Source organism: Lepidothrix coronata, unplaced genomic scaffold (assembly GCF_001604755.1).
Source record: "Lepidothrix coronata isolate B3197 unplaced genomic scaffold, Lepidothrix_coronata-1.0 Scaffold65, whole genome shotgun sequence".
NCBI lineage: Eukaryota > Metazoa > Chordata > Aves > Passeriformes > Pipridae > Lepidothrix > Lepidothrix coronata.
The window spans coordinates 1,733,307-1,877,485 of record NW_016690245.1 but is presented as its reverse complement, the minus strand read 5'-3'; the positions used below and the strand labels follow the sequence as shown (position 1 = coordinate 1,877,485).

The 144,179-nt window shown below is 40.4% G+C and overlaps 3 protein-coding genes and 1 long non-coding RNA gene across 4 annotated transcripts; 2 read left to right on the top strand and 2 right to left on the bottom strand.

Annotated features, from left to right (window-relative positions):
- Window positions 1-32,561: 32,561 nt before the first annotated feature.
- On the bottom strand, window positions 32,562-83,599 carry NOL10 (nucleolar protein 10). Its single transcript, XM_017818137.1, has 21 exons — window positions 83,499-83,599; window positions 83,022-83,067; window positions 82,191-82,289; window positions 81,309-81,386; window positions 79,508-79,545; window positions 77,039-77,175; window positions 76,236-76,301; window positions 74,537-74,597; window positions 73,941-74,026; window positions 73,507-73,585; window positions 72,182-72,331; window positions 69,784-69,850; window positions 64,395-64,447; window positions 47,900-48,026; window positions 46,811-46,890; window positions 46,536-46,634; window positions 45,806-45,895; window positions 43,919-44,092; window positions 43,296-43,543; window positions 38,130-38,232; window positions 32,562-34,849 (listed from the first exon to the last, which is right to left on the bottom strand). The coding sequence occupies exons 1-21, from the start codon at window positions 83,562-83,564 to the stop codon at window positions 34,730-34,732; spliced, it is 2,067 nt and encodes a 688-aa protein (XP_017673626.1). The 5' UTR covers window positions 83,565-83,599; the 3' UTR covers window positions 32,562-34,729.
- A 1,517-nt stretch (window positions 83,600-85,116) lies between these two features.
- On the top strand, window positions 85,117-88,740 carry LOC108498873. Its single transcript, XR_001875338.1, has 3 exons — window positions 85,117-85,591; window positions 86,143-86,307; window positions 88,381-88,740. It is a non-coding gene; the product is annotated as an uncharacterized LOC108498873 (long non-coding RNA).
- A 1,040-nt stretch (window positions 88,741-89,780) lies between these two features.
- ATP6V1C2 (ATPase H+ transporting V1 subunit C2) lies at window positions 89,781-107,912 on the top strand. The gene is made up of 12 exons (XM_017818118.1): window positions 89,781-90,239; window positions 91,821-91,888; window positions 96,347-96,432; window positions 100,617-100,711; window positions 101,410-101,501; window positions 103,139-103,237; window positions 104,262-104,330; window positions 105,216-105,308; window positions 105,727-105,820; window positions 106,131-106,228; window positions 106,654-106,783; window positions 107,543-107,912. The coding sequence occupies exons 1-12, from the start codon at window positions 90,111-90,113 to the stop codon at window positions 107,636-107,638; spliced, it is 1,149 nt and encodes a 382-aa protein (XP_017673607.1). The 5' UTR covers window positions 89,781-90,110; the 3' UTR covers window positions 107,639-107,912.
- Window positions 107,841-123,653, bottom strand: PDIA6 (protein disulfide isomerase family A member 6). Its single transcript, XM_017818117.1, has 13 exons — window positions 123,571-123,653; window positions 120,578-120,719; window positions 119,388-119,445; window positions 118,573-118,699; window positions 117,973-118,079; window positions 116,477-116,610; window positions 115,954-116,068; window positions 114,857-114,997; window positions 113,584-113,668; window positions 113,422-113,494; window positions 112,231-112,389; window positions 110,185-110,281; window positions 107,841-109,441 (listed from the first exon to the last, which is right to left on the bottom strand). Exons 1-13 carry the CDS (start codon window positions 123,602-123,604, stop codon window positions 109,373-109,375), a joined length of 1,341 nt encoding a protein of 446 aa, XP_017673606.1. The 5' UTR covers window positions 123,605-123,653; the 3' UTR covers window positions 107,841-109,372.
- Between the last annotated feature and the right edge of the window lie 20,526 nt (window positions 123,654-144,179).

Below are 144,179 nucleotides of genomic sequence, written 5' to 3'. Positions count from 1 at the left end.
TGCTGTGCGAGCAGGGCAGGCAAGCTCTCCCCTTCCTTATCTCACTTTCCATCCCATGCAGTTGGGGATTTAGGCCTGCAATACTCCTCTGGATGACCTCTGATGTAGACATGTTCAGTAGCTTCCTCCTGCTCACAAGGTATTGCTGTGGCCCAGAGCTGTGTTTGGAAAAGGCTTTGCACCTCTCTGCCATGGAACACTTGAGGCACAAAGACAAAGTACGGGAGGGGAACTGTGTGGAGACCAGAAGGGAGAAGATAGGATGCAGTGACTGGGATCAGCAACAGCAAAGCCAGGGCTGCAAATGGCAAAGAGTATGTCAAAAATATGGAGGGGAAAAATAAGTGTCATGACCTGCTCACCACTCAGGTTGCTGGAAAACAGCAAGATAGTGATGCAATGGACATCGATGTAATTTTTCCCATAGAAATTAATGTAACAGAGTGTGGAATTAATGCATGCAGGGACTTACAAGAAGTGCACAGAGACAATATCTATGATGTGGAGGATGGAGACAATGGGGACAGGACCATCAAGTGAAGGCTTTTCAGAGGCTGATTTTTGGGAGCAGAAAGGTCTTACCTGCTTTTCCCATGAGACTGCATCTTCTCAAAGGAGAATTAATCCTACCTCTCCTGAGGAATTACTTTTTTATTCTTGTCATCATCTTCCTCAGGTGAACAAATCCGAATCATAAATCAATGAGACGCAAGGAACATGAAAATGAATTAGCGATGATGGTTAGCAGAGCTGGATGTTAAATGACTTGTGGGTGTTGAGACTCCAAAACTGCAGGTAGAAAAAGGTTCAGCCTGCCTTCCACTCTGCAGTGGTTTCTTAGGTCCTTATATCTGTTTTCCAGAGAGTAGACAAAGCAGCACTGGAACCATCATCCCACACTGGTTACTCCTTCGAGGTGGCAGCAAGTGAATGAAGGAGGGCAGAAAAACCCTTGTGCCTTTACAGGACAGTGATGAAGAGTGAAGATTCTTGCTCTTGATGTTCCCCACAGCTGTTGCACAAGAGGCACTTTGTACCCAGTACCACAATTAAATGCCATATCACATATCAGGCAGAACAGAGGCTGTGCAGGAACTTGTTTTTCTGCTTTGGTTTACAACTTAGTCCATTAATATAATCTCATTTGGTCCCCCCTGCATTTACCTCACTTTGGCCCTCTTCAAAGTCTGTCTTATGTTGTAGACATATGCCCTTTCCCTGATATTATATCTCGGCTGCATTTTCTGCTTCTTCAGAGTTATACTGTCTCCCAGTACAAAGCTGTGCAGTGGTGTGATAACTTTACACCACTTGAAAGTTTGTCCCTAAAAATCCAGCCAAAAGGTCTGCTGAATTTGAGAAAAATTCCAAGACTGATATTCCAGCTGTCCTCTCTCCCCTCTGCCTGGACAGTGTATGGGTGCCTCCTTTGCTTCATATTGCCCTCTCCAAGGTGAATGGAGAAGGTCACTCTTTCCCAGGGGGGTAATTTTGGCTTACTGGGTTCTGACACTGAGCTGGGTTAAACAAAACATAGAATATATATCTATATCGTATAGATAAATTCATGATGGGCTGATATAAAAAATTTCTGCTATTTACTGTTTCCTAGCAGATGTTACCATGCCTTCCCACTCTGGCTGAAGCCCACTGACTCTTCAGTTGACAGAATTTGCAGCTAGGTACTTTAAATTTAAGCTTGCATCAATCCCTGTTCCAGAAAAAGTGGTTTGGGATGGTGACCTCTGGCCAATGCCCAACTGAGTACCCCGCAGATAATGTCTGTCACTTCCTCAGCCATCATCAAAACTGGGACTTGTGATCACTGCTGCAGGCCCCTGTTGAAGTGATCTTAAACCAGATCTGAAGTTAAAAACTGAACACAGCAGTTCACACAGAGAACCCTGCTACATCCTGTTAATTACCCACACAAGAATAAAATTGAGATAATTAGAAGATCAGATAATGGTGTCTGGGAAACACCAGAGCAACTACAGCAGAAATGTTGTTTTAGTAATGAAATGCATGTTAAGTACCCTTAAATACCTTATTAACAGCTGGGGGGTGATTCCCAGCGCCAGCCTCAGTGTGCTAACAGCAATAAGACACTTGGAGCTCTAAGGTCAAATGGGTATTTTCTCACCAGTTTTTTATTTTTGGAAAATTAGTGCAATGAAGTTGTGCAGGAAACTTTTTTTCCACAGGTTTTTTTCAGCATGAAACAGTTTACATTTTTCAACATGGTGAAAATCACTGAATTACACTTCTCACTGTTATTTGACTTTACCTACCCTCCCAAGAGATGTGGAGAGAGCCCAAAGAGCCTTGAAAACCAGAGCAAGGAAAAGGATGAGAGGCATCACGCAGGAAAGTCACTCTAAAAAATCACCAAATGGAAACTGCCACAGTAGAAAAATCTCACACTTTGCCCTCAGCTCAGAAACTTACAGGAGGAAATACCTGTAGGGAAATACATAAGGTGGGTATGATTGAAACAAATACACAGTACAGTGTGCCTGTAACAGGGGATCAGGGCACATCTTGCAACAGAGATGAGCTGTTGGAGCAGCAGCTCTTTCCAGAAACACCTGGGTCCACATGTGCTGGAAAAGTGAGCTAAATTCAGGCAATTGACAATTTTTTATTGAGATTTTGGCTGGCTTACTATCTTTCCTGCCAAGCAAGACATCGATAAGAGCAACAGTTAGAGTCAGTAATCTGTGGCCAAACCAAAACCAAATAATGAGAATAGCTGCATCACCAGTTTTGAGCCTCCTTAAACCAAGCCAAGGGAAAGAAAGGGGTAGGAACAGCAACCACTGAAGCAAATGGAGGGGTTATCCATTTCTGTAAAAGTTACAAAAATGTTCAGCACAAAAGCCAAAGCCACTCCTGCAGACAGATTTCCGTCTCCAGTTTGCCCCAGCTCCCAGCATGTCTGGCCACAGATGGGTGAGCTCCTGCTAGGAAGGACTACCTACCCCTTTCTTGTTCCATTTTGCTGAATGTGATACCATTACAACTTGTCTGTCAGAGGAAGAACTCCTTTGGTCATTTGCTGACTGCTGGAGAGCCCTCCAGCCAGACCTGAAGGAGTTCAAATACCACACAAGCACACAAGTTCAAGAAATTTGACACAGTTCAGGACAAAATCATAAGCCTTTCATTGAAGGAGATGGATCATGGCAAAGGATTTTCCAGTTGTGTTCACCAGACCAACTCATCCACAGGAGGGATGCAGCCACGAGTGTGCCTTTGCAGCTGCGCATGCACAACCATGACTAAGGTCTTTTTATTGGAGTGAAGCCTACTGTCACTCCCTGTAGAAACATTTGGTCTTCCTGTCCAAAGCTTGTTATTAAACTACCAAGCTCTTTGTAGTTAGGAAAAAGAGTTCATCCTGACTATTCCTCAAAGCTTCTGAAACCCAGGAAATGCTAAACAGATTTCTTCAGCAGCTGTAGGCACTGCTTATAGATTAAAATAGGAACATAAGTTAGAAGTCATTTGGGGTTTTCCTTAGATCACTGAAGGCTGTGAAGTTGCCAAGTGCTTGCTCTGCTCTGAACATACTTTAATAGACAACTGGTAAAACATTAGGATTATGGGATAGGGATCAAGCTATTTAGTCGTTAGCACCCTGTGTCTCCAGCCCATGATTCTAAAGGTAACATCAGTCAGGACTTAATTAAAAAGTGATACAATTTCAAACTTGTGAGCCAGTGTTTTGGGTTGGGTGAGACTGCAGAAAGGGTACTTTCCAACTAAGGATTTCTTCTGCTCAGCAGATTTCTGTCCAGAATATTTTGTCTACTGTAACATTTTTATGAGAGGCTACTGAACTGAAAATGGGCTTTGGACAAAGCAGCAGCATATATATATATCTGTGAGGGGTAGCTATAAATGAGTCCAATATTCTAAGTTATGACCTGATGGGCTCCCTGTGATTACCCAAGGTATCTTTCCTTGCACAGCTCATGAGCTCAGGCTGATTAGGTCAAGTTGCAGTGGCTTAGCATCCATGGCACTGCCAATGGATGTCACCTATGTCTCCCAAACCAAAGATGACCTTTGCAAGTTGAAGCCTATGTTTTACTTTGGACTGAAACATACCCACATAGTAGATCAAGTGTTTTATTTTCCTGATGGTACTACAGAAGGATGGGGGTTGGCAAGCAATTCCAACACCAAAGAATAAAGCAGCAGGATTAGTTCTGCTTCTAGAAAACTGTAGTTCCCAAGCAACTCTGGGAGACCTGAGAAGGAGACTCCGGACCGAATAGAAGGGAAAGGGCACAACATAATAGCAGAAATTCAGCCACATCACTGCAGTTTCTCCCATATGAAAGATTCCATGAGCTGGGAACACTGCCCTTAGCTCAGTGAATACCCAAGGAGAAACTGAACATGGAACCGCACATGGACATACATATACATACACCCATATATATACATATTTATGTGTGTGTGTATCCTGTGTAAGTATGCATTTTTCGTGATATCTCAGTATATACTGAATGTCTGTCTGCAGTCTTCACAATGCTTGTTATGTGTTTTTCACACATCTCTGAATATGTGAAATCCAAACCCAGGGCTGGAGCTTTCACTAGCCTGAGGCAGCTGGGCCCTTTTCTAGAAGTGGTTGTAGTGAGTAGGAAATCCAGCGTTTAGTCCCAGTGCTAAAGTGAATGAAGAAAAATATTTTCTTGCAGCCTCCTTAGAATAGGGGAAACAGTAGAGAAGAAAAATCCAGCACAGTGAATCCAAACACAAGGTCCCCAGACTCATCAACCTAAAAGAGCTTTTTCCAGGCCTGTATTCCAGCAACACCAGGAGATGAAGCGTTAGCACATAGTCCCAGGCAGCAGAACTTGGGTATGTGCCCATTCTCAGGAGAGAGGCAGCAGCTCAGACAGCCCCATACCCAGCATTTTATTTTGGCTGGCTTTGGAAAGCCTCCAGCACAGCCTAGGGGCTTTCAGCATCTCTGTCCAGCTGTACTTTCTCCCATTGTGGACCATGTGTGGGGCTGGATATATGCACCATGTAGCATCATGGCAAGGCTGTGTCAGCAGAGGGACATGATCCAGACACCTGCCTGATCCATACCACCCCTCTTATGGATTTGCTCCAGTTTTCCAGTGTCAGGAGGAAATAATCCGAGCAAAAAATGCTCATCAGGAGTAGCTGTGAGCAGCTTACCTCACCTCTCTGAAATGTGCAGAGCCAAGGCGGGCTCTCAGCCACAGCAGCATCAATCACTGTACAGCAACCCTGGGAGTCACAAAGCATAGCACAGCATGGGAAGTGATCTCTCCTCAGCTTGCATAGTGCAGAACAAATTGGCTGTTCCCATTAGCAACATAGGATCAGCTCAGTGGAATAATTTGTCAGTAAAGTTACCATCAACCCTTTCTTCATTGATTTACCTGGTCTCAGGAAACTGTTGTTTCCAGATGGATATGTGATCTACATGGCACCATATCCCACCCTGAAGTGATTTGCGTTGCCTATTATCCCAATACCCAACCTAGGGCACAAATCTTCCTAATTCATTGCATTTCTGACAGGTGTCTGAGGTAATGCCAGCAGCTGTGTAGGACTGGGCTTTGGTATGACATTCTTCCAGCGTTATTCTCCTCAAATGAATCTTACCTCTTGCTATGTCAGGTAAAACTGAAGTACAAGAAAAGAAATGACACTGTACCTGACCATCCCTTTGTCAGAAGTTACTGCACTTTTGTTTTGTAAAACCTAAGGTGACTTTCAAGAAGCTGTCAGCTGCTTCTGGTACAACAGAATTTGCTGCTACTGGAGCCTGATGTAGGCTTCTGGGTTACCATACAAACTGGCAAAAAATACAAAGCAATAAAAATCTTAGCAGTCATAAGGCTCTAAGCAGCAGAAGTAAAATGGACTAATTAAAAGGCTTTCTAAGCTGTCTCGTCATGTTTGTTTTATTTGAAAGCCGTTTACTGAAAATGCTCCTTCCCAGGGAATTATCATCTCATTGCCACATTTTGCACTACTTGTTCACATGTATGATGTGACAAAGCATGTTTTTCAGGGCTATACCATCTGCACCAAAGAGGCAACTTGGAAGTTCAAGCTTACTGATAGTCTGCACATTTAGTGCTGTTTGGAGCCACAGCTGTCCTGCATTCCCTCTTCTGGCTGACACCTGGGGTCCTCACATCTAACAGCACCATGACTGCAGCTTGCTGAAGAGGGCAAAAGGTCTGGGAATAATGCAGCATAAGAGCTAAATGCTTGCTCTTAGTAAGTGTCCCAGCACTTGTCAATGATCTGCTCAGTAGTCTCAAACGGAGTGCTCCCATTTGGGAAATGGTTATTTAATTTGGCCTTTTTAAGAAGGGCATGTGTTTCTGGGCTCTCCTGTTGTCAGTGCTGCTGACTTGGTGTTAGATCAGACAATATGTGAAGTATTCCCATACAGCCTTTCACACCACACTCAAGTGACTTTTGTTCCTGCTCTGAGCAGAGCCAAAGCAAGCCAGGTGCATCCAGGGCTATGCAGCAGCAGAAAGCTCAAAAACACTGTGACTGCAGTGTCTTGGCTTCTAGTTAGGAGCTGGCTTGGCTGGTGACAGGAGAGCTTCTCCAATGCACACCAATCCACAAAAGACCGATATTCCTTTGGACTCAGATCCTCAGAGAGCCAGGATCATGTGGCTAGTGGAGGGTTTTCTGATCTGCCAAGCACTTTAGTTTGTGGCTGTTCAGACCTCTGAGACAAAGGCATCTCTTTGTGATTTCACAAAATCGGAGACCGCTTTCTAAAATGCTTGCAAGGGAATTTCCTGCTGAGTGCTCTTTTGGGGTAAGCAGGGCCAAGTCCAAGTCTAAAGGCTCTGCAGGAAAAATGCTCAGCTAACCTTCCACATGCAGAAGGGTTCTCCTGTGGTTGTAACGGTGACAGCATAGCACACAGTAAGCAAATAATCTTATAAGCAAGGCACACAATTTTGAGGTCTAAATCAAATTCAACCTAGAAGCCAATAAGCATCAGCTGTCTAGATGACAGCATTATATAAAAGAAGCCTTAACATACTCTTTTAATTATTTTGCAGTTCGGTAGCAACTGGAAACTTCAGTGGAGTCATGCTCCAGCATGCCAAGCACTATATTAATAAATGTCATGGGCTGGTCCTTACCCCAAAGAACCCAGTGTACACAGACAAGGCATATTCTGAGAAGGAAGGAGAGATGCAGACAGATGACATGACTGCCCCAAGGCCAAACAGTAGGTGGTTGGTGGGGCAGAGATTTCCCAGCACCACACTGCTTTCAAGCCTCAAAAGTCCTGGCTTTGTGCATCAACAATTGGCAGTGGTCAACCACAAAGCTCTGCTTAGAACCTAAAAGGCAAAAGTATGCTTTTGCCTCACATTCCAGTACCTTTTTGGAGGAGGTAGGAGATGGGTTTTTTTGTTTTTCTCATAGGCTCAATTTTTTTTTTGAAGAAGGTTTCTGTAACTGCTTGTGAAGACAAAAAAAAAAAAAAAAGGCAGCTATCTAGCTCCATCTTCTTCATGCAGTTGTGTGTACTTCCACCATGCAGCCAGAATACAGGTGTTCACCAAGAAGCAACATTTGTGTGTCTAATCCCAGAATGGGGCATGAGAACCTCTGTCCCGTGTCTCAGTGCAAAAGTACACTCCAGACTGGTTGTGTACCACTAACTAGGCAGAAGCACCTGGGTTTTTTTAACTTTATAAGACCTTTTGGAACAGAGCAGATATGAAACAGACTTAAAGCCTGCAAAAAAAATTTCAAATGGCTCCATGTCCAGCTTCCAAAACCTGCTGGAAAACAGGTGAGCCAGGCCCAGGTGACTTGAAGTCTGCCTACCTTGTCCATCACAGTGTGTCCTGAGCTTCCTGCATGCTGGTAACATTGCACCAGCCACAGACAGAACAGGAGGCAGAGGGGAGCAGGGAGCTGTCTCAGGAAATGCAGGAATGCAGCAGCATCCATCCTGCAGTCATTTCAGTTCAGCGAATCATTTATCTTCTAGTAAATGGTATTTAAGGAAGCCTGTTCTTGAAAAACATTTCTACAGTTGTGGTCCTGAGCCCTTTAGGGATTCTTAGTCTATGGGTTCAGGGTCACAAGGCAGTGCCTCACATTATACCTAGCTCATTGCCAAGGCATCAACAGGGGATGAGTTAAGTGTAATTGCAAAGCACTGACCCAGCTCTTTGTAGATTTGTATGGCTTATGCCAGGGCTTGGACAGCAAGAATCACTCCTCTGTGTGTAACAGAAAATAAGCTGAAATATTTTGAGGATACATATTGGTGCCTCTTCACAGCTCAAACACACCAAAGAGTTATTGGCTTTCTTGTGGACATAAATAGTAACCCAATCAAATATTACTCCTTCAGTAGGTGCTAATGATATACTTGGCTTTCTGGCTGTGTTCTGGAATAAAAAGGAGTGTGTTATTAATTACCTACAATCAATGTATTCATTACACTCTGTGGGACCTGGATGATGCTGTTGTTTATTTTAAATTAAATAAAAAATGTGATTATTGCAGAATTTAGCAAGTCAAATGGGTTTCTGATATAGCATAAATGCTCTTGAAGTGTCCATATGGACAGCAAACATGAAGAATTGCTTACACAAGGATGTGGATGGTCTTTAGCACTGTAGCTGACAGCCCTCCACCTAAAATAACCCATGATCCTTATTATACTGGACAGATTTATAGAGGTGAAGATGCCAAAGAAGCTTGTGGAGTACCTTGCTAATACCAGGCATGACACTGGAGAAATGCCTCACGTGGTGCCTGTTTCATCAAGCAGATCCATTGTTTTCCAGGTTGTGGAATGATGGTGATCAGTTAGAGGGTGACTTGAGTTGTCAAGGTAACAACCCCAAAGGGGACAAAGGAAATAGAGTTAAATAAAGGTGATGAAATTAATTTTTCCTCCCATTAACTACATCACTTTAATACAGAGTTGTTGAATATGATTGCTACTAGATAAGAAATGACATCTCTTTATTCTGTTGGTCCAAAGTCACTTCCAACACAGGCAGAAGCATAGAAAACAGTGACAACTGAGGGGAAAAGAAAAACAACAGGTAAAATAACTGCTGTATGAATATAGCCTGTATAATGAAGAAAGACATTACAGGTTTGTTCATAACAAACATTTTTGTAACAGAATGCAACATGACATATAAATCAATAGCTGTACTGAATACTGGACAGTTGTGAGGTAAAATTCATATATTTTTGACTCCTATGAAGAAGCACACTTTACACAGGCAGACTGCCTGTAGGATGGAGACTGGGATCTCAGGGAGAATATTTCCTGGAAAAAGGTGGTTTGTTCTACCCCAAATTTTTTATCCCATTTGCCAGACCGCCGAGGCTCAAAAACTGAGAGACATCACTGCTATCTTTGGCTTTAGGACATTCCTGGTTCAAATCACTGCCTCACTCAGCACAAGTCTTTAAAGTGAGGGTCTGCCGTAACAAAACAAACTCTAAAGTACCCTGGTGTGGGTAACCTGTAGTCCCTCCTGTTTACAGGAGCAGGAATGAGTGCCTGAAATTAGTTGTTCAAGGGCTAGAAGATCGGTTTTTATCCTGCGGATTAATCATTGTTTAAGTTACTTTATGAAAAGCAAAAGATCCAACATGAGGGACAGAGTGCTTGTGATATCTTTCTCCAGCTCCTTCAGGAGTTCGCTACTTTACACCTGATGGCAAGGGCAATGTCCTCACCTGGGGGGATGTGCAGTCTTGGATTCCCTTGGGCAGAGAAGTCAGTCGAGCCCTAGGACTCCCACATCCCAGCCCCAACCACCTACCATACTCATTATAGCTGATGAGCACATGCTGGGTTGTAATACCTGAGCCTAATCTTGCAAAGAACCTTTAGCTCCTCAAACAAAGCAGCTCTTTGTGGATGTCAAAGCATCAGCTCTTCCCGAAAGGTTAAACAGGGCCTTGACTCCTTCAGTTACTTGGCTTGGAGACAACAAGCTTTAGCAGGCTAAGCAAAGCTCTGCACGTGAAAGCAGCTGAACTGAAAGGTATTTAGTATGTTGCTGGCTTCTACTCCCAGAAGCTTTGATCAATGTTCAGAGAGCAGGCAAAATGTGCAGTGCATGCCCAGAACTAGGATGCCAGTGGCAGTTACAAGACACCCTGGCAAAAAAACTTCCTGATCGAACAAAAAGGGAGATCTGTGATGCAAATAATGAATGCCACACAAATGCTCCCATCTGCTGATCTAATGAACTCTGCTAATGGCTCCTCAATAAGTTTTGCAGGTTGGTTTTACATCATGGGAGTGAAGCATTTTCTCCGTTTTCATTGCCAAGAGATTAAAGCTTAGAGAAATTTGGCAAAAGTCACAGAGCAAATCTACCATGCCAGAAAAGAGCTTCAAGCTTTCAGCTCCTATTCATTGTTTCCCATGTTTTCCTCTTTTGGTCTTACTACTTCTTGGTGCACCAAGAGCAGGGACTTCAGTGAAGCTATTAGTAAATATGACTGGAGACCACATTGTTCCAGTCCTGCCTGTCTAATCAAGTCCATCTCCTGCATCCCTTGAGAGCACTGGAATGACAGGGTAACCTTTGGGGTGCAGAAAACCCTAAGAAATGTCTCCCTGGGTATTAAATGACCAGACTTATTTCAGATCATGTCTTTGCATTACAAGGACACCTTTAGGATTTAGAAAAACTGGGTGCAGACACTGGACATACAGTGAGGCACAAAGGAGGCAGTACCACCAGCAAATAAAATGGGCCCACACCCATTCTCTGATCCCGAGGTACAGACAACATCTGTCCAACTTATCTTTTTGCAGCAGGGTGGTAACATCTGAGCTACTTAGTGAGACTGAGTCCGAGATGGTCCTCAAGGCATGGGCTGAATATTTCCTGAAGGTCCAACCTGATTCAGGTCCAAAACATGCTAGGCACAGTAGCAGGTCAACAGGACTCCACAGACACCACATGAACTGCAGCAGCAAACCTCCTTCATCAGTGGAGAGGGTGTCCAGTCCAGCTCTGAGTGCACACACAGGCTGTGAACTGACTTTTAGGGTTATCTCTGCCAGAAAAGGCATTTTCTTTGCCAGGGTCTTGCACAACAGCACCTTCATGCTCACATCGGCCACTCCAGTGATCCCTCAACAGCAGGAACCCTCTACAGCAGGATTCCCCAGCCTGCTGTTGCCAAAATCAATGAGATTACAACACAGCAGTGCTTACTCTTTGAACCCTTATGGCTGACTGAAGAGGTTGTTTGTATGGTCTTTTCAAGCAGCAGAGCTTTGGAGATGGTCAGTGCCAGCAAACTGATAGTCACCTGCACTCTGAAGAGGCAATAAAATCTTCAAATAGCTGGGGCGGTTTGCTTGTGCCCTTACTGCTGGGGCACTGACTTGTCTTTTCCAGTTGATGAAAAGAGTCAATTTTTCTGTAAAAAGAACTGTTGCAGCTACAGCACAGGCAACAACACCACAAGGAGTAAATCCAGGCAGGACAGATGTATCTAAGGACTCACACCATCTTGGTGGGGATCAGGCTGAGAGCAGGTTAAGCTCAATTGTGGTGGTGATTTGTGACAAATGGGATTGGATTGATATGAACATGAATAAACCATATCAAACAGACCACTAGAAAGCTACTGAAGAACAGCCTTTTCAAGTCATGACCAATCCGATTCATAGCCAAGTTAGCAACCCAGACAGTGAAAGGCTCCATGTCGCATTACCCATCCAGACCAGAATCTATCTTTAAACACAGCAGGAGCTCCGTCTTGCCTTCAGACCATCCCAGATCTCTGGGGGTGAATGTAAGGAGATAAGAACAGGAAGTGGGAAAATGTACCATGAAAAATAGAAAGCATGTTTAGTCTTGTGGGCTGGCAGTGAAAAACATCATAAAGGAGCATAACCAAAGTGCACTGACAAAAAGGAAACACTGGACCTTGAAAAGATAAATAGATTTAATGATGTTGTGAAAGTATCTTTAAGTTATGACGTCTTTCTGTTGCTTTACAGCATACAAAGAAAGATGGATATTTTTTGATTTGACTTCCTGTCTTTCTTAAAGCTCATCTTCCCCAAATTATCTGGCACATTCTTAAACAGAAAGGACAAGATCTGAGATTTTACCAAGTTCTCTTTCAAAGCGTCAAAGAAGTATTTTGTCTTCTGATATGAACTACAACAGCTGTACAAGTAAAAGTTGGTTTACACAGTGCAAAGAAAGAAAAAAAAACATGCCTATGCTCAAATTTCTGCACCAATGTAGAGGTATGCTTTGAAAAAGTTTAGAAAATGGCTTTAGCAAAACCATATTCAAATTGATTCAACAACCTGATCAATTTGACAACGTTAATTAACAAGCTTTAAACTGTAGTAGTTAAATCAGTGCTAAACTGCCTGTGGAAGATGCTTCGTAGCTCCTATAAAAAACTTCCTTGGTTTATCAGCAGGACTCTGTCATGTGTGCATGTAGAAAAGTCCTTGAAAGCATGGTTTTAAGCAAAGACAAAGCACAACTGTCAATAGCTAAAACAGAGCAACTCCCTAGTTTTAACTATTAACTACAAAAACAGTTCCCCTTGAAAAGAAGAGGAGCAGTTTCAGAAGTGACTGCCTCTCGCAGATGGTCATCTCTCTGCTAGAGGTTACTGCCCAGGCAGTAACCGCTTTGGCAAATTCAGCACATTTGTGTTCCTCAAAGCACAGCAGAGGCTGCTCCAGCAGCTCAGGGATGTAACGCATAATGCTGGATGGGGCTGATGACTGCAGAGCAAAAGCACCTTGGAAGTCTCAGTCAAGACTCATTGAAATACGTCCATCAGTTCATTCAAATGGAAGGGCCAAATCTAACTCATTAGCTACAATGCTTACAGTTATGGAGCCCTCTTAGCTTATTTAATCAATTCCTAGCGAGTTTCAGAAGAAAGTTAAGTTTTTAAGCTGCTGCCTCCCTTTCCTTAGAGAGAGAGACACTTGCTCTCTGCAGAACAGCTGACTTGAAAAGAGCATCAGCAGTTTTGGCTGAGAACATGGCTTTGTAGCAGTCCACTGCTGGTCCCAAGAGTCTTGTGATCCCTCAGCCAAAGTCACTTACGCGCCTTCCCTTCTGCTCTTTGCCCTAGAGACGTCATCTCTGCAGCAAAGCCTTTCCCCACCCCTGTGGGGAACAGCACTGTTTTATTGAATGGGACAGAAAAGCTGCTGCTTAAAAATGTGAATGAGAAAATCCTAATCAAATCACTAACCATGAAATTCCACACCATCTGAGGCTACCAGGCAATTCTCTGAGGTGTGTCCTCACCTTCTCTCCACATCCTCAGCAGTGAAACAACAAGGACAGTGGAGACAAACCAGCCAGCTGGTCTCCAGGCTGATCACATGGTATTCTGGATGTCTGTTCCTGAGATAAATTTGACCCCAAATAGGTCCTTTTAAACAAATTGCCAAATGCTGGGCCTATCTGCCAGTGATGGCCATATTGCAGGACCATACTGTCATGGCAACTTTGTGCTAACAATGAGAAGGAATTTTTCTTCATGGGCAAATTTGCCTACGCACAGATTACTGAAAGTTATACATAGCAGGGTAAAATGTCTCCTTGTTTTCAGGCTGAATACTCCAAAAATCACCCTAACTACAAAGAGCTGAACTTCAGGTGTCNCTCAGGAAAAACAAGACCCCTCCATCAAACTTGGAGGACTTCTGTTACTGTGACACCTTTACCACCATCAAACAGGATCCCCAAGTGTCATGGCCTACCAGCTTTTTCTCCTCTCTCACACTTGTTACTTGTTAGATTCTCATAAACATGTTCTCCACAATTAAGCTATAATTCATGACTTTTTGTCCTTTGAAATAGGGAATTGCTCCTGTTCCTAAAATGCAACAAAATGAAGCAGAGTTTAAGTGACCTTCAAAATCACACGGAAAAGTTCAGGTAGAAACTACAACTACGATTCAGTCCTAGTAGTCCCTACTACTGGACTACTAGTCCAGTGTTCTTACTGTAAGACCATCCTTCCTTCCAGACACCCTGCTTTAACAGGAAGCTGAGAAAACGAAGAGGTTTCCACTGCTTCTGTCTCCCACCTCTGTCTGCTCTGCAGGGCAGGAAGCATCATTGTTATTCTGCGCTGGGAAATGCCAGTATCAGCAGCCAGAGCCCAGGACACTGCTGATGGGATGCCCTGTTGAAATGGATGTCCAGGATGTTTGTGATTATCAGGGCTGGGGGTCTCTGCACCTGGAATGATTCCAACTTAGAGTTTTATGGTTTTCAGTTGCTCACATCAGAGCTTGTTCCCTTTCCTGGATCCTGGCTGCTCTGTAGTTGAGTGTGGCAACATTTTTGCTTGTGTGAGGTAAAACAGGGACACAGAGAAATGTCTTTTGCAACACATCACATGAATGGGAACCCTTTGCCTCCTTTCTCACCTTCCTCAGTTGACTTAAATGACATGCATCTTACCGTAACTAAAAATACAAAGACCCTATCTACTGCCACAGCCCTGCGAAGAGGGACACTCTGGGGATGCCAGGATGAGAAGCAAAACCAGGAAAAAATCCTGTGCCTAGATGCATATTCAGGGTGTCTACTTGAAGACCTTCACTGGGGTGCCAGGATTGCCCTGGCCTCCCAGGAGTATCCCAGGTGGGCTTGTGACCCTTTGTGCATTTGAGCTCACACAAGTAAAATTCTTGTTGCCTTCCAGCGATGTCTGCATTTTTACAGTGTGCAGAACAAACAGATCCCTATTGAAATGAACAGGCCTTTCTGCCAAAAGGCTCAATCATACAAGCAGTCTCATCGGCCTTGTGGGGGCCGATCTGATGAGTAAGGACAAGTCCCATGAGTAAGACCCACGGGACTGGACGCAGCTTGTCATTTATTTTCAAGTGTGTGCAGGCCTGCTAAAGCTGACCTATAAATTGGGAAAGAACACAGACATTAACAGTTACACTGTCCTCTCTTCTAAGGCAAATCCTGGGATGCCTGAGGCACTCCTCTTTCCCATGGTACTTCCTTGGTTTCTCCAGGCAGCCACAAACTTGAGGTTACAGAGTCCTTGCCTGAAATGAGAATATCATCTAACAATTTAGATGAGGCTCACCAATTTCCCAAGCCCTGTTTGGTCTCCTTGCTTTACCTGGAGTCCCTTCAATGCAGTAGTCAGCATGCTAAACCCCTAGCATGTACTTAGAAAAAATCTCCTTTAAAAAATGCATGCAAAAGTGTTAACACCAGTATGGTGAGAAGGGCCAGAGCAGGGGCTGCAGGCAAGCAACATTACTGACTTTCCTCTGTTCAGATATTGCCCTCCATTTTCTGAATTGGATCTGAACAGAGCTGACCTCTTGTCAGAGCTCCTTGGATGAATCACTTTTCCTTTAGAAATGTTTTTACTCATCCTACAGCTACTGAATGAACACAGACAAGGAGAGTTTGCTGGAATCAAGTGTGTAATTCATGTTCCCTGCTATTTCAATAACTCATTCCCACAACTACATTTGCAATAATGTGTGTGCATCATGTGTGAGCAGAAACATAACTGTAACTTCTGCAGTGTCAGCAGCATCATCCATGAACAAACAAAAGCACATTGCAAAATGTTGGTTAAGCAGGGAATGCCCCAAGATAGGAGTCACTGGAATTGGCCACGTGTTAAATCACAGTGAAGATGTATTTACATTCTGCCTACATATCTGTGATTGCTATTCTCTAATTTGTTATCATCAAACAGCATATGCATGCAAGGTGCATATTATCGGCTCTTGTATGTACACACAGTCCTTTAATTTCCTGATCTCTCTGAAATGTCTTCTGCGACATGGCTGACACAGGACAAAACTGAAGAGGGAAAAGATCAGTGAGGACACTGACCTAGTAAAAGGTTTTCTGGAGCCAGACTGTTTATGGGGATTACTACAATGTGGTGATTAAAGAGATTATGATTATCTCTTTTTAAGAGATTTATCTGCTGTGATTGTGTGTACATAAATGCCTCACTGCAAGCAACTAGAGGAAAAGCTGTAGTCAGATAGCACCAGATCGACAACCAAAGTATTTGGGATGAGTAACAGAAAATCGCTTAGAAAGCAGAGAATGTCTAGCCAGATGCCACTAAATCTTGGCTAGGTAATACTTCTGACAAAGCCAGTGCCCAATCCTCATCTGGCAAGGCAATAACTGTCAAAGCTCCTGTGACTGGCTGAAGAGCTAATGTATATTCAGCAAAAATCCCATCTTCCCCTTCTGCTTCTAAAATAAACCAGTCAGAAAGTCAGGAAACCTAGCAAAGAGTCAGAAGTGAGCTAATGGCTCTTGTGTGTTGAGGTGGGTCACCACAAATCAGTTTTCAGATTAGCCTTTGAGCAGCCCTGTGGAGCCAAAATGACGCATGATGCCATGCACACAGCATGGTTGTGGTAGGTCATAGCAAATCTATCATGCTGCAAACATGAAAAAGGGGGATAATCCAGACCCACACCTTTTTACAGCACTATTAGTCCATGTATTATTTTGGCTTTAAAAAAACAAAACAAAAGAGTTGTTTGAAGATTAAACGTCAGACAGAGGTGATGTCAAACTCATCTCCAAGTAAAAATCTCAGGAGATCAATTTGCTCCACAGATGACCCCGAAGCTTCATAAGGGCCACCCCAGGTGATGCAGACAAAGGGAGCCAAGACAGAGTCTCTAGCAGTGGCTGCCTTGTTCTGTGCTGCCCTGGCAGAGCAGCTGAAGCTCTGAGAGGTAAGGCCTTCCTGCAAAGCTTTCCCTGGGAGGAAGACACTTTCCCAGTTGATCAGTACCGTTGGAGTCACTGGGGGATGGAACTGCTTAAATTGGGGTGTTGCAAAAACTGAGACTTCAGAGCAGATTCATGGCAGCCAGTTGTTTGTGATCATCTCTTCTGGCATTGCTACATGGGAAAAGACCTCTTTTAACTCTGGGCTCTGGCAGAGCAGCTCTAACAAATTTTGCCACAGTGGTTTAAGACATCCCCTTTATCTTGCAGCACATCCAGACAGATGGGGCTCACAACTGTCCCCAGCTACCCATCCTCAGGGATTAGCCTGACCACCACACAGGCATCGAGGACAGCTAAAGGCACCCATGTGCTCTGCCATCATCTCACCTCATCCATTGTCTGAACCAACAAGACAATTTGGGGGATGGCAATGGGAAGGATGGTTCTGCAAAATGATTGAGGGAAAAAAATCACCCAAGTCAAGCCGCTTGCTGGTTGAGGTATGGCAACATGGTGTTGTCAGTACCCACGGCTCCTGGAACATCACACTGGGGAGGGGTTACCCACAACAGAAGTCACTGGCAGCCCAAGAAGCAGCAGCCATGCTCATTATGAAAGAGGAATCCAGAGGAAATGTCAGTGAGCATCTTCTGTGCAGCATTTCAGAGGCTAGTTCATACCTCAGGAGAGATGGAAAGATGAATCCTAGGCTCTCACAGTTTCTAGATCTTGCTCTCACACCTGTGTGTCTTATCTTTAATGCTTCTCACTCCTGGGTATACCTATCCAACAGTCCCTAGGAACAAGCTGCTCTTAGCCTATGAATCTTACTGGCAAGAGTGGTCCTACTTCAGCCTTGTTCGGAGCACTGGGACACAAGCAAGAGGTTTCAGATATAATCCTCTCACCATCATTGATCTGCCTGTCTGCTTGTGCTAACTGGTGGCAAATCTCAAGCTTAGATGACCTGCACCGTAAAGGGAATCAGTGCTCACCTTTCCCTCTCCAGACCCTTTCAGCAGCCTGTGCTTTGTACTTCTGGGTAGCAGAACATCACAGTAAGTCCAGCTTCTACCTCCTTTCATGTTTGTTTACAGTTACAAGGGGTATGAGCAGAAGATGGAGTGTTCCATGACAGGCTGGTAGCACCCGGGATCCATCAGCCACACGCTGTCAATTCCCCATGCTTTGTCCTAGTTGGGCTCCCAGGGTGGGTTGAGGCAGGGCTGGGCTGGCAGGCTCTGCTTCAGACCTTCATTTCATCAGAGAACTTGAGGTACCAGAGGGTCAGGATAGAGGCCTCAGGGCTGCTCACAGCACAGCATTATGCCATATAGATGATTTCTCAGTCTGGATTTGAAGGCCATTGAGTTTCTTTGCCAGAGCTAGGAGCTGAAAGGTTGGATGTTTTCTCTGGGAAGCAGAGCCTACACAGAAATACTTTAAAAGAAAGTAGTTATTCCTATCCTCTATTTCAGTGAGGGCAAACGATTGCCTTTGTCTCCTATATAAATGAGATGCGTTATTCTCTATCCTCTTAATTCTTTACCCCCTTCCATGTTTAGCACTCCTCATTTCTGAAGCCTGTCAGCTCTTCCCTGAGCTTGCCCAAATCTTTTCTCCAGAAGACTGAACTGTGGTACTTTCTTTTCCTCTTGCTTGCACAGATATAGAACAGATCAACCTTAGTGGGCAAGCTTTGTGATAAAAAGAGACTCTTGCAATAAGAGTTTCTATCACTGGATGCAGATTTTATTAGAATAAGGAAAAATTATTAACACTATTTTGCTTCTCTCAATGCTCCTGTTGGGGACATACCCAAATTACTCCCATCAGCCACCCTGCTTCAAATTTAAAAGCAGTAGTAATCCATAGATCCTTGCAACTATGATTAATTCTATCTGAGAAGGAAGAAAACCTCAGAATTCAATGAAGAAGTTACCACATACAAAATAGATGTTGCCTAATACTGGCCCGCTTTTATTTTATTAGAACTATAACACTGAAATTAGTTACTAATGTTTTGAGATCTGCCTTTGATCTTAATAATATATGTGGTGAGAATTGGACAAATTGGTAATTGTCTCCAGATGGAGACAAAGCAGTTGGAGGAGAAGGCATTTCAGGATCCTCTGTAGTTGCTTAAGTAAATCCCAGGATTAGGAACATGCAAATTTTACTGGGAGAGGGAAGACAGAGGGGATTTACAGTGCTGAACAGAAAAACGAACACAAGTTATTGTAGATGGGCTAGAAACTGAAAATGCTCTATTTTAATTGATTTCAAGAAAATGGAAAACTCAGTTTCTGCCTGCTCTGCCTGCAGTTGAAAGCCAAAAAGCTGGTTCACAGACATAGGTGGCAGACCTATCCAGAAGGGTTTTCATAGCTAGGACAGAGAGGAAGAAAGAGTCACAATGCAGAATTGGTTTTGGAAATCTCCTCTGCTGTGTGTATGGGCACAAAAGAGTAACACTTCATAGTAGGATATTTTAACCATAGGCTATAGAGTATTTGTTTCCTTCGGCAGTCCAAGCTAAAATTTTGTGTAAAGGACACTTGTCCTGCTTGCTGAGCAAGGTAAGCCCCACTCCCAAAATGCCTTGTTCCTCGGGGGTGAAGAGCTGAAGACTTCTCTAGTCAGCTTGTGCAAGAGACACCAGTTTTCTTGCCCCTGTTGTGAGTGGTGCCTAAATTCCTCAAGAGTCCTGCCTGAAAAATCTGGGGAATTCAGATCAGAGTTTAGACGGGCCAAAACTACACTCCTTAACAAAAAAAAAATTGCTCCGTATATAGACTCATGGGGATCCTGTTTAGGATGTTGCAATGTTCAATTTCCCTAATGGTGGGAGCTAATAAGGACACACAAATAATAATGGGCCACATCATCTCCCTCCTGCAACTGTCATGTGATGGTTCCAGGACATGCCTAACTAGAATAAATGTGATTCCTTTGGTCTCTGCATGTTAAATACAGAAGTACTTTTGGAATAGCAGAGGTTGTGTCCTGTCAGGCTCTATTTTCCAGCAGAATTTCAGAAATACCACCTTCAAGACTACTAGCAGTTAGACTGGCATTCTTCCAACCAAATTTTATTACACAAAACCCTTATGGTCTATTTTTTTTAGCTATGCCTGCATTTCATAGAATTATAGACTGGTTTGAGTTAGAAGAGTCCTCAAAGATCATCTAGTTCCAACTCCTCTGCTAGAGGCAGGGACACCTTCCACTAGACCAGGTTGCTTAAAGCCCCATCCATTTAATGAATAAAAATAAAAAAAATGAATGAAAGAAACACATTCTACAATTAACACTTCAGATGTTGTCAGCAACAGCTAAAAACAAAATGGAAATATTTTCATTTGTTGCTCTGGTTTCAAAAGCATTAGGGAAAGATTTTACCTAATAGGAAAAGGAGAGGACTTGTGGAAGTGGAAGGCATTTATGGACTGTAGGGAGCTGTTCTCAATTATTATTTGTAGAACATACCTTAATGGAACTACACTAAAGTGGTTTACTTGTGGTTCACAGACTGGGTGTTATTCATATGCGGTAGACACCATGAGGTTGACTTGGGCAGGAGCCATCAAACACTTCTGACTGCTCAGCTTCATAACATGCATGATAAGACCATGGAAAACATCAGGTTTTTTCACAGTACCTAGTCAGAGCCTGGGAGATGTTTTGCCTCTGAGGAGGGATTTCCAGGCTTTTGTATCTGTGGCTAGATGCAGCTGCAGTCTCCTGGACTGAAGGCCAATGAGTGGGATTAAAAGTCAGAAGTTCAGCAGTTCTTCCTGGCAATACTAACTTGATTGTTAATAACAGAGGACCTCAAAGTAAGTCTCTGGAAAAAAAGCCTACATATCACATAAATCTTCAGGCATTTTTAAAGAACACATAGGGGAATATGCACTAATTCAACTGTTTGCTTATAGGTATTTCCTTGCATGCTGTGATTTGCAAATGCCAGTTCTTGCTATGTCCTTTGAATTCCTTAGGAGTTCAATTCATCTCTGTAACTGCAATTATATAATTCTCGATTATTTTTTTTCATGTTTTCTTCACAGCATAGTCAGTTCAACCCCCTCGCTTCCATTTTCAGCGCTATCTACAAGGAGAAAGCAGGAGGGAGACTCAGTCAGTGGTAACTTCCCCAAGGCATTGCCTTGAAGAATGTGCATCTGCTGAGGCTGCGCTTTGTACATCAACAGCACCCTGTATCTGGCAACAGGGTTGCCTTAGGTTGGCAGGTTGGCTTAGAGTTCAAAAACACAATCATACCAAAAGGAGAAACTAAGATCAGTATGTAGGGATGAGACTGCTAACTGTCCTGCAACCTCATTTGTGTTCTGTCCTTTTTCCCATGGAGAGTTCAGGGGCCAGATGTCTCGTGAAGCTGCTCCTTAGATGTTTCATCTGGATCTTCACCACTTCTGCTGTGATGTTATAACAGCAGTTCATACCTACAGGCTCAGTGGTTGCAACTCCTTTCTCTCGGGTCTTGGAACAACTTCGTTCTGCCCCCTGCACTCCTCCATAGGCAGGCTGCCAGTAATACAACAAACTGACACAATGTTGGCTCCAGCGCCCACAGACATGGCTTATGGCTGAGCCTTCCCTTTGAGTCACATCCTGGCGTGTCTGTGCTGGTGTATTTCAGAGGTGCAACTTAACCTCAGCCTCCACCGTGATTTCAGTGGTGAGAAGATTGCACACCTGTTGCAGACTCTGTCCTTGTTTCAGCCTTTCTTGTCCTTTAGCACTCAGGCCCCCTTTCTGCCATGTGCTGAAGTGAGCCCAGAGGTAGGAAGGGGAGAAGCTGGCACTTTCACTCACTGTTTCCATAGAATTTCGGGAAATGGGATCAAAGTAAGGTTGGGAGGTCTCTCGCTTCCCTTCTGAAGGAGGGTAAGCTCTACCTATCCTGCATCAGAGAGGTTTAGCTAATCCGCTCTTAAGCTCCTGTGATGGAAATCTCACAGCCTTCAGCATGCTCACAGCAACAGACAACTACGGGCAGAGCAAAGTTACCTGCTCCATTGCAGATCTCTGAGGAAAGGCATAAGGAACAGGTCAAGTACAGAGTGATCTTTTCTCAATACATGCTTCCAGCTTCAGGCAATCACTGATTTAAGGGTTTCTTGAGCTGGAGATAGCATCCAGATTCTCAGGTACAGTAAATCTCTGTAAGCATATCTCACCCTGTCTAGGACTAATACCTACATCTGGCCTCCAAAACAGCCTAAGATAACTACACTCACAATGTACATATTCATCATACATGCTAAGTACTTTACAAATTTATCTTAAACTTGCTACCTGATAATTTCATTTGATGGTATCTGGATCTTACATCATGAAGAATACTTAATAGTAGTTTTGCAACCTTCCTCTACACACCATTCCAACTATTTTAAAGACTTCTATGATATGGCTGCCCAGCTGTCTCTATTTCCATGCTCAAGTGTTCCAGACTATTGAATCTTTATTTGCAAGGAAGCTCTTCATGTCTCTTATAAAAAATACTGTTTCTTTTCTGTGCATATTTATACCACAACCTTTCTTAAAGTAAGGTGACCAGAACTAAACATTGATGGTACAGGAGCTCTTGAGATTTCTGTATAGTGCAGATAATTATTATTTTTTTTCTCTTCCTCTCATTTCCAATAACTTTTGACTATTGCTGAACCCTGAATCAATGTTTTTGGAGAACTTTGTCCAAGATCTTTCCCAAATACTAGTAACAAGCTGAGAGCTCACTGTTATGACCCTGCAGCTGATTGGTATTTCCTTATTACTTCACACAGCTGATGTGCAATTGCCATGACACAGCATGTCACAGACAGCTGTCACTTTGTTTTCTACCCAGATTTACGGAATTTTCCTACTGCTCTGTGCAGTCTTCTTTATTTTTTACTTTCCTTGGTGATGATTTATCTTTTCACATCACTTACAAATACACGGAATATCACACAATCCCTGGAAACACCCAAGGTTACCCTTGTCCTGTCAGAGAAACTGCCCATTGACTGACACCCTTTCTTTCCCATCTATAACAACTTATGAACCCACAAGAGGACCTCTCCTATTACTCTGTGACAACTGACAGAAACCAAGCCTAGTTTCCAAACAAAAGGCAAGATATATTATTAATAGCCTTTCAGAAAGCCAAGTGCTCTGAATTCTTGGCATGTTTATGGATATCCCAAACATGGGACAGCTTCTGTACAAGGAATGACTGAATAGTTCAGGACTTTAGTCTGGAAAAGTAGCAACTGAAAAGGGTCATGAAAGAAGTCTGCAGCATCAAGAGTGTTGTCTCAAAGAGGATGAAAAGGGAACAGCTTTCTCACTGTTTCCTCAAAGCCAAGAGTTGGAATGAAGCTCAGGTGAACCCATGGAGCCAGGAGCAGCACTAGCAGTAGGAAGTGTCTCATCACGCAGTGGCAGTAGATGTTGTGGATGTGAAAATCTGCAGTCTTGAAGGGGAAGCTGGAAAAGTACACAGAAACCACATCCAGCTAAGATTGTTCCCAACCTAAATAGTGCTGGTAGCTGGGTGACTAGTAGGTAGAAGCTGCTGCTGCAGGAACAAATGCCACATCTCCAAGTCAACATGGGCTACACCATAATTATGCACTGCTCAAAGAAAAGTCTCATGAAAGAAGAAACAACTCATCTGAAGCTGTATATGTTCATAGTTTTTGTCTCTCCCCAGGTACTCTGGCTGTTTGCAATCCCATTGCCCTTGTCTAACCCCACAACCATGGAAGAAACCTATGCAGTCACCTACAGATGCTGAAGCTGTTCTCTGGAGGAAACTACAAAGCCTTCTACATATAAAGCCCAACCAAAACTTGTATTTAAGATCTAAACTGTTCCTGATTGTGGCTCCAGACATCTTTGTGAGCAGGATCCACAGTTTCAAGGGCACAAACCACACAAAAGCAGATTTTGCTGGTCCTCTTTAGCTCCTCAGAAGTAAAATAGAAATAAAAAAACCAACAGTGTATTGTTCTGATCCTTTCTAAATATTTTTTAAAGATTCTCTTTTATTCCTCACTAACTGTATCTTCCAGAGAAAAGGGTGTATTTGGTTTAAATCATTGGCAACAGCAAATGGGGACAGAGATGTTTTGACAAATACTGTCTCCAATTACATCACCAATATCAGAGCAGGGAATGCACCTTTTTTCCCCCCCTGACTTCTGTTTAAGGCAGAACTTAATTGCATTTAACCACCTTCCTGGTGTATGATGTGCCATACTGTCAGGAAATCAAAGCAAAGACATAAAGAGTTTTGTCCATCAGAGCAGACCAAAATTTCAGCTCCTTCCCATGCCAGTTAAGACTGTGCTCTGACAGAAACACTCAGCAGAATTGGAAACTTTCACCTTTTAAAATCTTAGAAAATCATAGAAACATGGAATAGTTTGGGTTGAAAGGTCATCTACTCCAACCACCCCAGGGACATCTTCAACTAGAGCAGGTTGTTTGGAGCCCTATTCTATCTGACCTTGCAAGTTTCCAGAGATGGGGCATCTATCACCTCTCTGGGCAACCTGTGGCAGTGTTTTACCACACTCATTGTAATCAACTTCTTCCTTATATCTAATATAAATCAACCCTCCTTCTGTTTAAAACCATTACCCCTTGTCCTGTTTCCACAGACCCTCCTAAAAATTTGTCCCCATTTTTCCCCATCACTCCCATCTTGCTTTTCTGAGACATGGTCCTCATCTTATCCCTTCTGAATTTGGGGCCCACCACAGCACATACATTGGGAATGGGTGTGAAGCAATAGAACAGCAGAAATCTTGCAGAGCTTTCAGTGTTCTCCTGCATCTTCAGTCCACTTTGGGAAATTATTTGGCAACCAGGAACTGGGTCTGCACAAAGCACACAGCAGATCCAATTTCCCAAGGAGAACACTGGGCTAGATTTGTGCAAGACTCACCTTAGACCTCCTCTGCACAGCAACAATCATGGTCTGCTCTGGACAGCCATCATCAGGGGTCAGGGCAGCAGCTGTTGGAGCCAGGGAGCTCACCACACCTCAGCAGTCATTTTCCCTTACCCCAACACAACACACTCCTTCCCCTCAACAGCACCCACCAGAACAACCCAAACTAGCAGTCCGCCAGTAAGCCAGAAACTACCTTGCAGTTGTCACAGTAAATATATCATTTCAACACAGGTAAAGCTCCTTTGATGCCCATGAGAGCATGTCTTGCTCCAAAGCAGCAAGATTGACCCTGTTGTTTTGGAGGCTGTGTAGATGAAAAAGACAAGATCTGCAAGTGGAACAAAAGCCCAAAGAAAATGAGTTGAAAAATTATTCAGTAACAGTTCAAAGCCCTGCATGTGGGATGAAAGCTATCTTATGCTTAATAATTCTAAGAAATGATTCAGTAATAGTTCATCCTGTGCAATGGGTTCTCCGTAATTAACGTAAGCAGCATCCATGAGAGCCAATACAAATCACTAGTAGTTCAGATTAACTCTCTGCCTTTGGGTAGTTTTGTATCCAAGTAAGAACTTTTAACTGAGAGAAAAATAAGTCTTTCTTAATGATCATATGCTGGTCTAGTTCACGCAAGCTACAGGTATGTTGCTGAGGGATTTGTAGCATGGCACCATAGCTCACTTGCATGCTATCACTGCTTCTCTGGTTAAAACACATGAGATCCCATTGATATAGCAGATTTTCCCTCTTTCAATGCTTGAAATCTACATGCAAAATGGTGTTCAAAAAAAATGAATACCTTTCAAATTTCCTGCTTTATTTCGAGGCATTTGGATCAGCTGCTTTAGACTGACTCTGAAGTGCCTCAGAATAGTTACTGTTCTATGTTTATTTATGTCCTTCTGCCTTAGGGCTTAATCCTTTCTCTGAACCCAGTGGCCAACTTTACTTTCATAGACCTTTAGTATTTACGGAAGAAAGTAAAATCTAATATGGACAGTTTTGGTTTTATTGCTTTCAGCTTGGTGGTGAAGAACATTGCCCAGGCTCCACAGGGAGCCTGTAGTGCCTTGCTGAAACACCAAAGATATTTCTAGATACATCAGCTTTAAAATGCACTCACATACAGAAGGCTTTCAAGAAAAAGCAGGAAGATTGCTCAGAGAATGCACAGTAGAGGGGTGGCTGAAGGTACGGCTGCTGCCAAGCTCTTGTGCTGGGGGTTTCTCAGCTGTGTTCTGAGATTCAAGCACACTTGAACTCTGAATTCTTGCCTTACCCAAGAGCCAGAAATTTTGACCAGTAGGAATCACACAAGCTCATACAGCAGAATTTGGCTGCCTCTACAAGTACCTTACACAATAATAGATCCTTAAGCCCATCTGGTTCTTCAGCCTGGTTTGTATTTATTAATGTTATTATTGTATTTATTGATGTTATTAATATAGATGCCCTAAAATTATGCATTACTCAGTATGGTGAGACAGATGAAGTGATGTGTGCAGTAAGCCAGAAGCAGAGTTTTGCCAAAGTCAGAAGCTCCAAGGCTTCCTAAGAAATCATTTCCACTTAGCTCCTATCAGTTAGTTTCACCAAATCCCAACTACACTAGGAAAAAAAATCAGCATTGATAATAATCTTCATTCCCACTGATAATTGATAATAATAATCCCATTGATAATAATCTTCCTACTTAGTGCAGAAACTGATTTGCTGTTAAAACTAACCAGCTAAAATGACTGAAGAAAGTAAGAAGTTGTCTGTCTCTATGTCAGGTGCCTGCCTCCAGAGCTGCTCTATCACTGCTCTCCTCAGCTGGGCAGAGGAGAGAAAATATAACAAAAGGTGCCAAAAAGATGCCTACCCAGAAGAAAGGGAAGATGGCAAGGGTTCAGACAGCCCAGCACTTCAGGCCTTGTGATTAGATTGTGCCCAAATATCTAAACCCTAATAACTCCAGATATTGGGGGGGTATGTAGAATCAGAAAAAAAGTTTGAAAGAGTTTATATTACCTTTCCTACCTAACCAGCTGTAGCAACCTTGTCATGCTGGCTGTAGGAATCCAGTTTTTAAAAGACCCTGAAGTGCAAGAAACCATAGCAAGTCAGGACAGGACTGTACCTTCTAGGAGAAAGTGGCAATAAAATTAAATACTAGAAGTTTTTACTGAAAAGCCTACACCAGAACAGATTAGTTTCAGCTCTTGAAAATTTGACATTTACATTGATAAGCTCTTCTTTTTTTTTTTTTTTCTAACTGGAAAGTGTTTTAAGAGAAACATTTGACCAGATCTTGAATGATTTTCCACCCCTCCTCTCTCCCTTTCTTACCAGCTGCTCTACTGACTGCTTTACTAAACAGTGACTTTTTCCAAGTTATTTTTTCTATGAGAAATTCCTTCAGTTTCATGGGGAGTGGTGGCCTCTTTGAAGCAAAGAGCTCTGATTCCCCAGATCTTCAGAGCCAAGGGAAAAGAGTACAACTTAATTAGCACGAAAGGTCAATTACTCCTCTGTGGCTAAGAGGAAGCATGTAAGCATCACTAGAGACCACAACAGACATCCACCATTGGGCATTACTTTATAGAAATCAGCAGACATCATGTACACATCATATAAGGAGGGAAAGTTAAGAGAGATTCTTCAGAAAAACAGTGGAGGGAAGGAGCTACCTGCCTTGACTGGTTATTTCATTCTGCAGCACCCTGAGGCACACTGTTCTCTCCACTCAGGCATAAAATCCCTCTTGCTTTGGTCACATTACATATCCACCACATACTAGCAGCCCTGCCTTCACATCTATCCAAAATGCCATCACTGAAATCAGCTTTTGTTCCCACCACTCCAGGGACAATGAGCATTTCTCGAATACCTGACACAGCCTCATGCCTCATCTCTGCTCTGGAGAAATTTCCATCTTCCAGTTTTTACTGGAACCTTTCACGGTTTGAGAGGCTGATCATGGAAATAAAGGATTGTCACTTTCAAATTCTCCTAGAATAATTTTCTCTAAAGTTACCAATACTTCTAATGTCCTCCCTTACTGGCTAAGTTGCAGTTGAGTGATACCAGTCCCCAGCTACAGGCATATATGAGATATTACACACGATGTTCCTGGCTCTGTCTATACTTGTAAACTGAACAACGTCAGGCTCTGTCCTAAGCACTGGAGAATGATCATCTACACTCTTCTTCTAGTAATACTTAAATTGCAGCAAGGCAGTTACCATGGCATTGTGCAAAAGTCATTTGTTGTAACCTGTCTAAAATATCTCAGATAGGGGATATTTATTTGCTGTGGAGATCTGTTTAAAATATTGCCTCATTTTAAGTGCAACAGTGTCATAGTTCTGTTAGGCAATCTCCATTTACATCTGTGAAAGGAGAAAAACACAGCAGCTATCATAAAAGTGTTGCAAACTTCCGTTTGACTCAGTTTACAAGAGTATCAGCAAAACCCCAATAGAGAAGATAATTACTTTTCACAGCACTGTCATTTGCATATGACAATTAAATCCTTACAGGTAAGCATGTGGTCTTTCATGACCCCTGCTGTATGCACTCCACTTGTGGTATGAAGCTGCAATATTACAAAGGTTAAAATACAAAAGGAAGTGCATTTACAGAAGAAATGTTGGTAAAGGATATAATATTCATTACTAAAGTCAGACGATACATCATTTGAATGCTTTTGAATGCTAAACCTTTTGTGTAATTGTACATAATGTAACTGCATGTATATAACTGTCCATTGCAATTATACTATTCAAAATCTTGAAAAAATTACAAAACAATCCCACCCAAAACACCCAGACCTTACTGAAGGAGTGCTAGCATAGCAGTACAGATGCACACAGAGCAGAAGGGGATTTTTGGGAGGTTAAAGCAACATTGCCTGCTGCCACCAACGTGCACAAGAGAGTGTGCCAGCTCTCTGGATCCCCACCCTGCACTCTGGTGTCACAGCTCTCCACATCTCCAAGCTCATACCGATTCATTCTGTTCAATATGTGCCTATAATAACGAGTCCACTATTGCCATTTTAGTGTTCATTCTCAAATCTGTGTTGTATCTGTACAAATTCGTACTAGAGATCCTGATATTAATAGAAAAAAAGTGGAGTGTAGAAATAGGCATCCCACAAGATGTTCAAACAAGCAGCTTTGGCAGAAACCGCTGTAGGGAAGGGAAGGGTGGTTCCAGGAATTGGGAGTATAAATTCTGATTAGGGCTGGGCTGGTATTTCCCACTTCAACTGCCTGGTTTTCTCTTTAATGAGGAAATAGGATTTTTACTTTTGCCCTCACTCAATGAAGAATTAAATGGGAACAAGGACCTGCCTTCACAAATAAGCTGACCTGAATGTCAACTGGGGTACTACAGTGTTTTCAACTCATACCTGATCTTGCTGTAAAAATTGTTGTACTTAAACTCCAACTGAATATAATTGTCAAAGGAAATACAGCACTTAATTCTTTCAAATGGTAAGAGAAAAATTACTCCTTTCTGAACATGCTCTGGGGGGTCTTCACTCCTTGCACATGTGCCACAGTCTAAAACACTAAGCAAAGAATAGAAGATGGAGATCCTGAAAAACAGTCAGCAACAGACATATACGTTTCTGAATTAACACTGGTATAGATGATTTAGTCATTGTGGTTTTCATTCAGTCGAACAGAAATCCGCTTACCTTAGCTCTGTTGATACATGAGTGCAAACTGATCTGTACCAGGGGATGTACACATATTTCATATGGAAATGCCACTTACAGGGTAAATACATGGTAGCTTTTCGCTCTATTAGTAGAAATTTGCCATTAAGCCCCATGTGAATTAAGAATCTGGGTCAAATTAAAAAACAAAGGAGGCAGGAACTGACACTAAAATGCAGTTAACACAAGAAGAGTCATCACAGGGAGGAATGGGGCAGAGGAAAAACGCCTAAATTATAGGTGGGAGAATGGCTGTGGAAATTAGCAATACCCAGTTTTATAGACAGAATGACACGAATCCCTTAGCAAGGTTCACAGTTATCCATCTAGCCTGGCAAGGTCATGGAGCAGATCCTCCCAGGAACTATGCTAAGGCATGTGGAAAACAATGAGGTGATTGGTTACAACCAATGTGGCTTCAATAAGGGCAAATCATGCCTGACAAATCTGGTGGTCTTCTGATGGGGTTACAGCAGTGGTGGACAAGAGAAGGGCAACTTTTTAACACCTTTGTCAGTGACATGGACAATGGGATTGAGTTCACCCTCAGGAAGTTTGCCAACACCACCAAGCTGTGTGGTGCAGCTGACACTTTGGAGGGAAGGGATGCCATCCAGGGGTACCTTGACAGGCTTGAAAGGTGGGTCCATGTGAACCTCATGAAGTTCAACAAGGCCAAGTACAAGGCCCTCCACCTGGGTTGGAGCAATCCCAAGCACAAATACAGGCTGGGAGGAGAATGGACAGAGACTAGTTCTGGAGAGAAAGATTTGGGGCTGTTCATGGACAAAAAGCTCAATATGATTGAGCAATGCCCACTGCCCAGAAGGCCGAACATGATTCTGGGCTGCATCAAAAGAGGAATAGTCATCAGACTGAGGAAGTGATTGTGCTCCTCTGCTCTTGTGAGACCCCATCTGGAACACTGCATCCAGGTCTGGGTCCCCAATATAAGAAAGATGTGGACCTTTTGGAACAAGTCCAGAGGAGAGCCACTAAGTTGATACCAGGGTTGGACCACCCCTCCTGTGAAGACAGGCTGAGTTGGTGTTGTTCAGCCTGGAGCAAAAAAGGCTTCAGGGTGACCTTAGAGCACCTCCCAGAACATAAAGGGGGCCAACAAGTGCTGGAGAGGGACTTTCCACGCAGGCACAGAGTGATAAGAACAATGGGGAATGGCATTAAACTGAAAGGGGGTAGAGGTTTAGATTAGATATTAAGGAATTCTTCACTGTGAGGGTGGTGAAGCACTGGAACAGGTTGCCCAGAGAGGTTGTGGACTCCCTATTCCTGGAAGTGTTCAATCACAGAATCACAGAATATGCTGAGTTGGAAGGGACCCACAAAGATCATTGAGTCCAACTTCTGGCCCTGCATAGGACCATCCCCAAAAGTCACATCATGTGCCTGAGAGTATTGTCCAAATGCTCCTTGAACTCTGTCAGTGACCACTTCCCAGGGGAGCCTGTTCCAGTGCCCAGCCACCCTCTGGGTGAAGAACCTTTTTCTAATATCCAACCTAACCCTCCCCTGACACAACTTCAGGCCATTCCCTTGGGTCCTGTCACTGGTCACCACAGAGATCAGTGCCTGCCCCTCCTCTTCCCCTCATGAGGAAGTTGTAACTGCAATTAGGTCTCCCCTCCGTCTCCTCCAGGCTGAACAGACCAAGTGCCCTCAGCTGCTCCTCATACAGCTTCCCCTCAAGGCCCTTCACCATCTTCGCTGCCCAGGCTGGATGGGGCCATGAGTGTTTTGCTACCTGGTCTAGTATAGTAGAAGGTTCCCTGCCCATGGCATGGGTATTGGAACTAGACAATCTTTAAGGTCCCTTCCAACCCAAACCATTCTATGATTTTATGATCTAGAGAGTCTTTAAAATGCAGGAACTCGTTTTCTTCTGGTTGCGTAAACTACAAGCTCTGCTAAATCTGATTATTTTCAGCAGGCTTTACTGTAAATTGTTCATTTCAGTGACAAGACTGCTTCGTGTTCATCACAAAGAGTCAGTTGTTGAGTAAAATGGGCTTTGAAACACAGAGATAATGATCAAGAGCTAAAATTATTAATAATAGATTTATGTGCTTTCATTCAGCTTAAAATCCCAATACTTCCCAAGATCAGACAAAATATATTAGCTATGGAAAAATGCCAGAAGAAGTATTTAATCTTTAAGAAAGAGATAAAAAGATAAAGCTAGTGAGTGATTCAGTGGAAGGATGAGACAAAGGGGGAAATTAATCCAGTCAATTAATGATGCATGCTCCTTCCTTATGCCCTACCACATTCATAGAATCATCTGGCTGGAGAGGTCCTCTGAAGTTTATTAAGGCATTCCTCTTCCTCAGGTAAGGCTCCACTACACTTACAGGTATGTGGATATCTGTACCTGCAGATATTTTATCTGACATCACAAGTCTCTTCATGGACATTGTGCAACCTCCCCAGGTAAGCCTGTACTGCTTCACTGTCCTCCTGCATCTGAAAATTGGTCCTTTCTTCCTGGAATTAAATTAAATTCTCCATTTTCACACCTGGAAACATGGAGAACACAAATATAAAAGGCTGCTGCAAAACAAGACAGAGTTAAGTGAAAACTGTTATATCCCCCCTCACAACTCTTCCTGATGCTGGCCATATCAAATCATACCTACTTTAAGCTCCACAGATAAATGAACCCCATGAGTATAAAAATGTATATATACATTTTACGCACACCTGCTATGCATGCAGGGGAATATTTTTAAATCACATTTCATTATTTTGTTCAGATACTGAAAATGAGCAGTGTGGGGTACAGTAAATTCTTTCACTTGTTTTTTTAAACTGGGGGATGCTCTTTATTTCAGAAAATTATACCATCCACAGCAGCACAGAATGATTCTTGGCTTGGTAACAGCATTTTTGAAAGAACATCACACAAATAGTTTTGGTTCAATGTTTGTTGAATGACAAATGGCCTAACTGAAGTAAATCATATTACTTGTGGAATAAAAAAGTATTTAAGTACAGGTGACATCTCAGATCCAGGTCATTCCTTTATCTCATATTTCACTCACATTTAACCTCTATCTGTACATTTATTTATAGATAATTTTAAACTGATTCTCATCACTAAGTTCTCATATGTATGAAACAATCAGGATTTCTGTGAGGCTACAGCATCTGATCACTCTTACCTTAAGAGTATGAACCTTAAATGTCACAAAGGATCACAGCAGCTGCTCACCTTCTTGGAATGGCAATTCTGGATAAATACTGATTCCAGTAGTATGGAAAATGAAGTATGGAAAAAAGATTAACTGAAAAAGGGTTAATGCAACCAGGGCAACACTTAAGAAATGCCTGCTTTGGTTGCATAATAAAGTTAATCCATTTCCAATAATGTTGCATTAATATACCAGCTTCTACTGAAACTTTGAATCCTCCTCCAGATGAAAGCCAGTTCTGATAATGGTATGGCCAAACATCTGGGGACCAGAGCGCTATGAGAAGAGCTGTGTAAGAGCCTAGCCAAAGGCCTGCCTGACTTTGCTTGGGAGCTGCATCGCCCTTAGTACTCACCCAAGCTATGCTGCAGTTGTGCCATGGACCTCACAGATTCTGATTCGCTCACTTTACCTTGGATCTGCCTTGTCCTTGCAAACTTATTTGCTCTGCTGGCTGAATGTCACTGCTGTCATCCTACAGGTGACTGCAGGACTGCCCTCCAATCAGGGAGGTCACTGCCCTTGTCATTATCACCCTGAGCTCTTGCCAAAGAGCTGCCCACTTTTGCTGCTCCCTAAAGCCTCAAAAGAAAGGCTTGCAAGGAATCCTTATTCCCATTTCACCAAAAAGCTCTTGTGCTCGAGTGCCAAGCAGCTTCGTACAGCCCACCAACTACAGCTCACCATGTTCCAGAGTTCCAGCACTGGACACTGAGGAGCCTTTCCTCACTGCCAGCACAATGTAAGTGCATGAAAACCAAAACGCTGACCAAAGCCACTGTCAGTCAGAAGAATCTCAAACCAGAAGAAATACACTTTTTTAATCTGAAAGTTAACCATTTCAAACTGATTCACTACTACCCTGCAGACCAACCACATTTTTTTTTTACTGCTCCTGATAGCCCACAAAATCACTGCTGAAATATGGATGCCTTAAACCATACATGCACCTCTAGCTCTTGATCAAACGTAGTGGGATTCAGACCTACCACAAGAAGGAGCAAACTCCGCCAAATTCCAGCTCTTACAGTGACAGTTCTGTCCACCCAGTCCCCAGCTCTCCCAATATCAAGCACAATGGAGGCAAGTTTCCACTGTTAATCTTTCCATGTTCAGTACACCTGAATTGCACACAGATAATTTCTAAGAGATAATAAAATGCTCCAGGGGAAAGAAGTTGCACTAGTACAAACTTTAACTTGTCATTGCATTTGGATTTCAAAGGCTTGAATGTCAAGAGACAAGACTCCAAAAAGAGGGAAATACCCTGAAGCAAACACAACTACATTCACATTTTCTCAGTGCCTAAGGAGAAGTAATAATAGTGGGTGAGACTATTACAGCATGGGTGAGACTGACAATGGAATACCGGGTAGTTCTGTGCTAAATAAAAAGCATGAGAAGGTTACGGACAACACAGAAATCTGACAGCTAGAGGTAAAAAAATAGGTATTGAGAGATTCATCCTTTAGTTGAGAAAAAGGACAGAAGTGATGATTGCAATGTATGTTTTTAAAGATAAAAATATCACGTGTAAAAGGCATTTTTAAACTAAAGGTAACATAAAGCCAAAGCCAGATTTGAAAAACAGAATTGTGTGTCATCCTTCAAGAACCAGAAAAATTTATTGAGCCCCTGTAAAGATAAGATTTTAGACAAAATAATTTACTCTTGATCTTCTATCTAAGCAGTCACAAATAAAGATTTCAGAAACCAAAATCCTCAGCTCTTAAGTTAAATAAAAGACAGGCAGCCTCACTGTATACATAAATTCTTATAGAGAAAACATCCAAGGTTACACAATAACCAGTTGCTGGTGATTTCTGCAAAAATACTGTTCACACTGGACCATATTCATAGTGTCCTTTGGTCAGTACTTTTACTTTCATAAACTCTTCAGTAATTAACACAGGGCTTAGAAAGTTCTGGTTTTGTGTTCATCAATGAATCAAAATACAAATTCGTTGGTACTCTGTCTAAAATTGAAAAAGCCCCTTTCTCAAATGAAAAATGAGACAAAGAATTTTCTTGAAAAATAACACGAAGTAATTCAATGAAACAGTCGTCCTCGTCCACGTTTGCTCTTGAGATGATTTGCAGAACGCCTGAGAGTTTTCCTCTCTTGACGGTGTCGTTTCTCAGCTTCCTGCTGTTTCCTTTGCTGCTCTGACTGGAATATTAAAACAAAAATAGACTCAGGTTCTTGTAAACTTGCACCTCATTGTTCCAGTATCAATATATCATGTCAGAATTCCATTAGGAAAACATGGAAATGTCACCACAAATTTCCCCATGCTGTCTTGTCTTATACCGTACTTGGTAGTTCTGGGTATCCCCAGGCGCTATTATTCCAAGTTTTTCAGGGCAAATGTTTAACACAAAGATACCAAAAGCCAGTGAATAAAGTAATGTATTTCAGATAAAAAACAATGTTTAACAATACACTCCGGAATTTATATTTAGTTCCCTCAAGAAGGCAGATCCCAATTCAAGGCTACTTAGTATATACTTTGGTTAACGAGTTCAATATGTTAACTATGTTCAATATTTGCACAAATTTATTTCAAAAAGACAGCATAATTAGTTAAATTTGCTGAAGCATACGGGTTTTTTAAAATGGGTTCTGACTTAGGAGTTCTTGAAAGTGTTTTATATGCTGTATGCAATTCTAGAAACACTTTCCACATGAAAACAATTTTTAATTTCTGCTCCTGTGGCACGTGTTCTAATAATGTTTCTCCCCTTCATCAAAAACATGTTGAAAGTGTTTAATTTACGTACCATATAAACTACTATTTTCTTTGGAAGACTAAGGCTTCTCTTTAAACCTAGCATGAACTGGCACTACCCAAGCTCAGGCAACTGTCCATGCTAAAAAGTACTATAGCAATTCCAGCAATTTCAACATCAGCACAGAACAACTGAATTGAGAGTGAGATAGAATCACTACTACTGTGTATGCAGCTGCATTCCCACTGCATCTTGCTCTGTAATCAACAGCATTCAAATGCCAGCCTACCTCTCCCTGAATCTCCCATTCTCAGACCATTTAAACTTGAGCTAGAGATATGCCTGCATAGACAGCATTTTGGCTGAGGTGAGGTAGGAACCAATTTACCAAATGTAGCAATAAGCCCATATCGGTATGAAGGCAGTGAAAGCTAGTGGTCTTTAGACTTTGATGAAATTTACTGATTCCCATTTTCACTGCAAGCAGAACAAGAAATTCACTATTTGAAAATATAAGTAATTTCTCTCTGTCTCTATAGCTCTTCTGAAACAGCCAAGAAAAATCTCAATTAAGTTCACGTTGACTGCTACTGATAGTGGACTGATCTTGATTTGCATCAGAAACTTTGTGGTTTGGTTTTGGGTTTTTTGTTTGCTTTTTTTTTAAATGTCTTCCATACCTTCCTAGTAGTGTAAGTACTTAGGTATTTTAGAAACCCTGCTATTTTGTTAGATCTATTTGCTATAACAAAGCAAACTGAAATTGAAAACTAAGCTGCCACACTGTAGGAACCATGTTCAAATCCTCTGAAAACTAAACTGTGAAATATCAACAACAAACAATTTCATTATTGGATCTATCAGTGGTTGCTAGGCATTTGGGAGGTTGACAACATACCACACCTGCAGCAGCCAAGTTCAGTCTCAATTCCACTGACTAGAAGTTTGAGTGATACCAACCTTAGGGAAGAACAATTCCCTCCCAGACTAAATCTTTCCACCTACTCATAAATACATCTGCCCTTTAAGGAAAAGGCATCACAAAGTGTAAGTTGATGACTTGAGTAAGACCAAAATCTCTTTTTTGGCTTGTCAACTACAACTCTTTATTCTCTGAAAAGGAGCATAAAGACCGCATAGCATGACTTCTTCCTAGCTCTACCTGCTCCATTCCTTGGGACTTCAGAATATATACACAGGGTCTGTTTCTTTGAGAGAAGACTTGTGAGTTTTACTTTGTTGTTCTGTTGATAGGAGAAAATATCTCCACTGTAGATGCATTATTTTTTTTTCAATCAGATATTTAAAAATATTTTTACGCAAATGACTACAATGTACATATTTCAATAAAGCAGTATCAGTTAACAGTCAGGAAAAGAAAATCCATAGATGTTAGCAGCACAATAATTAAAAAAACCCTGAAAGCTATATCTTATCTGATGGAATCAAGTAAAAATGGCATTCTGAACCACTGCTATGCCTGTCTTCTTCCACCTTACTCCTAAGTCTTCACAAAACTGTTACAGTGACAGTTCATTGTGCACTACTGCCTGCAAGAAACCTTGTGGCTTTACACTTTCTAAGTTAAAGCTACTGTAAAAAAGACTGTGCTTTCAAAGTCCTGCAAAGCCCATTTAATTAGTTGCAAGACATTAACATATCAGTTACAGAGTTGGTAAAATCCCCAGAATGGTTACCCTACATGGCACTGGCACTGCAGAGGAATTTGTGACTTGACTCCACAGTCAACACATTTTAAATTCCAGAAACACAGGAATCAATAACAGATGAAAATGGACATCTGCAAGCAGATAATAATCAAGTAAAATAAGTAAGGTAGAAACAGTCGATAAAGCTTTTTTTTCTTCAGGCATAACCAATGTGACAATGAAATAACTACGGAGCCATTCTTGTGGCAGTGAGAATAATATTTGACAACTGGTAAGGAGAAATGTATTACAGCAAAGAGGCTTACCTGAGGAAAATCATTTTTAACTGACGTAAATTTTGTCAGCTCAAGTATATTAATATATAGGTCTTAAGATTTTATAATGTGTCCTTTCCTCAGTTCTGAAGCAATTTTCTAGTAAAAAATGCCTACGTGTTCCACAGCAGTAGCAGATGCACACATGCATTGAACTCTCTTCACACTATAAAGTAATAGTGTGTCTGCAGTTTACAAAAATCTTTAGGCTGGGAAATCAAAAGCCTTGGTAAAGGGTAGATAGGCAGCAGTCAACCACATACTTCAAATGGAATTTGACAACTAGAACAGGACCAGGACTCATTCCTGTGATGCATGTTACACAAGTTCAGTGACAAAGGCAGTTGGGAGCTCTGTTTTTATCATGCTGAGACCAAGCAACCTACAGCATCCTGCCTGCATTTGGACCTGCAGACCAAGATCTGATCAGTCCTGGCACAGAAGTCAGGCAAGGTCACAAGCTTCTGGTGGTGTGCCTGCAAATAAATTGTTAAAAGACACAAGCCATTATTTTCCACCGGAACATAAGATTTTATGAGTGTTGCTTGAGTTATAAGGGATAAACACACTGAGTACTACCGGAGGCTTTCATTCTCTTGGCAAGAACCTGGAGAGTTGGCAGCTTATAAAGAAATGAAGAGGGACATTTGCTTGACGGTTTTAAAGTTCCTGTTCTTTCATGCAAAAACTAAAGTTATTTGTGTATTATCTTTAAAATTATATATATATAGCTCACCTTCTTTAATTTGAATGTTGCCTGTTTGCTGCCTACTGTGGTATCAGACACATTGAGTGTGCCAAGTTTTTCTTCAAGCTTTAAACGATCTTCAAGGGTTTTCCTGCAGAGAAAAATGAACATTTAGTCCCTATATTTGTCATCTTTTTACTATAATAAAGGTTGATAACGCAGTCAAAACTAATCTCAATTTCTCTCAAACTAAAATGTCACAACTAATAAAATAAACATTCAGGAAATAAAAAAGACAAATTCAAATAATTTCCTCCAGATAGTACTTTCAGTAGAAACACTTTTAAAATCTATGTAAATTTCATTGGTTTTGCTCCTAAAAAAGCAACATAACTCTAGTTGAGAAAGAAACTACATCCTTCTATTGCCATAGTTTTCTACGAAATGTCAGAAAAAGTTGGGGATATTAAAGTCTGGTAATAGACACATGCACAAATTAAAAAAGTAGGGCTAGATATATAAAATTTTCTTGAAACCTCATAATTTCTGAATTGGAAACGTTTTTGAGGGAAGGAAGTAATCTTGACTATAAATCAGAATAAATTCATCACAGAATGAATCATTGCACTGACAGAGACAAACTACTTAATCCAAATACAAATGACTGTTCAGACATTATGCCCACAACAGTCTTTTTCTGCATAAAAGAAAAATATAAATAAGTGAATGTGATAAATAAGACAGACCCTGGCCCCAGAGAGGAGCTCCACAGGAGCACATGACTTCAAGCACAGTGATTATCACTGAGTTTCTGTAAGCAAGCTGGCAAAGAGCCTCTCACTCAGGCACCCAAGTCTAGCATTTCTGTGAAGGAGGTAGCTGTTGTGGCTGAAACTGATACTGTTTTCAGCTCTTCTCCACTAGAAGCTAAAGTCCCTACAAAGGCAAGAGACATGGAAGTGCCCCAGTTGCTCCAGGTTGCAATCTGATACTCAGTATCATGATTACTGACTTCAGTTAAGTTGGGTCGTAACCTGGAAGAACTGAGGCATGGAAATACACCTTGTTCCCACACAGCCTCCAGCTCAGGGGTGAGGCAGGCAGGCAGGCATGTAGGGATGGTGCTGGCTTCAGCCAGCCTCCCTAAAGGCACCTGTGAGTCCTAACATAGCTCATCCTTCTCCTATAATGTAGGTCCTACAAGTAACTAACACCATCTTAAAATACAACGTGGCTTATAGGATCAAACTCACTCTACATGTGCTTAGAAAATATTCTGCTAACTGTAAACAAAATTTGATTCTGCAATTTGAGATGCTATTAGTGCCTCACTAGCACTTTATGAAGAGGGCCAGAAGACATTTTTTGTACAAGTCTGAAACTGGAAAATAAGTCATCATAAAAACACAGACGATTAGCAGCCACCAAAGTCAATGGCATTTACTGTGGATGAAGGACTCATGGACTGTGTCCTATGCTTTAAGTCTCTGAAGTCCACTGAATTTTGGTTAATGAGCCATTTTATGTAACAAAGACTTTTCAGATTAATCATGAAAAATTACTGTCAAGAATTACTTTATTTCTCATGACTAGGTACTTTGATTGTATTTTTTTTGGTAGTATATTTTTCATTGAGTACATGTAAAAACTTGTTCCATCTGTGTGAATCGGAAAGACAAGCTAAGCCTTAGAGCTAACTGTGGCAGAAGATCAGTCACCAACACTGTAGTGGGATTTCTATGTTCAAGTCCCATTTTTCTCGCCTTTGAAAATGAACTGGAGAAATATGGCTACTACCCAGCAATTATTTAGCATGACTGCCTAGATACTGCTTCAGTCAGGAGAAAAGTTAAAATGAGGAGATACTAGCAAAATGATGTGGGGTTGCAATTTTACTGCATAAATACAGGTATGTGTCTGTTTATCTGAAAATGTGCAGAACTCAAGTGATAGCGAACTGCACGCACTGATACACAAACACAACAGCTGGGTTGTTTGGTTTGGTTTTTTTTTTTACATCTTCCTCAACAAATTAATTTAAGGGATACATTTACAGTGTTATTATAAGCAAATTCCCCTGCTCCACTGTAAAATACAAACAAAAAAAATTACCAATGCACTTCTTTTTTTGTCTTTATTAGGAGGAGAGTTTTTCAGGACTTTTCCTGTTGTTTTACTTTAGCAATACCTAGGAATGTCAACTGTCCTTTTGTTGGCTTCCTTGGCCACCTCTGGACTGTCATACTTTTTATAAAATATGACTCCTGTAGTTTTTAGTTTTGATATGCTCTAACTTCAGTAACGTACTCTTTAAAGAGACATCGAGTAAATCAAAAAAGCTCTTAGCACACTGATAAAAATCCTTTCCTTTTATCCATTCCTTTTAAGTCACTAGGTAAGAAACTTATGCTGTAAGCAGAGGATTTGCAGGTTTTCTTGTCCAAGTGCAAAAGGGGAAAATTAAACACAGACAGATTTGAGACAAGGCGTTTTTTACAACCATGAGTAAATTTTGCAGATTTCCTGCACAGAGAAATGCGTAGACTGTTGGTCTAAGAAGAAATTTATAGTACGCACCACCGCTTTAGAAGTTGGGCTTGGAGCCGTGCTGAGTCAGGAACATGTCAAAAGAAACACCCAGTTTTATATAAGTCATAAACTGTTTCCTCAGGTAGGACATTATACGATTAGAGAAAAAAAAGAACACCTAGCCATTAAATGCATAGTGAGGGTATTAAGGTACTTAATTATACTGGTCACAGACCGTCATTCCATAACTTGGATATATCAAATCAAAGACAAACATGCCAGCCTCACCAGATGGTACATGCCACTACAGTCTCCAATTTTCAGTATGTTACTTGAATTACTTTTATGCTGACTACTTATCACTGAATAAGGCCAGCAGAAAATATATTTTCTTCATAAAATTCTAATACATAAAAATGCTTATTAACCAAACAAGGTAGCTTGTAACACATGGTAAATCATTATGATTACAGTATCATATCAGTTATATGTTATACGAAACAGATACCAGCTGTTAATTTTTAATTTGAGGAATACCAAACTCCACACTAAGAACAATGCTTGGATGAGCACAAAGGGGTCAGTGAATGTTGAGCTAATTGCTTAGACAACACTAAAAAAACCCCATGCAAGACAATTCAATGACAGCAACTCAGAAAACAAAGGATGTAATGCTATCCCATCCATTTTTTTTGGTCATTCTCTTCTGTTCTCAAATTCTTCTCCTTTTTCTTACATTTTACATTATATCCCATCTATGCACCTACCACACAGAGGGTATCCATTAGCAGCAAATCTTAAGATAGATTCTCTTTTCTTTAAAAGCAGTTTTTTAAAAGTCTTTTGATGGTTTATGTTACCACTGATATTCCTTCATCTACTGGACAGGCCTGTGATATTTGCTTTTGTTTTCCCTGGGCTGAAGCAATAATCTTTCTCCCTTAAAACCACATTAAAGAATTTACTTTGCCTGTGTCACACTGTACTAATTTTCTCTAAATGTTTCTCTTCCTTACACCTGTCTTGGTTTATTTACTTAACTTTCCACACCCTTGTTCACATTTAAGCCTTGTATGTTTTGCATAAAATGCAATCTTAGTCCTTCAAGTGAGCGACCTTGAGAATTTTCTTTAGACCTTAGCAGCTAAATTTGTGCAAAAGAACAGCACGTGAGTAGGCTGCAGCCATACAGCCTTTTAATGAAGTATTTCAATGGCACTGAGAATACACTGTCATTTGACCACTGTCTCAGGCTCATTCCAAGTTACAGCTAACGTAACTGTAAACCTAATTACAATGTAAAAAAATATTCTTAACCTATAATACTTTGTCAGAATGTCCAGAGATGATTTTCTCCTGACAAAGGAAAAAAATGGACAAAATTAAAAAGATGCTTTATCTTCTGGAACAAATTAAAAAAGAAAGATAATCAGAAGAAAGTTAATGGAAAAATCTAAGCAAGTTAGAGTCCAGAATAAGTGGGTATGTTCAATAAAAAGAACAAAATAAAATTCCTATGTGATAAAAAACAGCTAAGGAAAACACAGGAATCAGTTCTGCAAAACTGCTATAAATCTCAATTTATAAAGGGACAGGCTGAATTTTTTATCAAGTGTTTCTTTACGTGGCTTCAGAAAAGTTCATGATGAAACAACTAGGTTGTAGTGTCAGTCATTAGTGACATAAAGAAACAGGCCCATCATATTTCACTTTCTTTTCTTTAGCTGTATAATTTCATTCTACATACAAAAAGTAATGATTATTATGAGATCCATCCAGCACAACAACCTATTTCCAACATTAGTCAAAATCCTGCTCTGCATCCACTGTGCTGCAAGAACTCTGAAGCTACCTACAGTCTTGAAAGGTTTTAATATTAGTGGCTGTGCTTCAAACAGTAAAAGGCTATGAAAGCTTATCTTCTGAAGGGCTCAACCCACCTCTGAAAAAAGCAAATCTATGAGATTTGCAGGCATTGAGCACCTCAAAGCCAAGTCCTTTACATTGATGTGTTGTTTCTCTAGTTTGACATGCACTTTACACAGTATCCATTACTTTGGCTGATCATCAATTTAAAGCATAAAAAACCAACCAACCAACCAACCAACAAAAAACCCTAAACAAAGCCCCTCCTAGTCTGGTATTTTGTATTGCAAAACGAAAACCAGAAATAGTACATCCTGACAATGAGGACAGTGTAGATTTTGAAAACTTCTAGATGCCATAAAGATACCTAAACAAAACAATTTTTCTTTCACCATCTTGACCCCCTAAAACAGTGACTATTCATGCAGCATTCTACATTGTTGTAGAAGGTCAGATAAGGAACATCCAGACTGTCAACCTCATACTGACACTGGTGGAGAAACATAACCAGTCTCACAAGACATCAGTGTTGTTACCTGTGAAAGAAGCACTTCACAACACTGAATAATGGATCCCCCAATCTGACTCAAAATATTAATCTCTTACTCATCTCATCTGTGTTGCCTCTCTGCCCTACTTTAAACAGTATATTTGTTTAACTACAAACCAAAGCTTTCAACAACTATGTCACTTGAGGTTATATCCCTGGATTGCCAGATGTTGCTTTACTTCCAAGCCAAAACATCACTAGCCTGCACTGCAGGGAAATACTTAAGAATTGCCCACCCCCAGCTATTAAAATAGGAACATTAGTCTTACTTCATTAATTTTTGTTTTTTGGCAGAGTCTTTGAAGCTTCTGAATTCCTCTCCTTCTTTAATCTCAAAAAACTGAGGTTTCAGTAATGTTTGCTGATCCTCCTTGGACCTTTCCCGCCGCTTTAGTTTTTCCTCTTGGCGTAAAAGCTTGCGCTGTTTCCTGACCTCTTCAACCCAGCCTTTTTCATCATCTGAACTCTCAGAACTTTCTACATCACTTGCTTTTCCTTCTGGTTCTTCCTCCTCTTCCTGCAGACAAAAATAGTATAAAATAAGAGATCATCAACTAATTTTCCTTTCAAACCATTCCTGCAATTAGAATATGTGACAGCTTTTAGACACAACTGAAGAGAACTAAAAGCAGTAATAGCAGATGAAGCTGAAAATATAATATGAAGTTGTTACTATCTACATATTTTATGTTTTTCAAATAATTATTCATGCAGATCCAATATTGTTCACATCTAAAAACTAGATTAGAATTATAAATTAGACTTAATTACTGTAGCTGATAAAACATTCTTGCATGCCTCAGTCTTTCTGGAGTGAAAAGTCGGAATGCTTGAAACAAAGGAAAAAAAAAAATCTATGGAGTTTTCTTAATCCAAATGGAAAATATTTTACCTCTCCTATTGCTTCCAGTTCCTCTAAGATCTTCAGCTTCCTCTTTCTTTTCTCACTTATTTTAGAAACGAGTGGATTAAGTAGTCTAAATTCTTCACTCTGCTCATCCACCTGGAAATCTGGATTCTCAAACATGACCTTAAAACGATCATCTTTGAGAAGGCTGGGTAGATTCTGGAAAAGAAGTAAAGCATGAGCAAGTTAGACAATTCACAAAAAGACATTAATAAAATAAGTAACACTTTTTAAAATTAAACAAAATTCAAAACCAGCATATGAAATGCCGGTTGCTTTATCCTTCCAGGTCAAATAAAAATCAAGATACATGCTTATTGTACTTTTACGAAGATCGTTCTAAGCTACCTGTAAGCAAGACTTTTTTAATGCACGCTACAGACACCTTAAATACACAATTACTAATATTTTTGAATTAATGTTTCTCATACATTCAGCCAGCTAGTCTGGAGATATGCTGTTATCTATTGACTAATCAGCAGTACCTCCAAGGCAAATATGTTGCCTGACAGGGGTGATTCTACAACATGTAAAACAAATTATCAGGGTAAATGTCTTTATGCAATGGTACTATTTTACTGTAAATACTTAAGAGGAAGTGTTTCTATACATATTATAACACCTTTTTTCACTACCTTCTTATACAAAATGGAGAAGACAATTTTATTCATGTCAAAGTAAAATAAACTCAATGTAAGTTATGCTATTGGTGAATTAGGAATAGTTCAAGCTACAAATTCAGGTTACGTGAAGACCAATTGTTGTTATTTTAAAAATCACTGCATTCAAAGCTTTTTATTACAAAAAGCTGATCTTTTAACACTGTCAAATTTATATCAGCATATTAATCTCCTCCCAGCATTAAATTTTCAGTGTTACTTCAGAAAGCGGAGGGTGGGACTAAGAATACAGAAAACAAAAAGTGTAAATTTCAAACACAAAACTGGTGCAAATGTGTCACTTTCAGCCACACAGCCAAAAATTAAATCCCAAAGCCTAAAAAAAATTGTTTGTTGTAAGACTCTAATGCCATTTCAGGAAAATAATCAAAACATGCATTTTTATGTATATTCCTTTTTAGCCGATTTAATAACACAAACTCTATGTACTCCAAAACAAATCAGCCCCCAATTATTGAATTCTCATTTTCATTGTTACATTTGCTTAAGTCTGCATTTAAGTTTCACCACCATCTACTTTTTCAGTAGTTCACACTTCCTACTAACCCTAACACACAAGATTTCATTAGATGCCACATGCAGCTAATGTCTGCCTTTCATGAATGCAACATTCCTGTGAGAATGAGCACCTATGAAGTGCTACCTATAAAAAGCCTGCCCTCCTGTTAGGTATGAAACATTAACCCATTTCTTCCACTAAACTTCTCTTAAGATAGAAATGGATTATTTTTAACACCAAGAAGAATTGCTATTGCATAAGAGCAAACCATTTTGGCTAATCTATAAAATACAGTTAACTGTGTACGCAAATAAAGGCAATTGTGTCTTTAGTTTCATAGATAACATCAATCCTTGTTGTGGTCACACCAACATACCAACAAATGCAAACAACAGGTCTTGTTTGAACAGCCTTGGTATTGACTCTGCATTAACCAGTTTCTGGAGTCCTATGAAACCCATATCATCTTCAGAGTGAGTATTTCATAATTTTTAGCTTTAAGTTACTACACGGTCTTTCTGTGCTGCAGCTACAGTGAAGTCCCCCTTAAAGCCACCTACCAGAACAAATTATTTATGAAAAACAGAAACAATGGAATTTTTAATCTGTTTGGCCAAACAATAACAAATCAAACCTGTAAGCATTGCTATTTCTGTGCTCTAGGTTAGAGAAGCTTCCAAAGCAAGAGCTCACCTTCTGTTTCCTTTTTCTAGTCATCTGTTGCTCTTCTCCTTCTTCTTCAATCAGTTTGAGTGCAAGTTCTTTATTGACTTTTGGAAGTTTCTAACAAGAGGAAAGCAATTAATCAATAAATTAGCCTTTGACACATGTAACTGACATGCTTTACACTTGTAAGTGTGGTGAAGAGAGAATTCTTATTCATTCTTACAACTCTTGCTGAAAAGTTCCTTGACTGGTTCCAAATATTTCTAGATACTAGTAAAGCAACAGCATTCGGAGAAGATTTAAGTAGGATTTCTGTAAAATTTTTAACTTGAAATGCATCAGCTTTAGTACTTTAACAGCAATTCTTTCTCTTCGTATGTTGAACAAATTCCATCTAGAAAGCTACCAGTTACAAACACAACACGATTTTCATAGATCTTTTTCCAGAGTATCATGTTTTAATGCTTTAAGTCATTTAGTATTATGATAGAAGTAGAAACTGCAAGTTGTACTAGTGGGTTAACTGGTCAAGTGGCAAATGTGATAAGAGCTGCTCTTTTACAGTCTGGTATCAGTCTTTTGGAATCAGACATGGGAATTTTATGGTTCTATTCCAGAAATTCTATAAACTACTTTGTGTCTCTAATGATAAACAGAACCAAATCCTAAGTCATCACATCTCTAAGATACACTTAGGAATATATTCCTCTTTATGAGTAGTTTTCCCAAAAGTATACAAATTGTTTGTAGGATTTACCTTTAGTTGAACTCTCTGTGCACGTGTTTCTTCTATCTTCTGTCTTATTTTCTCTCTTCTGTATTCTTCATAGGCAAAAGGATTGGCCATCATTTTTGCCTTTGAACAGGTAGGAGAAAGTAAAAAGAAAATACCATTAGTATAGGACACAGTCTGTTATTTGTAGGGAAAAAAACCACACAACCAAAATGAAAACCACAAAGAGAAAAAAGAAAACCCCACCACACATATTTTACTGTTAAGAATAACAGTTGACATGAATCAACATTATTTACCTTGTGATAAAGTCTTATGTCCATGAAAAAGCCATGCATATATGCTCTGAGCAATGTTGATCCAATTAGATGAGCAAGGCCTGGAAAAAAAGGTTCCAGAGCATTTTACAGAGCTTTCATATATAAAGAACTTTTATTCCAAGCTAGCCACTTCACTTGCCTGATTCAAGACAAACAAGCACTGCCAATGCAACACATCAATCCATCAGTCACATTCATCACATCAAGACTAAGTAAAACCACCAAAAAAAATTGCTTTGGCCAGAAAGAAATTTAAGCTTCTTCAGAGCAACGAAATCCATATTTCTTGCCATAATACATTACTGAGCACTTCTAAAAAATGCCCACATGCACTATGCTCCATAGGAGTTTACAAAGAAAAATTCCAGAGGACTTTTGTTTTTTAAAGTCCATAAGAGTTTGACAATTTCTTTTTTAGTGTGATATAGAGATGTTTTTAATTAAAGAGCTTTGCCTTAGGTCAAACCCGACTCCTAGTCTGAGGTAAATTAAGCAAACTGGAGCAAAACATTGCAATCAAAACATGTAATGGACAGAAAAAGGACTAACTACCTTGGGAGAAGCTTGCTTACCTTCTCTGCTATATGATTTTCAACATTCCAGTTCCTTGAAACTAGGGCTTCTATTAGCCCTAGAATGATTTCTACTTTCTGGAAATTTCTACATTCAGACAGGGTAGCCTTTGGCAGATTTTGCTGTGAGTTCCAACATTGTATTTGAGCATCTCAAAAATATTTTGAAAACCAAACCAACTTCTCTTCCTATGCCTTCCATGTAGCATCCGAAACCACACACCACAAATTCCTAGACATATTAAATCAGCAAATATCAATCACCTTCTTGGGATAAAAAGCTGAGAAATACAAGTATCTATCTTGCATCCGCTGGGAACCAAGGAACTTAGAGCCATCGGTCTGGAATATTAATAACCAAGAAGACTAAAGGAAACCACTGCCAGTGAATTTCTAACAGTGCTCACACATCACATCAGAATTACAAAATTTACATGTGCAAATGATCAAAAACTGAACAAAGAAGTCAGGTAAAGAGCATATTCAACTGTTTTACCTAAATTTTCAAGGTCTTTTCTGGTAACGAATTTGTAATCGTCATAAACTGTGCTCTCTGGATTCTCTTCCAGTTCTTCAGTCAAGTTGTCCAAGAAGGAGCACCATTTTGGGGCAGGTCCTAAAACCTGTGGATATTATGGAAAGTTGTAACATCGTGTATTATTACAGAAGAAGCCTAAAGTTATGCTCTCGGCTACTGTACTGAAATTAATCCCACTGCAGACCTTAAGAGTAGCAGTCAGAGAACACAATTAAATCTATTGCTTACATTACCAATAAATACTATAGATTATGTGTTATTTTAATTTAGGTCATTTGAGACCAACCAGGCTAGAGGTTTCAAGTTGAACTGTTTCATGTGGTCCTAGTCTGATAAATTTATTAAAAGCTCAGATCCAAACATTTTAGATAAAATTACAAACTAATGGCACTAGATAGCAACTAATCTGTAAAGTGCTGTTGGATCTTTAAGTCATTAGGTTCACTATGCAACCATGTTAAATCCTACTCTGCCCTAATCATTTTAATTAAAACACCACAGGAATATTTCATGTATTTTTATTCAAGGATAAACCCAGACTGTATGAACAGATAATGGGAAATATTGAAAAAACTTGCATATTTCCACCATGAGGCAAAGGACTTATTTGCAGAATATTTTGTAGCACTATCGATGTATTTTTCCATATAAGCTTCCTCCAGCTTCCTGAGTTAACAAATCGGTTCCCTTTACTTTTCCCTCCCGCTGTTCTGATTAAAATTCCTCTCTATCCTGACACATGCAGCCACTCTCAACTGTTCCAGCACTATTATTTCAGTAGGTGAGTTAGCTGAATGGAAAAATCCAACACTACATTTATCTCTCTAGAGCTAATCAGTGGACATTTTAGAACATTAAGTGACCAGCTAACTCCTGTAGTGGGACTTTTAATGATGTTTCTGATTTGTTTGCTAAAAATTCACATTAAAAACTCTGTAGTTCCCATGACATAGGAATGGTTGTGATTCAACAACATTTTAAGATCCCATTAAATTATGGAAACAACTAGAAGTGATTTCATATATATAAAATATATACAGTTTCTTTTAACATGATTGTGTGGTAACCATGTGAGATCATGCTGTTAACTTAAAAAGTGTGTTTCTACTCATTCAAAATTCTTGAAGACAACTACACACGAAAACTGTAAAACTGTGTTCTAGACCATAACATTCTACCCATTCTATCCTGTAACACTCTAGACAATAATATTTTATTCTAGCCCACTATTGTCTCTGTTTTAAATATAATTTATCTTCCTAAGATTTCAGCCCTAGCTGAGAACCATTACAAGTCAAATGAAAAATGGCACTTTGTTTTACAGTGCTGCATATTTCATTTCAATTACTAAGAGCTTCCAAGAAAATACCCAAGATGTCACTAACAGGAAACACTTTACCTACTTAATTAATCAAAACCCCATGTCTGCTCTAGGAATAAATGATAGATAACATTCAGATTGATTTCTTGTCAACATTACAGAAGCTTTTGTCTCTATCTTGTCTCCATCCAGATTTTAATTTTTTATTTCCATCAAACCCACATCTTTAAATACCAAGCTTTTATATTAGTAATAAAGCAGTCTAGAACTATTACATGGCTTCACGCCGCTCGAGAAATCAGTTATCTGTGCTTCATTACCAGACCATCAAAGCATGACTGGGATGAAGGAACCTTCTCTTAAGTTTACATATAGTTTTGTTTTGGATGAAGCCGTTTGTCCTTCTTAAAAAAAAAATCAAACTGCTTACTAACTAAACAAGACTTCTCTTGTAATAAAATTTAAGTTTCTCTGCTGAAGATTATTAGAGATCAGAGAATCCTCAACTCACATCCATTCCCATTAAAGTTTGTTCCATCTTGCTGACACATCATGTGAAGACCTCTATCACTCCAATAAACCTTTTCTTCACTTCCAAGTCTAAGACACCAACCGCTCGAGCTTTACAAAGCACAGGTTACTCATCAGAACTCAGGCCAATGCAACCAGTCAGGGTAATCCCCCAATGGGATCCTGATTGATGGAAATCTTTGAACAAGTAACTAAAGCAGAAGGTCACACTAATGAGGGAAAACAGTTTATCTGCTCTTCAGCTTAGCTCCACTCACTGTTCCAAGTATTCATATACTCAAAACTTGATATTGAGAGTAAAACCTTTCATCGGACCTAATCTGTGGCATGAAACACATAAATCTAAAAACCCGATTAATCATTATAATCTGTGGAGCAAGTTGGATGAACAGATCACAGAAAACAAAGTGGGGGAAATGAGATAACTAATGGAAAAAAACAGTGGCAGAATACCAGGAAAAAATAGAAAGTCCAACCATTATTCAAATTTCACATGTAAACCGACAGAAAGGAAAACCCTACAGAGATGTCTGTATATTTGATTACCTTATTTCCCTCTTTCCCACCCCAGTGAAAAACCACTTGCCTACTTATTCTAGGAGCTTTGCTTTGCATTTTAAAATGGAACATTTTTTAAAGCTTCGGAAGAAATTTAAAAATAGAAAAAGCAAACAATACCAGCCACATTGACAAAATCACAAACAATAAATGCCCTTCTTTTGCAATAGTAATTCTTTGCAGAATTTAACTGCTACTGCATATTAAATCCAGAGTGTAATGCTCCACTGTCGACCACCAGCAATCCCAGGATGCTAAGAGCATTCTGAAATGGCAGTCTCCATTATTCCTGTGCCCAGGTACAAATGCAACAATTGAGAGGGTTGGTCTGCACTGAGCCTCCAACGACACAGTGGGTTAAGTGAAACTGTCCTGTCCTCCCCCAGTTCATGAGTGTCCATACAGCAGGCATGCAGCAGCACAGGTGGGACCACTCAGGACCCCTTGGAGCTCCTGTCACTCAGCACTGGCACCATCTCAGCCTGGCGTGCAGTCCCTGCTAAAACCACCAAAACAGCCGGGAAGCTGTGGAGGTTGGGTAGGTCAATTAGTATCCTTGCCAATTTGGACTGGGAAGGTACAAATCTACCAGTGGCGGGTCCACTCTGCAGCCGACTGGCACTGGCTCTGCTGGACATGGAGGAAGCTTCTGGCAGCTTTTCACAGATGCCATCCCTGTAGTCCTCTGGTTACGAAAACCTGGCCATGGAAACCCAATACACCTCACCAACAGTGATCAAACCAGTATTTTTGCTGTCTTCATTATTACTCCGTTTTCTGTAGGATAACCACTTCTTGAGGCAATTTCTGCCAATTGCTGTTCAAAGTCAAGAAGATTGCTTTGAAAATATTTTTGCCTAACAACAGAGGAGCCTCACCTGAATGCTGGGCCCTACCAGCAGCAAAGGGTAGGATGCTCTGTGCTCTGCTCCCCTCCCAGTGCCTTCCTTCTTCACCAACTGGAAATAGCACCCATGAGGTGACTGAAGCACGGTTATCCCGCAGTGTCCCACCACCACACCACAAGACAGTGGCAGCTGGGTCATGCAGGCCCCCTCCTCCCCACAGCGAGGACAAACCTACCACTATGACACACCAGTAACACAAACCTCACCATGGCCTTTCGTCTTATTCTAAGCCACAAGAAGCAAAAATGTGGACTTCATAATTATTAATGTTGTGCTATCTAATGTCTACTTTTTCTTAGTACATATTAGAATATTTTTTAACCTTAGACACAGAAAATACAAAATAAGGCAATTAGTCTAGTGCACAACTAGCAGAGACAAGTCCAAGGCCAAACTGTTCAAAAATGGAGAAGCGTTGACAGAAAAATATTTTCTAAATATTGTAATATAACTTCAAAAATCACAGTTCTTTGTATTCTATTCTACAAGATGTTTGACCTTATAATCTTGTAGCACCACAAATATTAACATGGTACAGTAATGTTCTTACGGCCATGCCTAATTCCTGAGCACTTCTGTAGAAAATATCATCTTGTCATTGGTCTGTAATTCCCCTGAACTTAATGAACTCTATGACAGCATAGGTATTATATTCCCAGTCTATGACAGATGTTCCTTATCTTCACTCTGGAATGCCAGACAGCACTTGTACACTTTAAAATGCCACTCAACAATTTGACAGCCAGCTGCTGCAGAGCTTTTAGAGCCATAGAAAAACTGCCCTAATCCCAACTAGTACTAAACATGTTCAACAATTAAAAAGAAGCCCAGGATGTGTAGAAGCTTCCAGTCAGATGTCAAGAGATTTAAATCAAATAACAAGTATCATTAAGTATCTGTTTGAAGATTTCTGAGACCAATTCTACAGGAGTGAACTGAACAGTTGCTCTTTTCTTCTCAGGGAGTAAAGACAGGTTCTGTTTTGCAGGATGTTAAATAGTAAGTCCCTGGAAGACTTCACAAAAGGCAGCGACAAACTCTTCAGCAGTAAACAAGATGTTGAAATATATTAACATTCAAACAGCCAAAATCCCTCCCAGTCTTCATTGATGTATTTTAGCAATCAAAAATATGCAAAATGTTCACAGACAACATTAATCAGATTTGAAAATAATTCACTAGAATTTGAAAAGTTTAGACTGTCTCAATTCCCTCTAGAAGACTAACTTAATGTATGTGGACATCAATCAACCAAACAGTTCCAGAGGTTTGGAAAGCAGAAGTATTATCTGCCATGGCTGTACAAGACAGAAACACACGCTTTCACAGAAACTTCAGTTTCACAAAAATTAACTCTCTAACACCGTATCATGCCATACCATAGTTATACAGTTAGTAACAAAAAAGCATGAAAATACATCATATCACTGCTCTTGTGTATTTTAGATGTAAAACCTTCTTTCAAAAATCTTCCAACTGTTTATTGTGGTACCTTCTATAGATTTTAAGTTAGACTAAGACCATTACCAGGTAGCAAAAATGTACTAATTAAATCATTGACTGCCACACTATTTGAATAATGGTAATTACAACAAAAATAGCACATTTTTAAGGCCTTCAACAGGTACAGTGTATTGTGTAAAATTATTAATGACTGAGTGGAGACCTTTTGTATAACTCCAGTATACGTGAATATAAAGTGTAGCAAGTACAGTGAAGGTCTGCAAGAAGGATTTCTGAGACAGTAACGCCTGCACAAGAATAAATACGTACAAAGTTATCACAGCGACACCATCAGAGGAAAGCAACTCTTGACCAGCCTTTTAAATTGAGATAATGGGAAACAACTAACAACTAGTTTACAGATAAATCTCAAATATTCAAGGAAAAGATTATACAGTCTGACTGTCTGTGATAAGATATGACTCCATGATACAAGGAAGCTCCTCACATTTCTCTGTTCCCACTAAAAAACTAAACCAAAAATGAAACTTAAAGCACTTATTTCCTAGACTATCATTTCTTTAAATTAAATATATTTTATACATATGATTCAATGACTTCACATACATATTTACATATAGGAGACAAAAATAATTCTTTGGCAAGACAAATAATAATAATAAAATTTAAATTTGGGTTTTTTTTAAATGAAACGACACATTATAAAGCATTTTAAAGCCTTAACAGGACACATCTGCTGAAGAAAGCAAATGCACATCTATGCATACATCTATGCATTCACAGCTTCAAACACTCCATTTAACAGGGGAAGGAGATTACAGAAGGTCTAATGAGGGAGGGGGGTAAAAAAAAAGGTGATCCCCAGGGTGTGGGCAGTGATTGAAATGTACAATTGCATTTTAAACATAATTAGCTCCCTAATTGTATAGCCAAGTTTAATTAATGCAATTACATGAATTATTAATTACTATTAATTTTAAGAGTACTGTTTTCAATGTTTTGTTCTCTAATTTTAAGACAGATCTCAATATGTAGTAACTTTGAAAAGTTTCCATCTAGATGCACTGAAAAGTCAAGAGAACAAAGAATGCCTCGTTGCACCTTATTAAGAGTTAACATTAAATCAATTGCAATTGGTAACTCTCAAAAACAGATGGATTATTTCTACTTTGCAGACATGAAAAGCTGCAGCTCTTTGTCCTTGTTTCTATGCTTTTGACCTTCAATCATACGCAGCCCAAGATCTTCAGGGAGCCCAGGAGATCAGTTCTTGTTAGAAGGAGCCTTGGGATCACATTATCTTGTTATGTTTCTATCCACTACGTTTCCATATACAGCATTTATCTTAGCAACCAATGTGCTCCAAACAATTTGTCATTTTGAATTGTGCCATTCTTTTGTAATCTTCTTTCTTCCTGTGAATGCTCTACAGTCAACTCCAATTATGCCCTGTTAATCTCATGAGTAATTCTATTTAATGTACTGAATAAAATTCTTTAATTCTACAAATTAAATTGGTTTGAGGAATAAACTCCAAACTAATCTCCCATATATTTTTCATCATTTCATGCTTTCAATCACCCTACATCATATGGTATAGATTTGGTGCTTTTACAGACATCAGGTAGCTCACTGGAATACAGGTATGACCAAAGGAGATTAAATAGCACATTCATTCTTTTTGGCATACTGCTGACAACAGCACTGCAGTTGGTTTTAAGCCCACATACTCATAAATTCCACTGAACTATACAATGAATTGGCTCTTTCTCTCATCCTAACTCCAGCACATCCAGACATTTTTGGCAGATTCATTAATCAGAGTGGTTGAGTAGTTGGTTTTCCTACCTTTCGCTGCACTATGGAAGCTGCCAAATCAACTATTTGGAAGTTTTGCTCCTTAGAGAGCATGTTAAAGGAAACATTGCTTTTAAGATCTTCTCACTGTTAAATAAAAACTGCTGCAGGAACTTGCATGCATCTTCTAGGAATGAGATACTAAATCTTTCTGCCCTCGTAGTTATCAGATAGTAAGTACCTCTTTTTCTAATTCAAGTAGTTTAACTTTATAGTGGTGGGGCTTTTTTTTTTTTTTAAATCTCATATACTTTGATCTGACAGGTATTACAGTCAGTTAACCAGTCACAAGTCTGCTCTCACTGTGAATGTTCTTGCTGAAGTAACCATCTTTCAAAGGAGACAATGTCTAGTTCTAATAATGTTGGGAAAAAGCACCCTCAAGACAGAAACAGCAAATAATTTCTCAGCAAATAAAGTTACTCCTTAAAATTGTAAAGAAGATTACCAAAATAGCTCTTTTCCTCACAAGACAGGACAAAAAAGGGACACTTCTCAAGTCATCTGTGACATACCAGCTGTGGCCTTAAGAGTAAGAAGTCGGATGCTTTCACCAATGTCCCTATCATGTTCTGACATGCTGACATATATAAACCAAACACTTCATCAGTATTGCTAAGGATCTTTCATTTATCAAACTTCCTGCAAATTTTAGATCTTTAGATAATTGGAGTTGAGAATTTGAGGTCAGAAAAACAGATTGAAACTCGAAGTACAAGAACCCATTATTTTCACATGAAGTCAACTAATCAAATGAAGCTCAAAAGGTAAAAGGAGAGTGGCTTCTCAAAGCACGTGTTACAAGCATGACCTGCTTTAAGCACCTTCCCAAAAATATCAGCTAGAAATTAATCAAAAGTTCCAGAAAGTCTGTTCTTATTCTAATACAGCAGCTTCTATAGCATATCTGCTGTAAAAATAGACACGCTTAGGTAAATTACTTAAATACTGTGTAAATAAGTTCAGCTGAGACTCACATCACAGGTTTTATTTACCAAAGACCATTTGCTGACCATCTGTTTCTTTATCTATGGGGATAAAGGTATGATCAGGTATGATCAGCTGATCGGCCTTGCTGACAACAGAAGGCAGGAACCACATTTTACTTTGGCCATCCACACCTCCCATTCCCTACCACATCTGATTAAGTGCTAACAAAAACACCCCACCTGATCACGATACTCTTCAAGGAATAAATTCCTCACAAAGCTCTCCCCTTGCATTAACAATTGTTACTGCAGGGGGGACAGAAAAGTGGGAAACTTTATAACTGCCTTGGCCTTTCTTTTAAACAAGGAAAGAACAGCTTCTAACTGCTCCAATACTTTCAGAAATTTGTTTCTCAAACCATAATGGCATTTCTCGCAATACTAAGGGCATAGGCCATCAATGGACAAAATTTCCACTACTAACAGAGATGAGAATAACACATGAGAATAACATACTGAAATACATATATTTCAGTATATATACAATAGCCTCTGATGGCAAACTAAATTAACAAGTAAGAACCACCAAAAATAAGCCAGAAATGTAAAGTCTCAGCAAGTCTCCTTCTCCATTTCTCCACTGGGACAGGAAAATTCCTCCACTGTCACATTGTGTGGGATCTTGCCTCTCATGTTTTTAAGTGGCTGGGAAGAGGGATTTTACAGTATAAGCCAGATGCCAAGGAATGTTACAGCATAAATTATCTTCAAGTTTTGTTTAAATGACTGTACTGTATTTCATTATGACCCATATTTTAGGTAAATCTGAGGGACACTACAGATGTAAAGGTAATGGCAAATCCAGCTGTATGCTTACCTTACCTAACTGACAAACTACTGGAAATCTAGGAATGTGTGGGCTTCTACTAACTCCCTGCCATTGCAGCTTAATTGCTTTTTGCAAACCTGGAAGGAAGACTTCTCTGCGAGTTTACACAACTACTGCCAGACAAACACAAAAGGAAGGAAAATGAACTACCTGTTGGGAACATGCAACTGCTCCAGACAGATAACGAAGATAAGCTCAGCATAAACCAACCTCTTTACAGAGCATAATGCTAGAGAGAAGAAACTTTATATAGCTTATGAAATAATTTTGAGTAGGAAACATATTTCAAATAAATATTTGAAAGCTTTCACATGTTTTATTTCCCTCTCAGGTTTCTGTGACAGAAATCTTGAGTCTCCATAAATCTTACTATTTCTGCATAAAATAGTCATAACACATTTGGTTCACTACTGAGTACAGCACAGAAGATGACAATATAGATAATCCTCTGCTTTCAAATATAATAAACTTAGTTGAAATTATCACAGAGAAAATTCTCACATGCTTTGCCTTTTCTGATTCGAAAGCTAATAAAGACACTAGTTTTTATTACATGCTAATAGACCATAGTACAGTACAAAACTTCCTTTAGCAACTACATCTTTTCATTATCTGTGACTGCTTCTCTCTTCACTGACTGAAGCTAGGGAGCTGCACCTCTAAATTTTCAGAAATCAAGCAAATAGATGGCCCACAGGAAAGAACAGGGCAGCTTAAGAAATAAAGTACCTTTCAGATAATTGAGGTTCAAAAAAAGAGGAGCGCACTCCCCCCTCAAAATCTGTTTCTTAAAACAGAACAGAGGATCCATTACTACCAATTGCTCAAGAAACAGTTACAACACTAAAAAACATGTGAGTCTTCTATCAACTGTCAGAGCAATAACCTGATATAATTCCATACAACTTCTGCTTTTAAGAGTTTTCTTCTGTGCTCTGTGAAGGGTATGATGTAAGCTATAAGAAAGTATGGACTTAACAGTCAGCATGCTGCTGTCTCTTCAAAAAATAATGAAGAAGTGCTATCAGCCACAACAGCACTGAACAGAGTTCATACACTTTCACAGTCTATACATGATGTTGAACTACTATATCATCAGCACCAAAAAACATCTAAAACAAGTTTCACAGGAAGACCAAAAATTGTTTCTGGATTACTGCACATTGGTGTTTTCCTTCTATATACATGTGATAAGTGTGTCTCAGCCAGCACATGGGAAATGGAGGATATCCTCTGTTGGGAATAAGTCCAGCATGTTATTTTTCAGTTTGAAAGTGTTTAGGTTAAAAGAAGGAAGCTCGCATTTCTGCTTGCGAAGATAAACAACTTTTTTCCTATGCTTGTAAATACTGTGAAATAGGTAATGTATCATTCAACAGACATTCTTTTTATACTGTTTGCACGATTTTCTGTGTGAAGGATGAGACTGTTCTGGATGAAAAACACAGTTCTACAAGACTGATATATCAAAACTCATAATTAGCTCAGAGGCCAAAGATGTCCTCAAGTGTCTCTTTATTAATGGAAGTTTCTTATTTTGACACTTGGCAGCCTCAAAGCACAGTTGTAATACATTGCTTCATAACAACCCTGCTTTCCAGTCATTTCAGTTCTCAAAATGAGCAAACTAAGGTTAAGACCAACATTTTCCATTCTACCTCATAACTACCATATTTTTATTTTACAATATTTTTTTCCCCCAGGGAATGAAAAGTTCTTCTACACTATATTTTGTTTCAGGATAGAAAAGATCTCTTAGCACAAACGAGTTTCATTGCTGCTTTGCACTTTACCTAAAACTTCTTAGGTAAGGGCTGTACTGAAGGAGATGAACAACTGCCTTCTGACAACTGTCTTCTAGAAAACAGAGCCTCAACATACTATCTTCAAGACATCTGAGGCAGCACTAATGCAGAATGACCCAATACTGCCATTCAGAAGACACGAAAACATCCTGAAAGAAATCAAAATCTCATACTCTAGTATCTCTAGTCTAAATCTGTTCTATTGGTGTCAAAATGCCAGACACAAATATAAAAAGAATTGCATCATTTCCTTCATAGCTTGTATCATGCAGAAGCAAAAAGTCAGTTCAGAAGACCTCTCACTGTAACTCTAACAGCACCCACAAACCATCTGAATGGTAGCTGACTACACAGAACATTGTCTTAAGGGCATAAGTACAAGATTTGGATAGGTGTTTTTCACTATTTTTATTCCTATCATATAAGGACCCAAGAGAGAAAAAAAAGAGAATCAGTAGATCCTAAAATAATGAAAGGATGAGAACATAAATCTTAGAGTGATAAAACTATTCTGAAAGGCTACGACCATAGAGGTAAGTGTGGAGAGTACAACACATGAGTAACCTCCCACATCTTTTAAAGTGAAAAATGACAAGACTGTAAAGATTGATATCTGATGGTCATAACCTCTTGTACCACTGAGAACATTCTGTCACCAGAATGACAGAAACTACTAACCCATTTCAGGTAAATGCTTTTTCTGTCTGTGAGTGAGCTGAACACAACTCTGGTCAATTCAGCCACAAATAGGGTTAGAAGCAGATAACTTTGGACTCCCACAACTGAACCAAAGTGTGTCCACCCTTAAGTTACATTCCAAAACTATTCCAACCTATTATCAAGAAAGAAATAAAGGGGATGAACTAAAGTACTAAGAAACTACCTTTGCTTACATTTCCTTTAGCACAAGTTCCCTCTACCAATTTGTGTCATCAAATATCCAGTGCATTAAATGAAAACATATAAGCTAGTAGGAGTTGTTGCCTTAATCTGTGATTATGTTATTTCAGGGTTAATTATTAAGGAAAAAATAGTTTTCCTAAGGTTTTCTAAAACTTTTTTTCTTAAATCTAAGGAAGAATCTATACTCTTTTTTTAAGAATGAGTATTTTTAAAGCATATTCAAAACAAAAAGATGGTGATAAAGAGTAATTAAACCAGGCTAGAAGAGTATCTAAAAAAAAAAGAAAAATGAAATTAGTTGAAATATCATGTATGAAAGGAAAGGAAAGAAGTACCAGGAATAGTTGGTTTAACTGAAAAGACACCCAATTTGAAGAGGACAAAATTAATAATATTTCCAGCCATAAAGAGATCCATATATTCAAAGTGGGTATTGTATACCACCTTATACTCTTGTAGAAACTCAATCATTGAGTAGACAAGAAATACTGCTCTTGAAACATTTCCAGTTTATAACTCCTGCAGCCCTGAACTATAAGAGTGCTGGGATATCAAATGATTTTTCCAAAAACACCTGAAAAGAAGCCAGAGATGCTCCAGGATTTATTTTTTCTTAAAGAGCTTAATATCTTTGCTCCACCAAAAGTACATTGCTTCTAGCCTCAACAGGGAATGTTCTGCCAAGACTGCAGGAAAGCAAAAAAAATCTAGAACACAGAATATTACACTCAATTAATTACATGCTTAATTGCTCTCTTCTTTTAACAGGCTAATGAATAGAGCAAGTTTCAGTTTCAGAATGTAGCCCAAAGTTTCAAGTCCAATAAAGGAGACAACTGATTTGCAATGTCTGTGCTAAGATCAGACATGTTCATGTAACCAGTAGTAAACACTCAGAGAAACATCTATGCCCCTTGTTTTCCACCCAGAGCATCCAGGAGCTGACATGTAGCAGGGTTTCTGTACAATCTGAAAAGAGAACATTATATGTCATGGAAGCTGACAGCCCTAACTAAAGAGAATCTGACTCATCTTAGATCCCAGGCCAGTGGACCACCATATGTCAGTGGAACTTCTGCCTCTCTTCACTTCTTTGGCCAGGACAAGGTTGCACTATTGACTCAACTTATGTTTCTGAGTCAGTAGTCTAAAAACTATCCCAAGGCACACACAACTTTCATTTCAACCTTCCCAAGGCACACATCAAAGTGATGTACCAGGAAGCCAGCTGGCACAAAGTAGGTTCCAAATGTTTGCATAAACTGCAAGTAAGCTATTAAACTATTGGCAAACAGTCCAATTCCAGTCAGAGGCACTTGCCCTCATTAAAGCCCAAAATATAAAACAAAACAAAGTCTCTAAGGTAAGCCACTCAAGATGCTACCCATGTAAAACAAACATTTCATTTTAACGGTCAGATTCAATTTGGCTTTTGCTCACGCTCTGCAGTGTGTAGCTATGTAAGGTATCTTCTTATCACTTAAAAGCAAACCTGCCTGTCCTTTCTAGTAAACAAAAAAATAACCTTCTATTTCCTCTACTAAAAGTTCTGCACACAAAAGAAACAACTGCAGTGATTTTTTACAAGAAATGCATAGTGTTCTCAGACATTCCTAGTCTTAACTGTCATATCTACCTTGATGAAAATTCTTCAGGAAAAGCTGATGCGATTTCACTTACAGACAATATTATGATACCCATTGTCAAATGTTTTATAATCCTGAAGTTCAAGAGAGCAATTTTTTGGTTTTGAAATGGAAATTCAGCCTTGGCATTAACAATGGAGAGAATGGGCACATGCACACAGATAATTCAGTCAGACATGAGCTCAGTCAGACCGTACTCCAAGCTGGCCGGACACAAGCCAGCTCTAGTTCAGCAGTCATGTAGCTGTGTTAGTACAGCACTGTGCCCACACTAATAAAACCTGCTGAGAGGCAGGGTATATTAGTCCTACACTGTCTGGCCAACTTCAATCAAGGACAGAGGATGCTGGGTCTGTCTGCACCCATCTGAATTTTTCTTACACAGAGCACATCACCACACATTTGTGATTTTAAGTATCCTCCTTGACCATAGAGCCATGGCAACTCCTTGTAGCTGTTCCAGTGAAGATTTAAAACAAGAGAATAATTACTAGCACTACAGAGCAATGAGGGGCTAGGGCAATTAAATGGATTTTATTTACACAGAAGTACTTCCAAGAAACACAACTGTCCTTTACAATAGTAACATTTCCCCCAGGCATTTATTCTGTTGTGGAATTCAAGAAGACTTATAACTTAATTCTTGTCACCATCTCAAAGGCAGAGGACACAGTTTTAACTGTATATATGTCTATCTCAAAATAAACAAACAAATAGAAAATTAAGTAACTGGTTGAAAAAAATGTGAATTCTAGTTCTTAGAAAAGGCCAGAAAATGAGACCATGAAAAGAGATCAGGTTCTTTAAAGTTTTGCTCCAAAGACCCATTCAACTAAACTCATCTTGGCAGTGCAGGGAAATTACTAAGTGTTCCAAGGATGGAAAAAACCCCATGTATTAATAACCTACTGACACAGAAAGGACAGGTGTGCATCTCTCAGCTCAAATAACTAGCCCAAAAGATCAAGGAATAAAACTGTAACATGAACATGTTAATAACATTGAGCTTTCCTTAATAACAAATGCCCTGGAGCAGTTTAAGGCTGACACAACTGCCCCATTTTATATTTTCTTCATTTAAAAGGTAGATTAAAAAAAACCAAAACTGCCAACAAAAACAGATTTAGAAAGCTACATACTTGATTTTTAGGAAATGCAGTAAAAAACCCTTCAATTATACAGCACTGTCTATGCCAGCCCCTTCAGTCTTGCCTGTAAAAATGCAGACAGGGTAAAAAAGTCAGACTAGAGTGTGAGATTTCTGTCTCTATTTCAAAGTAACTCTTTCTCGCTACATTTAACTTTTCTATTTTCTAAAATAAGTATTAAATATTTTGAAATGAACTACAGATTGTCAACTAACAAAGTCATGACAGTATTTAAGGTATCTTTAGCACCCTTCAAACTCAAAGCCATTGACACAAACTGGAGAAGTTTAGCTTATCCAAAACCGAAATTTAATCTGGATAGCAGCTTTTGAATTAAATTTTAAATTTTCTTGTACACAACAATATTACAGAAATGAACTCCTATTTGGATTTATGCTTTAATATTCATCATTTGGGTCCATTTGTATACCCATGTGTCACTGTGAATGTAAAACTCATGAAAAGGTACGATCCAAACAAGTTTAGGCAGACTCAGGTACCAATAAACAGAGAATGGTGACAAAGGAAGATGGTTTAAGGAAAGATTTATGATAATCTTCATTGTAATAGCCTGCATGCTGCAAAAATACTAGATAGTATTAGTCAGTATTCATGTTTGCAATAACATATCTCAGTATGATCTGAGATCACGGAATGCTTTTAGTTTTTAGCTAAAAACTACTTGTCTGACTCCAGAAACATGAATTAAGTATTCATGGAGGATTCTATGAGAGTGAGATTTTTGAGAGCAAAAAATAAGTATTTTTCATTTTGATTTACAATATGTGCAAAAATGCTCAAAATAATACTAGCTTGAACAAGTTCTAACAAACGTTCATCAGTGGTGACAATCAAGACAATGAAATAACTTTTTGGCGAAGTTGGATATGCACCTCTAATGTACTATAGCTGCTGACTTCATGTATCATTCACACCTGCATTTAAAAAAAACCTCAGTGCACAATTTTCAGAGAGAAGTTGAACCTTACCTTTAGTGACAGAAGGAATGCTTTTTCCATCTGAATTACTTAAACTGAGTAACTAGTCCATTCTAGTTTTAAAAATTCAGACTTTGAAAATATGGGAGTTTGTCTTCCCTAATCCATTAATTAAAGTAACGATAGATTAAAAAAATGCTTGGAGAGCTACTCTCTCAATCTTACAAAGGGTCAAGCAAATAAAGTGTTCAGCTTCTAACAACAGCTAATACTTTGTCATAAATACTTCTTGTCCCCCTTTGTTATCCAAAGCATGGAACAGCTTTGGATAACAGTTAACAAGATGTAAGTTGGTTAGAGATGAATTAGAGAAATAGGTAATTTACATCCAAAGAACAACCTGACATAAATGACACACGTGGAACTCATGTATAAAGTTTTACCTTTTTTTAAATGCAAAAATCTAATAATATAAGTAAATATAACCAGACTGTAGAATTGTTTAGAGGGGTATACTGCTGTGTTTGGACATGAATATACAACAGGTATATAGTGTCTATTGTACAAGGAGAAGTGTAAACTGATGAATTTCCATCTTAAATGTAAGAAAGATCATACATGGTGGAGGTGGCGAAAGGACAACCCAGACATGACCTAAAGAAAATTATATTTAGATTAATTTTAAACCAATTATCTGAATGAAGACTTTTTGGCTAATTTAAAATGCAGTTAAATGTATATTTCAATATTAATAAATTTTACAGTTTGTCCAGAATGCAAAAATTACTTAAGAAGAAGTGTACGTATTTTTAGAGTCTGGTCAGCTATTCTCTGTGTAACATTTATATAGATATGCTATTATTTATCTTCTACCAGGACAAAAAACCCCCTAGAGAAAGCACTGTAGAAACTAAACCAAGAGTGAAACAGGTGTAATTTTCTGTACCATCCCCTAACACCAGAAGGCTTGCTGTTAAGTCTCCCTAAACCCAATCTGCAGAGATATAATATATAGGTAAAGCTACAGTTAAGCCTTTCAAGTGAAGAGCTTATCCAGTGAAAAGCTGCAAATGAAGTAGGGCATTGACCAGAAGCTACAGCCAAGAGCAATACTTGAAGCCACACAATAGCATTTCTTTGTCAGAAGAGAGAGTATTTACTGCTATGACTGTGTCAGTATATACCACGTATTAAAGGCACTAATGAAATACTTCACAAAAAAGCAAAATTATTATTTTGAAAAACATAGTTCCTATTTAGGAGTTCTTTTCTAATCAGCTATCAAAAACACTACTTTTTCCAGTAAAGCTCCACCAGAATTTTCTGTGGTCACTAGTCAGTTTTGGAACTGGTTGCAAAAGGCAAATTACAGGCTGCTTTTTAAGCAAATCAATGTTACATTAATAAATTATGGTTAACTTAAATTTACTTTATCGTGACAGGTCAGAGAATGTAGATGTGAATTTGTCGAAGTAATTTTTCAACAAAAATACCTAAATGGCACCAAACAACTGTGTCTTTCAAGAGCAATATCAGCAACAATTTGTATTACTTACTGGTATATAATAGATATTCATTTTAGGGGCTTCATTGGCAGTCATTAGCATTCCTAAAAAGAGATTTCCACATTTAAAAATATTGGTCATAAAAGGATAACACTACTTTTTTTTTTAAAAAAAAAAAAGCTAATACAATACATATTCTTGGCCTGCAATGGAACATTAGTTGAGATCTATAATGAATTGTTGCATCAAACATCACGGAAAGAAATGTCTGATAGCAGCATAACTAACAAAGCTTCATTTCCTACATATTCATTCCCCTTCGTCCTCTGTCTTAACTGTTCAGCACCACTTCAAGCAACACTAAGCCCTGACAAATGTGGGCTGCCAATTTTCATAACAATTTTAAACAGTTCACTCCATAATAATGTTTAGAGCAAACCCAGTTAGTATTGCACTTAAAACCTACCTTAGGCATAGACTTGCATTACTAACATATGAGGGTTTGGGGTTTTTGTTTTATTTTTAAACATACACCCACAGTCTAAACAAAGCCATAAATCACAACATGGTTTACACCTTCATTCATATTTCATCTTGGGAAATCAAGGCAACAGCACCTTCTCAACACAAAATGAGAGACAGGATACTGTGGCTTCAAAAGCAGTAATATTACTGATATTAGCCAACTAGGGTAAATGTAAAATTTGAAATATCTTTGAATATACCCAAGAAACACCATGAATAAGGGTTTTAAGTACTGAATATAAAATAATATAAATTTGAATATAAAAAACTACTGTAGAAATATTAAAATCTGTGGAAAATCTCCTATTACTACAAGATTTCATGTCAATTCTAAATCAGAAATACTCTCAGTTTCCTTCTACATAAAAGTGTAATAAGTATATTTGGCATACACTTTTATATTTATCTCAATTTTGTCTTTCCAATGAAGATCTTTCCAAGCTGATCACCAGGTAATACAAGAGACTGAATATGAAGAAGAGTCATCAAATTAGATAACATTCTCATCTGAAAGAACTGTTAACATATGCCACTGAGACTATGAATAATTGGGTCAATTACTACACACCCAGAGGGTAGAAATATAATTTACACCCAACTAGAGGAATGCAATTAACATGGGTGGAGTAATCCTTCCTACCTAATCCTTTTATTATAAATACACAATGCAGCTGGACTTAAAATGTCAGAAAAAAGGGGTCTTGCTTTCCTGGCAAATCAAGATATTTGTGAAAGCTTAGTCAGCAAACTGAGGCTAAACCTATATCTGGAAAGGTTTGCAGGCAATTTAAGGAAAAGGCAAGAATTTATAGTATATATAAATACATATACACAGAGTACAATAGTATAGCGTATATATATAGGTTACATGCTCTCTTAACAGCATGCTCACTATTTCATGAGACAAAGCATTACTCCATTGACTGAATATGAATCACTAGAAATAAAGACAGAAATTAATTCTGCAGGTGCTTCAAAGATGACAGTAAAGGGAAAGCCTCCTCTTTGAGAGTCTTCCACCAATAATTAAAGGAGGACAAAACCAGACTCTGGAATTGAAACAAACGAGGCACAGACTTCTACAAACTGAAGATGCCGTCACATTTTATTTATATTCTGCAACTTAAATGAAGTTGACTAAAGGCCACTCAGTAAGTGGTAAACCTTTTTTCCCCTAGCCCCATTCTGTGCATGTGGGATTAGAGAAAGATATTCAACACTATTAAAAGATCCACTAAAGTTTGTCATCATGTAGTTTGGTCAAATATACACAAGGGTTTGCTCCCTGGGAAAGGTAATAATATCGAAGCTGGTTGGTAAAACAGGTTAAAAAAACACAACTACAACGAAACTCCCACCAAAAAAAGAATAATTCACAGTATACTGATCTACAGTTTACCATAATTGATAGAACACTTTGGTTTGGAAGGGACCTTTAAAGGTCATGTAGTTCAATTCTTTCCTGCAACAACCATGGACATCTTCAACTAGATCAGGTTGCTCAGAGTGCCATCCAACCTGACCTTGAAAGTTTCAAGGAATGGGGCATCCACCACCTCTCTGGGCAACCTCTGCCAGTGATTCACCACCCTCATTATAAAGAATTTCTTCCTTATATCTAGTCTAAATCTTCTCCCTTTTAGTTTAAAACCATTTATCATAGTGTAAAGGCCCTGCTAAAAAGTTTGTCCCCATCTTTATTATAAGCCCCTTTTGAATACTGAAAGGCCACAATAAGGTCTCCGCAGAGCCTTCTCTTCTCCAGGCGGAACAACACCAACTCTCTACTCTCTCAGCCTGTCTTCTTCACAGGAGAAGTGCTGAGGTCCTCTGATTGTTTTTGTGGCCTCTGGACTCGCTGCAACAGGTCCATGTCCTTCCTGTGCTGAGGACCCTACATGGGGTCTCACCACAGCAGAGTAGAGGGGCAGAAACACTGCTGCCCACACTGCTTTTGATGCAGCCCAGGACAAGTTTGGCTATCTGGGCTGCAAGCACATATTGCCAGCTCATGTCCAGCCTCTCATCCACCAGCACCCCCAAGTCCTTCTCAGCAGGGCTGCTCTTGATCCATTCATCCCCCAGCCTCTATTGATACGAGGCGTTTCCCCGACCCAAGTGCAGCACCTTAAACTTGGACTTATTAAACTGCCTCAGGTTCCCAAAGGTCCAATTCTCAAGCTTGTCCAGGTCCTCTTGGATGGCCTCCTATCCTTCAGGTGTGTCAAAAGCAGCACTCAAATCTATTGAGGGTGCACTCGATCCCACTGTCTGTGTCACTGATGAAGATATTACAGAACACTGGTCCCATCAAGGGCCCCTAAAGGACACCACTTGTCACTGATCTCACTTGGACATTGAGCTGTTCACTACTACACCTTCTGGATGAGACTATCCAACCAACCCCTCATCCCCTGAACAGTCTGCCCATCAAATCCATGTCTTTCCGATCTGTGGAGGACTGTGTCAAAAGCCTTACAGAAGTCCAGATGAACACCTGTAACACTTCCTTTGTCCACTGATGTACTCATTGTTTCAGAAAGAATTCCGAATATTTTATGTTGCAATGTAGTTTCACTTTTTCTTAATTTTTTTATAATTGTGACAATGAAGTGTTAGAACTGTCATAAGGGTGAGACTGGGGTTTGGGCTTTCTGAGCAGCAGTGTCACATGAAGAGTTAAAACACAAGCTAGGCAAAGATTTCCTGGGTTTCCTGTGCCATGCATTCACTAGTACTCTGAGAATGCTGGGGCACCAATAAGACCACTGAGCCAAAGCCATACTGACACTTAAATCATGTTATATTTCCAACTTTCCACAACTGTAAGCTCATCTTACTGAAAGTATTTCCTTATTTTCAGATGTTCAATCATTATTATTCTTTAAATTCTGAATGAGCATGAGGTGGCTCTAAGCATCTTAAATTCTAGTCCAACAGTATTTATGACAAACATGCAAAGTATCACCCCTTAGCTTAAATCTCCCAATTTCCACTGCAACATGTTCTAGTTTTTTTCCCCTCTGTCTCCATATGACTATAAAATACAACCTAGTTTTCATCCCATGACAGTTCTTACAAAAAGCCATCAACCAGTCCCCCTATAGACATGGCTGACGAAGGAACAGTAAGAAAAGCAGAACTTTGTTAAGGAGGAGATGTGGGACACAGGACTGAAATGCACAATCTAGATCTAGATCGCAGACACATGAAAAGCAATGTCCAATAGTTACATTAGGGAGATATGTGAATTCAATTGTTTGTACTACAAGATTCTTCCTGCAGTCTCATGAAAATCATTTCTGCAAAAGCACACGAGGCATGTCCACATACCACAGAGGTAATGCCCATCCTTGACATATTCAAACTTGACTGGTTATGACCTGAGCAACCTGACAGACTTCAAAGCTGGATCTAACTTTAAGTTGGCCCCACTTGGAGTAGGAAATACACAACTCCCAGAGGTACCTTCCAACCTAAATTACACTAAGATTTTACATCGTCAAATAACTTATTTCTGTTTCACTCCCTGTGATGAGCTCTGCATTATCAATGCTGCATGGATAATTTGCTCCTGGGTTCTCTTTTGGATCAAACCAATAAGGTCATTGAAGGTGAAACCTGGGTGAACTGCTGATGATAATTTCCTGCAATGACCTCTCTCTGTAGCCACTATGGATGAGGGATCAGGTTTGTCTATGTCCATGTTGCACACTCCACCCTGTTACCACACAGTTATTCTCAAATACACCCACATGAACTCATACATACAACCAGGTCACACAACATGTACCCTGCTCCATAAGGTCAAAAATTCCCACCATCTCATCAGGGATCAGTATTTAAGTGATCATCTTACCAAAAAAAAAAAAAAAAAGCAAACAAACAAACAAACAACAAAACCAAAAAAACCCAACCAACCAAAAAAAAAAAAACAACCACCCAACACATTCTTAACTGAAGTTGGCAGAAAAGACAAAGATAAGTTTTAACTTGTTAGAAATCTCAAACTCACTTATCTACAATCTTAAATTTGAGCTGCTAGTATGAATCAAAGTCCAAGTCACTCTGTCTTCACTGCTACCTCTCTCTAAAATTAGGATAATAGCAGAGCTTGCAATACAGGCATTCTCTCTTTCAAGAATTTTGCTCTGTGCCATCCTAGTGGTCCTAACTTATTTCATCTTTTTCAGTTCTGCTTTCTAAAAAGGAAGTACATGTCACACAGTAGTTAAGAACTAAAGCAACTCAGATTGAGCAAGACAATTAAGGCCAGTTACAATCTGAAGTACGACCAAAGCACACATGCACATACAACCACCACTTCGTAAAATATTTTTACTCGTAAGATAGGTCCCGGAAACCTTGGCTAAAAGTGACCTTCAGTTTTGATCTCTAAATGTAACATTACGAGATGCAACAAATCTGGAAACAGTCACAAAAAGAATGCAAATCTATGCACTTAGCAATCTACACTTAAAATCAAATTATTAAACATAAGGGAGGGCACAGTAAGTGCTGTATCTAAATCAAGGAAAGATCAAATCTCTAAACTTGCTGTAAAGAGATTTTTCCTAGCTCTAGAAAGCAAGCTCTAACTCATCTGGGACTTAGCCTAGACAATAGGCCAAAATTCCTATTCTTATGAAATTAATCACTTGAGATATTTGAAAGAGTAAAAGAGGTCAATCACTCAATTAACAGCACAGCAGCTTCTAACCGCAAAGAGGCTCTGATATAATACAGATGCAGAGGAAACAAGGACACTAACAAGCAAGTAATCCTTTATTCCTAGCTCTGTCATAAGGAGGAAAGTAGTCCTAAGTCTAATCTAAACAGAAAAAAAAAATCACAGCTTGGCTTAACACACGTTTTTCCTTTTGAACTTAACAAGACATTAATATACTTAACATACCTGAATTTGGATACAGGCAGACATCATTGATACCATGTTCTGGCTCCATTGAAGTAAATATTTTCCCCTGAAATTGTAGGAAGAAAATGCATTATAAAGAATTCCAAACAATATAATTAAACTCTGTAAATCTAAACATTTAAGAATTGCCATTACAGAAGCTAAGAAACATGATGAAATGAAGATGGAACAGACTTTGCAGAAGAATAAAATGCTATTAAATATCTGAACAAAACACAAGGAACTCAGTATTGCATTTTATCTCTGATCCAATCTCCTACAAGGAAGCACAGCCTACTGGTTACTGAAGATACAGCAATGTATAGTGGCACTTCTAATTTTTCAGCTCACACTTGTGTGTTGAAAATATACGTGTCAGATTTACTTTATTTTATACAAAAGGGGGGGCTAAGGTCTTTAAGTTCCTGGCACACTGTCAGCGTAACCCTCACTTTATTCAGCTGTGAATGTGGTAGTTTTAAATCATTTTACTTTTATAAGTATGATTGGCTGAAACAACGGATTGGGAATGGAATCTGAATTTGGAGCTTAGTTCTTCCACCCTGCTAATGTCTACATGAAATGTACTATAGCTCAGCACTTTATTTATAATTTATAAACTCAGCATTAAAGAGGTCTTAATATAAAAGTAGTACAGCATCCAGTGATATCTAGCTTAGATCAGAACTGAAGCTATAAAGGTTATTTAAGAAAGAGGAAAAAGCAGGAAACAACATTCTCAAAATAATAAAAATTGGAACAGAGTCTGAAAAACCCAGACAAAATACAGGTGCTCTTATAAGCCAACATACAAGACAGCCAGCAAAGGAAGAGTCTCTGAGAACTGGGCCACATAATCTGAAGCATGAGAGTACATGCCTACACGGTTCTAAATGAAGGACAGGAACAGAGCAAATTTTGATCCTGTTCCTCTTTTTTCTTTCCCTGCAGCAATCCCACCTACCTTTCTGGGCCCTTCCTTTCCCTCCCAGTTACACGCTGTTACCCCACCCACCTCTGGTCTCTCCCTGATGATTAAGAAGAGTCCTCCTCCACCCCGGCCTCAGCAGACAAAAGCCTCGTGCTCCCCACCCCAAGGCACGTCTCAGCATGGGGCTATTCTGGTATCAAAGCCATATGCTCTCCACCCCAAAGTCTGCCTCTGCAGTTGGTTCCCAGCCAGAGATAGTCAGGAACCAGCATCTAGGAGAGGTGGAGCCAGCTGGAACATACTCTAGGATAGAGTCCAAAGCTATCTTTGCCTTCCAGCAGTAAGAAACCCTCCCTTTCCCACCAGAGGCCACCTGACAAACCTTACAGTGTTTCATTCTCAACGAGAGAAATATACATACCTAGGAAAAATGGAGAGAGGCCCCTGCAGATGTTTTAAATAATAATCAATAATTTATTTGCTCTTTCAAACAATAAAAATTAACTGCAGAGGAACTTACAAAATACTGCTTGTGCTCACAGAAAAAATAAGAGGCTGCTGAAAGTTCATGAAGCAACACAATACTGAAATGACTGCCTGAAAGAATCAGAAAAAAAGCCCCTACTACAACTGCTCTTGGTATGCTTCACTATAAAGTTAGAAAAGCATACATGGAGCATGTTTTTTAGAAGGAATACAATGACAATATAGCCCCTCAAACCGAACCACGTTACAACAGTATTAGTGTGAATCTCTGGGATAATGTATTTTGTGCAAGCTCCATTGACCCAAAGATAAGAAAAATGACAGCATAATATACTGAAAGAAAGTGTTATGAAAATTAGAGATTTCAATTTCACTTAAAAGGTGCAAAAGGCAGGGATAAAGACGTTGCCTACTGCAACTTAATCCATTAATATGGCATAAGACATATTAATGTTATTAGGATATAGGCATAGTATCTGCTTCAGTATCCAAATAGGTTTCTGTGAAAATAAGCAGCACCTAATTTTAACAGGCCATTAACTAACTGATCTACCTTTGAAATGAACCCTTTTTTGAGCAGGGAATTGAAATGAACATGTTTTCTGTAATGAAAAACAGTAACTGGATGTATTCAAGCACACTTGGAGAAATACACAAACCAGGGCAATGGCTAAGATACTACTTTTTATGTTTAAATCCTTCTACTGAAAGCCTCTTGGCCAGACATGTACAAACAGCTAAAAATGCCCTAAGACCATATCTTTATACCTGACAGGCTGTTGAATAACTTCCCAGATGATGATGTAGTCAGACAGGACAAAATGGTATGTAAATTATGACACATTAAAAACTCAAATTCCTACACTGAACTTCAGCTTATTCAAACTGTACAAAAAACCCCAAACAACAAACAAACAAACAAAAAACCCAAATAAAGTAAAAAATAAAAAAATCTGAATGCAAGAACCTAAAACCACTTACTGTATCTTTATTCCACATTTTTATGATTCGAGAATCTGCAGAGATAATTAAATCCAACTGATGCTGAAACTGAATTGATTTAATAGGCAGGCCATAGTGGTGATCTTTGACTATTAATGGATTACTAGACCGGAGATCATATAATAAAACCTTGAAAAATAAGAGATAGATTAAATTTATAATATTGTAAGATCATGAAGAAGTCACAACCACCAGATCTTCACTAAATATTTAACTAAACTTGAGATTTTGTTACTTAAATATATGGAGAGGATTTATATAAATAATTTTAAATTCTGAAAACAAAAACAACTTATTAAGTGAGGTCAGTTTATTCTGGCAATGTGTTTTAACCTCAGCATGCTTCAATCTAGAAAAATTACTGAATTTAAGACCTCACCATCTTTCTAAAGACTTTTTCATTTCTATGGAATAAAATGAACCATTTTCAAGACTCTTAGTATTTCAAAATTACTAATATTTCACTTTCAGATTCTTGTGCTGTTCTTACACAATTTAAATTTTCAGACTCTCTTCCAGATTCAGTATCACTTTCTCTCAGTGAAATTTATGTTAAGGAAAGTAGAGAGTACAGTCCCCATATTCCAGAAACCTGTATTTTTATCTCCAAAATTTCCTATGGGACTTGAGAAAGACCCTGAACCATTCACATGTAAAGTGTGAATACCAATAATTTTGGGGAAAAATAACATTAGCAGTTGGTTTAATCAAAAACACAATCTCCAATAAAACTTGTCTGACACACAATTCTTACACACATATCTGCTCTTGTACAAGCTAGTTTACTAAACCCATGACTATACTGATGAAGGCAGCACATAATCCCCACACTTCACTTTATAAATATGATGGCAACAATGAATAAATAAATTGAAATGATTCTTCATATCAAGATAAGACAGTAAAAGCAGCAGCTGGAAGACAATCACTTCTGCTTCTTTAGCCACCATCAATATAAGGAAGACCACATATGTTGCATTGAGATAGTACTGATAGTCTCAAAAAGCAGCAATTTCCCCATATACTTGACTCAAGCCATAAGAAAACTGCAAATCTGAAGTTATATCATATGTAGGTTATGATGATTTTAAGTGGTCCCTAGAGTGTTCTGAAAAGAAAGACCACTTGACAAAATTAAATTGCAGCTGAAGTATGACTATTGCTACTCTACATACATAATTTATAGTCTTATAAATACTTGCAGTAATAGGTACATTACAACAACTGCACTCAATGCATGACTTGGATTGGGAAATGCAAGGACAGGATCTCCTAAGAACCATTGTAGACGAAGTTAAATCTACCTGTCCAGTAGATGTTCCAACAGCCATATTCAAAGCTCCATCAAATGCCAGTGCTGAAATGGATGGCAAACCATCTATCCTGCAAAGCACAATGATTATAATTAAGCATTCTTCAATAAAGGCTGCAAATAATTTTGTTAATGTTAAAAATAGCTAAGATAATTACTGTAAAATAATTTATAGGTATCGCTCAGAAATACTACTTCAAAAAACTGCATTGTTTACATTCACAATTTGTGTTTGTGTAGAAAAATAGCCAGTACTACTCAGATCAATGACTAAGAGAACTGCTTTATGACTAAGAAAACCTTTTATTCACACTAGAAATGAGAAGACCATGGGCAGGTCATTTTAATGCAAAGTGGGATTGATTTCTAAAAGCAAAACTGAAAAAAACCAAAAGAGCACACTTTGAAAAGGTAGACTTTACTCACTCTGTGTCTGCTGTCACACTGCTTAAAGCACAGTCCAACAGCCCAACTCGATTTCTAGTTCTAGGATCCCAGCATTCCACTCTACCCTAAACAGTTTAGAAAATATGGTTCAAGCATACACAACAGATGCCTGGTATTCTAAAAATGTTTAAATAAAATTATAAATTATTTAGTATATGAAAAATTAACAAAATTTCCTAGGTTGACAGGAGTTGTTCTAATAATTATGTACATGCTGCACACATTTCATTTCTATTTTTTAAAATGTGATCTGAATCAAAATAATTAATGCTAATTTTCCTAAGATTAATAGGGTACACATGCTAGCTAATTTCTACAGATGGCTACACTGCAAAACAAGATAACATTATTTTCTCTCCCATCTGCAAAATCTCAAGCATCTAAGCAACCAAGTAACTCAGATATTTTATCTGCACTACACTCTAAAAAGTCACCTTAACAGATCTATATCTAACATAGCAAATGAAATCAAATTAACAAATTAGGTTTATGATTTCTTCTTATCCGCATGCAAACTAATATAAAAATGAAACAAACAGTACTGCCCTTTTCATAGAAGAAATGCAAACATTTACCTCAGCTGTCCCCATAGCAAACAAAAAGTGTACAGGATTTATGTCACAGACATTACTCTCTCTAAAACAGAAAAAAGAGCAAGTTTAATGACCTCAGAATAATTTAACACATGAATAGCTAAAAAGATTTCTGTAATCATTTACACTATTGCTCAGCCTGGAAAAGCAAAAGTTGGAGGGATGGACAGACAGCCACGCAATAGCAGCTTCCCATACTTAAAGGGATGCCAAGATAATATTTCTAAGTTGTAAGAATAATTTAAGCACTGGAATGGGTTGACCATAAAGGGTTGGAAATTTCCATCTTTGAAGTTTTCTAGACACCCCTGGGAAAATTCATCTGAATTCCGTGTGACCGTGCCCTGAGCAGGAGCCTGGGCTCTGAGGTTCTCTCCAGCCTGAATGATTCTACATTTCTCTGCCCATATCCACCACATACCACCGAGCCTTGCCATATTGCTCTGCTCCACTATATTCTTAAACAACACAACAGACAGGAGGAAATGGCCTCAAGTTGTGCCAGGGTAGGCTTAGATCGGATATTAGGAAAAATTTCTTCACTGAAAAGGTTGCCAGGCATTGGAACTGGCTACCCTGGGAAGGGGCATCACTGGAGGTATTTAAAAGATGTGTAGATGTGGCACTTGGGGACATGGTTATAGTGGTGCACTTGGCAGTGTTGGGTTAATAGCTGGACTTGATGATCTTAGAGGTCTTTTCCAATCTAAATGATTCTCTGTTTTTAATTATGTCAAAAGATCTTCCTGATTACTTATGTTCTAAAGCTTAGATCTCCAGCACATTCTGTCTGATGAATGGTCTGTTCTCCTTTCTCTCACCCAAGTATCCTGTTTCTCAACAGAGCACCTCAGAGCCTCGTGTTTCAACAACTGTTCTAAAGTACAAATATTTCTCTCTATACCACTTACACCAGTGCTTTCCAACTTCTTCTATTCAAAGCTCTCCACCTCTAATTCTGTAAGTCATCCAACTCTCCCACCTCAAAACCTTCTCACAACTTCAAGCCTCATCTCTCTAATCCAAATGTTACACTACACCCTTATCCCTCCCACTCCAGAATTTCCCTCTTTTTTTTCCTGGTGCTCAGTTCCTTATTGTGCCTTGCCAAATACTTCTTTGTCCATTAAGCCATCCTACCCACTGAACACCAGCTGTTGCCACCAACTAGCAACTTTATCTAGTCAAGTCTGGTTTTCTCATCTACCTCTCCCCACATGAAAGAAGCTCAGTTCCTGCTCTGGTACAGTTTTCAAAAGAATCAGACACATGCTAGAGATATAAAAAAAATATCTCTGGGCTACTCCAAGAGCAGAAGGACAAAGACATGTCTAGGAAAGTACGTACCCTGTGGGTAGATCTCTATATGATGGCTAAATTGAGCAGTAATGGCAAAGTTTTAATGAAATGCTCTTAAAATCAAGTTATATACTGCCTATTATAAGTTCATATTAAGCAATTTTAAAATATCCACAAAAGAAAACTCAATTAAACATAAAAAATGGAACAAAAAAATTACAGAACATAAAATGAAATGAGACTCAGACTCAGCATATGTTCCCTTTCAACTCTGCGATGCGTTTGGGCAGTGTTCAGAGATAGTACTGGTGAGCATGCTAGTAGTCTGCTTCCACCTGGTGGAAAGAAGACAGATAGATGTCATGCATTACAGATAACTTACGAAGCTTCAGTTTGCAGGGAGTTCAGAAATCTTCCTTGTTCCAGATTTAGCCTGTATACTTCAGAACTACAAAATAAAAATCCAGAATTACTCCTGCCTCTTACAAATACTGAAAAGCACTGCTCTAAGTTCTCAGGCATTGTAAAGATTCTTATTCACAGCTTAATTTTGCCAAATACACAATTTTCAAAATTCACAATCTACAACAAGATAAATCTATACTTCAGTGTTAAAAATACAGAGAAAAATGTGCATGTTCACCAAGCATATTTATTATACTTCAATATCCTACCAATTACTGTTTTTCCAGTGAAAGGATACATTAGTTTATTTCTCAAGATTTTTTAACTTCCTATGATTTAAGCTACATCTTGAATTTCTACTTATTTTGTTTGAAACCCCAAAGACCTAATTTTATTTTTACTATGTCTTTTCACAAACTCAATTACGTGATTTAACTCACACCTTACAGCAACAAAACACCAACCAGAATAGAAAGAATTATTTAATTTTCATTACCTAGATGCTAAACACTTTTTAGCATATTTAGCACTGACTTGCAATATTTAATACAAATTTGCAAATACATGATGTACCTGGTTTAAGAATCAAAGAAAAGAAAGCCTTAGAACAGCACAAGAAACTGAATTTTTTCCTACATTTTCCATTCTTCACAGTCTCCATTATTAATCTGGAAGGAATTGCCACTTCTTCCATTTTTTAACTTTTCTAGCATTTTAATGTTTATTTCATTCTTGGAAAACATTGCTAACAAAAGTGAAACAAAATAATCCACTTATTACCTCGCTCCTACAAAGTACAGGTCACAAGATGGATAGTGATAAGAGAAATCTCTACCAAATTTTGGTATTCTTGTCCTGTAGTAATGGCCATGTTGTGAATGAAACTCCACAAACCTGCCACACTGCAAGAAGACAATCTGAAAATAAAATAGAAATCACTGAAAGAGAGAAACAACAGCAATCTCCTCAACTTGCCTTACAGCACAAACTCCAGTGATTTTTTTTCAAGCTCACATGGGCTCATCACAACCTAAACAAGTTCTATTAAAATGATAGAATCAACTAGTGCTTCATCATTTTCACTAGCCATGGCAAAGAGTTTTTTTTAATATACATTATATGAATATTCATAAGAGTATATGTGATACCCTGAAAGTGACTCTGCAATCAGAAGCAGTACAGTTACCTCAGGGTTCTGCTGCACCAAAATTAACATCTGTATTTCTTTCAAGATACTAGTTAGCAATTTCTGCCCAGTACGATGCTATGCAGACATCAGCATGTTCACAGGTACTAAGTACATGAACTACACAACCTGATGCACAGAGTGTTCCAATAAATTACACCAATGGTCTTTCTGCATTTTTGTTGTTTGCTAACGGAGGAAGAACATTGTTTCTTTCTGAAACTTAGACAAAACATCTCAGTCCTGCAAAAAGCCCACAGAGAGGCATTATCAGAGGGCTCGATCTGTACCAGTAAATAAACTAGGCCAGAACCTGCTGTTATAGTCTTGATGGCAAGTTAACATATCCACATGAAGGAATCCTTCCCACTCCAGAGACAGTATCACCCACCCCACCTGTTAACTCACACTGTACTTCAAACCATACCCAGGCATTGTATGATGGAGGCAGAGCTGACCTTGCCCAAACTCATGCCACAAATGATACATATAATCACAGGCTGACTTTTGACTCTGAGCCTCATCCCTACTTACCTTAGATTACAAAAGTGCTAGTTAAGTTTAGCATATGTAGTAGATGCATCTTGTAAAAACAGTAGACAATGAAAATTTCAATTTTTCTACTGCTGAACTACATTGTTAGGAATACAAATAAGGATGAGAAGCTCAGGAAGGGTGAGGTACAAAAATTACTTTATATCTGTTATCTTTACAACAGTAAAAATTTAAGATTTTCCTGGGCAGGTTGGACAGGAACTGAAAATTCTTTATGACAAGGCAGTGCAGCATGGCAACAATTTATGCAGTAAATTTGTGGAACCACCATGCTTGCAGATTCTGACACAACTGTTCAAGCAGTAAATGACATATGAAGGTCCAATTCCAATCAATACTTTCATGATTCTAAGAATTTCAAGTATAATTTCTCAAATATTGTTCCTTCTTTCTAACTGTCCACAACATCATGACAGCTACTTGAAATTAAGTTTTCTTTCTGAGGATTTGTTAAGTTTTAGGAAAATAAAATTGAAAACAAGGTTGTATTAAGTTGAGAAAGCAGGGCTTCAGTCTAAAATATAGTACCAATAATAGTTAAAAACACACAAGAGCCATTCTGTTCATAACCAGTCAGAAACATATTTGAGAACACAGCATGTCTCAGTCTCACAAACAACTGTTTGGTCTGTACAACCAGAAAGATTTTCCCCACAGACAAGTACAGCACAGTACCAGTTGTGATCTTCTGCTACTTAAATTCATGCACTTCCTTGGAAATCTCACAGGAAACATTTTGAAAAGCTAGAAGGCTAGATGTTCTTGTCTCTGATTAAACAGAGTATTTATTAAAACAAACCTGTTCCTGAAATGGTAATGTCTCTTCACGGAAAAAAAAAGTAGTAAAATAAACACTTAACAAAACAAAACAAAACAAAACAAAACAAAATGGCTTGTCCTAATGAAATTACATATGCTTAAATTTCATATTTAACGGTACTGGGCCTGAAAAATGGCTCATGGTCCTAAGAATTCAGGTGATTCCTTCAGGTACAGCACTTAATTTAAAAATAAATGAAATTTAAAAAAAAAAATTAAAAAAGGACATTACTTCTCTCCACAATTTCTGCCTCATTAATATGCTCATAATCATGTCTACAACAACACTGACAAATCAGGTTATTAACTTACCTATAGCTATCCCACATCTCAAAAATGGTGTATCTATGTACCACTTATCACACAGGATTGTGACTAAACGTTATACTACAAAGAAGAGCTAATTCCATTTTTTACCTTATTTTGTTTGTAGAGTAGATCATTATTTGAAGTTTTTCTATACTACAGAAAAGACTTTAGAAGTGGTAAAGCAAATTATAATACAAAGAGAAAAAGAAAACAAACAACATTTTAAAGCTACAAAAAATGTTTATCCTATTTGCTTTCTTTAAAAAAACCTTTTGTTCCAAAAGTTGTGTTGATTGACTACCTTTACTATATATGAAAATGCATTTTAATATACATACTAAACAATTTTTTCATTTATACATTGAAAACATCAGACATACCTTTGAGTAATCATCTGATAAAATCTCAAATGTAACCACTGGAGGAGAGAGCAAGAGAATTTTAAGTCAACTAAGTAAGCAAATTTATTTGCAAACATTGGCATAAATCCTGAAAACATTTGCACTCATGCTAATCTTTAGTCATGTAAGTATTCCCCACAGGTGTCAATGCATAAAGCAGGCACTGTGATAAGATCTTTAATTATATAGCTTCATTTGCAAAACAGTAAGTAGTTTCTAAAACTTCAGAAATATATGAAGCATCTTGTAATCTTTTTATCGTTCTTGTATACTTGACATGTTCCTCAACACATTGCTCAGTCATGTATTTTATTGGTGCAGGGAAGGTCTAATCAAATGGTTTTTGGTGAGTGTGTGGTCCATGGAGCTTTGGTACGCCATCAAAGGTGACAAAATGTGACGTGAATCTGGACACATACGCATAAACTGGCACATGCTGTCCTTCTAAGGGGTCAACTCTTCCACAAAAAAAAGTTCTAAGTCTCAAAAAAATCACAAATGTGAAAGCTACTATTCATGCTGAACTCCGTAACATATTGAACTTTGCCTAGTTTTAAATCAGCTGTGTTGAGAACATTAGGGAGCAGCTGCTTCAGCTAAATTGGTTCCATATAAATGAGATAACTCATTTAAAGTTACCTGAAGTGACTCTACGCTATACTTCAAATGAAACATACTTCTGCAGTCTAGTAAGATGCCAGTTCAAAAAAAAGCTTTAAGGTCTAATTTAAGCTCTAATTACCAGCAAGCATTTAGTATTACAATAACTCCATCTTTCAAAGTGGGTCTCACTCTTGCCATACCTTTTCTCCCCAGTCTCTCTGAAACCCTGCCCTACCACCTCCCCTGTTACTGCATTGTAGCACTGTTCCTTCACCCTATGTCACTCCTTGTAGTCCTAAGGCAGAGGGCAAAAAGCCACCCCCATGCTCTACTACCCTTTTCCTGAGCTAATTCAGCAGTTCTCGAGTTTTATTTTTCACAGCAGTTTCACGCACATCAGAGTTAGACCAGTTCAGTTCTTCTGTAATGAATATGCTTATCCCCTCATTCTTTTGGTCACCTCTGTATTTGTTTTCAGTCATCGGTTGTCTTAAAAAAAACCCAACCAACCAACAAAAACCAACCAACCAAACAAACCCAAACTCAGGCACTCTAAAATTCTCCCTTTCCCATTGTAGCTCCTTGCTTCCCTCACCACAGTTGTTCTCCCTCCAAATTAATAGCAAACAAGGTGTTGTTAGGGCCTTGGCCATGCTACCATCTATTCCTAAGTACCTTGTTTCCAAGAAAACAAACAAAAAAAGCAAACCAACCAAACAAAATTACCCCTCAGGGAATTCCCTTTATCCTGTAACTCATCTACTGAGCTTGGGCTCCAGGGAGAAAACTGAGCAACCACAGTGCATTCTCCTACCTGACTGCTTCACAGAAGGGGAAAGAAGGGAGATCTGGCAACCACCCAGGCACTGTACCCATGTCACATTCACTAAACAGAACACAGGCTTCAGCCACATTCACCCTCTGAGCCCCACACTTACTGGCTCAAGGTAAATCTTACATTCCCCACACCACTCGTTACAAGAGTAGAAAGAACTCTGAAGTGGGATGACAAGGAAAAAATAGAGAGATAAAGACTAGGGGATGTTTCACTCCAGATTCTTGGGTTCCCCTAAGGTACATTCTGTCCCCTCAGCACAGGAAGAGAAATCTGTACTTTAGTCCAACCTGAATTATGTATGAAAGACATCTTGTGTTAACAGCCATAGTTTATACTAACCTTCAGAATCTAAGCATCTTTCAAATTTCTGGGATAACTGATAGGTATCGAAACAGCGGACCCTTGGCTTGTAAGTTCCTGAAAGAACAATTTGATGTTTAATTTAAAAGAAACATTAAACAAAAAGTAACATTAAACCATTTTTTAAAAAACATATAGTATCTTACATATATAGGCTTTACTGTATTTCCACCATAAGTATTCTGATCTTCCCAAAGCCTCTGTGACTGGAAAAATATGCCTCTTAGGAACACAAGCTTATGGCTTGATTTTTGTCTTCGGTGCTTGCAAGCACCCTCCTTGTATGCAGGTTCTTCTGATTACCAGGTACATCATAACAGAATTAATAATACCTTCCAGTAAGCCTGAAAGACCAAGGCTCCTTATGCTATTAATGCCTACTAAAATACTCATGTTTGGATTCTGTTTTGACAGTTACAAAATGCAGCATTATCCTACATCCTATAAAACAACACTCAATGATATTCAGAAGTTATTTAAAGCAAATTTACATATATAGAATAAAAATAATTCAGAACTTAGTTTTTAACTGTATTATAAACAGATTCGTTTTTTATATGTGTTATAAACACCAGTGGCAGGGGGGTTGGACTAAATGATCTTCAAAGGTCCCTTCCAACTCAAACCATTTTATGTTTCTAAGAATTCTGTATTCTAAACAAAACTGCTCCACAGCACCACTACCAATACAGCCATTCTATCACACCTTAGGAGTAAACTTCCAACACTATGTTCAGTGTTGCATTTAATGTTACATTTAATGAACTCTTATCAATTCTACCTGAAACCCAAAGTCATTCTGCAGTCAAGATTTTCTAGGACCTTTGGCCTCTGCTACAGAGAGACACTTTGTTAACTCACCAACTGCCATAATATACTGTCCATCTCTTGATACCTTAATCTTTGTGCTAACTGTGGGCATTTTAAAGTCTTGAATAAGTTCAATTCTTCTACGGATATCTATAAAGAAAAAAAAATTGCAAAGTTAGCACAATTGTATCAGTCCAAAAAATTATAATGGTTTCTTAAGGAAGCATGTTGAGCTAACTGAATATAAGGAATATGTTTTAAAGATATTTTATCTTTTAAATATTTTAACTAACACATTATAAGCAGACTAACAGTCTGTTAACACTGAGGAGCAGGCTAGCTCTGTGCCAAGTAAATTACTATTCTGAGGTAACTATGTAACAAATTTTTATATAATGTAGTAGCAAATATTCATCACACATTTTACACAATTAATATGCTGTATAATGTATTCCATCTCCTGTTAACAATGCATTTTTCTCTTGGTTAAGTTTCTTATACAACACTTCCTATACTTCCAAATAGTCATTTTTATTTCCTATGACAAGTTTGGGCTAAAATGATTATATCTGCGTTCTAAGATTAGCATAGTAACACAGAGGAGTTTACAGTCTGACTTTATCATAAGCTATACATGGAATTCATCCATCACATTTCTGTACAATCCACAACTCAAATATTTTAATGTCTGAAATTTAAAACACCCCTGGTAATATTCTGTTCCCATAAAGCTATATAAGTCAAAGTAACTATTTGTAGCTTTAATTTTGTAGTTTTTAGAATATGAGCTAGAAATAACTTCCTCATATCAGTGAAGTATCTGCTCTGGACCTGAATGTTGTGTATGTATAAAGCTGAAGACCCCGCAAGGGCAAAACTCACCCACATCTTTCTTCTGTAAAGCTCTTTTCTTCCTGTCTGAAAGCCACTGCAAACAAATATATACATAAGTGTTAAGCTCATTATTCACACAGGAACCTGAGAATCATTTAAAGTTTATCCAAGCATTTGAAGCATAAGACATTTAGCGCGCTAATTCTTTTTCTCTTGATTATTTTACAAATTTCCACTGATAAGTTTAACGACTGCACACCAAGAAAACTTACAAAGTCGTGCTGCTTAAGGGTCTGTGGAACAACAGACCTACATTCAGAGCACTAACGCACTCAAACTGCATTTTTAGTTGAACGAACACTTATGGCTGTTTTTTGGTGAGGATGCCCAAAAGGAGCGCACGTGGGCCGGGCAGGCGGGCCGGGCCGGGCCGGCCGGGGTTCAGCCCAGCCCCGGCACCGCGCGGTTCGAGCTCCCGCTGCGGGACCCGGAGCGGGCCGGGCGCGTCCCCCCCGCCGCCCTCACCTCCGGGAGGCTCCTGCCGGCGCTCAGGCTGTAGATCTTCACCTCGTTGAGGCTGGAGACCTGCATGGCCGCGGCCGCACCCGCCCCTTCCCGGGCACAGGGGAAGCGGAAGGCGGGATCGCTTCCGCCGGCGGGCGGGACCCGCGGGGCGGGCGGCCCGGGGTCGGCGGCTCTGCCCCTCCCTCACGCGGGGAGAAGCGAGGGAAGTACAGCAATCCTGCGGCACAGCCAGCTCTGCCGGCGCCGCAGCTCACAGCGAAACACCTCCGCTGCTGCGGCTTCCCACGGGAAGGGCCCGGTCTGTCCGTCAGGCAGGCTGTGGTGCCTTCGGGGTGTCAGCGAGGCGGGTCATGGTGCCACTGCGGTGTCCATTTGGAAGGTCGTGGTGCCACTGAGGTGTCCACCAGGCGGGTCGTGGTGCCATCGGGTGTCTGGCAGGTCGTGGTGCCATCAGGGTGTGCATCTAACAGGCTGTGGTGCCAGTGAGGTGTCCGTCACGTGAGTCTTGGTGCTTCTGTTGCCTAAAATCGGCTCTTAAAAGAAACCTCTCAGACTCAATTTGTGAGTTTTAGAAAGCAGGCATTCTTTATTATGATGCACTGCATGATCACAGCAGGCCCGGTGCCCTGGGAATCAGTTTGCCAAAGTGCACCCAGAGGTATCTTCACTACAGCTTACGTCTGCATTACATGATTATTCATTTTTCATTCCCCACATTCTTGTTACACATTTATGACATTTCCCAACACTTATTAGCATATATACACATCTTTACAAGGTCTATGAGGGGCTTCATCAGGAGTCTCCAGTGGTTATCTATGTCTGGAGCCCCCAAAGTCCTAAATGACTGCCTTATGCACTTCTTTAAGACAATACACCTGATTATAGAGTAGCTTGGTGTTGCTTGGCTGGCTGCCTCAGTTCCCTTCTTCATTAGTTCTTTACTTTGCTTGATTAATCCCTTTAAATCACTTATCTCAGCTATATGTAGTTTCTATGGTACATTCCACTGCAAAAACCCTCAAATATCAATGCCGTTGAGGTGTCTGTCAGGCTGGCTGTGGTCCCATTCTGGATGATCTCCATGTGAAATCAGGAAGGCTGGAGTTATTTGGCAGCCTTGGTGGAGGAGCTTAATTTTCTCAGCCTGTGGTGAACTGTGTCCGACATCCGTGAAAAACAGTGAATCCAGGATTTGGCTCATCAGAACCTTGCCAGCAACCATAAAAAAAACCCCAAACAAACATCCAAATAATTCCAACTGTTCCTGTTCCAATTTACAAGAGACTAAAATAATCTATATCTGATCTACACACATCTTCAAGAAACAGTGAAAATCACAACTAAATTCTTAACAATACATAATTCTGATACAAGATGCAAACAGAAGCTGTTTCAAGCAATTCTTATGCATGGTCCCTGGATGATGTATTGCAACAGTGATGATACCAATATCATGACTAGAAAGGCTTCTATTCTAGTTTGTATTAGAGGGTGTTATAGCTGAGATTCCTGGGAAATGAGCACACCTAAATATAGGTGCCTATGTGGGTGCTAGGTGTTTAAGCTCCAGTTTCAGAGTGTTAAGGCTTCACTTGCTTAAATGTAGGTTCTCTGGTGGCCTTTGAGATGGTGTATAGTGTCCAGGACACCTAGATGGGGCTGACACAAGACCTATGGAAAAACCACGCCCTCTGCAGCATAATCTGGAGGCCAGGGAGGACCTCCAGGGACATCTCTGGTGGCATTAGAAGCTGGGGCAGCTGAATCTTGTCCCTGGTAAATGCAGTTAATGAAGTGTGAGGAGGTGCAGCAGCCACTGAGTGTCTTCTGTGGGGTAAGCTCCATCATATCTAGGTTCCACCATCTAATTAGAGCATCACAAGCTGTTAATAGACATTTAAAGCTGAATTCCCTTGTCCACTATTCAGAATGTCCTAAGGAATCCCAGACATCTGCACGGGGTTGGTTGGTGTGACAGAATGCCAGTGTTACCCTGGAACAGCAGCTGAAGGCCCAACAGGATGCTCCAGGGCACCTCAAAAGGCATCAGTCAGAGTCAGGAGGTCTGAACCTACAAAGAATTCCTAGAGGTATAAAACACTGGAGATTCTTACAGTCAGGAGAATTATGTGACTTTCTTTAGCTTAGACTGCATGAGGATTCCTGACCCTCTTGTCCATTCCCTAGATGCATTTAGCTGACTACAGTGCAAACAAAGAACAGTAGAACCCAGAGGTTCTGACTGCACAGCAGGGAACAGTGTTTTATTTCAAATGTCTTAAAATTATATCTTTATTCTTTTCAGTCAATTTAGTTTGCATGAAAAGTTGATAAATTCAAGCCTGGCCAGTCATTCATTTAAGACTTCTTAGAAAATCAAAGGGGAAAAATGAACCAGAATATGGGCTATTAAAAATTTCAATCCAGATAACTTAAGAGCAGCCAAATCTGCCTGTTACACTGACTACAGAATTTAAAAAGTGTATCATTAATTTTTGTTGCATGGAGTAATGACATACTTCTAGATTTTCCATTCAAATGAATATAGATGAGCAAGTAGATGAACTGACTGCAAATATGTGAGATACGGGATGCTTTCAACAAAGAGCAAATCATGTTACTTGCCTTTTCTTTCTTTTAGTGTCAGATTTTGCTGTGTGCAGTACTGGTGTTGGCCATGGTGGTGCAGTGTTCTGAACAGTGGTGATAAGCAAACTGAATGTTACCTTTCCTGGTTTTAATGACAACTAGACAGTGCCCCTGCAATAGGTATATACATATGATTATGTTAAGGACAAGCTGTCAGGTACATTCACTTTTCATTTTCAATATATAAAAAAAAGTTCATCAAGAAGGTTCTGCTGCACTTCACATACACAGAGAGCGAGTAATCAATATTCCAATATTATTTAACATAATTAAGAAATAGATACAAAGCTAAGAAATTGTGATAAGTAGTTCATATACTAATATTGAAGGTACACAGAAAATTATGAATTTATTTAGGACGTTCTTCACTGAAATGTTTTAGACTACAATTTTAAATATATTGCTGCAACAATAGTAAAACACGGAGGGTTGGGAAGTAGGATTTAAAAGATTGATTTTGAGCAGAGGGAAAACACCCCACATGTTATTAGAAAACTAAATAGATAATGCTCATAATAGCTGTATAATTTGTTTTATAGAGAACTACAGCTCTATGGCTGCTGTTTTGCAAGCTTAAAACAAGCTTTCTTGCTAGTATCAGTGTCATAATTGTTTAGGTAATTAATTTTGGTTATCTGTTTGAGAAAGTTGTTTGGGAGATACTTCAAGTAGGATATTTCAGTACTGTTAATGACTGTTTTGAGGCAGAATTTTGTTCCTTAGTGTGACATCTGAAAAAGTACTCATAAAGAGTCACAGAAAAGTTAATTGCCTTGATGGATCAAAGGAAACAGAAAGTCATGTGATGATCATGAGGGAATTAGACAGCTCTGAGATCACATGGCACCACATGCAGGGCCAGCCAGGGAAATGGCTGAGGAGGCATGAGCTGTCAGAGCTGTGTTACCACCAGACTGCAGCACACTCTCCTTGTCCCACAGGATGTGGTGCTGCCTGCTTCTTCCCTTCCACCTCCACTGCTGCTTCATCCAGCCTGAAAAATATGTAGTGGGGAAAAAATAAAGATTAAAAAGTTGTAATAAAACTAGAAAATATGATAATAGAAGACATTCAGCAGGACATTGCTTAGGTATTAATATCATGTCTAGTTGATCATTTTCTATGAAAACAATAAAGTAGCATAATATTTTCACTTTAATAATAGTAACAAAACAAATGTGAAATATGAAAAAATAAGAAAAGTTGCATTGCTACTATAAGAGTGTTTAGGAAGGAAATAGCATATATTGTAGAATCCAGAAATCCAACAACCCTTGAGCTTGGATTTTACCTTATTAGTCGTAGCATCCATGCATACAGAAGCATCCCCAAAATCTAGCACCACTGCATCAAGAAACATTTCTGTTCTCTTCACACTAGCATCAACTTACACAATTCTAAATTTAAGAAGCTTATGAGAATGTAACATTTCTAAAGTTAATCATGCAAAGCATTTCCACAGCTTGAGACTGCAGCAAGGATCCAGTAAAAACTGGTTTGAGGTGGGAAAGAACTGCCTTATCCAGGTGATGAGGTTTACTATACCTTTCAGACTACTAGTCTAGGGGTAGATATATATGGTGTACATGCTTGAGCATCAGTTAATTCTGTTTTCATTATTAAAATGTATAGTCTAAAGAAAAAAACAAACCAAAAAGGAAGATTAGACAATAATCACTGTTTCTATGAATACCATCTCACACACCATATGTTCATTTTTTGGAATTTTTTGGCTTTCTGGAAAGCCCTTTGTTGTGCCCTAGGGGTCTGTGATTGAAAAGAATTAAAATCATAGCAGCTATGAGCACTGAATGTTTAATTAGCTTAGAAAGGAAAAAGAATAAACCAAGAAAGCCTCCACAGACTGGTTATTTCAGCTACAAATCTCAATGTCTTTTTCTGGAGTAGACACTCTTCTCCTCCACACATGTATTGCTTTTTTATAAATCACTAAAAATGTTAAAGAGAAGCAAAGGAAGATGAATCGTTGGCTAATCTAAAGAGTCTATAAATTTAGAGCCTAAGACCTTGACCTGCATGTTAGCTACCTAAAGCACAACTTACATGGAATGATGCAGGATGCCTTGCATCAGATGCTTCTACCGAGTGCTGAAGATACTCAAACTCATTAGAGGTCTTCATCTAAGGTTCTTGAAAGTGTCAAGAGCTCTTCTTTGCATGACCAGACCTGCCTGGCCCCAGCATCTCAAACCCTCTCCGTTTACAACAGGTCATGTGGAAAACCAGGAGCATCTTTCTGTTTAATTTCTCGTGGGGCTTCATTTACATTTGATACACAGAAACATGAGTAAATAATGCACTGTCTTTTGAAGAAAATAAGCCCTTAGTAATAGAAGAGATTGTCTAAGTGCTGTATGACTGCATAGGGATTAGACCACTCAACTGGAAGATGAGAACTGGATAACCACCTGTGTGGGGCTTAGACTCTCACTTGCAGAGATGCTTTTCAGAGGCAGGTGCTTTAACACTTGCTTCCTTCAGAACATGCCTGCATTAGATGGCTCTCAAGAACATTCCTCCACCCAACCTATGAAACACTCCCAATGTCTTAAGCAAGCTTAAGGCAACATAACACAAGCTCAAGACTTGGTAAGGACTAAACACCACAGCTATATAACAAGGAAGAAGCATCACCAGGAGCGAAAGCATCACTACCTCAGGGGCTTCTGCACCACTTATTTGTTAAATAAAGCACCCAGGGAAGTCCTATAAACAAGACTTTCCTAGAAGTTTCTTTAGTTATTCCAAAACCTTCAGGCTTGCTAGAGACAGTCAGCGTTCAACACAAAACTAATGGCCTCTGCATTATTTGTGCCACTTTAAAAGACAGTAAAAAGATGCAAAGCTGTCGGAGTCAGAGCTGTGACAGAGCACCAAGCACAGCAGCCCACCGTGGCCCAGGAGGGAGCCCTCACCTCGCCGCTCTCACTCGCGGATCCGGCGGCCGCTCCGCTCCGCCCCGACCCTGCCCCGGCCGCCTCCGAGCGTGTCCGCGCCGTCCCCGCCGGGAGCCGCCGGGAGCCGCCGGGAGCCGCCGGGAGCCGCCGGGCCGGGAGCGGCGGGCACAGGGAGCAGCGCGGGCAGGTGAGGCAGCGGGAAGAGACCCGGCATCCCCCACATCCCCCACACCCGCGCTGACAGCGGTCGGTGCCCAGGGGCCAGTGCCACACCTGCCCCGTCCCGTGCACCGGAGAGCGAGGGCGTGAGTCGGGGGTGCCCCAGGGGAGCCCTCGAGAAGGACGGGGGATTGCGGTGCGGTGCCCGCTGCTCGCTCTCCTGCCCTCATCTGTTCGCTTCACGCCACAGTAGCTGTCCCCCCTCCGGGACAGACTGTTCTGTCTGTGGTGGTGTGACGATACCGTCTCTGTACTCCAGGACCTGCCTTCCTCCAGCTCCTTCCTATCCAGCCGGGGAAGAAAAAACACAGGGGAAAACAATATTCCATTCTTGCCAGTGGCGTCTTTTGCAGCCTTTATTTTCAGCAGAGGTCTTGCTTTTAGTTTTCCCTACAAGTATCCAACAATTTGAGAATGAATAATTATCAAGCAGAAATGCTTTATTACATTTGGGTGGTTTGGTGAAGTCCCCAGACTCACCAGTGGTGACTGGACATACAGCGCAAGGCAAATGGAACAGGCTGGGAGGGAAAAGGGGAGGAGGAAGCTTCATTTCTTCATTCAGAAACTGGATGGATCAACCCTGAGAAGGAAAGAACAGTCGCACTCTTTCCGTGACATTCTGGGGAAGGTCATGTTCCATTTCAGCCTGAGACATAGGACTGACTCACTCTCCTGGTGTTTCTGAAAAAAAAAAAAAATCAGTGATCTGTTCTAACTCTTTCTGTTCTTAGGGAAGAGCACACTTTGTGCAGTACTTTTTCAACCGTTTACCTGCTTTGAGTTTCTGCAGTGAGCAGGAGTGAAGGAAAAATACTAGATAATGTCAGAGTTCTGGCTAATTTCTGCTCCAGGAGATAAAACAAATCTGCAGGCATGGGAGAGAATGAACACTGTGACATCTAAATCCAACCTGTCCAGCAACAGCAAATTCCATATTCCAGACTTAAAGGTAAGTGAAGAAGGGGTTTGTGTATGGGCAATACAGCAGCACTAGCTAGGGCTAAAGACTTTTGGGATAACTGTGGGATTTATCCTTTAGGATAAACATGGGATTTATCTTTCGGAATAACATGCAGAGAGTAGAAGAAGACTGTGGTTGGGGGATGAGTTGTGTTCAGTCAAGTGAAAATTGATCAGAGAGAAGTAAGTCGTTGTGCTCAAAGCTGACCTTCACATTGGAAGGGTACATGTATCAGAAGAAAAAATGAATAAGTTAAATAACTAATCTCTTGCATTCCATGTACAATTTGCTCCTAGTCATGAAAGACATACAGCACTTTACATGATGGATTGCTAATGCAAAGGGAGTAGCTAGAGCCACAGCAGTAACACTGCTGACAGAGAAAGCAGTGCTACAATGCACATTAGTCCTTGGGAAATTGATGTGTGTGTTTATTCAGCTGCATTATCCAGCTTCATAATATCATATAAATTCAAAGGGTATTAATCCATGATTTAAAAAATTATTTTATGAGATCTGCACTTTTATTTCTATTTCAATGGTGGCTATGAGGAAATCAAGATCTGCTGCATTAAAGTCAATAGAGCTACCACAGATGTAGAACTTGATTCCTTGGGGAGTTGTCATCACCCATCACTTAACAATGCTACACTTAGTGCACCCAGGATCTGCCTTTAATTCAAAAAGATTGTTAACAGTTATAACTTGAGCTCTTCCAAGTACATAAGGATCCAAGTAACAGGGGAGCATGGCCTGTTCTCAAGTAATAACCTACTGAATTGTCACATGAATGTTTCAGACTGGTAATGTTGCTTTTTGCATACACACCTGAGATCAATATTATTTTTACCATCTATGGATCTTATTTTTACCATCTGTGGACCTTACCCAACTGGTGGTAGTGTGAGTCTGCTTATGCTAAAGGAACTAAAGCATTTGGAGTATCTGAAGACACCCATTCACATTCTGCTATTTGTTTTATATAAAATTTTTTTCTTCTCCCTCAGCTTGACCCTTCATAATGTTGAGCTGGCAACATTAGAAGAAAAGGTTTAGCAATATACTGCAATACCATAAATACAGGATGGTGACTGAGTCATACAAAAAGCAGATGTTGGTCGGAAGTGGCTTTGTGAGAGACTTAATCTTCAGTAATAGCAAAAACTCAGACAGAGACCCTCTGTCTCAGGGTCTCTAAGTGCTGCTTCTCTTGGTTCTCTCTACATCTGACTTGTTTGTATGTGTGCATTATTTTTGTGGATTTCTAGTCATTGTTTTATCAGGGTAAAGACTATGCAGCTCAATGAATGATACAGGTTGAAATGAAAACAGGAAGACAGCGATGTGTGATCTTGAGACTACACGTATTTTTTTCCTTTATTGGAAAAGGCTTTTTATGTCCTAGGTCCTGGGTAAAGGAATTGCTACTATTTTCCACAAAGTAGATAAAGTTCAGCCAAACTATTGAATTCACGAGTGTTAAGCACAAATCAGTCCCCTTAAGGCTCTGCCAAGAGAAGCCTTAGGCAGAGTTGTGCATCTTTCACCTAATTCTAATCTTTTGCACAGGTGGGGACACTGGATGCTCTTGTTGGTCTGTCAGATGAGTTGGGAAAACTTGATAGCTTTGCTGAAAGGTAAAATAGATCTTATTTACTATCTACAAATGAGAAACAGACATTGTTTTTATGAGATGGTATGTCCTTGTGTTCACCTCAGTCTGACTCAGTTCAGCCTGGACTACAGCTGGACTAAAGTGGGTAGGCTTTGTTTAACCTTTGTGTTGATTGTCATGAAGTCATCATAAGGAAAGGATGATTCCTTAAAATTTAGCTGAATGGAGTCTGTGATAGTTTTCTCTGCATAGTGATTTGAGTGGCAGTGCTAGGAAAGCTGTTTCTCAAAAGGAAACTGCTTAAAAAGGTGAGTTTTTTGTTTGTTTGTTTAAGAACATTCTTCCTCCCCCATCCAGAAACTTAATAAAACAGCTTTTAGAGAATATGAAGCCCTTCCTGATCTTGTTTTCACAGAGTATTTCTGTAGAGCCTTCTGTCCCTTTGCAAACAGATATAGGAGTTCTAAGGATTAAGTTATTTTAAATAAAATCCAAACGTCTCCCTTTCAGGCTTTTAAACTCCTTGAAAGCCAGAATATTGACTCACATTGTATAAAACCTACTCAAGCAAAGACTTGCATGATCTGACCATGACTTGCTGACCATTGCCAAGTTTGCCTTTGGGACCAAACTGACCTGGATGTACAAAGAATAATATAATTGTAGCAAGCTGAGAAAATGCCAGGTTGTAAGATGCTTCATGGCACAGAGTAGAGTTTGAGACAGTGAAAGTATAAGCTGCTGGGTCTTTCTAGTTTGTTCTATTTTTTGCTTTGGAAGCATGCAACTATGAACACATGTAGTTTTGGTCATGTGTTAGCTCTGGGGCTTTTAGCCTTTTTTTCTCCCAGTCCAGACTGAAAAGTATTTGTTTATCTAAATATGCTCAATCCTTTCATAGGTTTTTATCAGGCAATTGCAAACACATACAGAAACCTTGACAGAAACTGTTGGCATCTAGGCTGGGCAGTTTGGGTCAAAGTAGGTCTGCTACAATACATTTCTCCATAGAATTTTTTTCTTTTAATGTTATTGGTGCTACATGAAGTCTGTATTAGGATGATTACATTTGATCACTCTGGACTGCACACAACATTGATGTTTCTAGGATCATAGAATATGATTCATATCTTGCATTGAAAGACTACCTAAAACTAAACCATATTGCTTTTTCAGGATTTTTAGCAGGACAGAGCAACTTAATTAATCAAGAAAAGCATCTCCATGGTGACCCTGCCGAAAATACTGCCCCATATTCTTTGTAAACATGTTCAGGCCTCTGGTTCATACTGTAGAGAAGAAAATGGGAATGGGGGTAAATCTGGGAAGAGACAGTGCCAATACCTGCTAACTGTTCTCATGGAAGGTGTCTCTAGTCAGGGTAGCAGATAGGCAAGCAACAGTGAGGCCCTTCCACTGTTATCTGCTGAGGCAAGGACTCTTCCTGTTTGTCCCATTTGCCTATCAAGATAGGTAACCAAGAAGGATCAACGACATTTAAAAACAAGAGGGATGCATTGAAAAATAATAAAAAAAGCATTAGAATAGTAACAGATAATAATCAACACAGATTCATCAACACAAGAGAAAAATCAAATGTATTAGCAGATTAAGTCCCACAAGGACATACAAAAGCATTTTGCATTAAATAAATGCCTAAGGTTTATGTCTGAATTGTGATTCAGGGGTTAAAATGCCAAGCACTCACACTTGATTGAAGTAAATGGGATCCAGAGGGTTACAAGCCTGTTCAGATGACCTGAGCAGTCATGTTCCTGCTCCTCTGAAAGAGCTGCCTGCTGAACTGTTGCTGGATAAACACAGCTGCCAGTAAAGCCAGGCAGTGCAAACCTGTCAGCGCTGCCTCCTGCCAGGACAGCAGAGAAGGGGCAAGAGCTTACAGGAGCTATTGTTTCCACATACTTTTATTATTTATTTACTCAGGGAGGAAGAGTGTTTTTCCATGTCACCCTGTGGTAGCATGGAGTTCTCTCATATTGACAGTCCTCTGGGTCACTGTTAACTGGAGGTTCTCCCTGTTCTCTGTCAGCAGAGCATTTGGCAGCAGCCTCAGATTGCAGGACTTCTGCTCCCTGTAGTGTTTTGGAGGCCTGGCTGGTAGCACCTTTTTGTTTTCAGTATCACTTAAAGACTTTGACTTTTTTTATTGGAAGGTAATGACATTGCAGCACTTGTAGAAGCAAAATGTGAAAGTCTTTCAAGACGTAACAATAGGTTAAATGGAGTTATCCTTTTTATGGGTTTTTACTACTACTTCGTGAGGCAGTTTAGCTGAAACCCTTTCCTTTTTAAAGCATCATTTGAGCATGATATTTGCTCAAGGTGGGATTCATCTCATCTAAAGGCAGAGGTTTAAGTGTTGACTGTGAGAGCTGCTCACTCAGTGAAACAGTAATGAAAGCTACTTTGGAAAATCTCCTGCTTTATACACTTCCCCATGGACTGCTTTCTCCGTAAGATCTATAGACTCCTTCTATTGGTCTTACCAACTATTGTCTTGTTCCAAGTTCCTTTGAGCTCCCTGAGCATCATGAAAGAGGACAAAAACCAGCTGTATCTACCAGCTGAAATTTTCAGAAATGCTTGGAAAGGTCACAGCTGACAGGGAACCACTCTCTGGATCCCTCAACCTCCCCACAGCCAGAGTGTGGGCAACACATGCTGTACTCCAGCAACCCTCTGCTGGCACCAGGTCCCTAAGGGGCTACATGTAGATAGTGAAAAACTGCAGCAGCTCTGTGAGAGGGATGTGAACTGGAGCACAGTGGTGTAAATTCCTCCTACAGAAACTCTGAACTGCTCCTGTCCAGGGTAACAGAAGGGTATGGGTTGAAAGGCTTCTTTAAAGATCGTCCAACCACCCTGCCACAGGCAGGCACACCTTCCATTAGACCAGATTGCTCAAAGCCCCATCCAATCTGGCCTTGAATGCTTCCAGTTGTAGGGCATCCACAGCTTCCCTGGTCAACCTGTTCCAGTGCCTCATCACTCTCACAGTAAAGAATTTCTTCTTTTGTGTCCAGTCTAAATCTACTCTCACTTTAAAACTGTTGCCTCTTGTCCTGTCAGTACAGGTGCTGATAAAAAGCTTCTCTCCAGCTGTCATATAAGCCTCTTTTATATATTGAAAGGTCACAATAAGATCTTCTCTTCTTCAGACTGAATGATCCCAAACAGCATGAATTCTAACTACTGCATTCTTGGCAGCATCAGCAATCTCATCTTTTTCCTCCCTGTCACAGGACTAGAAAACCTTTCCCAAGATTGTAAGTTTTTTCACGGGAATAGAGATAGATGTAACTGTTTGCAGTTACATACATGAATGAAAATTCTTTTTTCTGATGTTTTCCTCATACCGGGAAAGACTGTACCTGGCCCAAAGTCCTATTCCTGAGCTCTTGAAAACCACAGGATGTCACAAGATACATTGTCCAAACACTGTAGGTGCCCTTTCAGTCTGCAGCTCATCTGCAGCTGTAGTAGTCTCCCTTCAGGAAGGAAAGAAAGGGATAAGAAGCCTGCCATTATGCTCCCTATCACTGTGCCAAGGATTATGTCCACTTCATGTCTCCACCAATTTCATGATCAGGCAGTTGCTTTGTAGCTGCTGCTTTTTTTTTTTTTTACAGTGTGTAGTCAACCTGGAACAGTTAGGGAACTGAAAGCCAAATTCTGTGAATATCTCTGAGTGCAGAAGGATACTTGAACAACCAGAAAGTCTCTTAGCCTGTATGAGACAGGTACTTTGACTAGAGACAGGGGGATCTACTGCTAGAGGGACTTCATTAATTCATTTTTTTAAATCAGCAAAGAATAAGTAACTGTGTGGAGATAGTGTTCTCCAGGAGGGTCTCTGTTCAAATCACTACTCTGAATCGGGCAGAAGGATTTCAGTCTAGTTCTCCTATACCTTAAAGGAATGTCTTGTCCACCATGCTAAAGATAAGAGAGAAAGAATCCCCTAAAGAAAAAGAACAAGAAGGAAATTCTCCCTGTCAAACAAGTGAACACTGCCATTTACCCCTGAGTACTTTATAAGAACCTTCTCTCAGCAACCCTTAGAGTTTCTTTGGCATTCTAGGGAACAAATTTTCAATCAATGTTGTCTGTATGTAGCCTTCTGTTCCTTCATCACCTTTGGGGTTTTAAACATGGGTTTCTTGCCTTCTGGTTTCTGCTAAGAGTATAATGAGTGTAGAGAAGACTGAATCTTGATCAGTCTAGAGCACTGGATAAATGACATTACCTGTGTTTTTGCAGAGATCAATGTATTTAAGAGATAAAAAATTTAGTTCTGCAATATATCATAGATTTTTTTATCATCATTTGAATTGCAAAGTAACCTGCCTTGCTTCAGGTGTTTTGTTTGGGCATCTCTGTGTTTATTAGTCATTGTGATAACTGTTTTGTTACAATTTTGTTACAATTTCACTAACACAGTTTTCTTGTTACACCTAAGCGTAATAAAGAAAATAGCCCAGTACATAGGAGAAGTTATAGAGGACTCAAAAGATAAAGTCCAAGAAAATCTTCTGGCCAATGGAGGTAGGTGCTGTGAATGTGGGATTTTTAATGCATTGATGCTGCCTTTGTTTGTTTTAGAATATGAATATGTGAAATTGAAACTCTCACACTTCAGAAAGGACAGCCACAGCAACATTTTATAAGAACATGTTTAGCCTGCTCCCATTTTTCTCAAAGTTAGCAGAAGCTAACTTTGGATGAAGAGGAAAGCGAGAGACATCCTCCTTCACTCCTAAAATGACCTAGCACATTTCTGTGCCCTGCCTGGGCTTGATCTCTTATGGGCACCTAAATCTCATTCTGTATGGCTGTGTGACATCTGTCAGTGATCTGTTACTGATTTGCATTCCCCAGCTATCCTGAAAAAGTACAACAAAATTGGATGTGTTACACATGATAATTACAAACTTGTAGAATGATGCTTTTGAATAAACTTAAGAGTGCACACTCCATCACCCTTTGACTGTCTACAATATTGTACTTCAGACCTGTATGGGTAAAGGATGGGGAGGAAGTTCTTTTAGAAATGTACTTGCATGACATAAAAGTGACATGTGATGAGTGCAGCTGTTTAAAAAATACAATAATCCCACTTACTGTGTTTCAGGGCTAAAGGATAAAATGAAATGTCTCAAAAGTATGTTGATTGATGGTTGTGGTGTTGTCACATGCATGCATTTGTGTGTATTAGTGCTAGACACAGGTCTTGGTCTGGTTGTAGAGATACAGTGATCAGGTTACGATGGATTTCTCAAGTAACAACCTCGTAGCTTGATCACGATATCCCTATGACTTGAGAAACAACAGGTTTCATTAATATCCTTTGTTTCCCCTTTTTACACCATTTTGTTTTCATATCAGCTCTTCATGTGTGGTATTAGAAGGATATGACAATTACTTGTGTGTTACTAATTTCTCTCCTCTGTCTGGGTTTGGTCATCCAAACAAATCATATTAAATTAGGACATTAACCTTTCCAAGATTATTCACTGCATCTTAAAAAATGAAGTCAGCTTTAGTATGTGAGGATTCCCCTAATATCTTCCAGTGTCAGTCTTCATAAGCAGCAGCAACTTTGCTGCACCAAGTCTTCCTCCTTTCCTTTTTGATTAGCAAAAGGACTCTAAAGTCCTTTTGGATTTCCTTGAGTTTGTGAACTCAAGGACTTCCTTGAGGTCGTGAAATTAGAAACAAAATTATAAGACCTGATTTCTTGCTTCATGGTTTGGTTTCAGACTATTAGACCATCCCAACTCAAGCTTTAAGTTACACTGATTTTAGCTCAGTTGTATATAATTCTGATAGCAGTTAGGTGGTGGCTGTGTGTCTAAATTTTTTTGTTAGATTTGTATGAAGAAAAATGCAAAGTACTAAAAAATACAGCACTTTTAGTTATGTGAGCGTACACACACAGAGTTTTTCAGTGGGCAACAGCTGAAAGCAGCCATGTGGAAATTTCTCTCTTACAGAGAGAAATGTATATTTGGGTAAGAAAAAAATTTTAATATATCGTAATGGCATAAGCAAGCTTTCTTGCTTATGACAGAATAAAAAATGTGAAATGTAATTAAAGCTTTTCTTCAAAGATTCATACCAAATTCTCTTCCATTTATGGTAATGTTAAACCCAAATGAATTTTAAAATTGAATAAGTGGTAGAATAACTCCATTCTTTATAGTGAACGCAAAACAAAGCAAAGTGGGAAGCATAACAGTTTTGAAGAATTAAGTGTTTTGAAGGGAAAGTGTCTAACACTGCCTCTTAGAGCTGTGTGTAAATTAGATTATGAGAGATTCAGGCTGTGGAGTTCCTGGACAGCTGTGAGCTGGTAGGAATCATCTCTCCTGGGTGGGCAGCTATGTGAAGTCTTTTAGAAGTTACTTGACAGGTCCCATAAATGAGGGATGCCATTCCATGAGCGTCAGGATTCTAAGACTGCTTGGCAATTTACACTCGGCTCTGCTAGTGTAGTTCACAGTAGTTTGTACCATCCCAAGATCAGGCTGCTTAACTAACCTGCACCAGTGCCAGAGCACTGCTCAGGAGTGGGCTTGAAAACCTGGACTGAGAACTCATGCTGTGTTTAACTGTCCAACATCCGGATTCTGCTGAGAATTAAGGAATGTGAGGATAGAAAGGGCATGTGAAGTTCTTTGGGGAACTTTTTATATCTCATCAGCTATAAATAGGTCAGTGTCTGTCTTTAAAGAGCCTGTGAATACAATGTTCCTCTGTACAGCCCGGTAATGCCGTGCTCTTTGCAGGTTTCATCCCCACTGTATTTAGCAAGGCCTAAGCACGCAAGCTTAGAAGACAGGCAGCGGGGTGAAATCCTTGTGCTGTGTACCCTGTGCTTGAAAATGCTATGTGAACTCTGTTGCTGAAGTATTTTTGACCTCTCTGCCTTCCCCACAGAGAACATGAGCAAGCACTGCTGGAGAACTGTGCACACAAGAGCTATGCCATAGCTCTCCCTGCCTTCTGCAGTTTTGCACCTTTTCTGCACCCTCTGTATGCAGGAGAATTTGCTCATTCCTGATTAGACATTAGCAGGAAGCATTGGATCTTTGCCTTGTGACTCCTGCTGATTGGATGTGGGGGACATTGATACAGATGTGGTTTTAGAAAGAGGGGGAGAACACCACTGTGCCAGTGCTCTCTAACTTCTAGGCAGTTTATCCCTTGCTAAGAAGCCTGTTCCCTCCTAGCATAAGAATTTCCATGCTTCGGAAATCTAATAGGGTAAACTGACTCTGTTGTGGGGTGAGAGAAGCCCATGGAAAGGATAGTGCTCTCCTGCCAAGGGTATTTGGTATCACACAAAACAGGGTAGTACCCTCAGCCTGCTAATATGGCAATGACACAATTTTTCACATTACTTCTCATGCACCTTGGTTCATAAAGTTTTGCCCTTACCCTCAAAGTCCAGCCCACAAGAAATTGTGCTCAAACCTCACTGTGGAACTGAATTCACTCCCTGGACAAGGCAGCAAAGAGCACTTAACGACCTCAGCATGCATGTCCTTTTACTTGGCACCTTGAGTTTGTTTTGCTCCCTATTGCCTCAGTGCAACTTCCCAGATATTCTCCGTATTTACCCTCCTGGTCTGGAAGGAGCCCACCCTTCAGGTGACAGGGCCTCTGGCCTCTTGGTCTAGACCTTGAGACCATGCCTGCTGCCTTCCCCTCGCCTTCTTAACCTTTAGGGGGCAGTTCCAGTCCCTCTCCTTGTTGTGGCAGAATGCATGACTTTACCTCATCCTATAAAGTTGTGCAAGAACACTGTGTAGTGGTGTGTACAGCATCCAAAGGGCTCTCAGGACTCAGGCAAAGAGCTGTTTGATTTCATGAGCTGCTGGAGGAGAATTCCTTGGTTGGTAGCATAATGTACTAAGCCTTACTGTTTTCTAACATCAAGGAGCCCTGATCTTCAAACAGGACGATCCTGTTCTAGGAGCTGGATGTTGTATATGTTGTCTCCTCTTGATTCTGGGAAGAAGCCATGGCTTCCTATGGTCCGAGGGTGCCTTGTTTTGGGGGTTGCATGCACAGAGCCTTGCTGTGAATTTCTGTTGTTGGATGCTGTGACTGGATTTATCCATTTATATAAATACTCTATAGCTTTTTGTGAGATGAGAACTTCTGTGCACAAAATCAGTGAGAAATTTGTCATCACATCTGAATTTGTTTGATTTCTAGTGAGCACTTGATTGAATCACAGAGAAGTGACATCTGCTATGCTCTTAATACCCTTGATGAAGCTCTCAACCACCCTGACTATTACTGCTTTTCCTGGGCATGAAGTATTTTTCTGATAGCTCTTGCTGGGATTAAATTCAGGCATATTGCAGAAATCAAGATTGAGATTACACAAAACTGTTTCTACTGTGAAGAAGAATGTCTCTACAACTGTGTGTCCTGCTGATACAGATAATTTTACACTTTTTCTATACTGCTAGGTGTAAGGCAGTAAAGATTTCTGGTTCAATTTCTAAGTTTGGGCATGTTTAGAAAGGTGATTAGATTGGGTATGTGATCTGTGTGGATTTGATTTAGATCAAATCTCTATAAGAATTCAGAGGTTCTGGTTCACTCCTGTCTCTAAAAATAATCAAAGTTATGCCTAAACTATAGCTGGGGACTACCACCCAAACTTTGGCTGTCTGATACACTATCTGCTTTCATGCATCTCTTTGCATTTTCAGTTGACCTAATTAGCTACTTGACACGGTTTGAGTGGGACATGGCCAAATATCCCATAAAGCAGCCGCTGAAGAATATATCAGAAGCATTAGCAAAGGTAAATTGCAATCCAAATTTTAAGATGTCGTCATGGGGAAGCATGTCTTTTGGGAGGTTGTGATCCCTCCTTTCACTGCAATCAGTGGAAGCTTTGCCTTTGGCTTGGCCAGGAACAAGCTCAGAAGCACACACTTCATACTGAAGCAGTTTATATTATTTTAATTTCTACTGCAATTATAATGATACGTACATTGAAACCTAACCAATCTGTAAGTATATGGCACTTAGTCAGATTTACTACAGTACATTGATGTGTTTTGTGTACTTTAATCCCCTTCATTGTGAAACTTTATTTTTTTCATATACTGTCCTATTATTCTCCATCTTGGAGGGTTTTTTGTGAAATTGTTGGTCTGACATTAAATCAAATGCCTGCAGGCTGGATGAATTATTTACACTGTCAGCTCATTCAGAAAGGTGTGATGTGTTGTTTAATGTAGGTAACAAATGAAACCATGAACTTGCCCCTTAGGTACAGCTTCGGCACACTAACAGCAGCAGCTGACTGAATCCTACTTTCTGGAGAGGCCTTTGCCATGGGGGAGGTCTGACACCGGTTCCCTCTTGGCCACAGTCCAAGTGGTTTTAGGGGGGCTGACAGCTGTGTGCTTGTGTTAAGGTGCAGTGGTACTGGGATGGAGGTGAGAACAAGGCTGCCAGCACTGTGTTGAGTCACTTTTTTTTACTTTGTTTTAGCAAGTGACTCAAATAGAAACAGACATGAAGACCCGATCAGCTGTGTACAACAACATTAAAGGAAATTTGCAAAGCCTGGAGAAAAAAACTATGTAAGTATTTTGCATTGGGGATGCTGCATGGCTGAACTGAGGGCAGTGTGAGCCCACACCTATTGCTGTGCAGAGGACCATGTGTGTTCTGGTGGGAACACTTTTCTGGCTTTGGGGCATGCTGAGTAGCTGCAGACACAGTGAAAGTCAGTGATAGGAAAGCCGGTGTAATCAGCATGTCTCAAAATCAGCTCAGGGACAGTGCCGTTCCTAATGGGATTTTATTGGCAGTGTGAGAAGGCAGTCTTGGAAAGAGTCAAAACTAAATGCACTGTATTGTTCTGATGGGACTTCAGGGAGTCAGAAATTAGATGAGCAGTGTCAGCTGGTGGATTCCTTTGCCAGACAGAGCTGTGTCCTGTGTTCTGAACAGGATTTGCAGAGCCCCCATAGGAAACAGCTCTGTATTGCTTGTTCCCGCACCTCATCGGCATCCCACTTATATTTTTCTTTTCTTTGTTTCATTCTGTTGGTTCAGGTAATGCACTGTTCGGGCTTCCCAAATGTTCTCTCTCCTGTCTTCGTCTTCTTATGGTCTTTACCTCTGTCAGTGCTGATACGTGGGGTTTTTTCTAGGATATCATTGGGGAGAATGGTAAAATCCAGTAAGTAGTAAATTCAAAGCAACTTAGATGATGCTGTGCAAGCCCTCACCCAACACATGCTCATATATGCCACTGTTTCATACTCAGGATCTGGGCACAGGACACAGGTCCTTGCCCTCCTGACCCTGCAGCCAGCCAGGTTGGCATCCTGCTGGCCAGGCCTCCAGCCAGGTGATGAGGAGGAAGAACGGAGACCTTGTGGTCAAGGCCTATCTTCCTCTCACCATTTCATTCTCCTTTATATGCTGACAACTCTGGTGTCTACCTGTGCCAGATACCTTGGGTTGAACAAACACCCAGTAAGTTACTGGCCAGTTAATTAATATTTAGAAACTACTGGTTTAGGTCCTTTTCACTTTTGCCCAGTGACAGGGAGGACGATTCCTCTCTTGTCCTACACACTTGGTGCCTTCCAGCCATGCCCAGTCAGCCCTGGCCATCTGCATCTCCTAGGAATTAATATGATCAAGTGGGCTTAGTCTGTGAAGACCTCCTGCAGGTCCCAGCCATGCATGAGACTGCTGCTCTCACTGCCCTTCAGCAGGAGGTATCTAAGTGTGCTTGGCCATGGCAGTCCAGATATGCCAGCGTTGCTTTGATGGCCTAGGTCTGTACTGAAATAGCTTGCTCTGCCTGAAGCCTAGTCACACAAGCAGTTCAACAGGCTTCCTAAAGAAAGCAGGTGTCTCCCTCAGGAAGTGGCAATGACTGGAAGAAGATGTCCACTTCCTGAGCATCTGCACCCCTACTGTAGAAACAAAGGCAGCAGAATGGTGTAGTTTCATATAAAGGGCATAAACTAGTCACCGATATTCTGTCATTAGTATTAGTTGTTTTTTGATCCTTTTTCTTGCAGTAAAAAATATGAAATAGTCATTTCAGAAGTGTAGCTGTGTCCTTTAGCCACCTCCTTCTTGGCCCTCTTCTACCCCAGGATACACTATTAACAACTCCACCCACAGCACAATAGCTCCAGTGTGCTGCTGCTGAGTTCCTGCTAGTGTTATTTTTACTTTGCCTTTTTCACCATAGGGGAAATCTGCTGACCCGGACCCTGGCAGACATAGTGCATAAAGAAGACTTTGTTCTGGATTCTGAGTATCTTATCACGCTGCTCGTCGTGGTGCCAAAGTAAGGCAATAGTGTGTGCACAGATGCTTGATGTGGTGTTGAGTTTCAGGCCCAAGCACCGGATCCGGGCGATGCTGAGTCAGGTTGGGGCACCTCATCAGCGCTGTGGCTGGGACATGGGTGGAGCTGTTAGCAAAGAAGAAAGAATGGTTTCTGCCAAGAGTGGTGCTGGCACAAAAGGAGACAAAGACTGCTCCAAAACTGTAGCAGGACAGAATTGGGATGTGGGTTTTTAATGGTTACGAGTGCATTCTCAATCAACCTCCTGAATAGTATGAGCTAAAAGAAAAACAGACTGTTACTGGAGCATAGCCATAACCTGTCCAACTCACAGCCTCTGCTGGCCATACACTGCATCTGCAAGTGCCTACATGCAGGATGACTGCCACTGCCATCAGTCATGAAAGTTATACAGTGTCCTCCTCAGAAGCCTACACGAAAGTTTTCCCCTCCATATGGCCCTGTCCCAACACACACATAAGGCACCACCATCACTTTTCTGTATGTATCACAGGTTACAAAAAGCTGAGATAAGTTTATTGAGTTTATTATTTGCCCATTCTTTCAGATTCCTCCTAAAAACAGACTTCTTGCTTTGCAAACTCTTACCATCCCCCAGATCCCTTTCTCCCAGTGCTGGCACTCACCATGATTACAGTCTAGCATTGGATCAGCAGATGCACCACACTTACCCATGGTAGGGGTCCTGGAGGATGGGACACTGTGTGGCAACCTGGAATTATGTGCCAAAAGCCATGTTCTTCCCACAATCAGCTTCCTGTTGTGAACCCTTCTTCAAGCTGAGACCCAAGTGAAAACTGAGGGTGTAGCATTGAGGGAAACATCTCAGCTGGTGACTAGGAAAGGATAGGAGAGGCTTAGTGTATCTTAATGACATAACCCAACACAAAGAACTCCAACCCTTCTACCCTAAGCCATTAGCTTAATTAACTACATATATCAACACATTTGCTTTCCAGTATATAGTATTTATTTACTGTGCTTTGTTTTGTGTTGCTCAAAGGTCAAGCTACATACAGTGGCAGAAGACCTATGAATCCCTCTCAGATATGGTAGTGCCTCGCTCCACCAAGTAAGTGAAGTTCCAAATTAAGCTCCCTGTTTGTTCCAGAGATCCCTGCTATATTTCAGCCAAATTGCTGGATCCTGGAAGGAATCACTTATCTAATGCATGGGCTCCACATTAACATATTTTCAATTGAAACTAGAAATTACTCTGTTGAAGGGAAGTGCAGATGAAAGAAAAGAAAAAATAATTTTATTACAATTAGCTTGTTGTTCCTTTTTCAAGTAATCTAGTTCTTTCTACTTTCAACCATTGCCTTTGCTTTTTTGTGTAAAACAGACAATTTGCTACAATAATCAAGGCATAATTCAAACATACGCAATCACATACAACTTTATGAAAACTACTTTGCAAGAAGATCAAACACTAAATTTGCATTTTAATTGCTTCTTGCTGTACAATAGAATAATTCAGCATACTATCATTTGCATTAGCAAATGCCATATTAACTTATCCTTTCACCTTAAATATTCCACTGCTCAGCTCACGCAGACCACGAGGTTCAATCCAGGGCACAAAAGCTGACAGTGCTATGACCTGAACTGGAAGAAGTGGAAGCAAGCTGTTTGCTACTGCCTGTCTCAAAAACACAAGTGCATGGAAAGGTGGGGGAACACTACCAGGAAACATAGACAAATCAGGCAGGCAGAATGTGTGTACTACAGTGGGTTCAGGAACTTAACTCATTGAGTTTTACATTGGAGATAGTGCAGCTGGTGCTAGTAAAGTCTTTGTTCCCTGTTTCAGTCACAACAGTTTTCAAAAAGCAGGGTGTTGTTCAGTATCATAAATGAAAATAAAGAGAACTGCGAAAGAGGAAGGTGAGGAAGGTAGAAAAAGGCGTGAGGGATTTGCCATGACAAATCACAGCAGTGGATTTCCCTCCCACAGAATGATTGCTGAGGATGCAGAGGGAGGACTCTTCACCGTGACCCTATTTAGAAAAGTGATGGATGACTTTAAGGCTAAAGCCAGGGAGAACAGGTAAGTGACAATGACTGCTAGTCAGGGCAGGCTAGTGAGACATAATGAAGATAAGGTGAAGCTTATTCTGTGTGCAGTATGCTGAATCCATCACTGAGTTTTATGACTTCTTGACTGCTTGGGATGCTGCTGGCCCTAAAGCCACTGACAAGGCAGGGTGGGAAGGAGCTGTGGCAGCAGAATCAATGATCCTGTTCCTAAAGCACCAAACTACAGATCCTGGAATTGTCCTTCCTGGTCTCACGCTACTGATAGCAGGAAGCTGGCTTTCTAGGATTGACTTCAACTCCCACCCTCCACATACTTTAGCTTGTTAAATGGCTACAACTTTCTGTACCTGCTTCTCCAGAAGCAAAAGAAATGAGTGTGCATTTTGCCTGGACTACAGCATGTGAGAGCAAATGTCATTCAATTGTAGGTTCATGGTTCGAGAATTTTATTATGATGAGAAGGAGCTGAAATGTGAAAAGGAAGAGCTGATGAAATTAGCTTCTGATAAGAAACAACAATATGTAAGTAGCCCCTCAAGCTGATGGCCTACATAAATGCAGCCTTTGCTACCAGCATGCCTAAGCATCTCTCACTCAGAAATGGCTTTATGGTTCCAACAGTCTCCTGTGAGCTCCATTTAGCCCATAAAACTGAGGCATGGGATAAATAACATGATTTGCCCAAAGTCATTTGAGTTTCTGATAAACTGGGAGTCACTACCAGGTGCCTGGGAACTGTCCCAGCAGCCCACGATGACCTCAGTGGTGTGTTAGCTATAGGGCTGCTTCACTCAGCGAGGGGATCACAGTACTGTTGTGTCTGTTCTCATAGGGCCCATTACTGCGCTGGCTGAAAGTGAACTTCAGTGAAGCATTTGTGGCTTGGATTCATGTGAAAGCCTTGAGAGTTTTTGTTGAATCTGTCCTGAGGTAAGTGAGTAAACACACAGTGCAGGCAGAGATTGCTGTGAAAGTCAAAACGTACAGTTCTCTTCCTGGTGCAGTTCCTTTGTGGGTGGAACCCTTACACACCTTGGTTTGTGTTGGTCAAGGTGTGTCCCTTGCACACTTCCTTCCAGGAGCTCAAGGAAGACAATACAGATGGTCACAAAAAAGGTGACACACAAATTTGATGAAAAACAGTTCTTTGGGGGCACTCACAGGGAAGTGGAAAACAAAGATACTATTTAGTTGACTTTTGGCTTCAAAAAGAAAATGCTTTCCAATCAGGAGGCAGCATTGTTTCTGCAACACACCATCAGCTGGCATGCCTGGAGGCTGAGGAGGGAGAAGGGCAGGAGCAGAGAGCTGTGTCCCTTCGCAGCAGATGATCATGTATGTTGATGTGTTTCAAGGTATGGCCTTCCAGTAAATTTCCAAGCAATGCTGTTGCAGCCAAATAGGAAGTCTGTAAAACGCCTGAGAGATGTCCTAAACGTGGTCTTCAAACACCTGGATGAAGTTGCAGCAGCAAGTATAATGGACGTATGTATTTGAACTGCAAGTGCACATGCTGTAGCTTGCCTCAGCTTAGCCAAATGAAACTTCCACTGCCCAGGGGCTCCAGCATGCATGTCCTCACATCTTGCAGTGCTAGGAGCTAGAAGCCCTGGGTGCAGCTCTAATCCCTGGTGGTTACAGACTGGATTAGGGTAATAGTTAGGCTCAGATTATGATGCAGATGTATAGAGATTGCTTGTATTTTCTGTTGCAGCATCTGATGTTCACAGCTACCAGAACAAAATAGATCTGCTCAATTATGGCAGTTCCTCTGTGTAAAAGGCTTAAAGTCCTTTATAAACATTCAGATCAACACCAGCAAGAAAAATGAATTTGGAGCTAAACGCTAGGACTGTGACACCTCTGTCCCCTGTAAAAGGCTGTCATAAATAACCTAGGCCTTAAGCAAGCAGTACTTGCTTTCACCTTCCCCAGATCTTGAGTGCACAAACATTTTAGGCTAAAGTAATAAATAAACTAGCAGGCCTTCAAAACAGCCTAAAACCAGCAAACATGATTCCCACTACGCTAAGGGAGGACAAAGAGATGAGTCGCTCTAGAGCTGACACACACAAAATTGTTACAAGTTCACGACAATGAAGCCCGAATTCTCAATGCTAGTTATGTTAGACAGCCTGAAACAAGCAAAGACCAGATTCTCAGTGGTGAATGTAGGAGAGGAGCACAAAAGCAATCCCCTGTAGCTTTGAACTGCCACTAAAGTCATATTATTTCCTTTTCCAGCCTGGCATGGACATCCCTGGCTTACAACTGAGTAACCAAGAATACTATCCTTATGTCTATTTCAAGATTGACCTCAGTCTTCTTGACTGCAGTTAAAGAAAAATTGCTCAAGCTTCATCTATTAATTTTCAAGACTCTAATGTTATAGTAAAATGATCTTTAGCTGCTGAAAGTCAAATTAAAATGCAGATGCTGTAGCAGGATGATCTTCCTACCACTTCCAATAATTTTTACAGTGACTTCAATATAAATATTCCTTATTCATAGTTTTACAAAAAAATATTTCAGAGGCAGGAGGTACTATGGTAGTATTTATTTTTTTTGGTAAATTACAAAGATGGAGTATCTACAGGACTTGAAATAAAACAATCTAAAAAATATGGTGGCTAATGGGTCTACTAAGTATATACAGTCCTGTTTTTCTAACAAAAAAATACCCTAACAGAAAAAGTAGAAAGCATCAGAGCAAAGTCCAAAGTTCTTTTAATTTAACAAAAAAAAAATGCCAAAAGCTTAAGAGGAAAGATCCTCAAAAATGCTGAGGAGTTTATTGTAGTATGACTTATAGTCCCAAGTACTCGTGAGTTTAGTTTTTGCAAAGATAATTCAGTTAAAACAGTTCCATTAGATCTCATCTGCTGGGATGACTTAAGAGTCAGACACATCTCTTGCACCAAATCAGCAAAGTTGCTACTGGTTCTGACACTGCCTTTCACAGGGATGAGCTACAGGCAATCTCTTACAGACACCAAATGACAATTATCCATATTAGGTTATTTCCTTGAAAGAAGGGGAAACTTTCAGCTCTTTCATTCCTCACTTACAAACAAGCTCATCACATGAGGGTCACTTCACTAGACACCAATATACAAGACATGGAGAGCAATAAAATAATAGTATTTTTATTAAAAAAGCAGCAGTAAACATCCCTATTCCCAGTTCCCCTTCCAAGGAAATAGCAATTTCAGATCAAAACAATGTCAGATGGGAAGTGAAGAAACATTACCCAATTTGCTGGAGACAGCAACAGGGTGGTTTTCTAATAGCACCTGGAAATCCTCATGCGCTAAAATGGGGATTAGCTTCACCACCAATCCAGGGGAAAGACCAACAACTCCCAGCATCTCCCATTGCAGCAGCAACCGCACTTCCATTGTATTAATGATTTTATGAAGTCTGGCACAAAGAAAGAGAAAGCCCCTGAGAAGCAATAAGAAAAGGAAGACTAAAGAGCATTTAAACTAAGATTGTCCATCTAATCAGGCTTTAGGCCAAACTGTCAAGATCTCACAGCAAGGGGGTGGCTTAGGACTCCTGTCTGCACAAGCCTCTCTATTCTACAGTTCATTTTTCAAGAGTCATCCAGAACAGGACAGCTTGTATCATGTGCACCTTTCTTATTCTATACAAGACTAACACTGTGTGTCAAAAAATATTTTATTCTTTAATTGAAACAGAAGCTGACCAGGTTCCACCTCCATGAAAAAAAAAAAAAATTACATTTAACGTTGGTTACACTAACAGCCTCCAGTAACACTCAAACAGCACACTATCCACAAAATAAAACCCAAGATGTTCCAAAGAAATATCCATGTTGTCCTCAAAATATTTGTAACACAGAATACAATCAAGTTTACTGGTTATGACAATTCATAGAATTTCTGCAATGTTTTCTTGAGATGCGTACAGTCCACTGCTGCAGTGCATCAAACAGCACAGTTTGTCATGTGCTATTCTCCACATAAAGGCCACTGGAATATCCGTCTGATTGTGATCCAGGCTGCAAACTGCTGCGCAAACTCTCCCAAGAAAAAAAGTTTCCTGAAGATCTCACAGCTCATCTTTATCCCAGTCATCCAGATCCACATCACTGAGATCAATGTCGTCTTCAACTGGAAGCTGTGAAAAAGGGAAGGTTTTGTGCATGTATTTAGAAGTACTTAATGCCAGGAGATCCCTGACTTAGAAATATTCTTACTTCATCCTGAGAGTGAAGCTCCCTCCCGTCATCTCTTTCGTTCATAAAACTAAAAGTGCATTAAGCACAGGACAAGTGATCAGAGTTTGGACTGAGGCTTGTTTTCTACTAATAAAAATACTCCAGATGAAGGCAATACAAGTAAGCTCTGTAACAAAACTACTACCATATTCCGTGCTTTTATTTGTCTGAAGTAGATCAAAGGACTGCAGTAACTTTGTTTTTTACAGCAATGTTGAACCTTAAGAATGTCCACTGAGTCACTGTGTTATTTATTAAACAGTTTACCCGACAAACTTTCTGACAGTAAGACCTTGATGTCAAGGTCAGCATACCACAGAACCAAAGTCTCCACAACACTGGGGTCTTGAATGCATGCACTACCACCTCCCTTACTCAGCACTGCTAATGCACTTCTGCCTCAAGGGATTCAACCTTCAGATCACATCCTATCAGCTAGGCAGGAGCATCTGGTCCACAATGTCAGACAATCAATTTGGCATTTGGTCTGCTGGCAGGATTTAGATAATGCAAAACCATCAACAAAACTTGCCACAATCTTGTAAGAACAAGAATTTTCACACTGACAGTTCTTAGTTACTCTATTCTGTCACTTCTGAACCCAGCAGTTCATCAGCACTTTTAGAAATGGAGCATCTCTTACCTCACCATCTTTGCCATCCCAAGGTTCAACTGAATGAATTTTGGGGAAAGCTCCACCACCCACTGGTGCTGTAGAGCCACGACCAACAGAGAGTTCCCTGAGAAAAAACATGTAAAAGTTAAAGTTCAGAAACTTCTCCAGCCTTCCTCCACCTGGAACAGTGCCTGCTTCAGATAAAAGGAAGTCAACTTTAAGATTTCATCTCTTCAAGCAAATCTGAACTGTCTTTTGGAAGCAAAAACTTTTCAAATTGAGAAGTAGAAAATGACAGAGCCCTTAAAGCAGCATTGAAAATTTACAATTGGATCCAAAGACATCTGTGACCTACACTATTTCATATTTCAGCAGTGTAACAATCATGGATAAGTACAGACATTTAACAGTATGTTGTTTATCACTTAAGGCAACTCCAAGGAGAGTCTACAATTCTATTTGTGGAAGTCACCTGCAACTGTTACTCAAAATTACCACAGATCTTTTTTAGTGAAGACTAAGCCTCCATGGGTTCCAATGGATACAAGGTAACCAGCCTCTGAGACACTCCTTCCTGCCCTTGCTAGTTAGGCTTGCTCAAAAAGCCCAGCATTAAAACCCTGAGGAGCTAATCCCTTTGCATTCTTTCAGAGGCAAATAAGACTGAATTAGCATTCCTCCCTAGGTGGATTCCACAATTTTTGTGCTCTTCACAGTGCCAGTTTCCTTACTTGTAGTCAACACTGCTGAGACTACCTATTAGATTACAGAAGCTGCCTACAGCAGCTGAGTTAACAGCCAGCCACACCAGCTGTGATTATACTTTCTCTAGGCAGCACAGCTGAGCTGAAGCGTGGAAAGACAATACCAAACCAATTACCCAACAATATAAGCTGTTAAATTGGCTGTTGTGTTCTGGAAGCACCATCCACCCTCCCCAGGAGAGGCTTCACGAAGATGGATTTTATAGACTAAGAGAATTTGCCATGTCTGAGAAAGGCAGATGCTTCTCTAATGTGCATTAATTAGTACAAACTGTCTGGTATTTTTCTCTTCTTGCATCTGAATCCTGAATTTTACTTGATGCCCTAAGAATGTTTGTTTTTTGGCATTAAGAAGAAAGTCTGATCACTTGGTAAGATCTTACCTGTCTGATCAACAGGTAAGAGAATATAGCATTGATTCCATTAATCCAGCAGGAACAGCGTTCAGTTAATGTGCTTCTTAGGGCAAGGTGTGGAGAGGCTGTTGCATTTGCTTTTGCAATTCTGTCTGTCCTATGCCATTCTCCAAGCAAAGACATGGAAATAACACTGCTAATGTAAGCTCTCAAAGGCTCTTGCATACGTTATGGCAGCCAGTGCTTTACCTGGAAGCAGAGTTCCCACCTCACTTTGACCACACCGAAGTAAAAGTTTAAGTTTAGCTGCTCTGTATCAGTGTTGCTGTCAGCTTCTGTTGTCCTCGCCATTTCCCTTCCCCATTCCATTCTTCTCAGCACTGGTTCTTGCCCAAGCTATACAAGAGGCAGTTTCAGGGAACTTGTGCCAAGCACTGAGCTACTGAATTTTTGGATGGATTGCTTCAGCAACCCAAATCAGTTTATCAGGTGGCAGGAGAATGGGAGGTAGGAGGGGGAAGACAGGATTAGTCTGAACAAGGAATATGAACAGTAACATACAGAACCTCAACAGCACCCATTTAGATACCCAAACTGGGAACTTCCCAATTACTTATGACTAATCAGAATGCATCATTTGAATTAAATAAAATTGATTACCAAGTTATTTCCTGAGTTACAGAGAAGAATTTTTCAACATCAAAGCCCATTTCTGACAAAAGTTGTGCCAAAACTACCATTTAAGTCTAAACGGCCAACTTAATTTTGCACACCACAAAAAGGTAGTGACTGCTTTATTGCAAACCTCACTGAAATCATTCCTTACTCCAGTGAATTCTAATCATAATTCTCTTAACTGCGCAAGTTTTGTCTGATCCTCAAGAGTCTGATTTTGGCCTAAAGAGTCACAGCCCCAGTTACAGAAATATTCAAGTCACTTAAAGATTTCATACCTGAGAAACTCATTAATCCCTTGCTCACTGAATGATCCTTTCAGAAGGGCAAATTTCATCTTGCGAGCATTAACAGCAGCCATTGCTGGATACCCAAAGCCTCCAATCCCCAGAGAGCTCTCAAGATCTGACTGAGCACCTGCTTCTGTCCACAGCCACCTTGAGGAAAAGACAAAACAGAATATTAACAATGAAGATAGGCACTACAATAATTTTCAAGTCACATAAATTCTGCAACCCTGCAGAGTTCAAGCGGGGCTCTGAACTGCCCTTGACACTGGCAACTGTTACTGATATCAGCAGGGAATAGCAGGGTCCCGATCTTGAACCTTGCACCAGAAGAAAGCCCCTCCTCAGCAGCACCTCTAGGCCAGACCCATCCTCACAGCCACTGAAAGCTGGATCAGAACAGCCATTGCAGAGAAAGAACTAAAGTGTTACTGAAGTGAACAAATTGCTACACTTTTGCCTGTATTAAGCAAGGTTTAAAACTACTCAAGTCACAGATCCAAACATGACAAAGTCCTGCCTAAATATCACTATAAAGAACTTTTACCTAAGGACACTCAGTATTTGTTTCTCACTGGTCAGGTCTCAGTTCCTGTAATGCTTAGCAAGTCCCCTGAGTAACCTCTGGAATCAGCCAATCTCAGCCTTTTCCCCCAGGCTTTCATGCCATTCTGCCCCTTTTCACAGCAGTCTGTGTGACAGAACAGCACTCACTTTCCAATTAAGTTCCAGAGATCCTCACCTGCACTTGAGAGGAGGAGGCAAAGCCTGATGGCCTGCTTCTTTGACAGCATGAAACTTGTTAATAAACTGTAATTTACCTTTTTTTTCCCCTGAGAATTCAACATTCATACTGGCAGACTCTCCCACCAGCAAAAGACTAAAAGAAACTGCCCTAAAATATTTTAGTATTCAGGACAAGAGTAAAAGTTGCTTAATCTCATTAATGCTTCAATATCTTGTAAATGCAGAATTGGAGGTGGATGAAAAGAAAAAAAATAGCAGGTTATTCTAAAGTTACAGCATTCCCTCCTCTGGTAATTAGTGAAATACCACAGTATGCTACCCTGAACAAGGAACAACTCTGATCTGTAGTTAAACTGCTATTATACGAATTTTATCCCATTACCTCCAGAAATGCTCACATCTTTTCCAAGATAACCAATCTACAATGACACTTACCCCCACATTTTCTTTTTGTATTTTTCAGCCATTTTTAACATGACATCCAGGTAAGAATTTCTCCCTGAGGCTCCTGTTAGACAGAATTGGACGAGTTAAAAACCACAACTACATGCTCTAAGTGACAAATTCATACAGAAGTCTGCTTGCTTGTATGTGTACCTGTGTCAAGAATATGAGGCAAGACAGAAATTATGCACAGCTGATGAGCATCACAAGTAGTCTTCAGAACATCCTCACTAATTATCTAGAAGAAAGCAGCAGAAAGTCAATGAGACTTGGTTATTCAGTTATGACTGCATTTCCCTCCAACAGCCTTATAATAACTCCATCCTACAAGGTAATAAGCACTGAAACAACTTGACACAAAAGTTGATGAGTCTCCCCTACTTCAATGGTCCCGCAGCACAAGAGTAATTTACAAAGTAAATTTACAATTCACAAAATCTTCTGTAGAGACTTGCAGCAACAGTAGAGTAAGTGGTACCAAATAAGGCTTACAGAAAGCACAATAAGATGTCACTTGTTGCTCAAAATCACTGTCCTTGCCCTGGGCTGGGAAGAGCACCCCCAGGACCGTGCAATGCCTGCTGGCACAAGGAGAGCCAGCAGTGAGCAGCTTTTGCTGCATGTGAGATCGTTCAATCAACAGTAACAGCAATACTGGGTTTGTGGGATCTGCCTCAAAAGGAATCGATCCAGTGACCTGCACCAGTGGTCTCCAACCTTTGATTGTGCACCCCACCAGTAAAAAAATTTTTAACCATGCAGCCCTAGTATCTGTAAATCAATTATATACATAGACACATAAATAAATATGTACTAGTATATTAACATTTAAAGCATAATAGACATTTTAGAAGGATGAGAAATATGAACTAAGCACCATTTAAAAATATCTTTATTAATCCTACAAATGTTTTAGGTTTTTTCCTTCCTGCATCCCAATGGATTGTCTTGTGTGCACCTCACTTTGGAGACAACTAATCACCATTTCAAACGTACCAACAGAAAGTGGAAACCAGAAGTTGCCATACAGGGGATGGGGTTTCTTGGGCAAGCAAAATTGCTTACCATGCACCTCCCCAATGGACAGCTTACAAATGACAAAGCCCTGCCCTCTTTTTGTGAGAAACAGATGGGGCACAGAGCCCAGCCTCTTCACTCACTGAAGAGCGGACTCACACACCCTGACACCATCCTGTCTGTGCCTTCACTGCATCAGTTCTGATCATCTTTCAGTCAGCAACAAATTCATAGTAGAAATAAACATTTAGCTTTCTGTTATTTAAGACTTGTCACCCTTTACCTTCTGCGGCAAAACAGTGCACAAGCACTACACTTAGGCAGTTTTATTTACAGTTAGTATAGTCCTCTTAAAATTGTTGCCTAGAATATGATGGAAAAGCAATTTGAGAAAATAATGTAGAGGTACCTCCAGGAGCTCAGGTGGTGGTGCATTATCAGAAAACAGATCCAGAGCACGAGCAATGATATCAGATCTAGTTCTCCCACCATCATAATCAACAGGATCTTCACCTTTTTGGAAGATTTTAATGGTGGGAAATCCACGAATCTGCAAGACAAGTTTAAGCCATCAGCTCAAATAAACACGAATTGATGGTGGAATTGAATACTGTAGAAATTATCTGCTTGTCCAATGTGTTCTAGATTAAGAGCAAGGGAAGAGATTTAAGATTTACATGTATCAAGTCTCACAGCATGTTCTTGACTTAACTTGAAGACTTTTGTAGCTTTCTACCTGTGCAACAATTCAAAACAAGGTTAACATATATTGAAACACTGCTTCAGTGTTTGGCTGATGAACCAGCAATGGTTTAATCTCAATTTAGATGCACTAAGCTCAACAGGTTTAAGTATCATGAGGACTATCTTTACTCTTCATATTTATTAGACATTAGTGTCCCAATTTGTCTGTGTGGGGACAGCACTTTGACTACATGGCAACAAGTGGACGTTAAACTCCCTCTGCTACACTTCCAGTAAAACTCGCTCAATGTTCCTCTTTGTCAGCCATGTGCACTTAACAGGGAAACTAAGCAGCACACTGTAAGCTCTGTGGACTGTACTAAAAATTAAAGAGTATCAGTTTATTTTGGGCGAGCAACACATCTGATCTGTGCAGCCAATACTGTCAGAGTGATCTCTGCTAACTGGTTCCAAGGTGTATGGGTACACGTGTGGGTTCTGGAGATGCCCAGCCAGCATACAAACAGTCTGAAAAGAGAGACCTCTCACTTTAGATGATAAAGGCATACAAGATCTTATGGAAATAGATGACCTTTTTCATCAGCAACATCGAAATTTATTCTTTTCCTCTCTCCCCATTTATTTTTATTGTTACTGACATTCAGGAATTAATTATTTGTGGAAAAAAATTGTATGCATCATTATTTTTAGCACAAAACTTTTAAGTAGTACCAGATTAAGGAACAGTTCAGTAAGCATTGAAAAGAAATCTTACATAATAGAGAGGGAAAGAAAATTGTAACCACTGCAGAGCACACTCACCCCATATCGCCCTGCCAGCATCTGATTGACTGTTGCATCTACTGCAGCCAGCTTTACTTTTCCTTTTGTTTGTTCCTTCACCTCAGTGGCAGCAGCTGCCCATTCTGGCTCCAGGCTGAAAAACACAGTACAAGTGCTCTAAGCTGTTTGAGAGTTAGCAAAAGTATACCACACTTCAACATTACATAGTGCATTCCACTCAAGGAAATAAAGTCTCTGCAGAGAATGACAAGAGAGTTATTCCAAAGGAGACTAAGGTCCTGCATTAAGGAAATAAAAGCGTAGTATAACTCCTGGATCTTATTTCTACTGATAACTGAGAATTTTACTGCTAAGGAACAGTGCAGCCAAAGCAGCACCAAGGGGCCCCGAGCAAAAGCCCACACATTTTTATTAAAACACCTTACAGAAAACCCCACTTCTGGTGTACCAGAGATGGAAGGTCTCTTTTAGGGGGACTAAGGGTATCAAACAAAACCAAGCACTAATGGGAACTGAATTGTCAAAGAAAAGCCTCATTTACTTTTTGCAGTGCCCACACCACGGGGCATAAAACTCCACCATCCACACATCGTCACTATTGATGACGTTCTTATCGAAGGTGTCATCAGTCAGCTCAATCACATCCTTCTTGTCTCCACCTCCACTCTCCCGGCTCTGTAAGAAATAAACAGACCCTCCTGTAAGAGGTAACCAAAGCTGGTTTCCCACATAAGCCACCTCCTGTGTGTCGTGTTGTACCAAATGGTCTTTATTTGAGTAAGATAAACAACGGGCAGTGTTAGGTCATACAGCTTTCCCATTTTAAAAGTGTCAATACACACAGCCTACTCCCACAGCACTTTAAAGAAACAGCAAGTGAACCTTCTCTTGAAAAAAAAAGAAAAAGAGAAATCAGGTCAAACTGACTACTGAGAAGATGTGGGAACACTTTCCCAGTTCTTCATGCTCTGATCTGTCCAAGAACAAAGTGCTCTCCAACCACTACCTCCATCTGGAACTGTGTCCCGGTTTCCAGGCAAAACAAACATGTGGGAGTGCAATATACACTACAGGGTACATTCCACCCAGGTCTTCTACCTGGCCAACCTGAGGATGCCACAGTGTACTTGGATTTAGAGATAGCAGTAGGAGCCAGAAGCTTTTCAATTTACCTTCAGGGAGGAAATTCAGCAAGCCAACTTCAGAAAAACACTACCATATTAAAAAAACCTATCCATCCAGTTTAGACTAGGACTAGGCAAATGATACCTGAACCACTTGGATAATGGGGCTAACAGGGACCTCAAAGTTCAAAAGGAGATGCACCTGGGGAATAACAGCCCCATACACCAGTACATGTTGGGGACTGACTAGCTGAAGAGCAGCAAGAGAAACCTCAAGGTCCTGGTGGTCAAGATGAATACGAGCCAGAACTGCACTCCTATGGTAAAGGTGGCCAAGAGCCTCCAAGCTGCACTAGGCAGAGGAGTTGCCAGTAGGTCTGAGGAGGCAATCTTTCCCTTTGCTCAGCACAGTGTGAAACACGTGGAGTGCTGGGTCCAGTTCTGGGCTCCTCAGTAGAAGAGGAATGCACACACTGGAGCAAGTTCGGTCAAAGCTGATTAAGGGTATGTGATGAAAGGGTGAAGGAAAGTAAAGAAAATGACAGACTCTTCTCTGCAAAAGCAAGAGACAAAAGGGCATAAGTTGAAATAGAAGAAATAACATTCTATGATTCTATTAACTTAAATACAAGAGAAAGATTTCTACTGTGAGGGTGATCAAACACTGGAACAGGTTGCCCAGAGACTGCAGTCTGCATGGAGTGTCAGATCTAGGAGATACCCACAACTTGATGGGACACAGCCCTGAGCAATCTGCTTAGCTGACCCGGCACTGGGCAGGGGGCTGGAGTAGAAAACCTGCAAAAGTCTCTTTCAACTTCAACTATTCTGTGGTGGAATCAGGGGCACAAGCTCTGACCTCCTGTACAGGACAGTCTCCAGTTGAAAAACAAACACACATTCCCTGAAATACCTGTTTCCCAGAGCTGTATCCTCCACTTCTGCCACTAAGACGTTCTTTCACCAGGGACCGAAGAGCACTTAGAGCAGCTTCAACAATAGCATCACTTGTCCTGCCACCTGCAATGCAGCAAAGTAAGTGATTAAACCACCAAAAGGCCAGTTTAAGGTCAGCTTCTAACTCAGTTACAAGCAGTATTCCCTCACCCTAATGATTTTTCAGGAAAAGCAGGACTGGGCTATGAGTGATACAGTCCTAGTGGTGGGACATCTGACTTCAGCACAAGAAGCAGGACTGACTTCACTACACTTTTTAGCAACCCAGCTTATCTGATGAGGGGTGACTGTGGCAAGCTCCAAATAAATAGGAAGAAAGGAATAATTCTTTGGAACTGTCTATCAACCTCCAAAAACTACGAACTGCAGGTGGGACTGTTAGTCCATGCTAAGACATACACACTTTGGTTAAACCAGTCCCACCCATCCGTCTCTGAGTTACTATAAGCACTAGACAAGGAGGAAATGCCACACAAGACATCATCAACAGCTACCATAATTGCTGTATTCAGGGAAGCTTTTAGGCATGTAACATGTATTACAGCATCACATTTACCCTGATAGTCCTCTGCTTTATGTTTGTTGGCTCCAAATATCTTGATAGTTGGAAACCCTCTGACTCCATACTGTCCACCCAAGGACTGATGTTTATCTGCATCTACTGCACCCACTTTCACTACACCCTGCAGAAACAAAACAAGAAACAACACCTAAGAGAAGACTTCTAAAGTGATTTAACACATTTCACACTCTGCTGGGGGCACAGAGGAGGGGGAGGGGGTGAAGAGGGAGGGACAGTTAATAGGACTGTAAGAGAACAGTCACCAGAGGAGAAGTACTACCCCCCAAAAGCATTAAATTACAGAACATGTAATATATGTCCATTTTTTAATTCAGCCTGACTAACTAAATTTTAAATTGTTTGGGTTTTTATTTAGTTGGGGGTTTTTTGTTTGGAGATTTGTCTCTTTGGGTTTTTTTTTTTTAGAAGGGGAATATATATTTTACAAAGACAAGAACTCAGCAAATCACTACATGACCAAGTTTTTTGTAATTAGAGAAATACTCATTCCCAACAGCTTACAAAGCTGTTTTCAGTTCTGGAAAACAGTAATGGGAATTCACACAGACAAAACTGACTTGCTTCCTCCACAATTTAATGTCTTTTATAAAGGAAAAACCCCAAACCAACCAAACAAAAATCCTGACTTTTTAAGTGCCTGAATGACTACTTCTCTGGCTGGACAGGTATGGTTAGAGTGATAATGGTTTTAAGGACCAAACCCCACCTCCATGTTCCCAAGCCAGATGGCAAACAGCCAAACTCTCTTAAATCCACTGCCATAAGCACATTTGAAAGGCTAAACTTACTTTTAAAGCTGTTGCTGCTTTCTTCCACTCAGGGGTTAGTCTTTGACAATGACCACACCTTTTAGAAACAAACAAACAAAAAACAGTAATTGTCATTCAGATCTGACAACTATTTCACAGTCACTCATTGCAAACTGTGGGACAATGAAGATTTACTCATAAAGAGGAGAAGACATGTCACAACATCACTTCATCACAGGCTTCAAAAACCTCCACACTATATAAGTGCATGCACACACGTATATGCAAATATCTGAATAGCTACCTGTCTTTCCCAAAACAGAGGCAAACGTGAGCATGAAAATACAGATTTGCACACTAATCTGCTTGTGGTAAGCTAAAATGGACCTGTGATAAGGCCTAAAAAAATTATTCTAGAGGTAACTTCTTAACTAGCAAGAGTTTGTGGCACAATTCCTGGAGGTGTCTGAGGGAGAAAACCAACAGCATATAATCACATCATCACAAGTCTGCAAGGAGAGGAACTGCCAATTTCCTGTTCTACACTTCATTGCTACTGTTCAATAAAGCTTCTCATTGCCCATAAACTGCAACACTAGAAGAGGCACAGCAAGCCTTCCCCTAAACCTCTCCGTCCAGACACAGTCAGGGTGTTGCAATGAAAGGCCACTTTCTCCAGAATGTGGAGCTTTGGGATGGCAATATCACAGAGGATTTGTACAAAGATGGAATATATATCACCAGAATTTAAATGGAAGAGACTCTGTGCTCTGGACATGAGCAGGACAGGAGACTAAAAGAGATGCTAAATTAGGAGGCACAAAGCCAGTAGTTTTCGATGGAAAGTGTAAATTCTAAGTGTGAATTCAGATTTGTGCTTTCACATTAGAATTACATTCAGAACCACACAAGTGAGGGGCCTTTTCACTTAGCTATTGCACTGTAATCAGCCATTTTTAATACTAATTTCATCAGAAAACCTGAAGTAGTAAAGTGTATAAGATTTTGTTATCAGACCCTGTTTGCCAGCTTGAAACAAATTCCTGCCTTCTTCCCTCATGAGGATATTTAAAACAAGAATCCCAAGTACAGCTATTTTGCTAGTCAGAAAGCCATCAAACCGGCAACTGTGCTGCCAACAAGTGAAAGAAACCTTGGGCTGATCAGCAGAAAATTCCTATGCTGCTCCTCTGTGTAAGAGCAAGCAAGTACACAGCTGTAATTCTTACCATGGGGCGTAGAACTCCACTAGCCACAGGCTCTCACTCTGAATGACCTCCTTGTTGAAGTTAGTTGGTGTGAGCTCTATCACATCATCACTGGCCGAATACAAACCATTAACTGCCAGGAACAAAGTGCAGCTCACGGTGCCTACAACAAAAAGCAAAGCAATCAGCATTCCTGTTCAACATTTATGATTCTCCTGTTGCCATGGCTAAATCATCTCCCCACGCCGTGCAAATCAGCAGGGGTGGGAAGGGATTCCAGTCTGACCACATAAAAAAGGAAGTTAAGCCAAGATATATGCTTTCCCTCCTCACTTCAAACATGATTCCACAGGACCACGTAATATAAGCTCTGTGCCTAAATCTAGCTGGAGTTAGGCCACTCCTGCTATGGCTCTCCAGAGCACCTTTCATCAGAGCTCCTACCCTACCTCCTACTGGTACCAGAGCACCAGAACTTCCGCAGGGTTTCCCACATAAAAATTCCTAAGCCAATTGTTCACACCTCTTGCACAGCAGGCAATCAAGCACTTTTTTTACAGGATCACATAATGCAGGACTGTCCTAGCTGGGCTTGGCACAGTTACACTGATTTTAGGACCAGCACTTGATGGACTGGTAGCGTAGTGAGTTCCTTCATTCTTGCTCATGAGGACCTTAGTCTACCATGGATTTCTCTCTGTTGTATGACAGGTGAATCTCTCTGGTTAACAACTCAAGCACTCTGAGAATACTAAAATATAACATGAAAAGATACATGGAAATTGCTTTCTCTTATGACTTTGTACTTCTGATCATTTTTGGAACTTATTATTGCTTGAGACCTTGTACACAAAACCTTGTAATCCTTCCTTCTACCAAGTCAGAGAGATTGAGAGATGATTTGATGAGGAATGACAAGCTTCTCTGCAACAAAATCCACCCAGCAAAAGACTTCTCTTAGTCCACTAAAGACCGGGGGGAGTAAGAGCCCAGACACCCAAGTTAGAACCAGACAAAAAATAGCTTTGCTGCAACTGGTTAATAACTTGTATGGGAAGCTACATATTATGTCTTAAGACTGAATGTGAGAGGAAGACGCTGCTCAGTGATGCAGAAACTCTACAGCACATGGTACACAGACTGCACAGCATCACCCACAGTTTATTAGTCCCACTCAAGAAGAGCCAGTTCCATCACCTCTATTCTGCAGCTGAGAGAAGCTGACAAAAACATCTTCCAGGTTACTCAAGCAGAGATCAGGACTGAATTGCCACACTACAACCCACTGCACCACTATCCTTTCCTTATGGTTTCTTCTAGCACAAGGACCCAACCCTTTTCTTTTGGGGTGATCATTATTGGTTTCCAGCACTAGATTTACATGTAGATTGGCTCTGTTCCTTCAGTATGCCCATACACAAACAGCACTTAATCAGCACTGATCAACTGACTTTCCAAGGCGATCAGTGGCTGTCACAGCATGGCTGTCACAGCATGGTACGGTGACCTACAGTAGCAGCTGCTGCTGGGACAGAGTAAGAAAACAAGCTCCCTGAATGTTACAGTCACTCTCGAGAGCAAAACCTTCTCTAGATGGAATGAGATCATTAAATTGAAATCAGTGTATTTTGGTATCACCTTTTAGGTAATCCTTGACACAATACATTCAGAAGACTGAATCGCTCAGTCGTTACTGTCCCTTCAAACAGAGAAGTTCTAGCTTGTGTGAAAACAGTTGCTAAAGAGAACTCACAAAATAAAGCACATGGTGAAATGCACCTAGTCACGTATCGCTGTATTTTTTTTAAACTATGACTCATGAATGTTTCACTATAGAAAGGAAAGTTATGCCACCAGTTCAAGGTTTGATTCATCTTTAGCAAACAAAAAGATCATTTTCCTACAAGCATCTAAGCCAGAAAAATTCAAGTCTGTCCTTGTTATTAAGGCAAAAAGAAACAGATAATCTGATTTCAAATGTTGTTTTCTAACGCTGGCAAATCACACAGACATGAGCGTTATTAAACCAACTAAGGCAGCTCCATACTGCTATTACTCGTCTTCACTGAACATCAAAGTTCCAGCTCTGAAGATCCGTGAAAAAAAGCTTTTGTCATGGGATGATGGTGATTATTCTGTGAACTTCCTCCTTCAACTACCTCCTCCTCCAGCAGCGCTCGGCGTGCCCGGAGCTCACAAATCCCTGTACACGTGCGCCCGGCGAGACACAGCCTTGGGCAGCGCTCCCGGCACCTTCCGCGTTTCCATCGAGGGGCCCGAGTGGGAATCGTTTACCGATTCCCCCGGCACACAAGATGCGGCAGCAGGGGGAGGGGAAGGGGAACACCAGATCCTCACAGGCACCTCCGTTTGCCTTCGGTCACCGCTCTCTCGCTGCCCCTTTCAGCACCAGACCCCAGGGCAGGACAGCCAGGCAGGCACAACACCGCCGCTTACTCAAAGCGGGTTTTTTATCTATTAGGATGAGAAATAATCACCGGTTTATTTATTTTTTTTTTGTCGCTGGGATCTTTAGGCCTTTAGGATGTTTAGTATCTCCCAGTCTGCGCTCCGATAACGCACCGAGCAACCCCCACCCCCACCCCCTCGGCACAGAGGCCACCGTGTCAATTAGACCATGGCACTGAGTGCCACGTCCAGTCTTTCCTTAAGCATCTCCAGGGAGGGTGACTCCCCCACCTCACTGGGCAGCCCGTTCCAACATCTAATCTGCTCTTCTGTGAAGAATTTCTTCCTAATTGACAATCTAAACCTCCCCGGCACAGCTTAAAACTGTGTCCTCTTGTCCTGCCGCTCGTTGCCTGGGTAGCCCCTTGGCTACAAGCTTCTTTCAGGAGGCTCCCCGTTCCGCCCGTGACCCGCACGGCCCCGGGCCCCGCTCCCCCCACCGCGACGGAGGCCGCAAAGCTGGGGAGAAAGAAGCCACATCCCGCCGTGCTTCTCCGTGTCCCGCCGCCCCCTCAGGCCGTTCCCCGGCCCCTCACGGCTCTTACCCCACCACAGCCGGCCCGCGCCGCGCGCCCCCATGGCTGCCCCGCACTCTCAGCTGCTGCTGCTGCCGCCGCCGCCGAGGCCCGCGCGCCCGCCCCACCTCCGCCACCCGCCCCGCCGTGTCCGCCGCCCATTGGCCACGCCGCTGCTCGCGCAGCGCCGCGGCCAATGGAGGGCGTCCGCGTCAGCCGCTGCGGCACGCGGGGGCCGCGAGACGCTCTGAGGGGCGGAGGAGGAGGGCGGTGGGGTCAGGGCTGGGCGGGGTTGGAGCTAAGCCGGGGTTATGGGAGCTGTAGAGTGTGGGGGACTGCCTGAGGTGTGAGGGGGGAGCGTTGGTGCCCTGAGGAAAAAAGTCTCGGTGTGCTTGTAGCAGTTTCCAAGAGTCTCTCCCTGGCCAGAGCGCCCCAGCCCCTACGCCTCAGCGCTGAGGGGTGACCGGGCCTGGGCCGAAGCCCGCACAGGCCTTCAGGGAGAAGGAGGGCAGGCCAGGGATTTGTCCTGTTCGGTGCCCGAGCTTTGCTACTGCCTCTGAGTGCAAACATAAGCCTCAAGGGCGGTCTAAATGGTCTCACTGCGAAAATCAAGGCAGGCATCTAGATTTGAAAAAAAAAAATTCCAGTTGCAAGCTCACCTGTAAAAGCAAAAATTAGCTCAGCTGGTCTGCTGCAGATCGAGGAAATGCAAACAGGGGAAGAGAACGGCTGGTGCATCCTGATATAAGCGCCGTGAAACCCTAAGTAACCTGCTTGCATCGGACAGGGGCTTGGAAAGTTTGGGTCCATCAGCACAGCATGTATATGGCTATTGTGTATGAAAAACCAGCATCCCAGTTCAAAAGCTCTGAAAATAGCTGCCTCGAAAAGCTGGTAGTACATCCACCCCTCTCACCCGCAATGGTTGCACACTGAAGGTGGCACTAGAGCTTGGTGGGCAAAGATCCAGACAGGCTTTTGCAGAGCTAGGAGTACACGATTAGGTGAGCTGTGAATTTTTTAGTGTAGCAGTAGTAGCTGGACTTCATGTATCATTGAACTAGAATTTTTCAGCGGTTGGATCTGTAGTGGTCAAAAATTTTACCCCCATTCACACCCCCATTGGTTCATGCTCACAAACAGCACTTTTCAGTACCATTCAAGTCCTGCTTTTTCAGAGCATGGAATTGTTAACACGGCAGTGAGAACAGGCAGCCATATTCATCCTCAAGTTGTTTCAGAGGTTGAGGAACAGGGGCTCATGGAATAAAACTTTTAATCAGAATGCTTACAAAATACTGACATCTTGGCATTTCCATCAGTAAATGAGAAGCCTGAGCAGGCAGGTTCAGGTTTGTGGCACTTCCTAGACCTTAAGATAAAACATGTCTCTTATTTTACTGACTCCTACAGCAAATAGGAGCTGCTTTGCAGACCATCAATTAGTATTTCTCTAAACTGTCCACTGGTACGACGAAAAAAGTAAACATGACAGGTCAGGGCACTGTTGACCAATTAGCATGACATTAGCTCTGGATAAAATTCTCAAAACAGAAATCATTAAAGAATAGTTTAATGGTGTGTAAATTAGCAGAGAAAATTGATAATTTGGAGAGGGAGAATGGCAAATAGAAAGCTGCATATGGACAGTGTGTTTTCTTTTTCACGAGTGTGAACAGTAAGTTGGACGGCTGCATCTAACGTTTCTGTAGCATCAGGAAGCATGTGTTAAAGCAGTTATTGCAGAATAAGAAGCTTTTAAGACAGATCTTTAGTGACTCGTTAAATTCCTAGTGAGTTTCTACAGGAAACGGTTCTACATCAGGAGCAATTCAACATTTTTATGTGTGTTCTGGAAATACACATAAGATAGTGTCGATAAAACCTGAACCAAGACAAATATTAGTAGAGTGATAATAACAATGGAAACAGGGAAATGATACAGGCTCTGTGATAAACGGGCTGCCTTCAGACAAAATGCATGAAGGGTTGTAATGAGTTTGCATGGGGCTGTACTATCTCACTGAAGACAGTGATGGAGTCTCAACAGAGCAGCACGAAATTCTGTGATATTACTGGCAAATACTCTCACGTGACTCATGGCTACATACAAGAGGGAATAATGGAAAGATACATTAGGTATATCCATTACACTTGTCTTTTCTTGACAATCTCTTAAAGCTTCTAGCATGAAGTATCTAACAAGGCTTGGCAGCACAGAAACAGCATTTTCAACAGCTAAATAAAATACTTAGCATCTTCTGACAGATATATCAGAACATTCTGTGTTAAAAGAAAAAAAATTACATAAAACCATCTCAACTAAACTAGTAAGATTTTCAGGAAGTAACATGATGCTTAGTGGAGAGGAGACCATACCCCAGACCACAGAATCCTTTAGGAATACCTCCAGGTAATTAACATTACTGTGGCTGGGCCTCACTGTTGTGCTAAACATGGAAGTACAGTCTGTTCATAAACCTCAGGGCTGACTAGGTCGTTCAGAGTTGTATGGCAGGCCAGACTGTCTGTTACTTTGCAAGTTGCCTTGGGATTGTCAAGAAAAGACAAGTGTAATGGATATACCTAATGTTATGGAAGCCCAGTAAGCTTCTTTTAATTTTTCAGTTCCATGACTGGCTTGTTTTATTTCACTACTGTGGCAAGGAGAAAAACCTGTTGTAATAAAGTAACCATAGCTGTCTTTCATTGAGAAAAATAGGCTTGATCTGAGTGTATGACATACAAGTTGAGCTGCTGTATATAAGTGCCTTTGAGCTCACTGTGAATTCCCATGAGCACAGCTTGTTCTTCTTGGTGAGGAGAATCTCAGTCCTGCAGCTTGAATTCCCACTATGCCTGTCCTGAGAAAGAACCAGGGAAAATGTTTCAACCAAGGAAAATTGCAGCAAGGGAAATTCTGGTTAGGTAATGCGAAAACATTTTTCATTTTGAGAGTGACTGAGCACTGGAGCACAGAGATTTTGAAATCTTCATCCCTGAAGGTATTGGAACTCAGCTAAATATGACCCTGAGCACCCAGACTTAACTTCGATTGTGAAGATCACCTGCAGTGTCTTAACTAACTCTGAGAAGGCCCATCCCTGCCATCTGCCCTGTGCAGTGAACACAGCATTACTAACATGGTTAAAGCTTTTTTTGTTTTTTTGCATGACAAACTGTTTCTGTGCAAGGCTTTCCAATGAGTCAGCTTTTACCATGCAAGAGGTTTTGCTTAATAGCTCTGTGTAGTTCTACACACAGCTAATCACTGTAACTCTGCTAGACAAGCACTGTGTGTGTATGCAGTGTCTCTATGGCCACATCTCCACTCCAGAAAGACAAAGCATCAGCCCATTGAAAAGCTAAGAGCCAGTGCCACAGACCTGACTTGAAAGTCCTATCAGATTGTATGAGGGAATGTAAATAAGTTTAAAAACAATCAAGTGACTTCTAGTTGTCCCTGGAAGGCTGAAGCTGTATAAGTCTTGCTACAAATATGTATTTCTGCAGAAATCTCACATACAGCTCATGAGTCTACCCCAGCTTCCCCTCTTGGTGTCTTGCTTTAACAAGTCATTGAATATAGAAACCTTCTTTCTTTTGCTCTTCTGGGCTATACTGGTTCTTTTTTTACTCCAGAACTGGAGAGTTTGTCTTAAACCCTGATAAACACATCACATAATGCCAGGCTGGCTTTGCCTGTGTTATAGTGGAGCTTTTGAAAGTGTTGATTTTAAAGGATATTTGAGAAGAGTGGTGGAAAAAGACTAAGAGAAAGCAGATATTGAGGGAGTTGAAAAATACAGCACTGTATGTACACCAAGGGAAACTGTAAAAAGAGGGGGAAAATACCAAGTGTGACTGTGAAGGAGGGTATTTAATAGGTTTTATAGATGTAGATCTCTACTAGTTTCTTTGTGTCAGGTTGGTGGAAGCTAGTCTGGCTGGAAGGGGGAACCTGGACACCCAGCCAGCTCTAGCAGTATCTGTGTCACTGGGGTGCTGGCTGATGGAACAGGCTGCTGCAGCCCTGTCCTACTCCTCTCCTTTCAGCTTGGTCAGTCCAGGATGGCAGTACACTGCACCAGAGTATTTCTGCACAATGGGAGGCTGTATTTTTTGGTTGGTCAGCAGGCTGCGTGTCCACTGTGATTGCTCTGCCTTGTCTTGTTCTTAAGGCACAGACTTTTCCATGTGGCTCAAATATTGCACAGTCAGGAATATGTATAGGTCACTATGAAAACTGATAAAAGACAGTGAAGGGAAACTCAGACTCAAAAAAATGGTACAGGTCTAAACTAAGTGAGACATCTTTTTCAAAGCACAGCCTGAATATTGGCCATCACGTTGTAGAAAGTACAGACAAAGTCGCAATAGAATGGAAACATATATTGTTGGAACCAGGATCAGGAACTCAGGGAATAAAGTTCATCAGTGAGATCCACAGACAGTATTATTCTGAAAGAAGTTGCTAAGTATGAAGAAGGAGATCAAAGACTTATGGGAATGATAAGCAAGGTCAATGAGATTCAGTCTCGGGAACTGTAAGCCAGTCTGCCTGGGAGACTGGCTCAGACCTCTGGCTTTCTGAGCCATCAGAGCCTAGAAATACATCTGTGTATAATCCTGAACCCACTACAAACCATGGCAAGCTTCCCATGGCTTCAGCAGAGGAGAAATCTTTGTTTAGTTATTTCTGGCTAGCAGCAAACATAAAGCAAAAGTAAAGATATCATATGGATTAGAAAAGCTGAGCTAGTTTCTGCTCCCACATAACTCCAGGAGAGGCATGATTCAGATGAAGAATAAGTGATTAAAAATTGTAATTTTCTGCCTTACTAGCAACACACTGATACATTGTAGATTAACAGGGCAACACACTGATACATTGTAGACTAACAGGTGGTAGGAAGCTGTTCTGTGTCATCTTGTGAAGATTTGTTTTAACTTACAGTAAAAGTGAAGGAGTTGATTTGTGAGTGGTGTGGAGACAGTGGACAGGGAACAGCTGCTTATTGTGTAATGCAAGAACTAGAGTTAGTCATTAAGAAGCAACAAATATAAAAAAAATAGGTGATTGGCTCAAAACCAAAAATATTCATACTTTTCCTGTGGGTAATTAAACTATTGAACTGCTTACTGCAGTATTTTTTAAATGGTTAAAAATTTAAATTAATTAAGAAAGTGACTGGACAAAGTCACCCTGTCTTAGAAAGTCCTCTAACCACAAAAGGGTGGGGACTAAGACTGCTGAGACAGTGCTGGGGAAAGGTATCTGCTTTTTGCTGTTACTGTTTTCTTTCAAGGTACAGTGCTGGGTGATTCTCTGGCCTGCTTTCATAGTTGTTTTATTTTTTTCAAATGCTTATCTATCTTTCATTAAGCATTTGATTGTTTTGGGGATGGGGTTGGAAAAATTTGTGTAGGGCAGTTACTACCAAGCGGTTTGCTCTTCTGTAATTTCTTAGACTGATTTGCTAATGGGCAACATCAATCCCCTCATTAGCTGAATAAATATATAAGCCTGCCTTTATTTGTACCATGACAAAAAATTGGAACTGCTTTCCTAAAAAAAATCCCAGCAATAAATTGAAATTGTTTTAGAGAAAGGCATCGAGGTGAGAAATAACTGGAACGATCTATATCCTAGGTAATGAAAATAGATGACAAATACATGTGTAGTACAAATATCCAGGTGATCGAGGAAGTTTTTTTTGCAGAATGTGTGGAAGCAGATGAAAGAGATGTGTGAAGAAATTAAAGACAATTTCATGAAAGCTGTTTTTTGGAAGAGCTGCTGAGAATGGCCAAGCCTGGGGATTGTCCCCTGATGCCACAGGGGTTTTCTCTGCGGTGGAGACGAGGGGTGAAGGGCAGACCTTCTGCTAATGCAATGATATCCACTAGATGCCACTGTGTCATTTCTCTGTGTAAGATTACATGCCCTTCACAGACCAGAGCAGAGTATGTTCCTTTCAGTGGCAGCTCTGATGCTTTTAGCTGATGGAGATTTCAGCAGAACATTTGTAGGTGTGTGTGAGTGCCTTTGTGCGCTTATAACCCAACAGAGACTTCTGACTTCACTACAATGTAATGCACTCTACAGATGACGCTGTTGTAACAAATTGTCACCTGATCAACATTGTTTCATCTTGCCTCCTTTGTGACATTACCTCCACATTTGTTACTGCTGCTGATGTACGCAACCTCTTTAATCAAAATTATTAAATCAAAATTGATTATTAAATCAAAAGATTTTAGTGAGGTTTAGAAAGTTCTGGTGAGAATAAACCACACTACCCCTAAGCTAAGAGCTTCCTGTGGACTAAATATTCCTTAAGAGAAGATTTAGGGCATTAGCCTTTAGTTTGCTTTATACTTTCCTGTCCTACAGCTGTAGTTTTGTGCTGACTTTTTCTCTTAACCTGACCCTAAACCTAATCCTAATTCTAGAGTGTTCCTTGGACAGGGTTTCCCAAACCTTCTCCCAGTTACACCATGTCCAAGGGAAGATACTTTTGGCAGCCTTCTCTGTCGTATTCCAGCCCTGCTCTTGCTGTGGTCTTGCTCTTGCTCTCAGATCTAATCCTGACCCTAGCAATAAGCCAAGCCATAGACCAGAGAACCTGCTCAGTCAGGGACTAGGTATTCCTCTGATAGGAGCTCTAGTAATGCCAGTCATTTACCTCAGTGTTGGGTTGAGAGAAAGCCCAGAGCTTCAGGAGCAGGGCTGATGGCAGTCTTCCAAAGTGGCTTCTGGCATCAGCCCTAATTTTACTTGGAAAGACACTTTCCAGCCTCTAGCAGCTGTAGCTTTGAGTTTATCTCTTGGCTCTGAACTGAACTGTAATCCTTGGCAGGACCTTAGTCAACATACCCAAGCCTTTCCTGCAGCTAAACACTCACCATGGGATAGATCTTTCTGCAGCTTTGAGCTTTCCAGTTTCCAGCTTTGAGCCCCTTTCCAGTTCCACCCCAGCTGCAGCTCTGGGATGTTTCTGTCTCTCAGCACCCAACACTAGGCTGAGCAACTAGCCAAAAAACATGTAGATACAGGGATGAAATCAGCATCTCTAATTCACTGTAGCTGTGGATCTCTGACAAAAAAAAATTGTAATAGACTTGTGTGGGCATGCACAGGTTTATTGAGTTCCAGAGAATTTGCAAAACTTGGTGAACTTGCAAAATAAAATAAAATACCCCCAACCAACCAAAAAAATCCCAAAACCAAACAAACCAACTCCCTCCCCCCCAAAAAAAAAAAAACCCAACAATCCCCCCTAAAACCAAAACAAAACCCAAACCCCAAAACCAATAGTTCAGGTTACTCATTATCAAGGTAATGAGTATCAAGAAAAACATATGTATATATTTTACAGTGGAAAACAGATTAAAAAATTGCTTTTCTCTTGTAAAGAGTCTTGTAACTTTCTCCTGTGCATTCCATTTTGCTCTTAGTCTTATTGGCCACATGCTCATGTTTGTGAGTGTACGGATGGTGATGGCTACAGTGCAGGCACGTCTGTATGGCAGCTCTGTGCATGTGACAAAGAAAAGATGTGACAGATACAGAATTTACCAGGAAAGGTGCTAAAATGGAACAACAGCCAGTTTCATTTGAGTCCTTCCAGTACAAAAAGATTTAAATATGGTAAATTGTGTGTTAATAACATTGCAATTTACAGAATTCCCATGGAAAGAGATGCTGAGCATGAGCAAGGTTGCAACACAACAGAGAACCACCATGAAAACTACAGGGGTCCCTTTTGTCTTGCCACTGGCCAGCCTGGCCAGGCTGGTTGTGTGATGAGCCAGAAGCTGGTCATCCCAGATGCATATGTGTATTTTTTACTCCTCTGTTTTATTTAGTATTTAAAAAATTTGATGTATGCTATATGACTAGAACCAGCTGGAGTCCTAATTCAGTGCTGCTTCTCTGCCTATACTTGTTGGTTTAACACATGGAATACAGGCTTTCTCTGGAGTGATGACCTTTTATTTTTCATATATTGGTTCAGCTTCCTTGTGAGTTTGGCAATTTTGATTTGAGTGACAAATGAGTGGCAAGCAAGTAATCAAAACACCTAATCTTTGGACACCAGCCGGTTCTCTCTCTGGACTCAACTGATGGCATTTAGAGGTATGTGAAATCTGTATTAAGCGTCTGAAAAGACATCTGTTTGCCTTGTGTTAATGTTTGGATCCTGCTGAATTCCAGTTCTGACTGTGCCACATGTTTTCTGTGCCAGAATTTTCAAGTCTGCAGAGTAACTTACCTTCTATTCACCTCAGTCAATCTGCTACTGTCACTAATTAAAACATGTAATCCATGAGAAAGCTAATTCCCACTACTGAAAGAGTCTATCTAGGAGACAAGAGCTGTGGCACATGCTTATTCTTTGGAATTTAGAGGTCGGGAGGACTATCTTGTTTATACCTTTTTCTTTTCCTTTTTTTGTTTTTTAATCATGGATGACAACTTGAATCAATTCCTCCTTAGAGGAGGAGGCTATTTCATAACTAACCTGCTTGTATACTACCAGAAAAAACATTGTTTCCCAAAAGTTTTTTATAAAAGAATATTTGGAAAGTCTCTAGCCCTCTATTCCTGTGCAGGGAGGCATGTTCATTCAGATACTCACACTTCTGGAAGGGGACATATCTGAGCAAATGGAGGGAGAGGGAGGGAAGGAATAGAAATGGATGGTCTGGAGACACCCCCCATGCCCTGTTTTAGAGATTCTCTGGGAGACAAATTAGAGGATCATTTAGGACAAGAGAATATTGAATATATATGAATGCCTGTGGTCAGGTCTCTCTTATCATCTTGGACCTTAGAAAAATTTCCTCAAAAGTCTTTAAATTAAACTAACCTATTACTTTGAATGATTTTCTTTTTATTGCAACAACCCATAATGTTCAGAAAAGTATGTTGTAGTTCAGTGCATTTCAAAAATTCTTGATTAGTTTGAGTCATGGGCTGACTCAATGGCACACAACAGGTATCTTTACTGTAGGACATTATAAAGAAGTGGGGAGTGTGCAGGGAATATCATCTTTCCTTTTCTTACCCACTGCTACCGCAGAGTTGCCTGGTTCAGTCTAAATCTGCTGCTCCTTGCAGTGCTCTGAAAGAGTTGGCAGATGGTGCTGCTTGCCTTTGATATGTAGCATATTTCATCATTGTACTGTTGGTACTGTCAAAACAGTCTGTTCCTAAAGGTGATGTGTGCTGGAGATCAAGGAAGGAGGAGAAGAATAAACAGGGGTGAACAAGAGTGAGTCTTACAGTCCTTAAGATTTTGATCGAAGAAAATGTAAGTAAGATTAGTTGGAGCTCTGCATTAACATGATGAGTTACGTTGTTTGCTAACATTAAAATTGAAACTTGTGTGCAAAACTAGACATGTTGTGTTGTAATTTTTAACTGAGTACTTGTAAGTTGATGTAGCCATCAACTTTAGGGCAAGAGGGGTTCATTCTGATAGTCTGGGCCAGCCTGGGTTAAAACAGGTCCTTGGGATTTACCAGATTAATTCCTGTTTGAACTTGTCCATATCTTTTAGACAAGCAGACAACTGCAGTTTAAAAATGAACAAAGGTCAGTATTAATTTATCCCAGCTGAGAAAATGATACATTAAAATTTGTGCACTGATTTTTACAGTGCTTCTGTAGAAGAAAAAGCTCTCATTGCCTCATATTGCAGCAAGTCATTGTAGGAAATAATGATGCACCATTGTAGAAACAATATTATAAAGCTCAAAGCCAGATGTTATATGGAAGGAAAGGTTATTTTATTTTCAAAAGGCCAGTTTCTCCCATCCTCATAACTGCATGATCTCAAGCACCAAGACACATGCGTCCAAGTAGCCTCCCTACCAGTCAGGTATCTAAGGTGATTGAGTTGATCAGGTGGACAAGGTGGTTTGGTTCATATGCATTGTGATGAAAGAACGTCCAAAGGGTTCTGATTACTGAGTACTCATCAGATCTCCTGGGTTTTCCTTAGATTCGTGAATATTTGATAGCTTTGGAAAAGCTTTTTTGCACTCACAGAAGCTGATGGTGACCTTAATCTCTTGCGTCACCGTCCCATTGCATTTCACTCGTTAGAATTTACTCATGGTCCTTTGTCTCCCTGTGAGAGGGTTTTAAGGATCCAGCCCTGTTAGAATGGTGGGAGTTGGAAGAGACCTCTGAAGATTTTCTAGTCCAATACCCCTGCTCAAAGTAGGGTTAACCAATGCAAGTTACTTAAGATCATGTTAGACAGGGTTTTGAATATTTCCAAGAGTGAAGACTCCACAACTACCATTTTTGACATTGTTCTTCTCACCCAACCCAGAGAAATAAACTTACTTGCAGAGAACAGGGCAATGTTTCAAATTAAAACCTGTGAATTCTCCTGTCAACTCTGTCTGTGAGAGGGAAATAGGTTCTTGAATGTTAATCTAGGAGGCTGGCAATGTGGTAATGAAGGGGAATGCAAGAACATGTCCTTGCAACATTGCTAAAATTAGAGCAAGTGGCTTCTTAAATGTTGAGGGACATTTGTTTAAAGATAACAGGGTCCTGTATGGATGCTAAGAGATTCAGAAGGAGGACTTATGAAACTGAGGAGTGTTATTTGTCAGTGATCAGATCAGAACATCTTTTCATTGTTCAGAGGGAATACTATCCATTTAGGAAGGTTCATGTACATGTAATTACCAAAATTGGTCTCTATTCCAGTTGTGAAATATGAAGTTGTAGGACCACAGCACTCTTTATCACTTATGAGAGTTACTTGGGTGAGATGTAAAAACAATATTTATGTACTTTGCTGATTTTTCTCAATACTGATTGAAGCATAGCCTTGAGGGAAACTTAAAGGACACTTAACTACTTGAGACCTGAGTGTCAGAGTTGTTCACAAAATTCTGATTTTGTCTTTATTGGCAATTTTGAACTTCACAGAGCTTTGCAGCTTTCAGGGCAGAGGAGAAAAGGCTGACTATGATTTTAGGTGCTACAAGATCTGCTGTGCTCAAGGTGGAGTGGCTAAGATGCCTGGGCTCCAGTACATCAAGGAGAAGCCTATTTTTCACAGCCCTTGCATAGCTGCAGCTTCTTCTGAAATCACACTAACAGACCAGCAATATGGTAGGTAGATCAGATGGATTTAAAGACCTGCCTTTATCATCTAAGTTTCAAGCTTACGTTCTTAGCTTCTGGAGGTGCCTCATAAGAAATAAACAGTATGATCATACCATTTGGCCAAAAATGGCAGTGTGATTATTGAAAAGTCAGCATACAAGTGCACATTATTAGGACTCAAGGTATAAGTTGGGTAAGTATCACTTTGTTAGAACCTGTGTTTGAAGCTCTGAGCCTTTTCACCTCTGTCTTTTTGCTCTCACAATTGCCTGCCCAGATTACCCCAGGCACTTTCTGTACACTACTGACAATGAAAGCAGTAACACCAATAATGAACACAAAATCCAGAGTCTAAGTTTCACAAAGAGGAATGATTTATGATTAGTTTTGTGCTGTATTTTGAGCCTTAAACATATAAGGCTAGTCTTCCTCTTTTTACCACCAAATTGATCAAGTTCAATGTAATTACAGCAGAACGGTTAACAGCAAAATCTTAATCTTTTGGCTTCATTGCTTTGGGTTTTTGTTGTTATACTGCAGTTATACTGCTACTGGTAAGCACAGCAAAACCTGGGACAAAATTGTACCATGGATTGTTCTAATGATGTAGCCACTCGAGAAAATCAAGTATCCAGACCTATACCTCCAGCTTAGTTTATTAATACAAAAGAAGGTTCCAGCATAGCTTGTTTTTTCACAGTAGGCATAGTTCCTCCATGACTTCTAGAGCCAGGAGACAAGATACGAAACAAAACTTCCATGTGACATTTTACCTTACACGAAACCCAATAACTTTTTTACTGAAACCACTTAATCCATATTTTTAAAGCCATTTGTTAGATTAATTAGAAAAGCCCAGGGCATAAATGCACAAAAGGAAGCATCTAGCATGGAATTTCTCTGCTTGACTTCCATGTCAAACAGTTATGTAAATGATGAAGGGATCTTAGGCTGCCTCTGTAGTTAAGAAAGAGAGAAAACTGCTTATTTCATGCAGGTCAGGGAAGTCATGTATTTCTGTTTGGGGGCTATACCAGGAACCTGGTTGAATGCCATTTTGAACCTTCAGGCAGATGAATCCTGAGCAAGGGGAATGAGACACTGGAAAGCAGTGCTGCGGAAAGGGACCTGGGGGCCCTGGTGAATGGCAAGTTGGATATGAATCAGCTGTGCCTTGGCAGCCAGGAGGGCATCAGGCAAAGCATCGCCAGCCGATCAAGGGAGGGGATTGTGCCACTCTGCTCCCCTGCACTGTGCGGCCTCACCTTGAATATTGTGCAGTTTTGGGCACCACAATAGAAGAAAAGACACTAAGCTCTTAGAGAGTGTCCAAAGGAGGGCAATGAAGGTGTTGAAGGGCCTTGAGGAGAAGCTGTATGAGGAGTGGCTGAGATCACTTGATCTGTTCGACCTGGAGAAGAGGACACTGAGGGGAGACCTCATTGCAGTTTACAACTTCCTTGTGAGGGGAAGAGGAGGGGCAGACACTGACCTCTTCTCTGTGGTGACCAGTGACAGGACCTGAGGGAATGGTCTGAAGTTGTGTCAGGAGAGGTTTAGGTTAGATATTAGAAAAAGGTTCTTCACCCAGAGGGTGGTTGGACACTGGAACAGGCTCCCTAAGGCAGTGGTCACAGCACCAAGCCTGGCAGAATTCAAGAAGCATTTGGATGATACTCTCAGGCACATGGTGTGACTTTTGCAGATGGTTCTGTGCAGGGCCAGGAGTTGGACTCAATGATCCTTGTGGGTCCCTTCCAACTTAGCATATTCTGTGATTCTGTGATTCCTGCCCATTATGGTTAATATCAGCTCCTCCAGATACTTTGCCCACATATGGAAAACTCCTCAGTTGTTTTGGAAACCTTCTGTTGCAGAAAACTCAATTATTTTTTTTTAAGACAGTGGAACAAGTTGTCCATGGAAGTTGTGGATGCCCATCCCTGGAAGTGCTCAAGGCCAGGTTAGATGCAGCTTTGAGCAACTGGTCTAGTGGAAGGTGTCTCTGCCCACAGGAGGGGAGTTGGAACTGGATGATCTTTAAGGTCCCTTCCAACACAAATCATTCTATGATTCTATGATTTTGATGGCTGTGAAACATTCTTGTGGAAATATCTACTCCTGCTTCCTCAGGAGTGTTACAGGCACCACCAGAGCTGTGTGAGGCTGTCACTTTCCCCTTTGTTTTACATAAGCCATGCAAAGAGAGACCTCAAAGGTGCTTTAATAATTAGTGATTCATCTCCTCTAATTTGTATCAGAAAATAATTAACTTTGGTTTGCTGATCTGCATATCTCATTAATACAGACTCTGAAGACAAGGAAATAAAGAGATGTCATTCAGAACATCTTCATCCTGTTCATGCTGTGAAGAGCCAAGGAAGAGAGCTCTCCAGCTGAGGCAGGTGGGCAAAGAGTCATCATGGCAGCTTGGCTGTAACCACTGTCTCCATCTCCCTGCCCTGGTCTTACTTTCTGTTCCTTGTTAATACCTCCCAAGGCAGGTCAGTGCAAGTCTTATAAGCTGCTACAGGCTGAGGCTGCACCTGGGATAAGCCACAGAAGTGGAAGAACAAGTGGTTTCTAGTAGGGCAGAGGCTAAATCCTAACTTTTCACTCCTAAATCCCCTGAGGCCAAGCAAGGGCAGCATAGGAGAACTTCTTGTGGATATAGAGGTCTCAAAATAACAAAGGCTATGAACTTGCTGCTCTGCTCTGTCAGAAAGAAAATGATTCCCCAATCTGAGCTTTTCCTAGCAGAGAAAAATTTGTCTAGGATTCATGTCAGGTAAACATACAGAGGTCATATTCTTGTGGGTGAGTTTTAAGATGATTTGTGTTTGAAGAAGTGGTATAAAAATGCATGCAAACTGTGCTGCAGATGATGAGAAAAACTCCTAAAGGTTCTGACTAAAATCCAGGATAGAAAAATTTAAATTGTTCCCTAGCGAAAATTGGGGGAATATTTTTCTAAAAATATGGTACAGACAATTTAATAGTCCCCTGAAGAGTTTCTGCAGGAGTTATGGAGAGCAAATTTAGCATTAAAATATGGACTAGAGGTGTTTAATTACAAATTTCAGTGAAACATCTGCTGTGACTTTGTGCTCAGGTCTTTCATCCTCAGTCACGACACTGTTCATTCTTTCAGGGTCAAAGTGCATCTATTAATTTAACAAAGGACTTCACATAATTTGGAGAGGAATATTACTATTTTCTTGGAGAGATAGCCTTGAGCTTTCATAGTAACAGCAATAAACACCAAAAAATGTAATAAATAATTACCAGCTGCTTCTGGCCCAAGATGAGCTTACCTTTCTGTGAGTAATGTACTTTGTTGGAACTGCAGGTCACTGGCTGGATGCTGGCCTCAGGTGAGGCTGCCTGAGTGGGATATGGAAATCTACAGGATGAGACATGAGAAATTTCTGTATGGGGCAGTTGGCAATGTGAGAGATTGACAAAAGTTACAGCTCACACTGTGAGGGAAAGCTGGATTTCAGAGAGGTCGTTTTGGGGGAGCTACATGAGAAATGGCCAAGCTTCACAGATGAATGGAGGGATGTTTTGAGGAGTATTGGTGGCCTCTTGGGGTCCTTGGGAAAGTCCATCAGTATCTAGAGAACCATGTCAACAACACTATATATGTCCAAGGTAACCTAAGCAATAGTATCAAAATAAAAAATTTGGGTGTAGGTGCAGCAAAACTGGTACCATAAGAAGAAAGTGTTTAGGGATGATTTTGTTGAGAGAGGGCTGAGGTGGAGAGAGGGAGGTACAAGAGTGGGGTACAAGAAATGGGGGAAGGAATAACAGGGAACACAAAACTTGTGAGTGGAACTGTCTGAGAGTGCCTGACGGGCCTCCCTGTATCTGATCCCCAGTGCTGGAGCAGGACGTTAAACCAAGTGCTTTGCTATGGTCACATCACACTGGCCAGTCCTTCCTCTGTCATCAGCAGAAACAAGATGGGAGAGGGCAGTGGTACTACTGGCCAGCAAGGAAACAGTTGTATAGATGGATTGAGCATCCTGGTATCTCCATGTTAGTGCCTGTTCCAGATCTGATGGCTTTGGCAGGTGATCACTGCTTTGTAACATATTTACTGTGTTATCTGAAAGTCGACATAGTAATTATACAGGGTAAAAATTGAGTAACTCTGTCCATTTGAACACAGATAGGATTTATACCCTCTGAGTAAGAATGGAACATATTTTAAAATATTTAATACAAGTTTATCATTTCCAGACAAAGCAAGGCAGTAAAAAACCCCAGAAGTACAGCTTTTTTCAGACCTGCTTCACATCCTGACTGTGATCTGGAGGATATGGCTCTCAGGTCAGTTGTTTCTGTTCTAAAATGCACAGGGAAGCTGCAGAACTCTGTGCAGAGGTGATGGTGAATTTGATGTCTCTGGCATTGTTCCTATATTTGACTGCACTGACTGAGCACCCCCATTAGATTAAGAATCCATCTGAATTCATGTCAAAAGAGTCCTCAAATTTTTTGAAAGCATGGAAGATACCTCTTTTTTTTATTGTAATGCAGATTATAGTTAGATAACTGGTTTTAATGAATCTTTTGGTTGCATCAGTGTTGCACTAGAACACATATGCAACAGTGACTTGAGTCCCTGGAGCCCAGGACTTATAACAGTGAATTAACTTTACTGACTGTCTCTAAACTAAGAATTTAGCATCATTTGTGGAGAAAAGATGTCTGCACTGCACATGGCAAATATACATCATAAGTACAAATTTCATTGTTTAAAGCAAAACAAGAAAAACAACTTTGTAGCACATAGCATTCACTTACCAACAAGTAAAGTACAAAGCATACATAAAAAGGTAAACAAAACCTCTGCCAAGAAGTGCTCACCAGTAAAATCATCACAATGAATTTATCCATACAGAACCCTGAGGGTACTGGGACACATATTAGTGACTGATACTCCACAGCTGAACCAGGAACCAGAGCTATCCATGGATAAGAAGGTTTGAAAATGGAATGGTTTTGAATTAAGAGGATTGATTTCTTTTTCAACCTTAAATAAAGCTATTTCTTCGCACCAAGATATCTGATATGTTCAGGATATCTTTCCTGCAAACATCAAACTATAAAAACCGATAAATCATTATAAAGACTATTTTAACATGGGATTGTCTAACCAGTGGCCCAAGATCACATCCACTCTCAAGGCATAGCCAAGTAACTTGTTGCAAGGCAGATACTTTAGAGTTATAAATATATCTTTAAGATATACTTAAGATTCCTGTTGGCCTTTTGTACCATCATAAGGAAATGACACTTTCTCTGTTGGGCAAATGACTGAGACCCTTGAGCATAAAACCAACTTAAACTGTATCTTGGGTATCAAAGACCTAAATCTTCAAAACTTCCACATAGTTGCTTGAGCTTCACAGGCAGCTCAGTTTTCTATGACAGTATAAGCAAGAGATGAGACTTCTTCTATGCATGCCAGAATAACTTTGGTTTCTGCAGGGCTGCGTAGAGTTGTTTATTTCATACTCATGTCTCACCAAGACTCAATAATTCTGCAGATTTGATAGATGCCGTGTAGAGCTCAGTCCAGCCAAAGCAATGAAACAGGATGTGAGGAGCTTATTTATTCTTTTATTTTCTTTGCCTGAACAGCTTCAGACCCATGTCTCATGTAGGGAAACTAAGTACTGAGCTATGTTGTTTTGGATGAAAAAGAGAGGGTGTTGGACCCCTTCTATTGAAGCTGTTCCTCCTTGTACAATGGACTGGAAGGGTTCATTAGTAAGTGGGCAGGGTAAGCAGGCAACAAGTTAGTGTGGGCAGGAAAGCTCCAGTCAGGGTAGAATAGTTCCACAAAGCAATACAGTCTATGAGAAGGTGTTGATCCTGAAAACTCTTAGATGTCCTGAGAAAAGAGAAATAATACGTTTACGAATATCTCCTGATCATGAGTCTGTTTTAGCACTTAAAGCTGAGGGAGAAACATGGTATCAGGATTCTGTTAAAAAGTAGCTATGACACTCTGGGGATGTACATTAAATAAAGAGTCCCAAGCCGTGGACCAAGGACTGGGAACTTGATTGTTCCCATTGTTAACTAGCTTGAGAAGTCACTGATATGGTTTTGGTCTCATTCAACTAGCACACCCCCAAAGCACTTGCGAGAAGAACTGAGAAGGGATTCCAGGCTAGGGCTTTTTCCAGTGGGCAGGTCACACATTGTCATCTTTTCTCGGAGGAGGAGAAAGTATTTATCTGGTCTGCTCCTGCCAGCTGGCTCTGATATGGTTTACAGTATTAGTATAGATGTTACTTCTACAGGTGTTTGATTGAGTATAGATATACAATATATCTATATACATTTAAATCATTGTCACTCTCAGCTCTGTAGTGAGAGATAAGAAGTTTTAAGATGTGATTCATATCATCTTAATGCAGGCATCTAAATAAATCAGATGAATCACAGCCTAAAACTTCTACATGCCATTGATGATGGCAGCACAGGCAGCTGATTCAGATGGAGGACCATCTGCCTTAATCCAAGCAAATTCCTACCTGGAGGAGCAGATGGTGGCCATAGTGTTCAACTGTAAGTAGGGCCGCTGAGGCCAAGGAGAAAGATAAGACCATGGTGTAAGTGGAGCTGTCGTCTTGTCCCTACTGCAGAGAGGCACTGACAGCCATGAAGACATTCCCACTCACTTCAAAAGGTAAATGTCCTACTCTTTAATACCTAGGTTTGTTTCTATAATCCAACTGTCCAGTTTTCTTATCACTGACATTTTTTATTAATGTTTTTTCCAGACCTAGTACATGAACACTGCTACTCACAAATGTGGTCAGACTAGAACCAAACAGAGTATTATTCCACAGTAATTAGAGATGAAAAGCTATGATGGTCTTTTCAGGCTAAATGGAAAATACATTCAAATATCCCACTATGTCTTAGACTTTGGAGACAATAAGCTGCTACCCAAGGCACTGGACAGCATGGTAAAGTCAATCACAAGCTAACAGATCAGGCTGTGATGAGATCAGCAGTGACAAGACTGGTTGCAGCTTAAACTGTGCTAGATGAAGGCAGCTAGGCAGAAAGGGGTGCAAATCTAAGTGCTTACCAGAGGGAGAGGGGAGACAAAACTGCAGGAAAGAGTCTGGTGGGCACTGCGTTGCATTGTTTACAGTGTGTTTCAAGAAAATATTAAAACATTGAAACAGATTGGGAGACTAGGACAGCCTTCTTTGTTAGAGGAAAGGAGTAGGAATACCATAATTTGGGAAGGCAGCATCACAGGTAATCTTTCTGTAATAGGCAATTGAAGACAGATTCATTTATTTTTAGTCCTTTAACTGTCCTGGCAAGATGAATGTTACCATTTGGATAGTTTTGTGCTAAATCACTAATTCTGATTAGACAATCACAAAATCTAATACACATTAAGGTGTTGCAGTAGTAATAAACCTTTGAAATTCACTGATAATAAAGGAGAGGGGCAGTAAACAGGGAAAATGCTGACAGTTCACAGAAGCCTTCAAAATGTTCCTTGTAGCCAAGTCTGGAAGTGGAATACAAAGAACTAAAGAACCAGCCCCTTGACCCATTTGCAGGATCAAGAAAGATGAAGGTTTGGATCTGAGGGCCAAGGACACAAGCTTAAATGGCAGGTTAAGAAAGAGGAATTAGCAAAAAGAGCAATGCAGGTTTTAACAAACACTGGAAAGTGGAAGGTTAATTAACAATTTGTTTCAGAAAAGGCCATCTTCAAGTCCTCTTTTAGCCATTTTGGCTCTGTCTTAAAATGAACGTTTGGAGCAAAGAAAAATGATAACCATTAATTAACTGCAGGAAGCGTTGAATTGCGGTGCACTCAGAACTGCAAAACAAAGCAATGCAGGATAGGGGACTTTTAAAGCTACCTGTTAAAATGCCCAAATATTGTGAAACCCAGATTCAAATACTGGTGTACTTCAGTGGTGCTGAAAAGTGAAGGAGAATCGAAGGACGTTCATTCCTGTCAAGTGCAGAGGTACTAATCAGAGAGGCAGCCTAGAAAATAATTGTGCAGACTTGAAACCCAGACTTCTTACATACTGCCAATGATATCAATATGTAACGTTATCTTTATGTCATGAATGATGGATGTAAGGTGGCATGTCAGGTGGCATTCATCTCTACTTAACTATCTGTCTAAAAAATGACTGAGTCAAACCTGATTACCAGAGACACTCTTTTGTCGGTGGACAAAACCAGGCTTTTCCAGAAAGCAGTTTCTCTCAGGCTGAGATGGATCAAATGAATTGCCCTTTGCAGCTGCCTCTTGACTGTGAAGTGACCATGGCTGAGCAGTTGACACACAGGCAACTAACTTTCCAACATCTAAAATTACATCAATTAAATCCAACTGTTTTTACTCTGTTATGGTTTCTCACACTGGGATAATCTGTAATTGATTTCCTAAATGGTAGGAGACAGGAACGGATTTGAGAGGAAGGCAGTTGCCATTTGTGTATGAGGGGCCCCTGGTGGTCTAGTGGTTAGGGTGCAGCACTTTCACTGCTGTGACCCGGGTTCGATTCCCAGCCCCCCGGGCAGATGGAGCTCGTCAGCCTTGTAAGGCAATCCATCTAAGAGAAGGTCACTCTAAACAAACCTATGTCCTGGGGCCCTCACTGCCACTGTCCAAGCTTGCTCGGCCCTGGCAGATGAACCTCAGGATTAAAGGGTGGGCTCAGTTCAGCGCACGCTGTGTCTCACCTAAAAAAAAATCCACTGCGCAGGCTCGAAGGGTTAAATGACCTTTCCCAAATCTTCGCTCGCGAAGACTGGCCATTATTATTATTATTTTTAGATGCAAGCTCAAATTTGAATATTCTTTCCTAGGAATCCTTTGAGTTTAGCCGAGGCAATAGCAGGATGTCACAGAGATCGCAAAGTTTACCTTTTCCCCAGTACCCAGTTCAGATTTGCAAAGCTAGATAGAAAAACTGAGAAAGCCACAGAAAAGATCTGATCCAGCTTAATTTAAGTCTCACAGAAAAAAAAGTGCCATTATAATCTGCATTTTCTTGGGAAGGGTGACAGCTGCAAACATTGCCTTCAGCTACTATCCTGAGTTCCACATAGGCAGCATTTACTTTAACAATTTCATCATTCAGAGGGAGAAACACTGGCCTCAACACAACTGTGAATAGGTGATTTTTAAATTACTTGCTCAATACCAGGACAGAACAATTGGATATTGATCTGACTTTCATATTTGATGAGTGTGGCAGATAAGAGTTGCACAGATTTGCTTTTGAATCCAGCAAATAGAATAGTAAATGATGTAATATCTACACAAAGCAAGTCCTTTGGCCATGACAAGAGTCAAAACTCAGTCACACGGGGAGATTTTGTCCTGTGAAGATAATTGTCCCTTAAAAAATAAAGTAGTACAAAGATAGCAAACAAAGCTACATCTTGTGGCAGTGCTTTTTCAAGTGCCAGGTACAATTCC

Excerpts from the sequence above, each read along its gene's own strand:
- NOL10 (XM_017818137.1), bottom strand. The coding sequence starts at position 83,564 with ATGCAGGTCTCCAGCCTCAACGAGGTGAAGATCTACAGCCTGAGCGCC. Across the intron at positions 69,851-72,181 it reads AAATGTGGAATAAAGATACA|GGGAAAATATTTACTTCAAT; the intron begins GTAAGTGGTTTT and ends CTACAATTTCAG. Across the intron at positions 44,093-45,805 it reads CTAGAAAAAGGAAACAGAAG|AATCTACCCAGCCTTCTCAA; the intron begins GTGAGCTCTTGC and ends CTTCTTTTCCAG.
- ATP6V1C2 (XM_017818118.1), top strand. The coding sequence starts at position 90,111 with ATGTCAGAGTTCTGGCTAATTTCTGCTCCAGGAGATAAAACAAATCTG. Across the intron at positions 103,238-104,261 it reads CTGCTCGTCGTGGTGCCAAA|GTCAAGCTACATACAGTGGC; the intron begins GTAAGGCAATAG and ends TGTTGCTCAAAG. Across the intron at positions 104,331-105,215 it reads GTAGTGCCTCGCTCCACCAA|AATGATTGCTGAGGATGCAG; the intron begins GTAAGTGAAGTT and ends TCCCTCCCACAG.
- PDIA6 (XM_017818117.1), bottom strand. The coding sequence starts at position 123,604 with ATGGGGGCGCGCGGCGCGGGCCGGCTGTGGTGGG. Across the intron at positions 118,700-119,387 it reads AAGCAGCAACAGCTTTAAAA|GGTGTAGTGAAAGTGGGTGC; the intron begins GTAAGTTTAGCC and ends TTGTTTCTGCAG. Across the intron at positions 116,611-117,972 it reads GATACAGCTCTGGGAAACAG|AGCCGGGAGAGTGGAGGTGG; the intron begins GTATTTCAGGGA and ends TATTTCTTACAG.